The 130221-nt window shown below is 41.5% G+C and overlaps 5 protein-coding genes, 2 long non-coding RNA genes and 1 other non-coding gene across 9 annotated transcripts in view; 3 read left to right on the forward strand and 5 right to left on the reverse strand.

Annotated features, from left to right (window-relative positions):
* Window positions 1–629, reverse strand: part of ELK3 (ELK3, ETS transcription factor) — a 37946-nt gene extending 37317 nt beyond the window's left edge. The window contains exon 1 of the mRNA XM_027665562.1: window positions 172–629. The gene's annotated coding sequence lies outside the window, so the exon portion shown is untranslated. The remainder of the gene's footprint in view (window positions 1–171) is intronic.
* Window positions 630–23004: 22375 nt separating this feature from the next.
* On the reverse strand, window positions 23005–40452 carry LOC113957613. Its single transcript, XR_003531238.1, has 3 exons — window positions 40194–40452; window positions 35342–35429; window positions 23005–23224 (listed from the first exon to the last, which is right to left on the reverse strand). It is a non-coding gene; the product is annotated as an uncharacterized LOC113957613 (long non-coding RNA).
* Window positions 40139–40210, reverse strand: TRNAD-GUC. The gene has a single exon. It is a non-coding gene; the product is annotated as a tRNA-Asp (tRNA).
* A 19-nt stretch (window positions 40453–40471) lies between the features above and the next one.
* On the forward strand, window positions 40472–56097 carry LTA4H (leukotriene A4 hydrolase). Of its 2 annotated transcripts, none has more exons than XM_027665224.1 (19): window positions 40472–40656; window positions 41608–41738; window positions 43796–43916; window positions 44394–44462; window positions 45167–45271; window positions 47520–47572; window positions 48193–48265; window positions 48567–48707; window positions 48915–48938; window positions 49803–49873; window positions 49986–50097; window positions 50989–51133; window positions 51215–51318; window positions 51728–51798; window positions 52346–52400; window positions 53241–53336; window positions 53849–53931; window positions 55173–55277; window positions 55588–56097. In XM_027665224.1, the coding sequence occupies exons 1-19, from the start codon at window positions 40510–40512 to the stop codon at window positions 55706–55708; spliced, it is 1827 nt and encodes a 608-aa protein (XP_027521025.1). In that variant the 5' UTR covers window positions 40472–40509; the 3' UTR covers window positions 55709–56097. The 2 variants fall into 2 exon arrangements, with proteins under 2 accessions (XP_027521025.1, XP_027521034.1); XM_027665233.1 differs by lacking the exon at window positions 40472–40656 and adding an exon at window positions 40951–41174.
* Window positions 56098–58984: 2887 nt separating this feature from the next.
* Window positions 58985–72646, forward strand: HAL (histidine ammonia-lyase). The gene is made up of 20 exons (XM_027662412.1): window positions 58985–59364; window positions 59786–59846; window positions 60016–60043; window positions 60340–60414; window positions 60513–60585; window positions 60668–60734; window positions 60919–60956; window positions 61037–61162; window positions 62536–62675; window positions 64134–64181; window positions 64785–64932; window positions 65017–65112; window positions 65228–65286; window positions 66062–66142; window positions 66991–67056; window positions 67151–67316; window positions 69324–69458; window positions 70458–70566; window positions 70667–70736; window positions 71774–72646. Exons 1-20 carry the CDS (start codon window positions 59118–59120, stop codon window positions 71930–71932), a joined length of 1992 nt encoding a protein of 663 aa, XP_027518213.1. The 5' UTR covers window positions 58985–59117; the 3' UTR covers window positions 71933–72646.
* A 2840-nt stretch (window positions 72647–75486) lies between these two features.
* Window positions 75487–85363, reverse strand: AMDHD1 (amidohydrolase domain containing 1). The gene is made up of 9 exons (XM_027662426.1): window positions 85189–85363; window positions 84432–84538; window positions 82811–82875; window positions 81949–82226; window positions 78963–79188; window positions 77849–77973; window positions 76928–77021; window positions 76369–76529; window positions 75487–75933 (listed from the first exon to the last, which is right to left on the reverse strand). The coding sequence occupies exons 1-9, from the start codon at window positions 85341–85343 to the stop codon at window positions 75819–75821; spliced, it is 1326 nt and encodes a 441-aa protein (XP_027518227.1). The 5' UTR covers window positions 85344–85363; the 3' UTR covers window positions 75487–75818.
* A 5488-nt stretch (window positions 85364–90851) lies between these two features.
* Window positions 90852–92387, reverse strand: SNRPF (small nuclear ribonucleoprotein polypeptide F). Its single transcript, XM_027668296.1, has 4 exons — window positions 92237–92387; window positions 92031–92156; window positions 91558–91622; window positions 90852–90968 (listed from the first exon to the last, which is right to left on the reverse strand). Exons 1-4 carry the CDS (start codon window positions 92237–92239, stop codon window positions 90902–90904), a joined length of 261 nt encoding a protein of 86 aa, XP_027524097.1. The 5' UTR covers window positions 92240–92387; the 3' UTR covers window positions 90852–90901.
* An 11047-nt stretch (window positions 92388–103434) lies between these two features.
* Window positions 103435–104693, forward strand: LOC113953420. Its single transcript, XR_003529874.1, has 3 exons — window positions 103435–103563; window positions 103833–103870; window positions 104614–104693. It is a non-coding gene; the product is annotated as an uncharacterized LOC113953420 (long non-coding RNA).
* The last annotated feature ends 25528 nt before the right edge of the window (window positions 104694–130221 follow it).

Below are 130221 nucleotides of genomic sequence, written 5' to 3' on the forward strand. Positions count from 1 at the left end.
GCGGTGTGCCCCGCGGTGTGCCCCGCGGTGTGCCCCGCGGTGTGCCCGCCGCGCTCCCACCAGCGAGCGGGGCGCCGGCCCCCGCAGCAGCCGCCGGCTCCCCCTTCCCCTCCCCGCAGCCCCCCGAAACTTTGCGGGAGCCGGGGCGGGCGCAGCAGCACTTGTACCTACCCAGCGGCTGAGGGACTTTTCCGCTCTCTCCTGGTAGTTTAGAGGGAGCTGGGTAAAATCCCCCGGTTCTCCATGCTGACAGTCTTCTGCAGACGCTCTGTTGCTCTAGTAATGAGATCCTGATTTTTTTCCCTTTTTTCTCTCTCTCTTTTTTTTGTCCCTTGGGCCGGTGTGTGTGTGTGTGTGTGTGTGTGTGTGTGTGTGCGAGCGCCTGCCCGTGTGAGGGAGCGAGCAGGAAGCCGGGGCAGTCAGACAGCGGCCCGGCTCACTTCCTCTCCCGCACTATTCCCCGGGCGGTTTGCAGTCTGTGTAAACAGCCTTTTCCTCCCCGCGCCCCTCGCTCTGGCCGTCGATGTGCAGCATGGCTGTAACACAAGACACACGCATAGTAACACAGGCAGCGGTAACTCCGCCGGCTCGCAGGGAGCTCCACGGCTCCCCCGACCGCCACCTCTTCCTGTGCTACACCCCTGGGAGGAGCTTCCCGCCGGCCGCCCCAGCTGCTTGGGACAAAACTGACCCGCATTTCCCCGGTGGACACCGGAGGGATGCTTCGGAACCCCTTACGAACCATCCCGCAGGATGGTGAGCGCCCTCGGCGAGGCACTGGCCCCTGGAGAGACAGTCGCCTTTTCCCACCGTGCTGGGCTGAGGTCACGGTGGAGGGGAGTATCTGGTTGGAGTCATTGGGATCTGAGAGGTTGGTGGGGTGCAGTAGCTCACTGGATGCACTGGCCGTTTTCCGAGCTGGACCTCACATAGATAGCAAAGTACATGAGCAGTGCAACATGGCCAACACTTTAAATTGAGGGAAATAACATTTTAAAAGTCAAACGGGGCACTCAAATCATAGAACCATAGAATGGTTGGGGTTGGAAGGGACTTTTAAAGGTCATCCTGTCCCACCCCCTTGCAATAAGCACGGACATCTTCAACTAGATTGGGTTGCTCAGAGCCCTGTCCAACCTGAACTTCAATGTTTGCAGGGATGAGCATCTATCACCACTCTGGGCAACCTGTGCCAGTGCCTCACCACTGCCACTGTAAAAACTATCCTCCTTGTATCTAATCTGAAACTGTCCTGTTTTAGTTTAAAACCATTACCCCTTGTCCTATCACATACAGTAAAATCCAAGCTGTATCTTCCAGCTCCACGTCATAGCTCAAGAGACAGACCAGTGGTAGTTTGCTGATTGGGATTTAGGTTTTGACCCTCAAGCTGCAGACCACAGATCTAAACTGTTGGTTTGGATTTACTAAAAGGGACACATTTCCAGTATTTGTAGTTTACATCAGTTTTGTCTTTTCTTGTGTCTCATATGTCTACATTGTACTATTTCTCTAACTTTATTTGGAAATCCTCAGAATGAGTGACATTATCTTCTGTCTGTGTAGTACATCAGTGACGTTCAATGAATAATACTTCAAAATCAATACTGCTTTTTCTTTTAATAGTCATGAGATTTATCATCCCAGCACAATAACTGCAGTTAAGAATGTTCTTGACATGCAATGACACGGAAGCTACGATAATTTTTTATCACTATTGGGTTGTTGCTTGCAAAGTCATTGGGAACATAAGTATGTTTTGATGAAGCTAAAGAGGTTGTCACAGTTGGCCACTAAGCAGCAGTCAATAGCATCTGAACAGCTGAATACAAACAAATTCAGTCTCTTGTGGAAGTCCTTCAGGTTTCTTCCTTCTTGTCTTCCAACATGCCATGGGGGAGCAAGAACAACATGTTACCAGCACACCAAATAATGTCATTTTGTTATTTTTCTTAAATCATTCCCTTTTAGAAGTCATTCTGAATTTCAGAATGCAGATCTGAGGTCTGCTAAATCCTCTTATTGTGTTTCCCAAATAAAGAAGCAATAAAATGTTGAATGTGAGATAGTACATTTCCTAGATTAAAATGCACAGTGGATGAAGTCTTTGCTGTAAGTCAGTGGGATGCAGGAATCAATCTTTGTTTGGGAACTACAACTGAAGACCCAGTTTTGTAAAAGCAAAACAGTCAGAGAAGCTTTTACAGTACCGAAATGCAATGTTGGACTGACAGTTGGGCATTCACATTCTATATTTATCTTTCACTTGACCAAGAGGCAAAGCAGAGATATTCCAGAGTTGCCTTGACCAGTTATTGATGTGGAGATCTGAGAGAACAAACTCTCAAAACCAGTACAACTTATTTTCTTCTACAAAAAAATAAATAACATTATGCCTTTAAAAATATTAACAAAATTTTTCTTTAATTTCCTGTGCTATATCTTGGTTTACAGCACTAGATTTTTTTTTTACTTTTTGTTTTGTTTTGTTTTTACAGCAGCAGCCCTTTTTTTGTTATAGTGAGGTAGGAACCTAAATAAAACTGCCATGCTGGAAGTTGGATGACCACTGGATGAGGTGTCTTCATATTACCCTATGAAAGCTGGATTAAAAAGTGCAGAACTTGTTTAATGGAATGAAGCCACCAGGATGTGTTGGAAACACAAACAATTCAGAAAACTCTGCAGGAACTGGAAGAAAATGGGAACTTTTGACCAGGGCTACTGATCCTAGCAATATGGATGTCATCGGGAAACTATTTTTGGAAACTGTCTTGATAAAAACACTGTTCTTTATGTAATGAAACTCTTTTATCTACAATATCTGCCTGGCTGAATTAATCCACACTTATAGTTATCCCTAAGAATTATCTGATGCAAAAATACAAGACAGTGAATGAGGAAAATTGCATGTTTTTATTGTGCAGGAGCTTTTTTCTTCTGCAAAAACAATTCCACTCAGAAAAACCTCTTTGTTGACATGGTCATAAAAATGGTAGTTATGTTTGTAGTAGAGTTGGTAGTCAACTTCTCTGTCTCAATTCACATCGATTCGTCAGCACATATAATCATTGCAACTGTTAACTGTAAAGCCTTAGTTCTGTCTTCAAGCTGTGAAGATCTGAGGGTTTAGCTTTGGAAATTGTTGTTCCTTGCTCAGAGTTGGTCCAGACAACAGCTGTTGCACTCATAAAGGACTAAATGTAACTAAGACAGCTCCCCTTCGACCAGTAAATCAGGTTACTGCTGCTGGAAGTTATCATCTGGTGGGTTCAGGCAATCCTTGAACAAACACTCACCCAGGATGTCTCTGTGTCCTGTTTACCTATGGACAGTGCAGTTTGTAGAAGAGCCTGTATTTATAAACCTCTCCTTTTGCTGAAAAAATTGCCCCAAAGCATTCCTAAGAATAGTGACTATAATTCTGCCTCATTTTTATTAGATTACATCAATTAAGAAACCAGGCTTTGTCTGTCTCTTCAGATTGTTTCTACTGCATTTTTAAACTGTTCATAAATCTCATGTGCTGCTGTAATTTAACAATCTAAAAGGAGGAAACAGAGAAATAAAGGTAGATTTGCTCTCCTCCAGATCTCTGTTTAAAGCTCTTCAGGCTGAGACTCATATCAATGTTGGTCTAGGTTTTAGTGTAATTTCACTCTGAGCCTTGAGACCCTCTGTAATTAAATTATTAAATTAAATTATATAATTGCACTGTCACTTTGCAGTATACAATTTTCCTTAAATGCACATAGATGCTTATAATCATGTGTAATTATCAAGAACAAAGTTGAAAGCAGTTGGAAATAACTGTTGTTTCATTTAACATTTTAATTGTGAATATATTTAATGAATGTATACATTGTTTCCTCCTCTCTAAACATTTTTTATTTCTTTCTAAATTACAGTCTCTGCAGCGAAGAGGCTTCAGATTTGTGTCTGCCTTTATGACAACTAACACAGTAGGTTCTGTGGAAGAATCACTTGTAACCATTCTTCTCTCTTTCTAGAAATTTTACCTTGAATAACCACCTAACAGGTTACAGTAGGATTTCTAGGGAATATTGGAAACTTGGTAAATAGAAAATAATTACCTGAGTTGGAATGACAGCCTAATTTGTGTAGGATTCTTGGCTGCCCTTCCTGACATGTTATTTAAATATCTTGCAAATGTTGCATCAATACTGATGAATGTTCCTCTAGCAGGTTTGGCTTTTCTCTTTCACACTTTCCTGTTGCTGGACAAGCACCGGCTTTAGAGCCAAGCAACCTAATTATTGCAAAAAGTCCTTGGGGATCCATACCACTCAAAAAGTGGTCAGGTACTCAGTATCTCATCACACAGGCAGCTTCACTGGCAAGAAAAGTGCAGTGTACAATACTGTACAGCACTACCTCCGGGATGTAACACTGACTCTAAACCTCAAGGGACCACACTGCACAGTGTTTCCCACAAGCAAGATTTCTTCCTGAGCTTTTTGCTGAGCTATCTAGAGTAAAATTGTGAGGTTTAGAAGAGGTGATGGCAAGACATCAACAGAACTGTGTTTGCTCTTGAGAAACCTCTTGGTCAAAGTTGGTTCAGATTAGTGGGAAAAACAATTGCATGTCATCATCAAAAGGTTCAAAACCTCATGCCACATTTTCTAGAACAAAGAAATTCTGCAAATTTTAACCTAAAAAGTTTCCTGTTACAGTCAGAAGGGCTAAGTGTTTCTTCACACCATGAAACATGTATAGTGTGCAGATGGTAGGACATTTGCAAGGAAGAGGGAGGCTCTTCTATTTTTCCTGGGACCTTTTTTCCCCTCAGGGAACATGTTCCAGTCCCTTGTGACAGTCTGTGAATGAGGATTACTGCTGGGTTGCAGTTAGAAATCTGCCCTCAGTCTTAAGAGAATGATGTTTCAGAGACCCCAGGGTTTTCCTTTTCTCCCCTATGCACCCGTGGAAGGCTGTGGTGCTTTATCAGGAAGGAGTGTTTGGGGGAAATGACTGCTTTTACACTCCTCTTCCTCTGGCACATTTTGCTTTCCTGAATGTTTTGCTTTCCCTGTGTGTTGTGGAAGAAAGCACATGACCCAACATGTTTCAAGTAAAAGCATCATTGCATGTACACTTTCATTAGGTTTACCTTCTTAGTGAAAGATTTATAAGGAATTACATCCTGTGTGCAGTGTGATTGCCTATGATTTTTTGTCATTTAAGGAATGTTGTGTAACTCTGAGTTGAAGGAGTCTAGAGCACCTAAATGAGCAACCCATGAAAACAGGGAAAGAGGATTCCAAGAACTATGGAATAATCATGAGGTCTAATCTAACTGCAAAGATTAACTATTTCAGAGGTCACCAGGCTTCTCTTAAATCTTTCAATCTGTTCTACTGCAATTTCTTTTCCAGGCTAATTACTTAAAGGCCTGAGCTTAAGAGAACTTAAGTTACATTTTATTGGTCTTTTTTTTTTTTTTTGCCAGTGTCTCCCATCTGTCTATTTTAGCCTAATCTAATCTCTAAATAGAATGGATCCAGGGTAATTCTACTGCCAAATATCACCATAACATCTGAACACTGTTAAACTGTTTTTACTCTTCTCAAATGCTTTTGGTCAAATGGAGCACAACTCACTGCCACTTCTCTTCAGCCCACACTAATTCTAAGATTTTTAAATGATGAATGAAATTGCACAGATTTTATCTTCAACATGTGACCTTATAGTTTTTATGTTTCCCTATATGACATACACTTTGGGACACAGCTCTACTTAGCAATTTTCAGATAGGTGCAAATGACAATATTTTTTTCTCTTCTAATTACTGTGTATTTGATTAGGATGTTCCAATTATTGTATTTTTGTGTTTGTATTTCAAAGTTAATTATGCATGTTCTTGGTGACGTGCATTTTCTAATAAAATAATAGTTTTTTTTTAAAGCCCCTCCTGTTCTTATACTTCATAGCCATAATTATAAATCTCATATAAAAGACACTTTGGAAAAGCAAATCTTCAAAATATCTTTGATTTTCTGAAGTCAAAACTAACCTCTTAACCCTTCATTGGTGCAAACCATAGAGTACACAGATTATGTGTTTCTTATTGGAAATGACTGCTATTAGCATAATTGTACCTGCCTTCTGCTTGCTAGAAAATCCTTTTTCTAAGTCACATTACACGAAAAAGTTTAAAAATGAATGTATCTCAATACCTTTATCTTACATGTGCATGTGCAATCATTTTGCTTGAATTGTAATGAAAAGAGATTTCAGAAAACAACTCAAGGCATGTGAGTTAAGACCTTGTTATAAATGATCTGGAGGTGCTCGCTTCTCCCCGCTGACTACACAGGGATTCTGGGAAGTGTCTCCAGCTAACCCAGTCCCCCTAATTAGGTGCTTAGAGTTGGAAGACATCTTTGATTCATATTCTGCCTTCTGTACAGCTGAAATGTGGAATCACTTTTCATCTGTCTATAAGGAGATTTTATTCAGATTTTATTTACTATACATTTGAATTGCAAGTATGGAAGGTTTTCAGTGTAGAGGTACTCATGTCTAAGTCATTTAAAAGTGACAGCATTTTGGTCCTTCTACAAACTCAAGTAATGTAGGCTTACAATGAAAGCTTGATCTTGTTCCTCCAAAAATTCCCAGTTCATACATCTTTCATTTACTGGCTTGCTGTATATTAGATCATGACTGTTGTCCTGCCTGTACCTCAAATATCATGTTGAAAAGCTGATACCTATTAGCCCATCTGATACCCTTTCATCACATATTAGTAGTAGTTGCAGTTATAAGAGAATTGATGATGTGCAGCCAAAACTACAGTTGTATGAATATTGCCTTGGCTGCTGTTTCATGTTCCTGACTGATTTTATAAAGAGAATTTACACGGAAAACATTTTTGATACAAACTGTAGGCTCCTTTGCAGCCAGACTTAGCAAAAGGCCATAACACAAGCCTAAGTCCGTACTTACTAAACAAATTCTTAAGAGCTAACCATGAGCTCTTATGTTGTGCTTAACACAAAATATATTCAAGCAATTACATGTCAAGGAATGCATTTAATGCAGGTAGCTCTGTGGGAGCTGCCAGCTGCAGTGGGAGCTGCAGGTTGAGCTCTGGGTGGCAAGGGCTGCCGACCCTTTGAAAGGGAATAAAAGCCATGGGGTTCCTTTTTTTGGAGTCCTTCCTTGGAGGCAACAGCTCAAGCTGTTATTTTCTTATTTAGTTATTGCTCCTCGATTAAATTATTTTAAGTATTGGGACGTCTGAGAAACATGGACGTCTATGGGAAACCTGGTCGAGCTGGTAAGGAAACCTGGTCTGACTGTGTGAGTGTGGGGTGTGTAGCTCCGAAGGTGCCTTGGTCTCAGCTCAGATGGTGCAAGTGTGACTGCCAGAGCGACTCCTGGATGGTTGGATAGGGAAGTTTCCTTTACAGACAAATCTATGGTAACAGCTAACACAGATGTATCCCACCATTGGCACCATCCAGTGGCGTGTGGCTGCTCCAGGTGAGAGGAGAGGTCTTCGGATATAAACCTCTCATGCTTGTTTCAGCTGCCTGCAACACCAGATTTAAGCACATTCTTAAGCTTTGCTGAAGTAAGATCTTACATCCTTGTATAAAAGGGGTTGAGGTTATGTCAAGTTTCTTTTTGGTGGGTTCCAGTCAAGGGTCTGTTGTGGAAATGGTCTTCAGGGGGACTTCAGTTAAATACCAAGTTTCTTCAAAGTCCTATATAGAGAGTAGTATAAACTTGTTAGTCCAACACTTGCTTATTCTATTAAAAGGAGGATGCTGTACCAAACAGATTATTGCATACATTGCTTTAATATAGCTTGCACAATTCATGTTAAAAATTACTTTGAGATATTATTGCAAGAGTAATTGTAAAAATACATACACATAGAAGTATGTAGTAAACTATGTTGTAATGTAACTTGCTTCAAACATTTAAAGAGAAAAAGGAAATGTTATAAAGTGTTGGTAAATTTTTGGATGCTGTTTATGTTTGAACTTTTCTCTGTTTTCCTGTAGAAACTTCCGTATCCTCTTCCTGTGTCCCTACAAAGTTTTGTACAATGCAGAACAAAAAATGCTGCAGGGATTGTGCTCCACCTTTCTCCTTCCTGCTGGGATATCCTTTCTGTAGAGAAATGTAAAGTATGAAATATTCAAGTAAAAATCTTATATTATTCTTTATCTCAGTGTTCATATCAAGTTGAATGTACATTGGTTGCAGAAGCGTACTGCTATTTTTACATTTTTATGACATATGATTTTGTCAGCCAAAGGTAGCTAAAACCTATTACAAACTTTCTTGTTTTCCAGAGTCTTATCAAGGGTTCATGTCTAAGCCAAACAAGACAAGACTGGGTTGGGTTTTTCTCTTCATTGTTTTGACTGAATTAACAGGAAGGGGGGAGTGCTTTACCTGTCTGACACTGGAGCAATATTCATTACCTCCCACTTTTCACTTGTCTGTCTGTCCAGACTCTGTCTGCATCCTTGTAGGAATTGTACAGGGAATTTCTTAACTCCAAGTAATAAATAAGGAAATTAGTAAAGGCCTTTGATCTGAGTTCCAGTCTTAATTAATTCTAAAAGTCAATACTTACAATAAAATAAAGGAACAGGACTTTAAAATCTTCTTAATGTTAATGGACTGTGTTCTTAAGCAATCAGTGTAGGCTTTTACCATTGTACTGTTCCTCTGTATATTGGAAGCCTGTTTTATAACCCTCCACACATATAAATGCAGGTGTACATATGTATATTTCTTGTTTGGATCATTTAGAGGTGCTTGCCTAGCAATAACAAAAAGGCATGATGGTGGTTACAATGGAAGAGAATTTTCTGTGGTCTAGTAGACAGGGAAGATCAGAAAGCAAACTGATTATTCATTGTAACTGAAGTTCGTGTATGTAAAATTATAAATGATCCACAGGGCTGCCAAGCTAAAAATAATGTAAAAAGGCAGAAACTTTTAAAAATATGCAAAGGTTTCAGACAATTTGTTGAAATACATAGCAAAGAGTAAGTAGATGTTTTAAAATTTACCTTTAAAATAATACAGAACAAAACTCCTACTTCTGCATGGATGAGATCTGCTGAGTTAAGTTTCCTACAGTTATCAGTCTTTTATTTTCTCTCCACCTTTTCTGGTAATGTATATATTTTGTTGTCTTAGTTATCTTTCTTTCTGTGTTAAATAGAAAAATCAAACAGAATAAATATGAACTTGTAGGAAAAAATTAGCATGAAGAACAATAAGGATGTTGCCAGCAAAATTCATGATTCAAAATTTGTGCCCTCGCTGATTACCAAACTGAAGTATACATCAACTTAACATTTTTTTTATTTATCATACTTATTTGCATTATAATGTTCTTGCCTGGACTTTATTTCTATAAAAATTATGTCTTTAATAATAAGTAATTAGCACAAGGTTAACGTGTAGCAAGGAATGGTCCCTAAAAAACCCCTGTGTTTAAAATTGGTACAATGACACTGTAGATTAGCAAGTGGGGGTTTTTTCTAAGCAATTCACAAGATTGCAGTTAGCAGTGAGAACTATAGTTTTGCATATAGCAAACATTTATGATTGTGTTAGAACATCCTGCTTTTGTGGTTAATGGATTTGATTCCAATTCCTGTTCTACTCAGGCTCCCTCATGTCTAAATTAACAGAGCACTACTGAAATCATTGGTGTTACTTTGAATTTTCATTAGGCTAATTGTGAAAAATTTCAGAGCCTTGTTGGTGTTTCAGAAATAAATATTGGCTTTCTAATCCCAAAGAGACAGAAATAACTTGAACCCATTTTTTAGAAACATGACTCTTTTATGATCACACACTGTGAGCGCAAGTGAGAGAACCTATGTCTGTGTGACTGTAGATTTGCACATTTTGATGTGTTTTCATGATATCCGTCAGTTGTCCCTGATAGCAGGTAACTCAGGCTTCCCATTTCAGCCAAGCTGACAAATGGTCTCAAAGGTCCAACCAACATTAGAATCATAGAATCACAAAATGATTTGGTTTGGAAGGGACCTTAAAGATCATGTATTTCCAGACCCCCTGCCATGGAGAGGGACACATCCCACTAGACCAGGATGCCTAAAGCCCCATCTAGCCTGGTCTTGGACACTTCTAGCAATATGGCATTGACAATCTCTCTGGGCAACCTGTTCCAGTGCCTCACCACTCTCACAGTAAAGAATTTTTTCCTAACATCTAATCTAAACTTACACTCTTTCAGTTTGAAGCCATTCCCCCTTGTCCTATCACTACAGTTCCTCACAAAGAGTCCCTCTCTGGCTTCCCTGTGGGCCTCCTTCACATACTGGAAGGTTGCTATGCAACCTTCTCTTTTCCAGACTGAACAGCCCCAACTTTCTCAGCCTGTCTTCATAGGGGTGATGCTCCAGTCCCCTTATCAACTTCATGGATCTCCTCTGGACTTACTCCAACAATTCCATGTCCTTATGTTAGGGGCACCAGAGCCAGATGCAGTACTCCAGGCAGGGTCTCACAAGAGCAGAGTAGAGGGGGAGAATCACCTCCCTTGACCTGCTGTCCACGTTCCTTTGGATGCAGCCCAGAATTTGGTTGGCCTTCTGGGCTGCGAGCACACACTGATGGCTCACGGTGAGTTTTTTTTCATCAACCATCACCCCCAAGTCCTTCTCCGTAGGACTGTTCTCAACCACTTCTCTGCCCAGCCTGTAGGAGTGTCTGGGATTGCCCCGACACACCTATAGAGTGGGCAGAGAATAACATTACTTTAAGCTCCATAAAAATCCTGTGAAAATTAGCTCTTAGGAAGAAGACCCTGTTAATGCTACGATCAGGAGGAAGTATAACTGAACTCAACAAGTCACAGGTACCAGTGAGTCCACATGATGATAAGCTATATCATGTGATTAGGGTCAATTGGTTTTTGCACTTATTAGACACCAAAAAACCCAGTCAAAATAGGTAAAGCCATATGAAGCCAGACTTCACTGTCTCTTGATTTCTGGAACAATTTGGGTTTTTGCACAACTCCCCAGAGATACAAATTCCTCTCTTCTTGTCCAACCCACACAAGAGGCTATTAAGAAAGACTGAACTGTCTTGGGGACCAGTGTTATGCCAGTTAAACATAGATCACTTTACAGTCTTTAATCTGCTTCTCCTTCATTTTATCTTTCTCCTTTGGTCCTTCTGGTTGTTTTGATAATCTTGGTTTGCCTATCAGAGCCTCATAAAACCACATTTCAGAAAGTTCAGATAACTCTGTTCTGCTCTCTGGATTAACCTCAAAAGCAGTGAAAACTGTTCAATACCTTCCCCTAGAGGCTGCAGGAGTCTTCTTTCCTTGAGGGTATCACTGTAAAATTACACATGAGATCTTAACAAGAAAAACTTTTACTAAAAACAAGGTGAAGACTCATAGAAATGTGTATTTTACCCTAATTTATTAGTTACACTTCAGATCAGCTATATTAGATAAGACAGTTTCAGTTGAGTTTTATAGAGGGGAAAAAAAAAATATAAACAAGTAGCTCAGTGAACAGCTTGTTTCAGTCTCCAGAGGGTTCTCCTGTTGCACAGCCAGGCAGAAATGGTGAACCAGTGTTTTTCTGAACTGATTTCCCCACTTACCTGTATGCATAAGGCTGTAAACTCTTGCTTCCTTTAGGACAAGTGGAAACCTTTATGTATGCAAACTAGAATTAGTAAAAGGGTACTTATAAGATGCATAAGTGGTTGGTTTCAAGTGATTTGTGTTAGCAGATTTTTATCACAAAGTTATTGTTTGGTAGTGTCGCAAGGGGAACCTGGGCTCTGTGGAGGTGGACAACTCTAGTGAAAGACTTTTTACTGAAGGTAAAGAACAGCCCTTGAATGTTTAACAGCTATTTCAGAGCCTGCATTTACAGGTTTGTTTGTTTGTTTAAACCTGAATATAAGTGATTCCAAACAATTATTTCTTCACCCCAGAAAAACTGTTTCATAGTTTGATTAAATTAAAAAAGATAATGTGTGTGTTTCTATGAGGATTTTATTGAAGTAAAGATACATAAAAAAGATGAGTGCTCTGTATAATTCTGAAAACAGTGAAGTCAGAATCATGGCTTGTGTCTCCTCTGGGAGGTAACCAAGCTGGGCATTTACCATAATGCTGATAGGGTTTCCTTCCTCTTCCCTGTGCTTCCCCAATTAGCGTGGGTCTGCAAGACCCCCATACACTCAACTGCTACATCATTCTATCAAGGGTCTAAGTCATATTTAGTGCAGGGCTGCATCTGCCTCTTCAAGTTCCACAGTCTCCATTTCTCTCCCACAGCAAAAACCTTCCTTTGGGGCCTAATACTTTCCCTAGTTGAGCAGAGCAGCTGTAAAGGGAGTTTATGTTTCTGAAGAAACAAAAATGAGTCACAGGCAGAAGATTAATTTAATCATCTAGAAACAGATGCCCTCAAGGATGTGTAGTATAGTAGAGGAAACAGCAACTTCTGTGATGCCTGTCTTTCTCCCAGCAAGAATCACCTCTGTCTTTCCTCCTGCAGCTTTGCCAGTGTCTTTTAAGGTAGGTCTGCCAGTTTAGAGACATCTGGGCACAAGGCAGATCTGGAATTATACCATTTTGGTCCTTTTCAATGAATTTTTCTGCTCACAAAATTGTTTAATTTCCATGAACTATAAGGAAATAGTGTCTTTTTTCCAAGATGCTTGTTGTTTTATCACCTCTCTTCAAAGTTCTGCATAACTGTTGAGTGGCAAGAAACAGGGAACTGAGATGTTCTGGGTCTCATGGCAAGGGTTCTAGGAAGTGATGACCAGCTATTGATAATGCTCCTTTGCTTCAGAAATGGAGAACTTAGCTGTTTTAAGATCTTTGCTGAACAGTGAGCATGTTTTATATATCTTCTGGGGAATATTACCTTGCAGTGATTTGCATTGTCAATCTTCTTGGATCTGGAGAAAAATGGAGGTCATCTGTCTGGAAAATATATATTTGAGAAGGTAGAGCCCTGGTTGTTTAAGCTAGGGCTTCTGGCATTATCTGGTTTTTTCAATGAAATTGCTTTGAAAGGGGTAGGCAAACCCTGCGGGTAAGGTATCAATCACACTGTCACTCCGTAACAGGTATTTGCTATTTAAGTGACTTCAAGCAAGTCTTACACCGATTCATCCATCTTGAGATGACAAGGAGTCATCTGTCTGTGAGCTGAGGATGGAATTCTTCCAGGGTTTAGAAGAGAAAAATATCAAAGACGAAAAGGAAACAAAAGACATTTCATTAAGTATCTCCAGCTTCCTTGACTGCAGCATGAAAAATATCTGCTTTGAAGAGCTGTAAAGCAAATGGCACATTCGAGGAGAGGATTGAAACTGTGTTCAGCTATATTTAACACTATATATACAAATACCCTAGATCAGGAGTTATACCCTCTAATGTACCAGGGTAATTCTAGGCTTATACACCCAATGGATATTCTATGTGTTCACTAACTGATGCTTATGTACAGGGTTGCTCTGTACTGATTGTGCAACTATATGAAATTACAGTGCATTACTTGGTCCAACCTCAGCAATATTAGGGGTTGCTAAAAATTATTGGTCTGTAAGATATGAACTGAAAAGAGTTTAGAAGTGTTTGGGTTTGGCTGTCATGATTGCTTAAGAAGTTTCATGAAGACCTTGCTTTGATTCCTAACTAAAACACTTTTTTTTTTTTTTTTTAATTTTTGGTCAGTGGCACTAATGAAATTTCTGCAAACAAAATGAAAACTGTTGTCACATTTTCTTTCTGATATTTTGATAGTTGACATTTTATGTATTGTAAGCCAAATGCATTGAAGAATTAGAGTCTGTACCTGCATGCATAACATCTTACATGTCTTAAAATGGTGAAGAAGAAAATCAGGTAACAACCAAACCCCTGTATTCTGTCAGATACATATTTGGGATTTTTGAGAGAGCCTTTATTTTGAACATCAAAATTCACCGAGAATGAGGATTAATTTGCTAGAGAGAATAAGAATTGTAGCTGTTTCTTCTAAGTGTTCAACAGATAAGGATGAAGATTCTGACCCCACAGTTTTTCTGTGTGGGTTTTCAGAAGTGGTTTTTATTATGTTCTTCTTCAAAATAGTGAGGAAAAAAAACCAGTTTATGCTGTTTATGTTAAATTGATTAACTTAAATAATTCATTGGGATGAATTTTATGTTTAGCAGTTCACTTTTACATTTTTTTAAATCTTTCACAAGACACACACTGCAAGGGAGTGTATGTAGTGTTACTGTCTGGAAACTTCAAAGTGGCCTTACTCACTGATTTATAGAAAATAAACAAACATCCTTTTAAGTAGCTTGACGACCAGCCACAGAAATTATTTACTATTATTTACTCTTTACATTTACTGTGGCTTTAGGGTCAGAATTTAGCAAGGAAATTCTTGATGAAGATAACAGATCATCTTTCAAAGTGTTATTTCTCTTTTTTTTTTTTCCAATTACGATGCAGAGACTACCTTTTCCTAGGTAGGATCATTTTATTTGCTCTCTTCAAGTCCTGTCAGCACTTTTTTGGCTTCTGCAAATCCTCATTTACTTTGTTCTTTCCATTGTTTTTTTTCAGGACTATGGTACTGTATTTGCACCTTATTTTTCACTTTCCCAAGTCTGCTGTTTCCATATTTTGAGGATATATCAAAATATCTGGCTTTACCAAAAAAAATAGGATTTATAGGTCTGGATTTTATTTTATATTGACATATAGATTTTTTTCACATCTGTGTCTTTTTTTGCAAGTGTTCTGAGAGAACCACTTTGCTTGAATTTTTTTCCTTTATAAAAGCCCTCAAATTCTGTTCCTATTTATTTTAAATGTTTTCGTACCCAGTTGTCTGCAAAATAAAATTAGTTTTCAGCTCATTCTTGTTTCAAAATAAAAAAGACGAAGGTTTTAGGAAGCAGACAGGAAGTGATGCCCTTTTGACCCAAAGAACTAAAAGGAAGGTTGGGAGGAAGGTGATAAAGAAAAAGCAAAGGAGGATACAATTTGTATGCACTGGTCATGGACCTCAAAAGTCCTAAATTATCCCTGTAGGAGGTATTTGGGGAGCAATCCCATGCAGAATGTGGAAGCATACTGTAGTGCACCGTGCTGTATTGACTTTTTCTCCTTGTCCCCTGGAACTGTAACTTGATTATAACTTTTCCAGCACATTTAGTAGAAGACAGGGTTTCTGTGATCTTTTCAACAGGTTATGTGTGAAATTAGTTTTTCTGAAGACAAAATGCTCCTGCACAGTTTTGTCAATCAAGAAAGTGCACATTAATGTGGAAGTGGAAGCCTCAGCTATGCAAATACTTGGGTTTATGATTTATTTTTCATACTTTCCTCATCTTTACTCTTTGTCATTTAATACTTTTCCCCCTTTTTTTTCCTGTAGTCTTCTCTGGCTTGCAGCTTTTTATCTTTTTTTTTTAAGCTTTTTTTCCTTAAATATTTATATTTATCCTTTTTATACCTCCTAGCCCACCTCTTCCAGTGCCTGTGGGAAACAAAAATGGGGAAAAGCTTATCTTTTTCCATTTTGCAGAAGAAAATCCAGAAGTTGCATGCAGAGAGATTCAGAGAGATAGAGGAAGGAATGCTGCTGTTATGGGAGTCTTTACTTCCTCTTTTCTGCAAGAGCTTATCCTTGGAGAGTCCTTCAGGATCCTGGGGACTCAGGACAGGAAAGGGCTCTGAAACTCTTGCCAGAAATAGAAAACAGGTAACTTGATCTTCCTTTTATCCCTCAGGAACCTGAGGGTGAATGGGTGTGCCCAGCAAGTGTGTCAGCAAAGCAAGAAATTAGAAACACTCCCATGGAGAAGGAGGCTAAAAGAGATGAATGGGCAGGGACGCCAGGGCTGCACTTTTTGCATCTTCTTGGCATGTGGAAGGACAGGGAAAGGCAAGGAATGGCACTAACCCTCTTGCATCAGCCCAAAAGTACTGCTGGATGGTGAGATAAGTTACTCCTACAACCAAGTGGATGAGACTTACTGTCAGCCTGTACCAGTGATCCTCTCGGCCTGGGGCAGCTGAATGCAGAGTCCTCCTGAGACCTTGGATCAGGCAGAAGGGCCTAGCTAGTAAAGCAAAGTGACAAATGTGTATGGACATTTCTCATGAACTTTGCAAGATTTTCAAAGTCTATGTCATGATTTATGCCTTGCCACAGATAGATGTCAAACACCTTGTACAAGCAAACCATTATCTGCTGCACTGCGCAAAGCTAGTCTTTAATTAAAACTTTTTGCATGCATTTTGGACATTTGAATTTATAACCCTTACATTTATTAAACCAAACTTTCATACTCTGTTGGATTGAAGTGCTATCGGAGCTCACATTTTCAGGCACATATACCAGGCAAATATGAGCTTAATAAATGTCTGAAGACTGTGATGAAACTGTGGTAGAGAAGAATTTGGTCTAGTCTCTTCAGAATCAGGAAAGCTATAACCAGGCTTTGTATTTGCAAGGATAGATGCACGAGGTTCTCATAAATTAAATTACTTCATTGTTATTAACCATATTTGACAACTTTTACATATACCTTAATACCTTCCCAATGCATCTACCAATAGATAAAATGTAAAGTTCCCTATAAGCTGAATTGCATGTTTCCACTTAAATCCGCATTCCTTGTTGGGTTCTTTTGTTGTTTTTCTTTAGAAATGTCCCAGTATTTTGCCTACCACATTTGCAGTATACCTGCACTTAATGCTCTTTCATTTCCTTTGTCTAGCACAAAATGCTGTTCTTCCACAAAGTCCCAGGGAGAGTAGAAAAAAAAATAAAAAGAGAAAATATGTTAATTTAGGAAGTAAATCTGCTCAGTGTTTTATCCCAGCATCCTGTCCTCCTACTGCTTTTTATATGACCTTTTGCACTGCACAGAATTCATTACTATTGTAAAAAACACAGTTATGTTTCTTACAAAATTTCAAGAAACCCATGCTCTGTTTTAAACTAGATGGGATTCACAAATGACAAACCATGCTCTCTTCCAAATCCTTTTCATTCAGTAGCAACTCTGGAATTTTGCTGATTAGACCCACTAAACCAAAACACCCCAGCAATAACACTTTGTAAAAGGAAAGGAGAAAACATCATTATCACTATTTTATTTACCATTTCACTTCAAGACATCACAGGAACCATCACAGGTCACAACTACATTGTGACAGGTGCTTCAGGAAAGGTGATATTTGTGAATGTATTTATAGTCAGGTCTGTGGCCCTCACATAACTCATTTTGTGATTACCTCTACAAATGCTAGTGTAGGCACCCAGAAATGTTAGTTGCAGGACATAAACACCTGTGGTTTTCCCTGAGCTGAAGCCCAGTATAGTTTCACCTTTCACTTCACTATAGAAGAGTAAATGGAGAGGAATAAGACCCAAGACACTTTGAGTTCTTTAAACTAAAGATGTTTTATTTATGTATATGTTTACTAAAAGCCCTTTCAAAGAGGCACAACTACACGGGCATCTCTGTAATTCACCTGGGTCATTGCTAATATTAGAAAGTACTTAATCAGTTGCCCGCCTGTCCATAATAAATCACTCTACAGAAGAACTAGACTAACCTGTATCCATCTCAGCTTTTTTAATTGCAGACCACAAACACTGATAGAACCTAAAATGTTTGCTTGGTCTAGACTGAACAGAGAAATGGAGAAACACACTGAATTTGCCCTTTGGGGAGCACCTTTGGCTCTTTTTAAGGAGATGAAGTCTATGCAAGGCACCAGAAATGTCAGACTGTGTACAAAAGCCACAAACGCTAACAAATGATTCCCTAAAAATCATTTAGAATAATACAAAATAATCATGTTTGTGTGTGTATTGTTAGAGTTTGGGAGTGCATTTAGCATCTCTGGAAAGTGCAGGTTAGACTGTCCACCCACAAATAGGAGCAGCAGGTGAGACACTGCCACCTTCCTTGTCCCATCCTAGAGGGGACAGGTCCTTTGCTTGCTGAAATGAACCAAGGAGCTGCAAAGGCTGTCATCAGAGACACGCCAAGTCATCCCATCTCCAGTGTCCCTTCCAGCATCCCCAGCTCCCAGAAGGGCAGGTATGCAGGAAGAGCCACCCCAGCTGGCCGCCCAACAGAGGTGAACCTATGACCTGAACTGGCAGCCTGTGATCACACCACTGCCACGAGGCCTCTTCCTGCAGACAGGCAGGGACGTGAGCCCACTCATCCAGAGCAGAGGGTGAGAAGGCCCAAATGGGTTGTGGTGGACAACTGCTGGGGCTACTGCCTTCCAGCTGTTGGGAATCTGGGTGCTACATTAAAAACATCAGCCAAGGCCAAGTGCTGGGGTATTTGCCATCCAAAGCCCTCATGGCACCCAAGAGCACTCGGTTTTGGGTGGCAGGAAGGGGCACACTGGGCTGTGGGTCAGTCTCGTTCTCCTCAGCAAGCCTATGGCTACTCCTTGAGGGAGACAGTCTCCACCTTGAAATGCAGTGCAGGTGGTGGGTGGCCTGGTCTCACCCTTTCACTGTCTGCCTGCAGCTGGTGTGCCTGCCTCAGCACCTCAGCTCTTCTTGGTGCAATGGTACCTTCCACTGGATGCAAAAAGTCACTTTCTGGCTTTGACACGGCTGGAGAGAAGCCCACGACGACTAAGAGGCTCAGGAGCCAGAAGGCATATGAAAACAACTCCAATTGCCATCGTTATTTTGGCTTTTTTTTGTAAGAAGTCTCCATCTCAAAGAAGGCACAAGGTTTCCCAAAAGTAGGGGTGGCTATAGCATGGGGCACCATGGCTTTCACCTTCCCTGGGCTGAAATGCTGCTGGCAGAGAGGCAGATGGTGTAAAAGTGTGCTGCTTTGTTGGAGGTGAGGGGTGCTCGGAAGAGGTTGCTCATGGTTTTGTATGGCATCCATCCTGGGCAAATGTTGTGGGCGTGGAGTCACAGCTCCAGCCAGCTGTCCCTTTTACTGTGATTTCCACCCAGGGGCCCCTGAAGGCTTTTCTGTCCTCAAAGCAGCTGCTTAAGGGCAGTGCCAGTAACTGTGGGAAAGTACCTTGATGGAAGTGTTCCACTCAAAATAGGAGGCCTGAAACTCGCAGCCCTGATGCTCCTGTCTGTGCCAGCCACCAGCACTAGCCACTGTGAGAGTCCCTCATGCCACAGAGGAGCTGGAAGCCAAAGGCAGGAATTCCTGACTTGGCAAACCTGAATCTAAAAATCTGATATTTAGAATGAAAAAAAAGAAGTAAATAAAAAAGCAGTTAACTCTTCCCAATTGAGTTAACAATGGATGCATTTTCCAGGCTTGTCTCATCTGACTGAGAACAAGAAGCAATGCCCTCGAAAAACTTTAAGACATAATTTTCACATGTTGGTTGCCCTTGGCCCATGAGGGTCACAGAAACAGCCTTCCACCTAGGATAACCCAGAGCCACTAAGCCAGTGAAAACACAAGCAGCCAACTCCCCCACGTCCCTCCCCAATGCTCAGGATCACTAGGCATCAATCTGGAGAAGGCTTTAAAGGGTTACTGGGCTATGAGAGGGAAGGGTGGAGAGCGGAAGGCACGGGGGAACCGCAGTTCTCTTACAATCATCAGATCAAGTCACAGGGTGGAGGAGGATTTTCCAGATCCTCTGACCTTAAGGTTGGGGAGTGAAAGGAAGAGGAAGCACATTTGCACAGATCCTCTGTCAGAGCTTCCTCAGGGAGGGGCTCGGCCCTTCTGGCCCTTTGCTACATGCAGGGCCATGCACACACATACTCACAGCTAAATAAACATGGGAATGAAGTTCAAAGTAGACCCACAAGAGAAAACCTAATCCATGGGAACCTGTAATTAACACTTGTGTTCACCAGCTCCTCATATCTTAAACACTCATAAAAGGAAATGTTTGCTGGGTAGCAGGAAAACCTTCAGTCCCATAGCACTTTCTAATATCTTTCAATCACCTTATGAGCCATTAAGCCTGATTATACCTTTGGGCAGCAACTTTAGCATACTCGAGAAAGCAGGGAAACTGAGGCATAAAGTGTGAATTAGTTGGTGAGGTCACTTTGGAATCCTGTGGTAGACCTGGACCAGGAGTAGAGGCCCCATAGTTCTGCATCACTTTGTGCCTGATTCAAAGCCCATTGAAAACACCTTTCTGTCCTGTTAAAGCCAGCACCTGGCTTTAACATTTGCATCCTCTTGGAGCAGCAATGTTATTACCAGTAGGAGGAAATCACCAGGACTAGACTAAATCATCCTCCTTACTACATAAGAGGCAGGAACAACTGCAGGGTTTGCAGGTGGAAACCAAAGGCAAATTTAATTTATTCAACTCAGCATTCCTTTACTAGCATTTGGTCATACACCATAATTTCCCATTACATATTCCAAAGCTTAGTCCTATGAGTGAGGGGAGGAGGAGGACAGACAGTCTTTTTTTTCCTGAGGCTGCTATTCCTCTAGCCATATCATGGGGAGGCTTTCCTGGACCTGGTGTCACAGCCTCTCCCATCAGCAGCCTCTGCAATGATGCTGGTGACAGCTTCCTCTCCCATCTCCAGAGCCACAGGGAATGAGGCGCTGCTTGATGGGGTTCCCACAGGAGGACTTTCTGATGTGAATGACCTATTGTGAAAACTGAAAACCAGTGCAAAGCTAAAAGGAGCTTGGTGCTTCCTCCCCAAGGTCAAGAAGAAAAGCTTCCAACATGTCATCTGAATGTTTTTGCTCTGCCTTGTGTGGACAGAGTAGTCTTATTTGTCTTGCTTCAAGGCTCCCAAGAGAGGCCAAAACTAAATTACAACAGATTTTTACATTTCAGCAAGGACATGTTGTGGTCTTTCAAGGAAACAATGCTGCTGTTCACATTTTGAGCTGCCACTGGAGCAACATGGCAATGTCTTTTTCACAAACCAGCCTGTCTTTACTTGCTAACTGGACCAGTGCTCTCACATGAAATCATACAGCTTGTGTGTCGTGCTCTGTGAAGCTTGCACAACTATTCCATCTTGTCACCTGCAACAAGCACTCCATGGTTCCTCTGCATGGGGTCCTCTACTTTCTGCCAGTTTATGACACTTCTAATGCCATGCGGGCAGAAATTTGAGGAAAAATCTCAGATCATACTTTAGAAATATTTTGTTTGCAACTCCAGGGTCAGATGCCTACTGCTAGCTGAGCATTTTGAGTTACAAAAGTGGTAGACATTGCTTAGAGGGCTTATGTTCTTAAACAATTTTCAGAGAACTATTATGGTGTTGAATTAATTTTTGCAATGCTTTCTGTTTTCCACTTGATTCCCATATGACCACCCTTACAAGAGCTAAAAGGCAATCTTCTAATAGTGAGGTCAAAATCTAATACTATGGTCAAATCTTCTAATAGTCCCAGCTCTGAAATATTGGTGTACAATCAATTAGAGCTATCAAACATCTGGAAATCTGAGATAAACCTTAAAATTTATTTGGGCATAATTTCTAAGAGGAAAGTGTCTGCAGAAATCTATCTGTATGAATCCTCATTCCTCCTAGCTTGTCTAATTTTTTAATAAAAATATACTGTGAGCCAGACTTTGATAAAATTTTCATTTTCAAATTTCCAGTCCTAGTAGAAGACCTATCTAGATGCTGACTTCTCAGGAGTGGGTTGAAGCATTTAAAGCTGTTTCTGATGAAGCAGCAGTGCTTGGCACCCGTGATGGAGGGTAGAACAGGCTGGAGGGACGCCAGCAGGAGTGCACAGAAGGGAACAGGCCAGTACTGCTGCCCAGGCACACTGCTGAGTCGACTTGCACTGAGGCAGGAGAAGGCAGCAACAGCCCCAAACTGGGAGTGTGCTGGCAGACTGCCTTCTTCCCCAAGTGCTGGAAAGGTGGATGCGATTAAGCCAACTGTCCTGTCCATTAAGCCCACTGGTACTATAGCTGCTGAGTGAAGGTGAGCCTGAGCTCCAACTGTGGGGTTCTCAGATGTGATAGATTTGTTTAGCTTGTCACAGGAATGGAGGCTAATGTTAAAATTTGTAGCGTACTGGTCTCTGCAAGCACTACATTTTTCAGCTTGTGATTCCAATAAAAATATCCTCTTTTTGTTTGTTTGGGGTTTTTTTTGGTTTTTTTTTGGTTTGGTTTTTTTGTAATAGCTAAGAACACTTGGATACTGGCATTGGAAAGGAGAGGGAATTATCCTGTAACAGGAGCCAATAATGAATGATCAATTTTTCTTTTGGAGAGGAGAGAACAGAGGGTAGGGAGAGAGAAGAGGAAGCCCTAAATGTTCAATTAATCAAATGAACTAGCAGGTTCAACTTTGGGGGAGTGCTTTATATGTCATATTACCATGCAATTAAATGGCAGTATGATATTATGGTTTACATCAAATTCCACTTAATTTCCTGCAAGCTCTCATGACGAGAATGCAGGAGAAAGCTGATTCTATTGATCTCTCTTGCTCTAACCTACTGGACAGCTCTTCAGCAGACAAATGACTGTTTTCCTTAGGATAGTTACATGAGTGTCATTTGGACTTAAACACTGTGAGGGAATGATTTGCTCATGTAAATGGCTTCACTGCATGCCTCCTGAAGCATATTTAGGATGTCATCTTAGTGAATGCATAGTGTGTATAGCATACTGTGTGACGTTAAATTTTTGTTGGTTTTTTTCTTTCAGTGTTGCCAAAATCCATGATAAGGACTAATATTTTTCCCAGTGCAGAAATGAGTCACTTTTTAAAGTGGTTGAAAACTAAAGATTGCTGTGATACGTGCGTGTGCGTGTGTGTGTAATTAGTACTGCAGTCTTAAACAGGGTCACTTTGCCACCTTGTATCAGTCTTCAATCACTAGCCCACCCTCCATCTAAGAACCAATTCTTACAATCATATTCGCCTGAAGTATAAACAATCAACAGAGCTGTGTGAATGAAGAGAGTTAAACTAACATAGGAATGTATTGCAAAGTAGGTATGTAGCTAATTGTATTCTTAAATGCTCAAGGCTTTAATGAAATTCTTGGTTGTTGGCCAGTTATTACAATGCTGATATATTGTTATTTCATATTCCTCTCATTATAAGGAACTTGACTGGGTTTGCTAGCCTTGAATTACAAAGTGTGTAGTTCTTCAGTTTTCTTAGCATCTGCAGTTTCTGTGGTGCACCACCAGCATCAGTCTTGAAAAGAGTGTAACCTGGAGAAAGGAAGGAGCGCAGCAGGTCAGGACTGAGCTGAGAAAAGCTGTGACAAAGACTACTCAAGATACACTGACACCATGTTAGCTTCTACTTACTGATATTAATTTGTAATTTTCATGAGCACTATGATCAAATAAATTCACAAAAACATAATCCAGATTGCTGGAGCAGAGAAACACTGAACACAGGGCTGCTTTAACATCCTGTGTATTATTGGCCCAGAGCCACTGCCAGCTGCAACGTTTTTCTGTTAGAGAGATGAAATTGCTGCTCCTGAATGCACACAAATGTTTAAACAACCAACACAACATTAGGCAATGGATGTAAGGATATAGAAATAAACCAGCCTTTTGGTGTTATATCTTGTCAAGAGAGCAATAGCCTAGTAAATCCCACCTGACTTTTAGGAGAGCCTTAGCCCTAATGCTGGCTTCTGTCAATACATTTGTGTATAGATTTGATAGCAATCCCAACAGTTTAGGTCTTGGTTTTCCTTTCACTCAGCTATTACTAACACAGCACATATTTGACATGACTGACCCACTTATTCTGAGACCTGACAAATAAAAATTCTCTTTTATTTACATTGAGTAATAACTATTAATATTTTGCATTTACAGCACCTTCTCTTGAAAACTGAAAGCACTTCATAAATAGGAGTATCAGAGCCCCTTAATACCTCTGAGAGTCAGTGTATTATCTTCCCTATTCAAAACCACAGAAGCTGTTGCAGAGAAGGCATCACATTCAGTGTTATGGCTGAAAGAGAAAGGTAAAGCCTTGAGGAGACTTTGAGCCCCTTGAGTGTTTTTGCAACAAAACCACCCAGCAGTAAATGAGAAAGCTGCATGCATCATAAAAAGGATAGTTACACTGAATGAAGTCAGTAGCTGAGGCTCTGAAATACTAAACTATTTTAGAGTCAAACAATTTTTATGAAACATGTTCATTTGATATATTTCTGTGACGCATTTTGAGTCAGATTCAACCTGCTAAATAGAGGGGGAAAGTGCTAACTCGCATTAAGGGAAAGGTCAAAGCTACACTGACTAGCAAGTGTGAGTAATAACCAGGTTGTCTACAGTTCAACCCGAGGAATGCTGATAACTGGACACTCCGTGTGCCTCAGCAGGCCTCTGCTGACTCTATGCTTCTTGCAGAGGCAAAGATCTTCTTGCACAAAGGCACTTTATGGCACTGAAGTGCTCAGAAGGCTCCCTCTTCCGCACTGTGAGAATGGAGAGAGCTGGGCTGATATGAAGCTGGGTTTGTACCGTCTCAGTGCCTTGTGATGAGAACTACAGCAATGTGTTGCCTAGTAATGCTCTTTCTAGAGACTCAAAAGGTTTCATAAATTTTTAATGCTCCAAATTCTTTTTCTGATAGCCTTAATATAGGTTTATGATTTCAGTCCGTGAAACAACAGCTGGTGCATGTTCCCAGTTATTAAGGTTTTAGCTGTTTTTTTTAATTTTCAGTAGCATCTCAGTTTTGTGTGAGGTCACTTTTTTAAGAAGAGACACATCAACTTTCATCAAACTCAGCTCAGTATTCTGTACTGGCCACAAGACAGGATGATTCAGGTCTTGTGCAAATCAATTTTAGAGTTCAGAGGGTTTAACTTCCTGAGCTTCCTGTGGAGTGGTTCCTCCTTTACACCAGGGCAGTTCAAGATAAGGATCAGGCTATCAGCATTTACAGCTTCTCTTCCCAAGGATCTCTGCATCAGAGTCTACCTCTGCAACATGGGTAGTGAATATATCCATTCTACTCCACTGCCAGGCATTCATTTCCTGTAACATAATTTTTAAGGCAGTTAAGTGGAAAGAGATTTTTTTTTTCTTATATCTTTTATCTCTCTTAAAGCCCTATCACCACTTTTAATTACTGTTGTTTAATTTTTGAGGACAAAAAATTTGTGAGACTTATTGAGCTGCTTAAGTCTCTCACTAATCACTCCAAGTTTAGCCTGTTTTGTGTCAGTTGCAAGCCTAATGCAGAAGAGGGCAGCAGAGGCAGGGACTGTGCATCTACCCATTTGTTCCTTTGTGGCATGCTTGTATTCTTCCCTGAATTTTTTTCTCTTTTGTCTTGTGCATGGACACATTGGCACCATAGGTCTGCAGAACCAAGATAGTATTTGTGTCTGCTTGTGGCATGTAAAGACCCCAGCCCCAGCCTCCCCCTCCTCCCCCCCCTTCCCCCGCCCAAGGTCAGCTGTGGTGCCCCTTGCTACCTACGCTCCTCACACTGCCATGGTCATCAGCACAGCTCAATTACCCTGCCCCTTCTGGGTGGTGAAGGACCCAATGTGTCTCCTCTTCCATCTCTGAGTGGGACTGGTGATGCTGGGAATGCCTAGTCTGGGTACTGGGGCTGACCCAGTCCAGGCTTTGGTTGTTCCGGCCATCTCATGACCCTGATGGACAGGGGGTCAAGTGAGCAAAGTTAGGTACAGTGCCAGAGAACAGAGTACACAGCGAGAGGAGACAAGCACAAGAGTACACAGCAAGAGGAGAGGGGAAAAAAGGGCTTGTCTTCATCCTGCCTGTCTGCAGCAAGCTGTGAAGCAGGTGACAACACTGGGAGAGCCTTATCTACAGTAGGTTTGCTCCTGCCTCCTACACAAGTGGTGACAGCTTGCCCCCTGTAGCCAACAGTCTCTGATCATCATGGATACAACCTCCTTTCATCCCCTGAGGAGGAGGAGGATGAATGGTCTGACACGGGCAATGAAATGCTCATAGAGATGGTTGGTCTATGTGTTGTCCTATCTGAAGGGCATGGATAGAGGTTCCCTGTCTGCAGCTTTCCCCTTCCTTTACACTTCGTCCTTTCTCCTCTTAAGAAGACTTTATGGAGAGAAATGTATGTGTTTGAGGCAGTTGCTCACTCCTATCAGTGCTTCTTGAAGAGCTCATGATTTCTGGTTATTTATCTGATTTGTGTAAATGAGAATGTGGCACTTGAGTTGCATTTGAATGGAGAGAACAAAATAAGTGACATTATGATGTGTTGGGCAGCTTTTCCTCTTGAAGAGATAATGAGGCTGTTTACTTCTGGATCATTCTTTCCTGAAAACTCTGTTGTAAAATCTCTTACTGCCACCATCAGGACATCAAAATATAAAATACTTTTTTACTATACAGAACACAGCATCAAATAAGTCAGTACAACCAATAAAAATGTGAGTAGAACATAAATCTTTTGAATGTACACAACAATATGTACTGGATTGGAAATTTTAATTGTGTGTCTCTCCAGAGAGATATCCATGAGGAAAGTGTGTGTGTGTGTGTGTGTGTGGCAGGGAGTATGTCTGTAATCTATGCAACAGTCATGTAGTAAATAAAAATCTAAGTAAAATAACTTGCACATATTCGTGAACATGAATTAAAGGGGTACTGTAAAAATGTTAAGAATATTTTTGCCTATATTTCAGAACAGGATGTATGGCTCATTGAATACTGTTGTTTTTCCACATAGATACCAACTGCATTCATGAATTCTCAGACAGCTTTTGTGTATAACCTGGAAACCTAAATTCTTAAAACATTCTTTCTGCAACTTTGCAAATTCAATCACTTTTTTCTATGAAATATTCAACTATCTAACACTAAATACAGCCAGGAAGTACCGTATCTACATCATTCGACTATCATCAGGAAGTCTTGGTTGAGGCTGGACTGGTCAGGGTGTCAGGAAATGGAAATGATCTTGTTCTAACATGATTTAAATTAGCACAGAATTTGGTATTCTCTGTATAGTTTTGTGTAGTAGCAAATAAAGAATCACTAATAAACAATAAATAATAAAGGAATTTCAGAGTATATTGCAACACAACATAGCAGTTGGCTTTTACAACCAAGCATGTCAGGAAAGCATGTGTTCTACTGGCCTATCTGCATTAAATTTTTGTTTACTCTTATTCACTAATAAATTTTATCTCATTTCAAGTGAACATGGTTTGTATGTTTTTAATTAAAATTGTATCAGCCTTAAATTGAACTATCTTCCTTGAAAAACTTAAGCTACCCTCCTTTAATAAAGGCACTTTTCCCCTCAATAAAGGCACTAGTAGGATTTTTCTTCCCTTCCCAGTTACTTATTTTCATTTAATTATACTGAACATCATTTCTTCATCTCACAGTAGCTATGGTAAGTGTAGTTGCTTGTGACTATTCTCAGGCACACTGAGAGTGGTTTCATTTTATAGGTGCTCACTCCAAACCAAACGAACCTGTCTGCCTGCACCAGCATACTGACCACCTGCTAAACTTCCAGCAAAGAGCTAGAAGAAGTCAAAATTAGAAGAAGGCTGTATTCCTGACATAGCAGAGTAACAGATCTCTAAGTGGGTGTTTGTGACCCTCTAGGGCTGCTCTTTGCAGGAAAGATACTCAAGTAATCGAAATACTACTCTCAGCTCTGGAAGACACATTGGGGTCATACTAAGAGTAAGGCTGCAGGAAACTGCTATTCTCTGCACTGAGAGCAATGCAAAATTTTAAGTGGGAACAACCATTCTTGTTTTGTGCTTTCCAGAACCAGAGGCAAAAATGCATCCTTCTTTTATTAAGGCAGTGGATATGTGAATGGTTCCCTCTACTCTCTTCCCACATTTCAGGTATGTTTGCATATTGTATTACAATTATCTGCAAATGGATTTTATATTCCAATCCTGAATATTTATGGACTCAGACTGGACTGATGTATCAAGATTCTCTTTGTTTCCATACAAAGGCATAGAAGGGCAGTGGAGGAAGGCAAAGGAGAATGTGGGAAAGGTGTGGAAAGACGAGGAAAAAAGCACCTGGAAAGGGCAAAGGGAAATGGAGAGCGCTCCCCACACAAGCTGCCTTTGGCTCATGAATTTACCATGTGTGTAATGTTTCTTATGAGAAGTCATGTGAGCAATTCAAACTAGCCCCTAGGCAAGTCTAATCTGAACAAGCTGCTCTGAGACAAGCTACAAATTGCAGGATTTAATGAAAAGGGTTAGCAGAGCAGAGGATAACACAGGAGGGGAAAGGGTTAGTATAATATCAGAGCTTGAAATGCAATCTCCATGAGCAGATCTTAAAAATACATTAAATTGAGATAGCCAAGGCTGAAAAGGAAATATTGCATCAAAATTATGCACAGTTGGGAGTGTAAATTGATAAAATATCCTGACATTGACTTCCTATTCGTGAAGAGTGACACAGTTCTTTTATCTCATTTGCACCCCTGGTGTGTTCATGCCTTGGATTGTGTCCTTACCATTAGGTGTCACCACTCCACAGCAGTAGATTTTTGAGGAGGCAAATCTAGAAACTCTTGTATAATATGGCAGATGCAGTCTTTCTTTCTTAAGGGTTCCCAGTCTACTCCTACAAAAGGATTTTCCTGGGTAGCAAGCTAAGCTACTGGAGCAGACAGCAGGAGTGGCACCGGATGAGACTGAGCAGATCCCAAAAGCCCTGGCACAGTTGGAATGTTTTGGTTTCAGGTTCTTAATATTGAGGTTCAACTTCTGTGTAGATTCAGCCTCAACACTGCAAAGCAAGGCTTCAACATGGCCTTCAGAGTGCCTTGCTTGCCTTGCTCCTTGGCCTGTTGTCAGTGGACAATGTGCCAAGGACTTGTTTGGCTGGGACAAGCTGGGTCAATGTCTTTGTCACTGCACCTGCACATGGTGCAGCTTTGCTTCATACCATCCGTGCTTGTCCGACAGACCACTATCTCTGGGTTTGCAGGGCCCAAAATGGCAAGGGGGTTAACATGGCAGATTTTGTTTCACGAGGAAAACACAGCTGGAAATGTGTTCCCTCTTCTCTCTCATGTGCCATAATGCTCAACAGCTTCCCCCTGAAAAGAGACTACTACACAGCAGATTAACTACTGGAACAACACTACTCCTGGGACACACAAGTATCATCTGCTTGGCAAAACAGATTTTGGGAATTATGGCCATGATTTGTTAACTGGTTGCCATTACGGCACTGGCCAGCAATCCTCACTGCAGTTTTCATGGAGCTAAATAACTCTTTACACAGAAGCTGTCATCATAAACTGGAAACAATGGCTAAAATATCTAGATCAACCAGTTTAGGTCTGTGCAAGCTTGGCTTCCTAACAAAATCTCAAGCAAAACCAGTAAGTTTTTGGTTTCTGCTGTCACTGCCTGACCCCACTCCCTGAAGACTGGGAGAGGTCCAGATCCCTAAGCAGAGTGGCCAGGGCAGGGGCATGAATTGTCAGACTGCAACCAGCCATGCCTTGCCAATTAATTCAATAGCTTCAAAAACCCAAGAATTCTTTGGAAGTTCAAGGTTCAGTTTTCTCCTGTAACTCATATGTACTTAGCAACATAAAGAAGTGGCTGAAGAAGAGAATGTGAGTCACAATGCGGAATTAAAAATATTTGTAATCTTTACTGAGGGATGGGTGCTCTGTCATACTAACTGCTGCTGACAAGCTCATTTTAGTCTGATAGTGTGCAGACTTATTTCTCAGATGTGACAACCTCTTCTATACTGTTGGGAGAGCAATGCTGATTTAGCAGAGTGTGAAGGTCCCATGGTAATAGGGGGTAATGGCCTCCTCCCATCAGGGCAGGAAGCTAGAGGGGTTTCTTTCCTTTCCGTGTTCTCCTGCTTATCAAATTGGTCATATCCAAAGAGGTTGCAGAGGTCCTGACTATAGTCCATTTGCCTTCCCCACAAAGCTTTGTAGTCAAAATCAAGATAGACATAGGGGAAATTACTCTCATTTAGCAAAGCTTTCAAAAGGAGTTGCACAAAGAGCCCATGACAGAGCCCAGATGTGCACGATGTTCTCTGAAATCCCAGTCAGTGTCTACAATAAGATCCACACTTTGCAGACATGCGTTCTTCCAGCCAGACACTATACTTCTGAGTCTGAAGGAGCACCTTGTGGGATAAAAACAGGGACAAACCCAGTATATCTAATTAGGAATACAGTCAATTAAGAGACTCCAGAAGCAGGGCAAGTCAAAGGCCCTCTTCACTCAGTATTTCTCCCCGTTTAAGGGAACAGTGGAAGATGAAGTAAGGAGCAATTTTTTTCCCCTGGTATAATCTCCTAGGTTATGGAAATCTGGACTTTGTAGATTTCAGGTGCTGGAAGCTGCATCCACTTAAAAATGTTTTAAAGTCACTGTTAGATCTAGTCTTCACAATTGTTTAACTGTTTTGAATATGTTTATAGTCTCAGTGTCCATGATATCCTGTAACAATGAATTTCATCGTTTAAATGGCTGCATTTAACTCATCTGCATGAAAAACTCCTTTCTTTTTCATTCCTGTTTGTCAAAAATTTCATGTGTGCCTCCTAGCTCTCCTTTTATGAGGAGCAATAAATAACCATTTCCAGTTCATCTTCTCCAGACCACTTGTGATTTGATAGAAATTTCTTTTAAAAATGTTTTAAAATACATTCCCTGGACTTTCTTCAATGTCTTCATAGAGATATACAACCTGTTATATTACTTGGGATGAAGCCTGCCATGGCTATTGTCCAGCTACACATTTTAGCAATGAAAGTAAATACACCCAGCTGAGTCTCTTGCATCACTTTGTGTATTTTTCTGGCAATATTGCTTCCTCCTTTTTAGGGTTTTGTGGGACGTATTTATTTAAAAGCAAGATTTACCTCAATGGACTGTCTCAGACACTCAAGGGTACTCCAGAGATTAACTGGAGGAAAACTGGGGAGGTGGGGGGAATCCTGCTGGATATTGGCAGTGGGAGAAGGGCAAGCACTGCATTGCCTATGAGCTGGACTGATGGCTGGAAAATGTCACCCGTACCAACAGGTGCAGGTGAAATTTTCCAATCATTGGTGGGCACGAGTCCCCAGTGGGTGATTTAACCTCCAGCACCTCTTTGTGTGCACAGGGATTTGCATGTTTGAGGTTTGCTGCCAGCTCCTCTCCTTTCTCCTCCGCTTTCCTCCCCTCCCCTCCCCTCCCCTGTGCTTGCTCATTTGTTCATTTCTGTGAGGGGCTAGGCAGACTTTTGTCCTCCTTCTGGCAGCCCATAGACTGGTAAAATTTTCCCTGCCAGGGGGTGGTGGTAAGTTAATGAGGGGAATCAGGGGAAAAAACCCCACAAACAACCCAAAACCAACCAAACAAAAAACGCCACCACTGAAAAGAGAAATCTGTTTATTCTCAGTAGAAATTGTGTTTTCTATATTCTGGGGGTGGAATGATATTGAGAAGGCTTTTTATGCTGTGCTTTCTAAAAAGCAGGACAGAAGGGATACTGGGAAAGATTTAAGCTCTTATACCTGCACAGGACCAGCTGTGGTCTGTGCAGCGCTTCGGAGAATCACCTCGGTTGGGAATGGCCAATGCTCAGTGGATCTGTGAGCTCCTTGGAGGGTGGCTGCCAGACCCACATGGTGCTGCCTGCAGCCCAGCTGTTACTAATGAGGCACCTAATGGGTAAAAGATGCCAGTCTGGGGAGCTGGAGTGCATGCTGTATTCCTCACAAAACTACAAATCATTCATTGCTGACTGCTCTCCTGACTCACAGAGGGCATGGGTGAAGGAAGGTCTTGCCACTGGTCCTGATGCATACCAATTCCCAGAGCTACAAAGAGGATGCAGACCCCTTGGCCACCCTGGAGTGCCTGAAACCAGATCCCAGACAGCTAAATGGGCTCCCTGGGACTTCAGCCAGAGGTCAGGCACTTGCAAAATAAATGTATTTGAGCATATCTTCTGAAAGAAGTCTTTCAGACTTATTATTTCCTCTTAGTGAGAATATTTGAGCCAAAATGACATCAGCTTTTGCTAAAGAGAGCCACCTATGCTATTTCTCCAGTCCAGGTTGTGCAGTATCTGCCCAAGTGTCCTGGTGCATGCTCAGGACAAGAGGATCCCACTCCTCAGAGGAGTCCCAACAGTTGCAAGCAGTATTTCTTAACATGCCCTGCCTGTATCCCAAGGCTATTCTCGTTCAGCCGGAGTTTTCAACTCTGATCTATGGGCTGTAGGAACATCAGGCTGAGGTTGTGCATGGTGGGTCAAGAGGAGATGGATGCCTCCGCTGAGAACTCTACATGTGTGGAAACCTGGATGGATGGGATATTCCATAGGTTTTTTGTGAAGAGACTGCCACCTGGATAGCATATTTAACTGGCTGAATGTTATTCAGTAAGTTGGGGGGAAGTGGGAAGACACTTCTGCCTTATAAAATATCCATGACAAAAAACAGCTATGTAAGAAGTATGGAAATCACTGCCTGTGTTGTGAAAAGCTGGCTATGCCTGTGGTAAGCGTCTACAGTTGTTCTCAGACTTGTGGCATCTCCATTACAGACAAAGGGGGAAGTGTGCTAGTACATCTATTTTGGGAGTCTTCCCTTTATGGCCAGAACACTGCAGGCTTTGTGGGTATTCCTGCAAAGGCTCCAAGATCTGTGGGGCAAAGGAATAGCAGAGACAACTAAAGAAAGAGCATTGCAAGCCGTTGTAGCTGTTGACCAGTAGCTTAAACGAGGATAAGGAAAGACGCACCCGGGTTTGAGAAAAAAAGAGGACAACAAACTGCAAACAAGCAGTTCCTCTTCACACCCTTACAGCCCTTCACTGAGGAGTGATGAAGACTCACATTATCATTTGGTGATTTTGGAGAAATCATTTCTCTTTGATTCTTTTGCTAATGCTTTTGTTTCCTTTCTCTCTTTTTTTTTTTCTTCTCCTCCATGATATTGTTTGAGTAAACCTCTTTTATTGCTTATTGTGAAAAAGCAGAGTGTGTTAAGTAGTGGCATAGAATAACTCATTTTTTCAGCTTGGCCTCTACAAGTTGAAGCCAATGCTGCTGCCAGGCATAACCTAGCAGAAGAGTCACAGAGGCAAACCCAGACTTAAAAATATGAGATGCTTATGTGCCAGACACAAAGTCTTTGAAATTTGGAGAGACTGGCAACATTACATAAGCATGCATAGTAATATAAACATTGCTCTAATGAGTAGTTTTCAGATCGCACTCCAAGTCTACGCATAAGAGAGGGTAGAAATGTAATATCGAGTGGTTTGCAAAAATTTCCATTGGTTGGTGCTGCATTAACCACAGAATGCTGCAGATGATGTGACTGTAGTGCACCAGGCAGAAGAAATAAGTATTGCCTCTGCAACCTCAAAAATTATAGGTACTATCATGCTTACTGAAAAGAGGAAACCGTATGACTAAGTTTTTCTTCCAAAATTGTAATAGAAGCTTTTGCTGTTTAGTAAATATTTCTTCTCTGCTCCCACTGTTGAGTAAAGACATCTGTAGTTGAGATGTATGAGACTTCTGATTTTTGATGAAGTCTTTGTGTAATATAGTATTTTTCTCCACAATTATTTTGTTTCTACCTGTGTTCTTGCACTGGTTTGCATTCCTGCTCTGAATTTGGATGTGAGGGAGAAATATTCAGATAATTACCTGCAAAAGCACTGCACCATCTCCCTCCAAGAAGCCAATCTAAGTGCAAAAAAACCCAAGGCTAGCGAAGGGAAGTCCAACCAACTGATCTACAGATGTATGCCTGACAAAGAGCTTAAAAGCAGCCCAATTACTGCATGTTAAACTGACCAGAAGCCATGGCCTGATGTGGAAGCAGAAGGTGATGGATGTCTTTCTCTGCATCTGTCAGTGAAAGTCACCACCAGATCTAGGTGCAATTTAATAGCACCCCTGTTAAATGAGGAGTTGCTGTCCCAGCATTCTTGTGCCATTCAAGGAGTCGCACAACCACCCGAGACTTCCACTGCTGGGACCAGAGCCCCTTCACAGTGAGCCGATGAATGCCCCTTTTGACTCCTTGCTCACACACACACTCACTCTCATGTGCACTTCCTCCTCCTTCAGGCTTGACCACAAGTTTCTCATAGAAGAGTTTCAGCCATCAGATTTATAAAATAAATGACTTAATAGAGTGGTACAGCACCAGGTTTGAGCTGGATGACTTCAGAGAGGGACCCTGAACAAATAAATCCCTGGGCAATTATATCTATATCACTTACACACCCACTCCTCACAAGCTTGTCACACGCCCTTCTTGGTCTAATGGTGATTTTTGGACTGGGGTCTTCTAACACCTTATTGGATTCTTTCTCTGTGTCCATGCAGGCAGGCCATTCACCACTCTTATCCTGTCAAGTTGCAGCTTCTGCTGACAGCTGTAGCCTCATCTGCTGGTTTGCACTTCTGGTGCACCTGCTCACTAGTAGAGCATGGGAAACCAAAAGAGCCCTACACTTAGGATAAACATTACTTAGCAATAACCAAAACATCAGGGTGTTATCAATATGCTTCTCATACTAAAGACAAAACACAGTACTTAACGAGCCACTAGTAAAATTACTAAGAAAATTATCAACAACTGGTGTGTCTCAACACTCCTAGCCCTAAAACAATACCCTGAGTTTATCCAGGGGCAAATTTGTATTGACCTCCAGTGAAAAATCTCTTAAAGCTGAATCCTATGGAAACGAACATGAAATCTCATCTTGAAAACCTTTAGATATTAAACAATGGAAACAAACATTCCTTTTGTAATCATGGACTTTATTCTTTATTCTGCAAGAAGATGAGCATCTGCACCCTATTCAAGTGCAGTGCTTATAAACATGCTTTCTGTGAAACATATATACTCTTTTGTTTCAATGTTAATTCTTGGATTCTTAAAGGTTAGTATGAACTTGTTTGTTTGGTACCTCATAGAAAAAGGACCCAACCATCCAGAAGCAGATGTTTTTAAAATTGATGACTGAGAAGATTATGAAGCTAATAATAGCCATACGTACATAGAAAACATAAGTGATTTCTTCATATACAACAATTCTGTCTATATAGTAAGTTTTGTGTGCACTAGGGTTCTCAGACAGAGGAGTATGCTGTAACACACTGCTGCTAAATGTGAGTGACAGGACCAAAAAGAGGAAGTGTTGTCATCCAGGGGATTTCAAAACATTTACAAAGAAAAGAATCTGAGAAAAAGCAAAATGCTGACTAGGGTAAGAGGTGTAATAGATATTTAGCATCAGGTTAACAGAGGATTTAACTGTGCATCATCTAGGTTTTTGGTTTTGAAGCAGGAATTATCTTTACCAGAGCCCGTTCTGATGACACCCTGATGTTGCCAGATCACTGAGTACAGTTAAATAACATCCTCTGGAGAAGAAAATACACTGCGCACCTAGAAATGACAAAAAGGACTTGTGTCTTATCTGTGTAGAAATACAAATATGGCCCATTCAAGTGGCAATTTTAAAGTTAGTTACTTAAGTTGCAAGTTAACATTTTCATATGTGTATCATGACTTTTGTCTGCTTTACTTTTGAAATAATATGAGTGACCCAGAAGACCAGGTCTCTATAGTACCTTAAACAGAGTCTAAAAAACATAACCTAAAAGCTGAGGCTAATTGTTCTGGTGGTGCAAGCTATATGCATGTCTAGCAACATGGAAATTAAAAAAAAAGGAAGACTGCCTGTGCAAAAGTGTTTTAACAATCAGAAGAAAGGGGAAACTGAAAAAAAAAATACAAAGCAAGCTCCCTCCAGATGAAAAGAAGGATGATGCAAATTATATTTAACAGACCATCTGACAGATAGAAATACAATTGTATGAAGTGGTTGTTGGGTCTTACAGGGAAGATGGGACTGAGGAGCTATCTTGCTCAGGAAAAGAGAGAAATAGACATTCTCAAGCTGCTAAAAAATAAATGCAGGATAAACTACCAATAATATATTGCTTTAAAATATTTTCCACCCTGTATGTCCCAGGAAACTGGATCCACTAATGGTCATTCACAAACAAAACTGAGCAGTTCCTTGTAAATCATTATGCTGAAGTATTAAGATGTTAAGAGCTACTGGAGAAAAAGTGGACATCTAATTTACCCTTATTATAAGCTAATGTGGACAGATGCCAGGCTAGTCTGGAGGAGTCATAAAACCACAGCATGGATTGGGATCAAATGCCTGATGGTGGCCTGAGTGTTTTCTAATTGGCGGGTAGGTCACATCCCATCTGGTTTATATTAGTATTGTTCCACTGACCCAAGTGGAGCTGCAGTAATGTGCAGCACCTGTGTAAAGACATAGGAAATTTTCAAAGAAAGGATTCATTTGCCAGCTCCTTGATGGCACATTGTGTTTCCAGACCCATATCCCACTCTGCCACTGTTGGTGTGCCAGGGAGCTGCAGCACTGGGGCTCCTCAGGGGCAGTGGAGCCATGCTGCCACCAACAAGGGCACAGCACCTGCACATGGAGAGCAAGGCAGGGATGGTGGCAGCAACTGGGAACATGGTCCAGCTGTCATCCTCATGCAGCTCTTTTCCCAGGAGCTGACCCAAGGCTGGCACCATCACAGAACTGGTCAGGGCTGCAGGCAACCAGACTCCCCAGTGGAGAGAGAAGACTGCAGAGCTCGTTGGGGTCCTTGGGTCCAACAGTTAGGGGATACTAATGATGACAAGCTAAAACTTCTCAAATAAAGATTAAATTCTTTTAAGTTGCTTTTTGTATTTATATGATCAGCTGTTTCATCATGTGTAGGGATCAGCAGCATACAGCAGCTATTGGTGTAAGTTGCTTCAGCACCTTCTGAGACAAACACATTCCCCTCTTCTCTTATGAGCCAAAAGGTTTATGACTAGGAGTCTCTGTAGAATAATCAAGGTGGAGCAAAGGGCTTGTATCCTCCTAAATTGTCAGTTCATCATGCTTACATTGGATGTCTTGACCTGCAAAAAAGCTTGTGAACAATTTGCCATTGTCTATTCCTGCTATTACCCATTGATGAGCATTTATAGTGACGTTTTTTAATCCGCTCTACCTGATCTCCCTACTTAATGATTAGTTTACTTCCAAGTGAGACCACAATTAGCAGATTTTCAGTATCTGGCTCTTTTTTATTTTCTCCATTGAAACTGCCTAAAAAAATTGCTGAAAACTTATTTTTAACTAGCCTTAAAACACAAATTTATTGCTATAATTTTAAGTTTGAGAAGGGGGGCCTCTCTTCTTTTCCTTGCCCTTAGAGTAACCACCAATATAAAACTTCCAAGCTACTCAGTTCTCCTAAGTTTGTGTTTCATCATTACTAATGACATAAAGCAGTTTGTAACATTTGAAACCAATATTTTGCTTTCCAAAAATCTCCTTTGTAAAGGTTAATTAAAATGTTTGGCAGAGTTAATCGCATATAAAATGCACTTATGAATACAACACACAGAGGGCAGAATATATGGAGTTACACAGTCCCCAGGGCTTGAACATGCTTAAAACAGATGCTTTAGCAAAATGCCATTAACATGCTCCAGCCCACACCTCCCTTCCGCATTGCTTTGATATCACCCTATGCATTCAGCAAGGTTGCAACTGGCAATTTACTTTCCGGCCTAATCTTATCGTGCTGGTTTGGCCACAGCTTTCTCTCCCAGCCATGATCCTGGCTGTTCTTGAGATTTTGATAAGTTAACAAATCACACATGATGGCAAGCCAAGTGGAAGGACTAGAATCATCGAAAGAGATGCAGATTAAAGCTGTGTCCGAATAATTCTATAGGCATTTGAAGAAGAAATCAGGATCAGATTTCTGCTATCAATACAGAAGTGTTTGCTCCTCTAGATTTCATTAGTGCTACCCTCATTCAAACTTCCTTTCTGAAAAGACTGCAGGAAGCCTGCTGACAGTGATCCCTCACCTTGTGCTTCCTGTGGACTTTATCCATGGGGAATCCATCCTGGACCACACCAGAATTCTCAGGGAAGTCTGAAGTCGTGCAGGCAGCTGTGTCTGGGCTTGCTGGTATTCCAGCTGTGCTGGCTCCACACTGCCAGGTGAGGTGTGACAGCACCATAGGGGTGTGTGGGAAGGATTTGGTACTGTGGGAGAGGGGAAAGAGGTTGGGTTGAGCTGACCTGGACGAGACTTAGGTGAGAACAAAGTACCGTGTAGGTGGAGAAAGGCTGGCCTTGTAAAACCCTGCTTAATGCCCTGAGCTCCTTGTTCCTCATCCTTTCACCTTTGCCCAGGCACAAATGAGAATGACTTCCTAGGACTTTAGAAACTGTATGTCTATAGCAAAACTTTGCATCTTGGGTAGTTGCCTGTGCACTATGAAAGCTAAATCTGAAAACAAGAACCACAACTAAGCAGGTGTGGAATTGCTTGCAAGACTCTTTTTTTATGACTACAAAACACTGTCAGCATATTTCTGTTTTGAATTAATTGCTTTTCTAATCCCTAATTGTTTTATGACAGCTGAAATTGCTTGACTGGACGCCAACACGTATGAACTACTAAGTGGTTCTTGCATCTTATTTTATGATCTGACCTCTGCTTTGAAATAAACTGCCTACTAAACAAAATAAGTTTCCTTGGTTATCTGATGACAGGTATATGTGGATTTTGAGAAAGGGAAGTGGGCATGGCAGTAAATTCAGAATCACGAAAGGAAATATGTTGTGGTTATTTTTTCTTCTTTCTCTAATACACACAGCAGTAGACCCACTGCAACACCTTTCCCCTCCTGACTTAGTTTATCCGGGCTTGTCTGCATATAGCTCTAGTCTTGCCGGTTTATGCAAAGTTCTTGGGTGTCACTGCAGATGATGCTCCATGTCACATCTCCTCTTTTTCATATGCTTCTTACACTCCCATCTCAGATTTACATCCAGGTACAGCTAGAGCAGTGGGATGCTCTCGGGAGGCCCATGGGCTTTACCATCAGCTGATGAGCCCACAGAAAGCACCTTTGGTCTTGCACTATACCTCAAGCCTTACATCCCTCCTGTGCCTGCAGCTACCCACAGCTCCTGGTGCACATGGCTGTGTGTGCACAGGCTGAAGACGTACTGTTTCAGGAACTGATTTCTAAGGATGGCAAAGGTCAGCTTCTGCATTCGCCATTACATGCCCATGGTTTGCAGCAACGTTTTTGTCAAGAGTAATCACCCTTTGTTGCCAGACTTTGCTGTCAAATCGGCTCTTGGCTCTTATTACACAGAGGAAATTTTTCTTGTGTATGTCCTCACTTGAGTGCTTGCTGCTCTGTTTGTGTGGCTGATGCAAGGTCACCCATGGTACAGAATAATTTGCTTTCAGTGTCTGACTCAGGGCATCAAATTCGTATTATTAAAACTGTCTGAGTGCACAAACCCAGGGTCAGAGCAGGGCCCACCAGCCTCCTGCTCTGAACACCAGGCGTACATAGCCTGAGCTCCTTGCAGCTGGGTGTCCTGGCCTCCTCTCTCAGGTCCTAATTCCTCTCCTCTTTTATGTGCGGTCGGCCATAGTGCTCTTTCCTGACTTGGAAAAAGAGAAATTTTGGGTGATCACATTTACTGCTTGGTATCTGCTGACTTCCCACAGACAGGGAGGTCTCTTTTAGTATTCTTGTGCTGAACTGCGAATAAATAAATAAATAAATAGTACCTTTTGGCAGAAAGATTATGAAAAACAGGGTGCCTAAGACAGCATTTTCAGTGATATTAAGTAAAGGCAAGCAGGGATGCTGGAGCCTCACAGCTGTTCTGCAGTGTACTCTTGGCTAGGGCAGCAGATGGCACTGGCCTGCTGGCTGGATGTACAGGCTTGGGTCAGGGTCCAGTGCAGCCTCGGGGCTTTCTGGTCACCAAAGTTTTCATTTCAAGAGTTAAAATGATGGGCTGCAGTCCTAACGCCTCTGGCCTTCCACATTCCCTCTTCTGCTGTGCCCATTTGACCTGTCCCTCTTCCCATTGTTTCTATGTCAGGTAAGGCTGGGTTTAGGGTTTTTTTCCATTTTGGTTTAAGAAAAAGGGTGAATGTTTTTGAAAGGCTTGATCCTCCTGTTCGGCTGTTTGAGCCATTTAAATATGGAAACAACTTCTCCTGAGAAAAACGTAGCCGTACCTCCCCGTCGGGGAATCGAACCCCGGTCTCCCGCGTGACAGGCGGGGATACTCACCACTATACTAACGAGGAACTGTACAACCACGGGGAGCGCAGCAGTCCTCACATTGTGTTGGTCGCTCGCATCCCGGCAGTGGGCCAACGCCGTCCTTTGGAGCCAACCACGCTGCTCGGCGAGCCCGCTCCACCCCCTCCGCACTGCACCACGGTCTCTGTAGTTCCCGGCGCGATGCCCCTCCCCGGCGCGCGGAGAGCGGCACTACACCTCCCAGGGGCCGCCGCGCTGCCCGCCCCCGCTCCCTCCCCGCGGCGGGTGGGGCGGCCGCGGTGCTGCTCGCGGGCTCGCGGGGCGGGCACACGGCGCGCGAGCGATGGCGGACCCGAGCTCGTTCTCGTCGCCCGCGTGCTGCCTCACGCGGCACCTCCACCTGCGCTGCCGCGCGGACTTCGGCGCGCGGGCGCTGCGGGGCACGGCCGCTCTCACCGCGCGCGCCGAGCGCGAGGCGCTGCGCTGCCTGGTAACGGCGGGAGGCGGGGGGGGCTCAGGGGGTGAGGGGAGACCCCCGCGCAGCCCGCGCCGGTGCCGCCTCCCCTCATCTGTCTCCCACGTCCTTCCCCTCCCACGGCCGGCGTCCCGGTCCTTCCTTCTTTCTTTCCTTCCCTCCCGCCGCTTGGCCCTCCCCGGACCCCCGGGCTCGGCGGCTGACAGCGCCTCGCAGCCCCCGGTTCCCGCCCGGCCCCCAGAGCCGGCGCGGTGGGCAAAGGAAGAGCAGAATTGTGTCTTTTCTCGTTGAAACGGCGAAGAGGGTGTTGCCAAAAAGACGGGAATAAATCAGTGGAAAACTACACTTAGGGCTTTTTCACCTGTGTGTTTCCTTAGGCCAGCTGCTTTCTCGGTTATCCTTGCAAATAAGCGTATGAACCTCATTAGCTCCTCTATATGTGAAATTTGAGGTTTAGGGGCTTCTTCTCATGCTGACTCCTTAAAATTCTTATGCGGTTGGCACTTGTTTTTTTAAGAAAAAAGCCTAATCCTGTAAGTAATAAAAAGTAACACTTCACTCGAGCTGCAAATGGGAGTGTTGCACTATTTAGATCATCTTCTGTTGAGTGAAAGCCTGGATTTACAGTGGCTTGTTCCACGATGGAAGCCTTGGCAGAGGCTTTTATATCGTTTTACACTTCATCGCAGTACTGTGAAGCCCACTACCTTCGTAGTTCACTTAGTAAACTCCTGTTTCTGCTTCCATGATCAGAAGTTGGTTTTTTTCCTCTTTCCCCTCCAGTTTTCCCAGTTCAGTGCTGCTCTCTTAAAATGCTTGTTCCCAGTGGTCAACACAGTTAGGCAGTTTTTCTGGTTTTACTTAGTAAATACTTGTTGCTTTGGAGAGACTTGTGTTTAAGATTTCATAAATATTGCATTTATTATTACACTATTTAACAGGTATGTAATGTTTTCATCATCACAGGTCTTGGATACGAGAGATGTACAGGTATTTAGAGTGACCGTAAATGGACAGGACGCACAATTTGCTTTTGGGGAAAAGCACAGTTTCAAGGGGACCCCCCTGGAAATCACATTTCCTAAGGAACTAAGAAGGTACACACTTTTGTCTGTTCCTTTAGGTAGTTTCCAAAATGCACTGTATAAGCTGCTTGTCTGCCTGTAGGGTTGTTCTGTAAAGCTTGCAAAGGGACTTAAATTAGGGTGTTGCATTCATTTGATATGATCTTGTAGATTAATTTCATATTTGATTTTCGTTAGGCAAAACTTTGGGAGTCTTTTTACCTACTCCCAGGTCATATATCATGTACAAAATTACTTGCTAAACGGAGTAGCAAAATAATGTGAAATGTATCAAAATTTTTCCAATGCTTCTCATCAGTAATATTATTTCTGCTTCAACTACCTGAATTCTGTCTTTTCAGAATTGCTACAGTGTAGTGCCTACAGAGTTACAGCCCCTGTTTGCCATTCTTTTACACAAGGGCTGACTCTGGATTTCTGTAGAACTTCGGGTTACCACTATGATTAGATAGAAGTATGTTTTCAAATAATAAAAGTTTTATTGTGTTGACTACACTAAGTCCCTGAAAACTGGGACTTGAGTTTTCTCAGCGTGATGGAGAATTAACTAACCATAGTCTACCTCTTAAATTCCATGAATTTAAAGGTTGTTGCCAAATTACAAGATGCTTTTAGGTAGTTTGCTTTATATATTGTAACTCCATGGTATCTTACCCCTCTATGGTGCCAAAGCTGTGACTGTATGAGAAAGTTCCCTTGTTTGAATACAGTTACATACTAAGTTGCTTCTTACTTTTTGGGTTTCAGAACTAGTTACTACCTCTTGTCTGGTCTCTAATTTTTTTATTCATGTTATACTTTGAATTAATGCAATTTAGAAACACACGTAATGTGTAAGAGAAAGGAATGTTGTACAATAGCTGTCCCTTCTGGGAAACACTTATGATCTAATATGAAACTGTACAAATTATGTACTTGAGCAAACAGTCCACACAAAAACATAGGCCTGTTTCTTTTGTTTGACTTTCAGATGCCTTTTTTTTTTTCTTTTTGGTGCTAAATTTCCTTGTAAGAAAAAAAGGGGAGTTAGAGTTATGAGTTGTGATCGTAAGAATTTATAATTTTGTGTGAGATATAGTCCCCCATGTAAGTATCAATAAAACAACGATAAGAAAGGGTAGGAGTTACAACTGACAGTCTGACTGTTCAGAAAGCAGTGTGTCTTTATGGTAATATGAAGTATTTTCTCTTTCCTTTTTGAATATGTACTTTGTAATGCTGGTTATAAACCAGATATGTGTACCTGGTCAGCTTATCTAATGTCCAGCTCCTCTGATTAGCTGAAGTTTGTTCTGATTTATGGTTGGATTGTTTATTCCAGAAAGTTGCATGTATAACCTGGAACTTTCTGAGAATAGAAGCAAGTACTTCTGTGTGCTTTTGGTGTGGTGGTTAAATTTAATAAATAAGAGTATGAATGTGTCAGGTTTGTGTGTGTTCTCTTGTGAGCGAGCTGATACCTGTCTTTCACAGAACTGTTAGTTTTTACTTTACACAAATTCTGAAACCTTGAAAAAAATTTGAACATTTTTTATTTTTCTTCTTAACCCTACTGTTAATAGGGATTTTCAGTAATTACTGAAAATTTGCAGGCTTTTTTTTCTGCTTAAGGATCATACTTACAGAACATTAACATCAGTAGCAAAATCTAATTTTTTTTTTTCTACAGAATACACGTTCTGTATTTTCCTGTGTAAGGTTTTGCACTTTTTTGTCTGAGCATTTTTTATATGTATATGTGCAGTGTTAGATAGTTGTGACAGAACTATATATGTATAGCTGGCCCAAATAGTTCAAAGAAAAAGTCCATGTTCTCCTTGAAGAGAGGAAAGGAAAAGTTTATGGTTAGTAAAAACAATAATAGAAGTGTTTTGACATAAAAATTGAAATAAACTATCTAATTTTTACTATCATAATTTGAAGGGAAAAGTTGTGCTTAGTATGGTACTTGTTCTCATTTTTAATGAGTTTTAGACAGTGCTGCAGACCTATTTTCCAGAAGTCTTTGCAGAGGTATTTCAGTGTGATCAGGATTTGTGTCAAAACAGTCTATGTTCTTTATTACACAGGGGACAAGAAGCAATTGTTGAAATCTCTTTTGAAAGCTCTCCAAAGTCTTCAGCTCTCCAGTGGTTTACTCCAGAGCAAACTTCTGGAAAGAAACACCCATTTCTCTTCAGCCAGTGTCAGGTTGAGTACTTTTTTTTTTTTTAAGCTTGTTTACATACCACTGTTATTTTCCTCTGGTTTCTACAGAGCTGGAGAGGAAGTCTGCTAAGGGAAGGTACAGTAGCCCATAACTTCTAATTGTGCATGTCAAAGGTCCTAAAGGGAAACACTTAATGCCAGGATACTGATGAGATTTTTTACATGTTTGCAGTTTAATAATTCTGTAAGTGCTTTAACGCTCTCCAGTTGTTGAAGAACATACACTACTTTTTAATCAATATATGTGGCTGCTGATCAGTCTTACCTACCATTATTTCTTTTACAAAAGCCTTAACTATGAAAACTACTGTCAGCTATAAGTGATAGAAGTATTGGTTTGTGGATAATGAATTCTCTGGAAGAGCTGTATAGATTTCCACAACAACACATTAGCTGATTTATTTCTAGTCCTCTGCATTAGAAAGGCTGTTATAACTTTTTTCTTTTCTCTCTCTCTAGGCTACTCACTGCAGAGCCATCTTTCCGTGCCAAGACACACCTGCCATAAAACTAACCTACTATGCAGAGGTAAATGAACCTAAGTCAATGTGTATCTTAACTAAAGACAACTGCAACAATGGGAGAATTTATATTCACTCATTTTTGGGGTTTTTTTTTGTAGCTACCAGCATGTGGCCCAAAATAAAAACAGAGAATGTTATTTTTAGCTTAATGTAAGAGACAAGAACTGTTTATCTTCCCTGTAGTACTTCTCTAGCTTTTATGTTTTCTGATATATATATTATATCTTTTCATTCACACACATCTATTTCCAAAAGAAAGAAATACAGTAGTAAGAAAGAAATAAGTCCTAAAATTAAGAATGACAAGAAGTAAGACAACAAAGAGTGCTGTAGCATAAAAATTCTTGAAATTACTCTTATGTATTCCTTTAAGTATATCTTTTGCTATGTAGTTAGGGGATCTTTGCAGTTTGATAGTTTGATTGTTTTAAGGAATCAAACAGCAAGATGTGCAATATGACATTATAATTCAGTTGTCTGAAGAAAGTGAGACTTTTAACTTCTGGTGGAGGTAATCCTTCGGCTTAATTAAATAGTACCGGTCTTCAAGACAAAATTTTCCACGTACATTATATTCTACTTGACGGAGATGACTTAACCACAGAACAATCTGGGCTACTCTTTGTTATCACTTTGTTACCACTGCTTCTAGTCTGTTGTGTAATCCTGTGTGCTGCCTGCATTGCTTATAGTTGGGTGACCTTTCAGATATCCGTTCCAAAAGAGCTGGTGGCTCTCATGAGCGCTAATCGTGATGGAGAGATGCCTGACCCAGAGGACAGCAGTCGGAAGATATACTGTTTCAGTCAGAATGTAAGTGCTCCAGGAGAGTAAATGGATGCCCACGGTCTTATTCCTGATTCATGCAGTTCACAATCACTTCAGAGATGGTTTTGATGTCATCAGGAAATCATGTGACTACTCATGGTGGGTCTTTGCTATTCTAGATATCTCCAGATCCATGATACCTCCTATTTCAGAGACCTCAGATCTTGTTCTGAGAAGACAGCCAGTAAGTGCTGGTGGTGTTTACTGGTCTTTTTTGGCATTCCCAGAAAAGCCAAATTCAAGTATTGAAAACCTTTGGTGTACTCAAAATCCTTTCTGTCTGCACTGATTCTTGGAAAATAACGCAGATGCAAATAACATGAGAGTAAGTTTTAGAGAACATATACTGCAAATTTTAAGCTCATCAAGATCTTAGCAGTGAAGCTCAGCATTGGAACCAATTTTTAGCTTGAAGTTAGGCAAATTCTGACAGGAGAGATCCTGAATTTTTTTTTTAATGTGAAAACTTTGGCTTCTTTGGAAAGTATCTTCAGGGAATTAAATGTTACTGTTGTCTGGATGAAGTGCAACTAGTTTAATGATTCCACTGCTCATAAAGCAGCAGTCTCAATTTACTCTTCTGGCATTTTTCTTCTCACAGGTTTTTGGATTACAGTTCTGATGCTTATGGGATCTCTTGGTGATTCAGTATCTGCTGAACAAGCAGATAAAATTAACATAAGTTTGAAATATAAATTGTTTTTACAGAAGATCTGGGCTATTGAGAGACTTAATGACTGCAAGGAGGGATGGAATTGTGTGATTGGAGGAGAGGAGGGGAGCCTACTCTGAACTGCAGCAGCTCTTGGGTTTCATTTGGTTGCTCTGTGAAACCTGAGGGAGGCAAGAGGGCAGAGAGGGGAAAAAATAGTTACCTTATCTGAGAGCTCATCAAAATGCAGTGTTTTGCCTTCTCTGTGGAGCCAAAACATTTGCCGCTCACGATCTAGTACTTAAGGTATCTATGTTGTGTGTTATCCAGAGCTGTATGTTATCTAGAAATACATTGTTGATAAGTTTGGTGAACCTGTACAAGGAATAACATTTAGTCAAATTGAAATTGTGTGACACTTTCTAATATAGAAAACCATTATTTTTTAGAAAAGACATGTTTTCCTTTTAACAAAAAATTGTATTAAGCGCAAAATATACAAATGAAAAAAGACGAATGTGTTTCCTGAGATAAAAGAGGCAAATGCATCAAGCTTTTGGATATGTAAGTGTGCTGAGTTTACGTAGAACTACTTTTTTTTGCTCTTGTGTGGACAGGCTTGTAAGAAGTGTAGTGGAGACCAGCCCCTGTAAAAATGAGTTTACAACCCAAGAACCATTGACATTTGAATTTCAAAATGTCAAAATAGCAAATTGGACATCAGAATATAGGGATATATTGATGATTTTTTAATAACTTGTCTATTACATAAGTCAGTGGACTTGATTCTTTTCAAGAATATGTTCTATGGATTAATAGGTAAAATTAAAACACACATGATATGGGTATTTTAATAAATGATATTTAAATAGTTTGGAGATAATGGTGGAATAAAATTTTCTGAAATGTTGTCTCCAACTAATTATGATGCAAAGTATTACTTACTTATTTAACAGTGTTAATCAGATGAAGTGGAACTCTTACAGGGATGGCTCTATTATGCCCTTTTCTTTCCAGAGCACTCAGAGAAAACATTTCTCTATAAAGATACTCCAGTTTGAAGTTTTTTCGAAAAAATAACAAATACTCAGAGTTTGTTTTAATTACAAACATGGAAATCAAATACATACATTTTGATTTTTCCTGAATTTTTTATATCCATAAATATTCTTGTTTACTTCATTAGCTCTCTTCCTGCATCCTTCTGTGTGATAAAACTGCCCTTTATCCAAACAGTGTCTCTTAACTTCTCCTTCTATAAAATTTAATTTAACTGAAATGAATATAGAAAACTGACTTTCTTTTAAACATGAAGCAAACCAGCTGCATTTTTATATTCTTATTTTTCCAAACAGAGATCATACTTACAGTTTTGTGGCTTTTGCATGAAGCATCTTTGAAGCAAGTACGTCCTATGGAATATTATTTGGGGAGTGCCTTTAAAAAAACAATACCTTCCTTTAAGGCAGGAAACTGTAGAGGAAAACTTCTTTATTTACATATCTTTGTTTTTCTCTGAATCAGTGGTCTTGATAACTCACATTACAAATAAGATTTTTTTTTTCTGATGTTCTTCACTAGGTTCCCATACCTTGCTACTTGTTTGCTTTAGTGGTTGGAGCTTTAGAAAGCAGGTGAGTGAATCTGCACAGTATAAATATTAATAACTATAATAAATCTTCAGAGTTAACTTTTTAACTTTCTTGGTCTTTTTTCTACTTTTAAAAGGTGTTCAAGGTTCAGTTAGCCTGTTTATATCAAACTGCATGTATATTGATTTGCTCTTGCATAATCCTTTTACTTTTGCCATAAGTTAGAGAAATCACCTGAAGTGTTTGGAACTGGAAAAGCTCTTAAGGGTTTACAATTTAGCACAGGAAATAGATCTTTCTCGGGTAGCAGATAAGCCTTGTCATGTACAAAAGGCAGATAAGTATAGCTTCATTTCTCATCTGCACAAGGTTCTGTTAATCTGTGCCATAATGATGCATTTATATTAGGGCTTTTCAGCATTTAAAAATCTGTAAGTGGTTTTCCTATTCTTTTGTGCTGAACAGTGGATGTGTGTTGTTTGGTTTGTTTTCTAAGGATTTACTTTAGCAGTGGAGAGGAAAAACAGATAAAGACTAATAAGTTTCTTCTGCAACATGGGTTACTCAAGAGCAAAGTTAAACATATGCTTTCTATATTGGTTTCCCGTAGAATTATTTCTGGTTCATGGTGTCTTATTGGCATTTATTTTTACTTTCGACAGAAAGATTGGCCCAAGGACACTGGTGTGGGCTGAAAAGGAGCTAGTGGATAAATCAGCCTATGAGTTCTCTGAGGTGGGTAATCAAAAACAACAACCAAAGTTTTGTAAACTATTTCACATAGTATTGGAAAAGGAACAAACTGAGTTTAACTGTTTTGTTCATCTGTAGCTCTTCTTTCTCTACCTCCCACTCCCAAAAATGTTTGCAGCACAAGATTATTACTGCAAATACATATTGATACAGTCTTGTACTCATTTTGCATGTGGGACTCACCAAGGTGACAGAGGAGGAAATATGGGATCCATTGCTTATTGTTTGTTCAGTGTTTGTAGTCAGAATTCATCTTAGAAACTAATGTGGATTCTTGTTTCAGGCTGAAGCTATGCTGAAAACAGCAGAAGATTTAGCAGGACCTTATGTATGGGGACAGTATGATTTGTTAGTCTTACCACCTTCTTTTCCTTATGGTGGTATGGAGAATCCTTGTCTCACTTTTGTAACTCCAACACTATTGGTAAGTATAACAGTGATAAGCAAGGCCTAAGGATAAATTGACTTTTACCCGTCAAGTGGTGGATACTAACGTACAAATTGGATTAATCTTCTTAGACAGACCTGTTCCTACCTCCTTTGGAGTTAGGGATCATACTAGAAACTGCATTAAGTGGTCTATTTTGAGGTTTACTTGAACTGACAACTAACTTATCCTTTTCTTTTCTAGGCAGGTGATCGATCTCTGTCAAATGTAAGTCCAAAATAGGTTCTTGTTTTTCATTCTAAGTAAATTCTGGAAAACTGGAGATGTATGTATTTTGTATAATGGACGGATGGTGCCTGTATGTATAGGGGGCTGACTGAGGTTAGCTGCTCTGTAGCTCTTTTCCTGTCCTGTTAAACCACAAAACCCGTGTATAGATATGTTTAAAAACAACAACTGAATTGACCTAATTGAAATTGTTTCTAGGGAATGTCTTCCTGTACATGTGTATCTATGAAGTAGAACTCATATTATGTACAATTTACTATAAAGTGAAAGTAATGAGTACAATTTGAGTAATTTTTTTGTTTTTTGGAAAGTTGAGAGCTCTGAGTATTTTTTTGTTTCATATGTCTTTCTACTAGACTGATGTACTGCTAAAGAAAAAAAAATATTTTCTTATACCAAGAATACTGAAATATGGATACTTAGTGTTGTGCATCATTAGCTTTCCAGGGGTGACTTCCTGTTTGATATTTTGGAAAATCACAGCACTGCAGAAGTTGCTTAGGTGGGAAAGTAGTACTAGCCCATCACTTGGTATTCTGTATTCTGAAATGTGATTTCATAAATGAGTTACCTACACCAAGCTACCAGAGAATTTTTGTTGATCAGTGTGGCTCTATGGCTTGCAGGCTGGGCATTCAAAGTTATTTCTGTAGAAGGTTTGTTAGGGGAGTTAGTCCTCTACTTGAAATTTATATGGATAGGTCTACAGAACTATGAATAGTGGCTGACTTTTGGAATGTAATGTAGTAAATAAGATCCCATCAGGATTTTATTCTTTCTGTTAGGATTTGATGTTCCTTTTCCAGAGGAGTCTAAATTTTAGATCTGTTTTCTGTGTTTTAGGTTATTGCTCATGAAATCTCTCATAGCTGGACAGGAAACTTGGTAACCAACAAAACATGGGAGCATTTTTGGTGGGTATGATGTTCAGTGCAATGCATATCATATTTTAAATTTAATCTGTAAAGAGACCAACCAAATTCATTTTGCCATCCTATGGTGCTGACTTTATCAATGTATTTCCAGGCTGAATGAGGGTCATACTGTATATTTGGAACGCAGGATTGGTGGTCGGTTGTTTGGTGAGCAGTTCAGGCACTTTCAAGCCCTGGGAGGCTGGAGAGAACTGCAGAACACGGTAAATGTTTTTAAAGTTATCACAACTTTATGCTTAAGCCTATATCTAAATTAAAAAAGCTGTTTCATTTGTGTTTCCCACAAATAACATTAATTGAGTCAGCTTTCCTAATACTTTCTTATTAGATGATGAACAGCTTTGATTCCAAGGTGTATGATTGCTTCCCAAGGTAATAGCTTAATATACACAGATTAGATAAAGCTTTTTAAACTATTTTAGGCTGTCCTGTAAGGATTAACATCTTTTAGAGACTTCCCTGCTTATTTTGGGTAAGGCTAAATTGCAGTGTTACCTGTTGCCATACTGGTAGGCAGCTAAAAGCTTGTCAGAATGATATGCATGTGTGACCATCCAAATTTCCAGTGCCTCATGCAAGTAACTGGTTGGGGTTTTTTTCTGTGTCTAAAAGGGTTGTTTAGTTTTGTGTTTAAGTAGCATGGTCAAACCTTAGTTTTCAGATTTCAGTCTGTGATATTTCCAGCCCTCTCATTCTCTTTGGTGATGCAGTGTACCTGGTTTACTATGAATATTTCCTCCTTATATTTTTTATTTCATATCAACCATTTAAATCAGGTGGTTAAATAGTTTATTAATGAAGGGATAAATATGGATAGTTTAATAGGTGCTTATGGTTATGACAGCTGGAGCACACAGTGATTGATCATAACATCTTTCTGTTTGTTACACGATCAGGCACTGATAAATGAGAAAAATTTTAGTAAACTGCGTTTTGTGCAGATTCAGAACTTCAGGAAAAAGAATGAGAAAGAATGCTTTGAAATGAGGCTGTCTTAGTTTTGGATGGTTTATACTTTATAGAGAGAATTAGTAGTGATTTGAAAGAGTACTAGTTTTCCTAGATGAATATCTTTTCTTGTGTTTTTTACACAGATAAATACTCTTGGAGATAAAAATCCTGTAACTAACCTTGTCCTTAATCTGGATGAAGTAGATCCTGATGTTGCCTATTCATCTGTTCCGTATGAGAAAGGCTTTGCTTTGCTTTTTTACCTTGAACAACTTCTTGGAGGACCAGGTAAGTGTTAGTCAGACCTTATATATTATTGTTTTCCATTTTAATTTCAAACACTGAAACAATTTGGTTTTTAACTCTTAGATGTCTTCATGGGCTTCTTGAAGGCTTACGTTCAGCAGTTTGCTTATAAGAGTATAGTAACAGAGGACTGGAAGAAGTTCTTGTACTCCTACTTCAAGGATAAGGTTGAGTAGTATTTAAAACTAATCGCTTGAAACCTTTTAATGTGAAATTACGGTATAGCTCATGATTTATCATCTTTAAAGACCAGTTCTTTATTTTTCTTTTCTTTATTTCAAGATCTTAGTATGATGTAATCTGGCATCTTGTAAAGATAGGTTTGCATTATGATGCCTTTTTTTTTCTTTCCATAGAAGGGAATATTTTGTTTTGAAGTAATCTGTATAGGATTCTCCAGGGTAAATGGAGCGATGTTAATAAAACAAACAAAAAAAAAGGTTAAAACTAGATTTCATAGGGTGTGCTTTTCTCAAAAAATAAAAGCAACCAAACAAAAACCCAACCAAACAGAAAAGAACAACGACACCAGTAATTCACATTTAAAATTTAATGAGATTTTGTGTTGCTTTGTAGGTAGATGTTCTTGATAAAGTTGATTGGAACTCATGGTTTCATGCTCCAGGAATGCCACCAGTGAAGCCTACGTAAGCTGCATTCTTCTGAAGTTCATCTTTTCCTTCTTCAGATTGCGTGTGATTTTTCCAAACAGTCATGAAACAGTTTGTAAACAGGGTTAAAGTCTTCTTACAAACATTTTATTAGAGAATACCCTACTACTATGTAGGAGAAAAAAACCGTCACCGTTAACATTTTCAGTCTTTTATTCTGGTGGAAATTCATTTTGCTTTGAAAGTTGCCAGGAAAGATTGGTTTTTTCTGGCACATTGTTACAACAGTCTTCTCTTTTCAGCTTTAAGCTATAATATATGTATGAGCATATATGCTGAGTATTAATCATTTTAAGAGTCTGTGGGATCGAGAGATAGTGTCACATATGCACAAAGTGCTTCTAACTAAAACTGAAATATATTTTGTGATATCTTTTGTAAATTGTGTTGCAGTATTGAATTGGAGCATACAATGAACAAATGTGGAGCCACTTGAGAATAATTTCTAATTATTCTTGTAAAAAATATTACAGGTGCTTTTTCTGTTTCCAAAGTATGATCCTTTGTTTTTAATATTTGACAGGTATGATATGACACTAGCAAATGCTTGCGTTGCCCTGAGCCAAAGATGGATTGAAGTGAGTAGTTAAAGAATGCTGAGGTGTCTGTATCTTGTAAAACTTTGTTGTACAAAGTGAGCCCTTCTTTTCTGAAATCTATTGTTTGCTGAGAGAGTGTGTATTTATGGTGATAGTTTGGCTACCAAGGATTCTGCATTTCCTAGACTAGCCTTTCATCAAAATTTGTGGATTAGCTATGACTTATGTTGGTGAAGTGTGGTACATATTTTAACAAGGCACACAGCCAGCTTCTTGTTAAACATATGTAGTAACTGAACTGAGAATATTCTTTTTGAAACCCTGATATTACGACTTGATTTAAAAACAAATGCCAAGATATCTCTGCATCACTGATTATATGGTATCAGCAATAGTTCTACTACATTATAGTGGAGTTATGCATTTCCCATCAAAAGCTGAAATATAAGTTATAGTAAGTAACTAATACCACATAATTTTCTCTTAATTTTAACCATAAACAACATACAACTAATAGAGAATTCAGCATACCTTCCTTTTGTTAGCTCTGTGGTTTTTCACTGTACTTGTATGTTATCTTTTAACTTTCTTCTTAATGTTACTTTTTGTAAAAAAAAAAAGTATTTGATTTTTCACCTAACTAACAGAAAGACAGTGGAGATAAAAAGATCAGTGGAGAGAAAATAAGTGAAGAGTAGAAACATCAGACAGCAGCTTAAATCCCTCCCTTCCCCTTATTGTAACATCCTGCACAGATACAAATCAGTATCTTCTTTATGTGAAATACCTCAACAGTAAGTGCGGATGCCAAAACAGAAAATTACACCCTATTGTACTTTTTAAATACATATTAAAAATTAAGTAAGCATTCTCTTTTAGGCAAAAGAAAGTGATTTGGGCTCATTCAGCTCAGCAGACCTGAAGGAAATGTCATCTCATCAGTTAATTGAGTTCCTGGCACTGTTGCTTCTGGAGGTAAATGTGCACCTGGGGTGACTTGATTCTGGTATCGCAAAAGCAGACACAGAAGCCCTACTGTGCTTTGGAATTATGCTGTTCTTTTAAGTTTTGCTAACTTAATCTGCTCTCACCATACATAGTTATTAAAACCTTCAGCCTTGCCTCCCTGATTTATGTCTGGCTCTTCAGTTAACAAGGAACATATAGAGTATTTTGGATTGAATCCAATGGATTCAATGAGATACTTGAATTTGTCTGTATTTGATGTTATAGCAAATAAGCTATAAATCAAATGGAATGCAAATACTTTGTTTTGATTGTTTTGATAGTACTGGATATGGGAGTTAGCTGACATTTATTCCTTGCCTGTTCCCTAATACTGTGGAAAGGTGAAAGGAACAAATAAAATATTTGTAAGATTTCAGTTTCTTTGTAGCATCAATCTTCTTGATTACCCTGTTTATTTTTGGAGTATCTGGCTTGAAGTGTTCCTCTGGCTTATTCTGACTGTGCAATTTCTTTTTCAGGCACCTCTTCCATTGTCACATGTCAAACGCATGCAGGAAGTATATGACTTCAATGCTATAAACAATTCTGAAATAAGATTCAGGTTGGTTCTAGTGTGGGCACTTTTCTAATATTAAATGCTTTCATAAAATGAATTGTCCTGCTTCATAAATGGTCTGAGACATCCTTTGTACAGAACTGGTGCAGGCTTTGGATTTGGGTTTTTTGTTGTTGTTGTTGTGGCTTTTTTTTAAAAGTACATGTGCAAACATACTTACCAGAGTCATGTTCTGTTACTGTGAATTGGGCAAATACAGTCTGGTAGAAGAACTCAAAGTGGGCGGTGGATTAGCTGTGCCTTATTTTAATCTGTCATGCTAGCAAAGGAACCTGACAACCTGGTAACTTATTTTGGGGGTGGTCTTGAATAAAACAGTGAACAATCTTTCCAATATTTAGTCAGCACCTGGTCTTCAGGACTTAACCTTGTCAGTTTTTCTGCTGATGTGCCAATGTTTTTTTCAACACAACTTGAAATTTTTTTTTGTCACATTTTATTGCTTACTATTATAAAAAATTTGTCTCGTTAAAAAAAGTAAATGTCAAAGGGGAAATTTCTAAACAAGCAGTAAGTACTTCTGGCTAAATTGATTCTCATGCCATCCTAATTTCTTCTATTTTATATTTACAAATTGTGTTTACACATGTCACTTGTTGGAAAAAGGTACCCCATTGGGATATAAGTAATCTCAAAAGGTATCTTGAAGTATTGCATATTTTGCTACTGTTACCTACTTGGATACATTTATAATAGTTACCACTGTTCTGCCTTAACTGGGGGTAGTTCTTAGTTTCTTATTTAAAAAACTAAGTATTTTAAACATATAATTCCAACTTCCTGTAACAAGATGAATTTCTTCTCTTTTTTTAAACGAAACAAGCACATGCCCAGTAGCTTGTGATATTTTGTTTGGATTTTTTGCTGGTTTGTTTTTCGGGGTTTTCTATAATCACTTGGTCAAATATGACAAGGGCTGTATAGTTCAACTCTAATTCTGAGTGATACAACTAGACACTATTGTAATATAAAAAATTATATAGCTTCAGAAAATAATCTGACCATTTTGGAGGAACTTGGCTGCAATTTTTTCCTGTTTTATGGAAAAGTTCACCTTTGTACTATGCTAGTCAAACACTAAATATTTTATGTTGAATTTAGCTAGATCTCACTCCCGTGATGACAGAGCAGTGCCCAGAGTGTTTATGGGAACAGAATCGTAATATAACCAACCACCACAAATGAAAATAAAAGTGCGAATTTTTTCTTTGCCCCCCCATCTCCAGGTGGCTGCGTCTCTGTATCAGGTCCAAGTGGGAAGAAGCTATTCCTCTGGCTCTAAAAATGGCAACAGATCAGGGCAGGATGAAGTTTACTCGACCCTTGTTCAGGTAAAAGTAATCTCCAAATTGTAGGAGCTCATGCTGTTGGCATTTCTAGTATAATGGAATGTATAATAGAAGTGCATTTATGGTACACATTTAAGTGATATAATAGAGAATTCTCGGAATACTGTGACTAAGCTTATCTTCTGAGTCGCTTTCCACTTGCTGACTTTTTTTCATAGAAGAAAGCTTAATCCCGGTATGCACCTTAAGGTGAGGCTTTCAAGGGAAAAGTAAAACCTTGAGGAAATCCCTGGTGTACTATTTTTCTAGATTTTTGTAATGGTGCTTCCCCTCCCTCCTCCTTCTTTTACAGGGACCTTTACAGTTTTGACAAGAGTCGAGATCTGGCTGTCAAGACATTTCTGGAGCATAGACCCTCTATGCACCCAGTCACTTCAATGCTTGTGGGCAAAGACTTGAAGCAGGACCAGTGAAATTTTCTTGTTGCTGAAAGAAGAGACTAATTGCCCAAACTGTTGATATGCGTGCTTGATTATGCCATTAAATGCTCTGCTGCTTTGGTACTGATGTAGCTTAAAATTAATTTTCCAAATCAAATTCAGTACTTTCTATTTTGCATTTCCAAGTAAAGCAGCAAAATTGCTATATCTCTGGAATTGGAAGAATGTTTTTGTTACAAGCAATTTTTAGAACACACAGAAACTGTTCTGAGATGTCAGTCATTTGTCAGTGATAAAATTGAAAATCATGAAAAATTAATTGGTGGATGGTATGACACCTTGTGCACAGCATTCTTTTCCATAGCATGGTGGTTGAAACTTCAAGTATCTAAAGACTACAAAATAAATCTCTTGTTTCCCTACTTGCCTGTGTATTGATCTGTGCAAAAAGTTTTGATTTAATACTTTTGTTTTATTTATTGTTTTTTTGTGGGAGAAATTTTTGAGTCCAGAAGGACTATGAAGATGGTTTTCAACCCACTCACTGTATATTTTCAAAACTTATTATTGCAGGGGAGCTAAAGTCCAAGCCTTTCCTTACCCAGTTTGATATTTTTAATATTTGCATTTTTTAGCCGATTCTGGGCTCTACCCCTTGTGCTAATATAACAACTTAGAGGTGAGTTCGAATACAATGGCAGAGCCGTGTTTCCTGTATTTGTTACAGCGCTGCAGTTCAAGGTGGTGGCGTAGGTGATGCTGTGGGGAATGCTGCCATCTCTAGGCTGGGTTTTGCAGTGAATTTGGTAGGGACTGCTTTCCCTGGAGATGATATGTTTGTATAAATTAAATCTGTTGACATAGGGATAACCCCGTGCAAAGAAGCAACAAACAATACCAAAAAGTACTGATTTAGGGGAGGAGGATAGCAAATACAGGTCGTGACAAAAGGCTTGGATTTAATAATAGCATTTAGGAGGAGAGAACCTGACAATTGATTAATTTATGTTCTGAGTTTTGATCCTTACAAGCTTTCAAGTTGTCATAGTTTAACCCCACCCAGCAACTAATAACCAGGCAGCTGCTCACTCGCTCCCCCCAGTGGGATGGGGGAGAGGATTGGAAAAGTAAAAATGAGAAAACTCATGGTTTGAGATAAATACAGTTTAATAGGTAAAGATAAATACAGTTTAATAGGTAAAGTAAAAGCTGCACACACAAGCAAAGCCAAACAAGGAATTCATTCACTGTTTCCCATGGGCAGGCAGGTGTTCAACCATCTCCAGAAAAGCAGGGCTCCATCACACATTACAGTGACTTGGGAAGGCAAACACCATCATTCTGAACATTTTTCCCCTCTTTCTGCTTCTTCCCTCCTCAGCTTTATATGCTGAGCACGATGCCATAGGGTATGGAATGTCCGTTTGGTCAGTGGGGTCAGCTGTCCCATCTGTGTCCCCTCCCAGCTCCATGTGCACCTCCAGCCTCCTCACTGGTGGAATGGGGTGAGAAGCAGAAAAGGCCTTGGCTCTGTGCAAGCACTTCTCAGCAATAACAACATCATCCTTGTGTTATCAACACTGTTTCCAGCACAAATCCAAAACATAGCTCCAGACCAGCTACTCCAAAGAAAATTAACTCTACCAGAGGCAAAACCAGCACGCAAATAGATGAAATGTTCTTCATCAGGAGATTAGTTGTTTTGTGGAGGCAGCTCTAAGATAAATTAAGGCGTGAACATACCTTGCTGACTTTTATTCATTTAAGGCACTCTAAGTGCTTCACTTCAACTCTATCCCACATATGTTTTAGTTTAAATAAAAATTATAGAAAATTTAACTCGTAGGTTATTAAGGCTGAAAGATCAGCTTAAAATCTTTCTATGAATGTTGTGACACTCAACTTTTATTAAACAGAATAAAATACTGGCCTTGGGGAACAAAAATAATGTAATTTCCTCATGTGTGTTGAACTTACAGACTTTCTTGTGTTAAGGATGTAATGAACCATTCACTCTCTTGCTGCTCCCCTGAATGAGTGGTAACTTCTGCTGGAGAACCTCACTGAAAAGAATTTTTCTATATTTCAGCTTAGAAATTCGTGCAGTTCCTTTCATTTGCTCCCAAAATCTGATTAGGCTTCTGCTACCGCATCACCTTAGTGAATGAATGGAGATTCTTTTGGGCAAAGCTCTGGTCAGAGGCAGGGGTATCTGGGTGTCAGCAGGCTCAGGTTTGAGTTATCAGATTGCAATGAAAACTGTCCTGTGTTTTATAAAAGCTTTATGTCACTAGTTTTGGGGTAACTTACATTTTGTTATAAAAGCCTATGTATCATATATAGTGCTTTGGCAACTGGAGTTCATGCTGCCAGATAATCCTGGTTTCTTGCTGTCAGAGCCAGAAAAAAGAAAATTGTGTCAGGCATGGCTTTCACTATTCTCATTACCCTGTGCTGCTGGGGATGTGTCCCACACAGAGACTCCCACCCATGGGTCCCAAGCTAACATTCACTACAATAATTAAGCCCCAAGTAGTCCCTTTGTCTGGGAACACTAGTATTGGCAGCATGGACTATGAGTGGTGTTACTTTTTTTTGCCTTTAAAGACAAAAGTATTTTCACCTTCTGTGCAGACATGGTTATTGCTAAACTTTATTTTGACACCATTGTAACAGGTACCTCCACATCTTTTCCTCTTTGCATCTGCCTGCAAACGAAGCATGACATAGCAGCACTGGGCTTGATAGTGTGCAGCTATGGCCTAGTATTTGTTGCTACCTGTTCTAGTAACTTCTTTCAGAGCATAACGGAAAGGGCAATGGAAATTAATTTATCTTTTCCTCACCTACAATAAAAAATTATGTTTTCAAACTTGGTCATGGAACCAAGCAAAGCAGGTTTGCTTCCTCTACTGCCTGCTTTTATCCTGCTCTGGATAGAGATGTAAAAGTATAATCCAATCTTCTTTCAATCCCAGCAGTCATGAGCAACCCATAATCTTACATGACTCTCTTGCAGCCCTGTCCCTCATGGAGGTTCTTGTTAGTGTGATTTACTGCCAGGTGTTAACTTTAACTCTTGTTAAACTCTTACGTTTTTAGAACAGTTGCACTGCATCTTAGTCGAATTTATCTAATCTTGGTACATAGCTCCAGCTTCTGGATTTTTATTTCTATATTCCTGATGTGATCTTTGGGAAAAAAATGGGGGTTGTGTCCTGCCGTGAGGTGTGTTCCCTGGGTTTGGTTTGATTGGATGAAGTCAGCCAAATACATCGATCTTGCTTATTTACAAAGGTGGGGATTTTGAGGGTGGATTTTTGCCTCTTTCGGATTGCAACACTGGACTTCAGATAGGCACTTCAGGCCATTGCGTGGTCAATGTGAGGCTGCTCCACACTGCAGCCCTTCTTGATCAAGGAATAATTTTTGGAGAGAAAGCATGCCGAGATACACAGTGCATGTCCGAGGAGAATGGCTGGCAGTGCCGTGCCTAAGGTCCACAAACACCATTCAGTGGCTGGGAAAGGAAGCTGTGAGGCGATACATGAAAAACAAACCTGACAATGGGGGATTTGCCTCAGTGGAAGAAGTGAAGTTTTACATTCGAAGGTGCAAGGGACTTGGCTTGTTGGATCTTGATGATACAGTGGGAGATGCTCTAGAGGACAATGAATTTGTTGAAGTTGGTAAGCAAAACCTTAGGCAATGTACTGCAGGGTGACTGTGTTGGCATCTGAGTCAGCAAACGGTGGCTTTATCTAGATTCATCTAAAATTGTGCCTGAGATAGTCTACAGTTTTTATGGAAAAATGCCCAATCATTTAAGAATATTTAGTTTTTGGAAACAGACGTATATAAGATTTAGAAGGTACAGGATTCTATATACATCATCTGTATATGCTGTTATATATAGTATAAGCTGTTCTACTTTTGCCTTTGGAATACCTTAAGTAATACATACTTGTTATTTTCCCAGAAGCATACAAATATGTTTGGGGCTGATAACTGCAAGTTAGAATTCTTACTACTGTATATTGTAATGAATAACAACTTATATAAAGAATGCAATTTAATCCTCTTTGTGTTTCTTCTGCATATTTCTTCTAGTTATAGAAGGAGATATAATGTCTCCAGATTTCATACCATCTCAGCCAGAAGGAGTTCATTTGTATCCTTTTTTGAGTGCTTTATGAACTTTTTACAATTCCAGATTTATAATTCTTTAGATTCCTCATTTTTTTAGAGTTCTTTTGTTCTTAAAACATATTTCCAGCTGTAATCAAGTGGTTACTACTCATGAAATCTTGTCTGCCCTTTTTCCTTTACAGAACTTTCAGATACAGCAAATACCGAGAACCAGAACAGGTAGGAATCACCAATGATTTTATAACTCAGTAACAAATCCTGCTACTTACCAGAACATGCTGAGAGTTAAGCCATTGCAGCATTCAGAAGAGCAGGGGCTGTTAGATTGGCTGGGTCTAGGAAACTAAATTGTAATATATTTATTATGTTTTTGTTACCGAGTTCCTGTCTTACGAATGAGCATGCAGAAGCTTCCTGTCATTGCTGAGTTTTGGCTGTATTTTTTATTTATTCTGATTATTAAGCAATGTTATACATATCTATATCCCAAAATAAAAAGTGATTTTTTGGTGTAGTATATTTCTTTAGATGGCAACAGCTTAACAACGGAGGACTTGGTCAATTTAGGAAAGGGGCTCTACAAGATAAAGGTAAAGATTCTGAACAAACACAACTAAAAATTACATGTTTATTTTTCTACAACTACATAATGATAAATAAACTGGTATTTAAACTACTTATGTTTTAGCTTACACCTGAAGCTGAAGCAAAAGTCAAACAGTCACGAGAAGTGATTGAAAGGATCGTAAATGAACAGACAGGTAAATATTTTTACCTCTAACTATTAATTGTTTAGAAAACTTCATCAGGTTCCCTTCTTAACTAGCAGTACATTTTTTGCAGTTGTTTATGGAATCACCACAGGGTTTGGGAAGTTTGCCAGGACTGTCATCCCAAACAGTAAGCTGAGGTAAGTTGTCTGTGCAGCTTTCTCTGTCCTTTCTTCTCAGGAAAGGAAGAAGAGGGAGCAGTTCAACCCTATACTTTTATACTGTGGGGTTTAATGAGAGAGCTGCTTCAGCATTTCCTTCTGTTTTGTGCAAAATAAAACTAGATGAGACTTTTGGGGAATTTAACATGTTTTTTTTCTGTAGGGAGCTTCAAGTGAACTTGGTTCGTTCTCATTCTGCAGGTAATGAGAGACTGGCTTGATGTTTCCCTTTTCTGCCTCTGTTGGTAGTGGGTTAGTAACTGAGAGGGTTACTGTTTCAGGTGTGGGGAAACCTTTGACCCCCGAGAGATCTCGCATGCTGTTGGCATTGAGAATCAATGTCCTGGCCAAAGGATACAGTGGAATATCCCTAGAAACCCTCGAGCAAGTTATTGAAGCATTTAATGGTAAAAAGATGTTTAAAGAAAATCCTGATTTCCCTTTTTTTTTTTTCTTTTAACTATTTTGTTAAATGGTGTAACTCAATGGATCAAGCTACAGATGTTGGTTTTTGTACTTGGTGGTTCTGAGAGATCAGGACCAGAGCTTGGCTGTACAAGCTCACAACTGGAGACCATTCCTCTGTTGAAGCATGAGGTGAATTGACAGGAAAGGCTGAAAGAAAGGCATGCAACAGACAGAAGTTTGGAAAATGAGCCTCTGAGAGGTCAGATAATAATTAGTTCAAGATTAAGCTTGACTTAGAACATAACTCTGGGCAAGCACTTTTGCAAAGCCTCAAATCTTTAACTTCTATCCTGTCAGGTGCTAATGTGTGTGACACCATCTTTAGGGATACTGGGTTTTGGGGGAAAGTGGGCTATTACCATAGAGAAAACTGCATGTGTTAGTGTTTGTCCAGCAGAGCAGCCTAAGCAGCACCTGTTTTTGTGAGTAGACCCCCTGAGACCTACAGAGGTGTTTGTAAGCAAGGGCTACAAGGCAGCCACACAGAAGCACATGGCTAGTCAGCAGCTCACATAGCCACAACTGTCACAGCAGTTCCAGCTGGGTGGCCTTCCCTCCCTTGCCTGGTGCTGTGGCAGGGAAACTAGAGGGGTGGCTGTGTTCTTCATTATCTGATGACCATTGATGATCCCTCTGGTGAGGCATGACAGTATGGCAGTGATGAGCAAGAGCACCTTCCCTATAGTCAGTGTTAGGTTCAACTCTCCTTCTCTCCTTTGCCTAAACTGTAGATTGGAAGATTGTTCTGAGACTATAGACCATATATATGAGAGAAGAGCCATGTTCATTTATGTGAGCCCCTAAGAATACAGTCTTTGTGCTGCCCTCTGTTTTACCCTCCTCCTGCAGCAAGTGAAGGAACTGCAATTCTGTGTTTAGCTCTGCAAAAGAAAAGGAACAGACTGGTCCCTTCCCAGATTTTTCTGCAGTTTCCCAGGCTCTGTTTTTTCATTTTCACACATTTCAGTTCCCTGAGGATTAGGATGGGGGGAAAGAGAGCTCAAAGATGGTTTCTAAGAGTAACCCAGTGTTTAGTGGAGTCAGAAATTAAGAGAGAGCTTTGTCCGCACCAGGCGGTCACCCTGTGATGGAGACCTGAGAGGAGTGATGTTGTAGCTGCCTGGCTACGTGACTGTAGATGCAATCATCCTGGGCTGTGGTCCCCCAGACTGTAATAAGAGTAGTCCTTTTGATGCCATTGTCCATGATTGCAGGATGTTACTGTGACCACACTTATGAGCTGGCTTCTCTGTTTTCCAAAGCGTGTATCAAGGTGAAGCTCTAATAGTTTTGGGGTTTTTTTTCTTTCTAGCATCCTGCCTTCCTTATATCCCAGAGAAAGGGACAGTTGGAGCCAGCGGAGACTTGGCCCCCCTCTCTCATCTTGCTCTGGGATTAATTGGAGAGGGAAAGATGTGGTCCCCAAAGAGTGGCTGGGCTGATGCTAAATATGTAAGATTCGTGCACCTGATTGTTTGGGTTTTTTCTGCTTGGTGACTCACTTTCCAAATTGCATGTAGCTTTGAGAGAAAGAGAGCTTTTGCTCAGATTAATAACATGTAAAGTCTTCAGAGTTTCTGTACCAGTTTGAATTGGGACTAGGCTGCCTTTAGCAACTCATCCTCTGCCTTGAGGAAGGTGGATCCATGAGAATGCAGTAACTGACTCACATGTCACTGCAGCAGATATAATAAGTAGCATGTTAATAAGTCCCAAGAAATATAATTGCAATACAAAATACCACAGTGACATCAGTTATGAACTAGAGAGAGGGACAGGAAATTATACCAATTATGAAAGAACTATTACTGCATCTTCAGCTCCATGAACATTAGCGCTTTTCTAACAAATCCAAGGCCACTTCTCAAATTCAAAATGTCAGATGCTAAGAGTACCTGGAGATCCATTGGAGGCAGGAATTTAGCAGGAAAATTTATACTGATTTTATAATTGCTTTAAGTAAATACACAGATTTGGATATTTCATTTTTGATAAATTAACTAGGGTTACAAGGGACCTTTATATTATCCTCCTCCACAAGATGAAAGTGTTAAAATGGAATTAGTTTTTAATCAATTGTTTTTCTCTCACTAATACATCAATAGATTGATCTTGTGTTGAGTATCTCAAAGATGGACCCCTCCAAAGTCTTTCATGGTAGTTTGTGCCACTACACCTACCACTCCTATCCATGAATATTTGATTACCAGACTTATTCATGGATTGATAGCTGTACATCACTATTGACTGGAGAAGTATTGAGGACTACTGAGGCAGAGGAGTAGGTATGAAGCAGACCAGTGTGTCCTGGACCTTCAGGACCAGAAGTTACAGTTGTACACCCCTGAGATGCATTACCTCTTCAGTTGGAAAGGTTGAGAGATTCTATTCAGAAACAAGATTATGCTGTTTCTGAATTTCCCACAAGAGCAATTTCCCTATAGAATAGTCATGTATAGAATAAACTGAGTAGGATGACTCCTGTCACTAGAGATTTTCTACAGAAAGGATTAGGGAATCATTTATAAAGGAATAATTTATGCCAAGCCAAAACTGCTATGAGGCAAGGTGTAGGCAAAACTGCCTTCCCAAGACGTTTCCAGTCTTCTTTCCTATTACAGAAGATGTTAATGGGCTGTGACAGTATCTCACTTCAGTGCTCCTACTACCTTTTTTTACTAGGATTAGGAAATGAGGTGCTAGTTTGGAAGCCCAAAATGCTATCCTTTATTTAGCCCAGCAGAAAAAAAATATGTTAAATGTTCATGATGTAAAGCTCTTTTTTCCCCATCACTTAAGGAATTTGTTAATATTTCTGTTCATGGAAACATTTAAGATTTAAAACTTTTAGCGATCAAATTACTGAAAAGTATTTTTCATTAATTACCTTGTCATTAAACTCCTTCACAGGTCCTGGAAGCCCATGGACTGAAACCAATTACCTTGAAACCAAAAGAGGTAATAAAGTATAATGATGTCAGCTGATGGAAAACGAACATAGTCAATCATTAGTTGCTTTATGCATACAATAACAGCATTAAATGTATTAGTAATGTATTTAATTCAAACTTCAGAAGGATATTAATGAAGTGTTATTGGGAGTGGGATTCACCTCTCCTAGTGTCACCCTACTTGACTTGAAATGTCAGACCCAAGCTTGGTATTTAGATTGGCTCTGTGGTCAGTGGAGAGAGACAGGCCTCTTCAGAAAGCTCTTTATATCACCCTGAAACGGCTGACTAAAAAGCACCTTCAAGGTACCTATCTGACCTTTGGCCATAGCAGAGACCAGATGACTGACTTGAACCATGTATCTGACTTGTTTGGAACTGCTGGAGTTCCAAAGGTGCTTACTGTGACTTAGTAGCATCATGAGCAATGACAGTTTATGTAGCAAAGATGCACCATCAAGCTGTGCATTTATGATTTCAGGATGGTCTAGAAAGCTGAGCAAAGGTCTTTCATTCAGATGAGAAAGAGAATTATCACAGAGATGGAGAATTATCACAGTGTGTGAAATAACTGCAGTGAATTTGCTTAACATCTGCTATCTTTTTGAAGGGCCTGGCCCTCATCAATGGGACACAAATGATCACCTCACTGGGATGTGAGGCGGTTGAAAGAGCCGCGGCCATAGCGAGGCAGGCTGACATAGTCGCTGCCCTCACACTCGAAGTCTTGAAGGGCACAACAAGGGCCTTTGACACTGGTGGGTACTGGCACGTCCCTGTCTGTTTGCTTAACAGCTCTTGGCAAGAGAGGCAAAACCTAACAGTCTAACTTGTATTACTAGACATCCATGCAGTACGGCCACATCGAGGGCAGGCTGAGGTGGCATTTCGATTCAGGTCCCTTCTAGATTCTGACCATCATCCATCAGAAATAGCAGGTGAACAATCTTAACCTTCACCATCTCAAATTACCGGAACAGGCTGGGTCCTTCAACAGGACAGAATGCTTTTGTGTAAGAAATATTTGTCTTTTGCTTCCCATGTTCCTTCTAGAGAGCCATCGATTCTGTGACCGAGTTCAGGATGCATACACAATGCGCTGCTGCCCTCAGGTAAACACTGGCTTTTATCTCCTTTCCCAACAATAGACAGTGAAGTTTCCCTCAGAAATACTGTCAGTTATGTACTGTCTGACTCTGCTAGAGGAAGTGGTTTTATTTTGTTTCTTCTTCACTTCAAAGTTAGTGTTAATGGAGACATATAATTTGTTGATCCCATGCACACACGCATCAGGCAACGTCTAACTAAGCTGTGTTCAGATGTGGAGGAGGCCAGGTGTTGGAAGCAGAGGGAAGGTGCTGGTTTCCATGCTTGTAGGTTTTGTAGGAAGTTTCTTCTGCGTTGGTGTTAAGACCATGAACTGGGTGTTTCCAAAAGCAGACAGAGTGTAGTATCTCAAACATGTTGGAAGAACTCAATCCTGTGAGTTTTAACAGTAGCAAAGCTATTAAATCAGTAGAATTAATGGAACTTAATTAATTAATGAGAGATTTTGTTTTCTGTGGGGTCCTTTTAAGGCTGCTTCTCCCCTAATAACACTTCTGCCTCTGAATAAATATCTTATCTTCCATTTAGGGCAAACCAACCCAAACAAGTAAAGAATGTCATATTCAGATTACTCTTTCGGCAAAACTACCATAATAATAGTAAATATAGTCTTTCAAGTGTCCAGGATGGGCAGTGTCCCACAGTGATGCAAATCCAAGACTATCTTCATGTGTGGATGTGGAGTGGGATGATGGGAAAGAGGGTCCCTGCAGCTCGGTTAGCATCCAGAAGATAAACTAATTGTAGATACTAAGCTCAGGTGTAATTCTTTTGTTCTAGGTCCATGGAGTTGTAAATGATACAATTGCTTTTGTGAAGGACATAATGACAACTGAAATCAATAGCGCCACGGACAACCCTGTATCTTTTTGATAACTTTATTACTATGTAAAATTCTTCTTGACCTTTTTTATCCTTTTCTTCTGCATAAATACTTGCACAGGAGGCAAAAAAGTCATAGCTGGCTTTGGTCAATAACTGCCATTGGCTGCAAGAGCAGCCTGTCTCCCTTTCCCCATGACTGCATTGGAGGTATGCTAGTGTGTGTTGGGGCAAGAAAACCATGTGTGCATATGCTTTGGTGCATGTTAAATGTTTCTTAGATGAGAGTCCATATACTTTGATTGAATATGTCAGATAGATGGGACTTGGCAACCAAATGGATGGTGACTTGGTGTATGAAGCATCTGTTGGTGAGGCATGAGTGAAACCTGAACTACAGAGCAAGATTTGCACTTGGTCAGGGAAGATAGACAGATGTGTGATTGGTAAGGACCATGGTGGCTCAGCCTGGTAAACTCTGTGCACAGTTTTTACACTGGCACTGAGCAAGGCTGGATTTCTGTCAGCAGTATAATGATGCTGTGCATAATATCATCTATGAAGAATCTGTCAAGGAGCTGAAAAACTACTCTAGCATCCAAACAGATGTGTTTCTTTGCACCCCTCCCTACCCTCAATCAAAGACTTCATTTTATGTAGCTTATTTGAAAAAAAAAAACCATGTCAAAATTGAAACTAGGAGTTTGGAGAACTGAGATTGGGTCTTCATTTCCTGAAAAGTGAATTTGCGGAAGTAAGATAATGTGCTTGCAAATAAAAGCCTATTGGCACAAACATTTCTTCAGTTAAGATATTCCAATTACTGGTAGATATCTTTCATGTAAACTGTATTTCACTCATGCATGTGCCTTAACTTCTCCTTAAAGATGGTGTTTGCTGAAAGAGCAGAGACCATTTCTGGAGGAAATTTTCATGGTGAATATCCTGCAAAGGTAATTAAGCATTTGGAGAAGGGAAAAAAATATTTAGTTTCTGTTTTGGTTTGTTTGTTTCTGTCATCCAGTCTAATGAGGTTTTCTTTTGTAGGCTCTGGACTATTTGGCAATTGGTGTGCATGAACTCGCTGCAATTAGTGAAAGAAGAATTGAGAGGCTCTGCAACCCCTCACTTAGTGAACTGCCTGCATTTTTAGTCACTGAAGGAGGTCTGAACTCAGGCTTCATGATTGCACACTGCACAGCAGCTGCCCTGGGTGAGTGCTTGAGCAGTATCATTGAGAGAGTAAGACAGACCAATTTCTATCAGGGCAGATGTAATCTAATAGTAGATACAAAGGTATCTTGCTCCTGTTTTCAGTCTCTTCTCCATATTTTGTGCTGTTTGGGTGCAAAGTCTGAGCACTGAGTGCAGCTGCAATTATTTCAGCTCCGGTTTCTTCCTTGTTCTGCACTGACTCTTGGGCAGGTTAAGTGCTCTGAGCAGCCCCAAAAGTGGAAGGCCCTCAGTACTCAGTGTCTCCATTTGATGACCGGGTCAGTACATCAGTATCAGACCCCATAGTCCTCAGAAGACTGGAGTTCCCAGGGCTAGTTATCAGAGGAGCACACTGAAATTAAGCACTAGTTCATTTCTTCCTGTGGCACTCATGACTAAGGCAACAAAAAGCCTGCTGGCTGCTGAGATATTACAGTTCAGGAAAGCATGAGCCAATATAAAGGTAAACATGCTCTGAGAAGACAGTAAATTTTAAAAGATGCAAACAGACAAAGGAACAGAGGATGTCAGATGAGTAGATAAATATCCTGCTGAAAAAAAGTGAATTAACTAAACTGATGTACTAAATAGCCTGGAGGCTATTTTGGGAAGTGGATCTGGTCTCCTTGTTTGAGGGCTGGAAACTTACCTTTTGTTTGGGTAGAGTTTAGGGTGGCTCCAGGCCTCAGCTGTTGCTTGGCTTCAGGTTTCACAGCACACTTCTGCAACCTGGAGTGACAGATTCTGGGGTGTTTGTGGTCTCTGCTGACACCAGGAGTCCAGGGATCAAAACCTTCTTTTCCAGGTCAAAACAGACAGGATTTTATCTAAACTGAAGTTTGAGTTCCTTTTCTTTTTTTTAACAAGGTACTACTAATATTTTTTAAATCACTCTGCCAGTTTCTAGGGTGTTTGTGTACCAGCTAATCTTGTTCACTGCCAGGATTAGTAGATAAAGCTGCAAAAAATTTGCAGATGTTTTTCAATGCCACTGGATGTGTCTCTGCCCCCTCTCCAAGAGCTCTATGCTGCTGGACTGAGCTGTTTGCAGTGGCCACATGCAGCCTCTCTACGACCTGCCATCACCTGCTTGAATGTGCCAACTGGGCTCTGGTCCTGGACTGTGTCACTCCAGTCTATTTGCAATTGTGTCACCACCTCTCTGTTGCTCTTGTTGCTTTTCTGAAGCCACTAATTTGGCAAGGGCATTACACAGCATCCCGCTGGGCTTCAAAAGGAAAAGCCCTGAGTGCGGCCAGAGCTCTGTGAATGCAGACTTCATTTTTTCTCTTCTAAAGAGCAACTCTCAACCTCAAATTGTCATTGAACAGTGCCCAAAGCCCTTCCTGCAGCCAAATTCCCCTTGCTTTGGGGTGCAGCTTGAGAGACTTACTCCAGGGCTCACACCTGGTTTTCAAAGCAGGAATGCTGTCACTCTCAGGGACGTGAGCAGTCTTGTGAAATGAGGGTGGGAGAGGATTCATATCAAACTCCTGCATCTTTCTAGATGAAGTTCTTTGAGTGCCTCAGCTCCAATGAGGAGACTAGATGCTGATCTCTAGCTGTCTTCTTGAAAGCAGGGGAATGGTGATATCTGTGATCCTAAAAAAAAAAGAGGGAACCAGTGATCTTTACAGGCCTTGAGGAAACAGGCAAGACCACGCTTGTGTTTTGGTTATGCTGTCTGCTCTTTTTCTTTAATGCCATCAGGCCTTTGAGCCAGAGCAACTCAAGCCTGAAGATGGGGGAGGGAAGAGTGAGCAGTGTTTCTATATTTGGCTAATATTTGCATCTGAAGATTGATATTGTTTGCAATATAGAGGCAAAGGTTATCAAGGTGATTATTACGAATAATTCAGTCCCGGTAAAATATGGATGCATCCTTGAAAGAGGAGCAATAGTTGGACCCAAAGTGGCAGACAGGCTTTGTGCTCCAGGCTGGCCATTGCTTCTTCTGTCTCCTGCCCATTCTCTCCTACACTCATTGTGCTGGATTTTTTTGCAGTTTCTGAGAACAAAGCCTTGTGCCACCCCTCTTCTGTGGATTCCCTCTCAACTAGTGCTGCTACAGAGGATCACGTGTCCATGGGAGGATGGGCTGCAAGAAAAGCTTTGAGAGTTATTGAACATGTGGAACAAGGTAAAATTAAAATGCTGATTTCCAGATAGACCTCTGGGTTGTAACCAGATGAAGATATTAGTGCCATTCATTCTAGATATATTTTAAGAAAAAGGGCGTTAATGCATCTAAAAGAACTGTCTAAAAATACTGTGTTAAGTACATATTAAGTACAAGCATTTAGATCTTTTGAATGGAAATGAGGTAAAAGCTCTCTTGCTTTTGATTTATTTATTTATTTGTCAGATGATGTGCAAAGATAAGATGTCAGCTGTTAGTAGGAGAACAGAGTAATACGCAGTACACAAATGCTGGACTCACTTGCCCAGTTTATACATTTGAGAGCTCTGAAGACTTACTTCTACAGAAATACACTTTTTGGGTGCAAAGAAATGAGTTTAGGAAGCCGTGTGTTTCAACAGCATGCTAAGAAACTGAGTGTCCTAGATCCAGTTGGTTCACTCAGTTCCTGGGTGAATTGACTCATGAAAATGAAGAGCTATTACTGATAATGATGGGGTGTGAGTATGCAGATACAGTGCCAACTTCTCCAGACAGAATACTCTCTTCCAAAGTGCTATATTTTTACTGATGTTTTCATGTGGACTCTTGCAAGCTTTATAGAGAGAACTTCCTTTTACAGCTCAGGCCTCTCTCTTCTCAGTGCTAAAAGGGTTTTCTGATTTATGATGGACATTAATTTGAGTATTCAAGACACCCTGGAAGAGATTCCCAGAGTTTTAAGACTCTGGTGACCAGAAATTCCTGGTACACTTGAAAGGTCTGTACAACAGAGACCCAAAATCTGCTTGCTGAGGTGCTGGATACTGCTCCCAGCACCATCCATGAAACACTCCTGTCGCTGGGGTGGCTCTCTGGGGTGCGTGGATCCACTGGTTTTTCACATTACCTGAAACCATATCATATCAGCCAGAACAAAGGCCAGTGGTAGCTTTATACAGGAAACCTCCCCTTGAGCTGTACCTGTCAAACATCCCTTTCACTGTTCTGATTCCCTAGTTCTGGCTATTGAGCTTCTTGCCGCCTGCCAGGGCATTGAATTCCTACGCCCTCTGAGGACAACAACCCCACTGGAGAAGGTCTATGACCTTGTGCGCTCCGTGGTGAGGTAAGATCAGATAAATGCCTCCCCCAGAGGTTGCCTGGGGAGCAGCTGCTGCTGGTGGTGGTTAATGTTTGGCCAATGTTCGCAATGTGTCTCGTTACAGGCCTTGGATGAAGGATCGCTTCATGGCCCCAGACATCGAAGCAGCTCACAGGCTGCTTGTGGAGCAGAAGGTGAGTGCTGGCTTTTGGCATGCACAGTAGTTTGTCCCAAAGAGCAGGCTGCAGCTCTACTCTGGAAACACCCCTCCATACGTGCCCTGCATGGCCTCACTAAAAGCACTCCTCTGCCTGGGGCAATCCCACCAGATGTTTTGAGATTTGTTTTTTCTTAGTTTCTTAGAAATCAGTTCCTAAACCTGCCCTGTGTAATGAGTAGCTTACACTTCTAAATCTGTCAGGGTCCAGACACAGGTCCAACTTTGAATTGTTTGAGAGCAGGGTCCTATAACCCCACAGATGTCCAGAGGTATCAACAGTCTCTCCAGATAGTGATCCTTATTCCCAGGGCAGTGATTGTTCCCTAGCCTGAAGGCCTTTGTGCATGGTCTCAAAGCAATAAGGGGACATGGCAGAGGGAATAGCAGTGGTGATATGTGTTGACCTGGGCTAAGTGTACACCTTTAGGATCTATCTATTTTATTGGTTTGTAAAATAAAAATAACAAAAAAATTGAGGAGAGTAAGCAAATGGGAGAAGAAAATCTTCCCCCTTTTTTTCTTGTATTACAGGAGGAGAGACAAAGGGAACTGTAGAGCATTTTCCTTTTTTGCCTTGAACCCCAACAACTATCCTTCCCCTTTTTCTTTGTCCATGCCACCTTATGTTTTGCTTCCCCAACCCCTTCATGATCAAGTGGTTTTGTTGTAAGTTACAGTAATTCTCTCCTAACTATTGCACACAGAGCATTAACCAGCTAACAAGACAAGGCAAAGTGGTTTTGCCTTGAATCCTTTCACCTTGTCCCCTTGGAGCTGTATCCTTTCCCATCCCCTGTCAACTCCATCCATATGCTCTTCCCCAAACCTTGCTCTCTCTGCCTCTCTGATTCTGCTGATCACATACAGTATATCTGCATAGGTCTGCCTCCTACCGATATCTACCTCAACCTCAATAATTTTTCTACAGGGCTTCCTGAACTTGCGAGTTGTTGTCTTAGCTGACCTTTTGCTTTGCCTCTGACTCTGCTGTTTCACTTTCTTGTTTCACAGGTGTGGGAAGTGGCTAAACCTTACATTGAAAAGTACAGGAGGGAACATATCCCTGAATCAAGACCCATTTCACCTACAGCTTTCTCCCTGGGATCGCTGAGAATGAATGCTGACGTTAGTCATGACCATGAGCATCAGGATGAACTTCAAGAGCTGTAATCCTCTGGTAGAGAGCAGATCTTTTCCAGACCTTTTCTGAGGGTGGCTGTTCTACTCAAACTCAATGTAGTTTCTCCAGGTGACTCAGGGGACTTGACTGTCTAGCTCAGGAGTACAAACAGATATTGAAGAAATGGCTCACTGCTTTCCTGACATGTGAAAGACAACTTTGTCCTGATAGTGTGGTTTTGGCTGAATTTCCTGAACTTCTGAACACAAATCATTCAGACTCCTGCTGAAGCCAGTGAATGTTTTATGCAGGGCCTCCTGTATTTGTTTTGTCAGCTCTTTGCCTGTTTTCTCTTCATTTGTGCCAATGATATCAGCCTATTTAGTATTCTCACTTCTTTTTTTCCTCTTTGTGTAACTGCTGTGGTCCCCTTCATTTTGCCACAAGAAAAATTATCTTTACATTTAATTCTTCTTTCTTTTGCAGATCATATGTGAAGTACAGGTTTTTGTATAACGGGAGTGTTTTTTGAACAGGTGCTTCACAAGTCAGAAAAGCTGAGTGCATAAGAATGTGCTATGGAGATTATTTCTCCAGAACAAATATTCTGGAGAAGTTCTGGCAGAAGTTCCTAAGTCCATGTTACCTGTGTCTCACTCCCAGCCACTGTGGATGTTGTCACTGAAGTGAGCCACGCTAATGCAGCTTTCCAAGAGCTATGTGCTCACATCTGCAATCAATAAACTGAGGCTTCACATAAGACTGTAACAATCTATTTTCCTGTCATGTGTGATGATGAAAATGTAAAGCAAAAGCTTAATTTGGAAAGAGGGAGGACAGGTGAAACAGGGGCCAGAAAACGGGGAGGAGGAGGTGTAGGAATGGTGGATGTGAACCAGTGCTGAGGCAATAGCACCAAGAACTACACTCTGACGGCTCACCAGGTATCTGCCTGGCTGCCAAAGGCTTATGACATGTTCTCTGTGTTACAACACTGACCTCTGGCACAGGCTTTATTTTGCAATGGAAGAGTCAAGACATGGATTTCACATCATGGTGCAATGATGACATGGCACGACTGAGCTGGCTGTGGGGCATTCAGCATGAGCTGGAAATCTTCCCAGGCTATTGGCTATGCTACAAAGGGTGGCCAAAGCACTAGTGTGGGGCTACCTTTGAGCGTTTGAGACCTGCCATGTTAAATGTGCCCTGAGGAGGGGGCTCATACCTGTTGGCAAGCTACCAGGGAGACACCTCACCTGGCCAGAAGACCTGAGAACTAGGGCACCCATGGCACATGAGCTCCCAGTTCAGGTCCTTCCATCTGCAGCTGATGTGCAGCATCTCCACCCTGTCTCTCCCTCATGTACCAAGAAAGTCCCTACCCTTTCAGCTTGAGGCTCTCTGTAGCAGGCATATCTCAATCTCCTCCTGAAGCTGTTCCATTTTGTATAGAATAATGTATTAATTAAAAATGAGTGAAAATGAACAGCCAAGCTTATTATATCTTGTAGGATCAACCACTTGCCCTCAGCTTTGTGTTAAGGCTGACAGTTCCTTCAGCAGCAAAGCTGGCAGAAGTTCCTACGTCCATGTTACCTATGTCTCACTCCCAGCCACTGTGGATGCTAAAAGCAAAAAACTTCCTGCACTCCAAAGGGATGTACCTTCCCTGGCAGCTGCACAGCCACAGTGGTACTAGTGCTGTAAACTGCAGAACCACATAGCTGGCTGTCAGGAACACTCAGGCCAGTTGTGCCACTGAGGGATAACCCCACACTCTAACTGCAAACTGCCACTAATTACAGCCCTGAGGCACACTCCCAGGTGGCTACTGGATTCAGCTGAGCTGCTTGGGCAAGCACGTAGTTTGAGGTTCCCATCAGAGCTTATGCATGAGAGCAGAATGCCCTCACTTCAGTAGTTTCAGGCCATGAATGCCTATTCCTGTCCAGAAAGAGAATATTTGAGGTTTTCCTTATGCAATCTTGAGCTCCAAATATCTTAGGCATTTCAGAGAGGAGGTTCTGGACCTTGCTTCCCACTCACCTCTGCTTTTGACTGCCTGGGACCAAGGAACCACCAGCACACACCGCAGCATGGTGGCCTTAGCTTCACACTGTGCCTGTGCAGAGCTGAGAGGCATTGCTCCAGCACCACACTGCATTTCAGAAATGCCTGTGCTCCTTTCCTGACAGCCTTACCAAATTCCTGGATAAATGTTATTTATGAAGGCTGTCTTGGGCAGAATGGACTGTGTGACTTCATACTTGAGATGTTCTTTCAAGCTTTATAAAAACAAAGGTCCACACCCACATCTGGTGCAACATCTGCTTGCAGGAAAACACGTCAGGTGGCAGGAATTCCATTACATTGTTCTAAAAACTGATTTAGTTGGCTAGCCTGGCTCAAATAAAGCATGAACAAAGATATTATATGGGATGGCTTATATATTTCGGGTGTTAACAGATGTGCCTAAGGCTTAGGGAGATCAGAAGATCATATTAAAGCTCATATATGTTTGTGATGACTTTCAGATATCTGTTAATCAGACTGACACTGTTGTCCTTCCCTTAGGGTCTGGTTCACTAAAACACTCTGCTCTGTATCACAGGTTATGTCACCTGCTTATATCGATAATTATTTTTTATGTGAAATTCTTCATGCTGGTCAGGTGTAGTTTTATTACTTCACCTTCAGAAAGCAAATCCCTTTTGTTTCTGCAGCCACCATCCATTTGAAAATTTGAAGAAAAGACTCAGTCCATGTTTATTGATAGACCCTCCCTACGCCAGACCCTCTGTTTAAATACTGCAAAAGCTTAAACTCTCCAGAGTTGTATCATCCTTTTTTCTACATACTGCATCCCCAAATGATGGTACAAACTCTGGAAAAAAAAAGTAGTGACTGAAAGAAAAAAGAAAGAGAGCTTTGAAAAAATCAGGCTCTTAAATTTTGACGTGGCTCTGAGTAGGAACTGTCATGCTTAACTTAGCAGCATCATATTCAAACTTCCACGAGCAAATATGTTTTGTGTTATTTCAGGTTCAGCCTAGAATAAATGAACATCTGAATGACACTGCATGTGATCTTCTTTTAAGTTTCAAGGTAATTGAAAATTTGAGAGGTTGGCTGTACTCATCAGACCTCACTGGGCTAACTGCCTCTAGGAGTAAACTATAGGGTTTTTGGCATCACTAATTTCTAACAGCAGGCCTGGCTCAACCTCTAACTTACAATGCACCCCAGCTTTCAGTAGCCCAGAGAGTGGTGTACCTGATTGCCTTTTCCTCTCCTCTTTTTTGTGCCCCTAAAACCTCAAAGGAGCTGTAAGATTCTCAGCAAAGGAACGTGTTGCAGAGCAGCTGATTCACAGCTGCAGAATCAAGACTTGGTATTTTGGAGAGGTAAGAGGTGCTGTGTTTCCCACCATAACTGTGGTTCCTAATATCTGCTGAGTTCAAGAATGAGCAGACCCAGGAGCTATGAACATTGCCTTGGCATGCTGTGATCTTCCAGCATAGCCAAAGGCCACTCCAAATGTGCATGCCTGAGCCCCTGGCCCCTCTGTCACAGGTTACTTAACATCACACTTCCCAATAACTTTTACCTGGATCCAAACTTCATTTATTGATTGCTGGTTTGTTTGGGTTATTTTTAAATACAATAATTTTATGGATTAATTGTATAGGAAACCATTTTTGGAAACAGTCTTATTTCAGATGGATACAATTAGAAATTATTTTATTGCAGTAGAGAGAAGGACAGTGGACATGAAGAAGTACCAATGGGGTAATGTTTGGTAAAGTTTATTTGAAAAAGAGTAACATGAGCTGGCAAACAATCTACTGGTAGTTACAAATCTGATTTTGTCTCTTTCTTTGAAATACTCTGTGCTAATTTGATTTTAGTAGCTTAGTAAATAACTGTCTTCTCTCAGTAACTACTCAATGTCTCACAGGTCTCATTTTGATAGATGACTTTTCCTTTAACTATGACGTAGTTGATCAATGTTTCATGTCCCCCAAACTGGTAAATCAAGTGCTCCCACCTAAAAAGACACAATGTTTAAGAATATACAATCTCGCATAAAAACAGGTCACATACCCAAACAGGTCACATACCTATTATACCCAGAAATTTTAAAATATTTGCTTGAAAATGGGAAAATACTATTCCATGTGTATATGTTGACTCTTGCTGCATGAGTGCAGTGAGTCGATATACAGATCAGTGGAGAATTTCTTCCACAAAATAAACAGGCATTAATAGATAATTTGTTATTAGGCATGGATTATTTGTAATAACAGTCCCAAAATCTTAGGCTCTATTTTCCACTGGAATGATTAAGGAGAATGAAAATGGGTCTGAAATGCTAGCAGTGTCCCTTTTTTAAGGCATAGGTAATTTCTCTGCTATCTAAACGTGGTGAAAAACAAAGTCCCAAATGTTAAAGCACGTTTGAAATGGCAATGGAAGAACAAACCTTGGTGAATTTATGATAACAAGATCCCCCTGCTTGCCGATCTCTAAGGAGCCGTGTGTGTCTGATTTCCCCAGAGCGTAAGCCGCATTAATGGTGGCAGCTGCCAATGCTTCATTCATTGACATCTTCATGTTTACACAGGCCAGATGCATCACCATAGGCTAATAGACAAGTAAGGGGAAAATGGGAGTTACCAGCAACACAAAGCTGTTTATGCTTCAAATCCCTAAGCACTCTCCTTCTTCCTTGCACAACAGAGAGAGTTGTTCCACATAAGGTAAATCTTGCCAACTCCAAAATGAGAACTCTAAAATCAGGAATTCAAGAGCTTGTTTCATAAGCCTCTCAGTGCATATAAAGAATGGAACCCCTTCCATTTTCAAGAATTTCTGGCTAAAACTGCCAACACACACAAACAAGCATGAGCAGCTGCCTATGTGGGGCATACAGCTCTCTTCATGAATACGAAGACCGTTAATAGCATCCAAGGTCTATACACAAGTTGTACTAGTAAGAATTTCATAATTTTGTGGTGTTATAAGTATTAGGAGTGGCTTACCATTGAAAAACAGTATGCATTAGGATTAAAATCGCTGCCTAGAGCAACTATAACTCCTTCTTCTAACATTTTTCGAGCTTGAGGTTGCTTCAGTCTAGCAGGAAAAAGACACTTGTCAGTATGATTTGGTTAGTTATTATACAATTATTTACAAAACCAAAAGTCATCGCTCAGTTTGGCTGCCTTCATGCATTTGGTTTTGGAGATGAAAGCCCAAATTGTCCTCTTGCATCCCTATCTATCGTAATGTACAACATAAATGGGAAGTGTGATCCACTGCTTTTGCAGTAACAGCATGTGGCAGCAGTCAGTATCAACCATCAGGCTCCAGGACACTGAAATTCTGGTGTTTATCCAGACCTCAGCCAGAGTTTACAAGGTGAAAATCTTCATTTCTCAAAAAACCCTAATTTTCTAGTCCTTACATCTTCAAAGACAGGCTCCCAAATATGAGCAGTGGCACATGCAATGCAATAGTCCCTTCCTGATTATTAAGTCTGTGAATCTAATCTGCATACATTAGAGGATCTTCTTACTTAGCAATTATAATGTAAAAGATCTTTTCAATATCCTCAATATCTGGAATAAACATTTCAAAATTGTTTGGCCACTCAATCAGTCTGGGTAAGTGTTTTCAAGGGTGGACACTACGAAATATGCTCACTAGGAAGTTTTAGTCATAATCACGGTAAAGCCATTCCAAATCTATTGTGAGACTTCTCAGAAGTCTCATAGATTTTTGAAGATTTCCACCAGAAATAAGACATAAGGAGGCTCATTCAGATCTATGTACTTGTCTTCACTGATCCAGACCGATCCCAGAGGCATGGATACATGCTTACACTTTTGCATTAAAAGACCCTAAACCCACAAATATGGGTTTGCTGTTATGAAAGATTTCCTTCTATCTAGTGGCCTTACCTTAGCATGTAGGCAGTTGTTGGTAAAAGGACAGCAGCACACTTAGCTCTTGCCATGGCTGTGATACCTTCATCACTAACTTCTTCCAGGTGGCTGATAGCCTGGGCTCCTAGTTCAGCTCCAAGCTAAGCAAATTTTCAAGATAATTACTCATTATTCTCAATTAATTCAGTAAAATAAAGTTGTTTCCAAACAACTAGAGGAGACGATTCACTATTAACATAAAGTTTACTAGAAGAGAAATAATAAAGAATGCTTGAAAGAACAAACAGAGTACAGAGGCAAAATATTTGTTAATTTACTGCAGGAGAAGCTTTAGCCATCCACGGAGCCAAAGCATACTTTCAGTGGTGTTTTAACAGCCAACCATGCAAACTATGGGAGAGCCAGGGATAAAAACATTATCAACTCCTGTTCATAAAGGATACGTTAGAAAATGGTTCACAAAACCGATACTAGTTGCAGAACTAAAAGTCCAACTGCTGCCTTCAATGGGGAAGCCAGAAAGGCTTTTATGATCAATCGAGTTTTGTTTTGGTTTTGTTTTTTTTTTAAATACAGCATAGAATAACTTGACCAGACCCCACAGGAAGGAAGCAATGTTAAAACAATGGTAAAACATGGTCTCAAAGTGACTTTCTTTTTCAAGATATTTGGGAATGTAGTCTAAACTATCCCTCTGAGTGTGCTCAGACATACTGGTCTGATTAATAAGACCGCTGAGTGTGCTCAGTGCACACTTGACTTGTGGCTGCTAATGGGACATTTAGTGAAAAAACATTTTTCAAGTTGCATAGAAACCATGTTTTTGTCATTCCTGGGTTCATGGATATCCACCTTCCCCATCTGTATCCCATGTGGAAGATAAGCAAAGTCAATGTTTGATTAGCCAATGCACGTTAGTCCCAGAGGTCGAGGTTTCCTCCCATGTCCTTAACTCCAAAGCTGCACAAGTACTGCACTTCCTATCATCTGATACAAATACATGTCTATGAATGGTCTATTTTATAAAGTCTTAGAAAAGAAAACCTCAGTTTTGAAAGCTGTAATTCTTTCACAGATTCAGCTCTCATAAGAGCAAAAATGGCTTAACTGAATTGTAAGAAAGGCGCACCTCAGCAGATTTCATCGGATGGAGTTCATCACCATGGAAGTTAATCTGTAACCCTATATCTTTTCCAGCTTGAAGAATTCTCCTTGTAGACTCCAGATCAAAGACTCCCTTCTCACAGAACACATCTATATTGTTAACGTGTATTTCACCACTTAGGTTGAGTTCTTTCAGTTTAGGGAGATGGTTACTGATAATGTCATCTGTGGCTTCAGTAGCAGTTTTCCCTCTAATGAAAAGAAAATGTTACAGAGCTATATGAGCAACACCTTTGAAGTCTGGCACATGTTCAAGCCATACATGCACTTACTAGATTACTTAGGAAATGATGTAAATATGAATCACTCAAAAAAACTTCAGATTAAAAAATGTAAACCCACTGTAATTCCTGCACTCTGAAACATGAGTTACTTTCCATTCAAAGAATATTAGACTGTACTACTGTATATTTGTTATAAGGTTGGCATCTTGGATGCTAACCATGGAATGGTTTATTTTAATGGGATATTTTAAAGCAAATTCTTCTGCTTTCCTATTCATATATTCTGACCTCCTTATACTGTATTCTAAAACAAAACTATTTAAAATATGTAAATGAGTATTTAAGTATGTTAAATGGTATTCATGCAATATTTTTATGCAAGTATCAAAGCCCAAAGGGGATGTGCAGTACTAGTAATTATTTTTAATTTACCTCTTCTCCTTTTATATCATTCAGAGTGATGGATAGATAACTGTTTCTAAATCAGAGGGACCTCCTAAGGTTTAAATTGCCTAAGTTAGAACCATTTTTGAATCCTCTATTACACAAAGATAACCCAGGAGAAATCAGTGAATGCTTTTGAAAGAGCAAATAATCCCAGAACGTGAAGTTGAGTTAGTATTTTGCAATTTTAATATCCAAAGATAGATGTACATCAGTTAAATATCTGAGACATCTCAATTTTCCTTTTTGGCACTGTAAGACGTGCAGAGATTGACCCTGTAGAGTGCCACACAGGACTGAACTGGGAGTTATGCAATGGCAATAAATTCAAGAAGCCAAATTCTGCTTGAATTTATAAACAAGGATGTGCAGTTCTAAATCAGAGCAGAACTGTGCTTCTGGCCTTTCTTTCATTCACCCCTCACTGACACAGTCATTGGGATTGCTCAGGCTTTGACCATGACAAGCCTTCTCCTTTTTCTTCCTTTATTCAGAAGCCTTTGAAGGAATTTTGTCTGAAAGATTAGGGTCAGAGCCAAGACAAACCAGAGGGAAACATTAAGTCTAGGTTTCACTCCTTAGAAGATATAATGCCCAAAAACGCAAAACGAAACTGTTGGTGTTTTAATGCAAGAGACTTCTGCTCAGGCACCACTTCGAAATGTCTTGCCAAAGATGAAAAGGGCCCAATGAACCCTTGTCAACTGAAGAAAACAATAAAAAAATCAGACTTTCCCAAAATCATGACTTTGATTCAAAATGATGACTGGAGGGACCAGGAAAGAATTGCATAATTCCTCCTGTTCAAAATAAAAACCCAAGCCAGAGAAAAAGTTTAAGGGATAGCATAAAATTCAAGCAAAATATTCCAAACAAAAACATTTGATTGAAAAGAGAAGAGGATTTAAGAAGACCCAAACTAGAAAATACAGATAATTCAGTACTTCCTTCAGGAAATTTCCTCAAATCCCCAACTGCCTTTTCTCCTTATTTAAAATACAGTATCCTTACTATCTATATTTTGTTATGCCTGATGTTCATCAGTGGGGACAGAAGCATGCAGAGAGTGAGAACATTCACCTGTCTTTCTCATATGTTATTATGTTTGTAAAAACACTGGAATTTATTTATTCCATGAGCTTGTAGAAATGCTTAAAGTATTGGTGGGAAAGACTATTTCTCAGGATTTTGACTGAGATCCTCCCAAGGTTTTTTAGAGGAGGAAGAAAGGAAGGGCTAAGAAATATATATAGTTTTGGGTAAAATGGCAATTTTTTTCCCATTAAGTCCTCCAAATTTTAGTGGAACTTCTTGAAAGAAGTAGTTGGTGCTCTCAGCTGATTTCAGTTACTTTATTCTTTACAATCTTCCAGTTACTCAAGATGATACAGGATTAGTTTTCAATAGTTAAATTAACAAAAGATAATTTCTCATTCTGCCCCAAATACAAAATAATTAGATTGTTAAAAAAATGTCTAGGTCATGTTTTCCTGAATGGGGAGAGGTAGGGCTTTTTTTGGAGTATTCTTTTTTCTTTTAATGAACATCTCTTAAATATTGCCACATAATAGGCCTGTTTCCATCTCACATGCCTTGTCTTGCAGCAGCCTACTGCTTAGTATGTCAAAATATATATGTTTCACATGCACCTACCTATCTAAAACTCCTCATTAATTCTTTCATACACTGAAATCTAGTAACCTGAAGACATTATTTTCATAAGAAAAAAAAGTCAAAGCTAGAAAGGCTTTTTATGATATGCCGACTTGAGCTATCAAAATCATTGTGATTAAACACATTTAGTTTAGTTTTCTACTGATCTCATAGCTATAAGATGTATGCAAGTATTCATTGCATGGAAGCGTAATTAAACTTTGTCTACTGAGGTACATAAGGATTAAATACAGTATTTTTTGTTGTTAGCTGACAAAAAAAAAAATCTCATGGCAGAGACTAAGCTTGAAGGATAGCAGCAAATGCAAGAAGAAGAACTTTCTGTACAGGAAACCCAGTAATCTGGTTACATCCAGTGTGAGAATCAGCTGGATGCAGCTGCATGCAGGGGTTCTGTGCTAAGCTTTTGTTGGTATTTAGGAGTCATTAAATAATGTCCCCCCATCTTCCTTCAAATTAAAACTTAGGACAGCCTTCTGTAAATACTGACTTGTTTCAAGTATGTTGCATTTTAGGAGTGGGGCAGAAGAAATCTTTCTGAAAATAACAGCCAATTTTCAATGCAAAGCAGTAATACTAAACAAGAGTAAGCAAAATCAATCTCATTACTTCGGCACAGAATGAGCTCCACAGTACGTTGAAGAAATGCCAATATCCATGGACCTCTTAGCACGTTCAATCACCCTGAGCATTTTGAGCTCTGTTTCCAAGTTTAAGCCATAGCCACTCTTGCACTCAACCAGTGTGGATCCTGCTCTGAGCATGCGTTCCAGTCGGTGTTTGAAAGTACTGAACAGCTCTTCTTCTGTGGCTTTCCGGGTGTGTTCCACAGTAAAATGGATTCCTCCCCCAGCCTGGTGGATCTCCATATAGGATGCACCTGCCAGCTTAGGGAAAAAAAAGGAAAACAAAAAACAACCCCCCCATACAATTAGCTATGAATTGTGCATTTTCTATCCAAGGGATTCTGTAAAGTGCCTTGAGGTCTCTTTGAAGTGAGAGAGACAACAAGGGGAGAAAAAAAATCCCCATTAGTTCCTCCTCCCTTTCCCTCCTCTCTCCCTTCCATTTAAGTGAAGAAATGAAGTAAGAAGTGACACAAAGAGAATTAATCTGAAGATTTGCTTCCCTCTGAATCCAAGGGAAAAACCAGACCCTAGCTCAAAATTCATTTATGTGGAAAAAAAAGGTGAAAAAAAATCAATATTGAGATGGTGGTATAAGGCAGCACTTTTATATTTCTTCAATTAATGCAAAAATATACCAAGGCTGGCTGCAAAGGTTGCAGTTACACTCCTCTATCAGCCTACCACTATTCAAAATCATCCCTCCTCCCCTCAGATTGTCTGACAGAAATCATATATTTTTCTATAATGGAGAGATGGGAGTCATTAGAAAGTAGAAATAGTTGTACATTTAAAAAAAAAAAAAGGAGAAAGAAAAATCCAGCTGTGTAATTTTATGCCATTACCTTCATTGCAAACTCATGAACCCTATCACCAGCCCACACTGGATGTGTATGTGCATCTACCAGGCCTAAAGAAAACAAAGTAAATGTCCACTTGAGTTACTTCAATGTGTAAGAAAAAGGATTATGAACATGAAAGGAAAGTGAATAGACAGTGGAAGCTCCCCTACAATGTCTCTATTGGTTAGAGAAAAAAAAATCCAGCCAGTCAAATATCTAGAATTTTCTTAGGAGGCTATTAATTTTCTTTCAATTTGTTTTTAGGTCCAGCACCTTATGCAAAATGTCTCCAGGTAAATGCATCGGTTACTAAGTTTTTCATATTATTTTGATTATATTTTCAAACTGTAGAAGAAATGATAAATTACAAACTTTGAAAGAGTTCATTAGACTTCAAGCATTGAAAGAGTTAATTAGATTTTAAGCCTGTGCTCTTCAAAAAAGGCAAACTGCTTAGGCCAGGCTTAGCACACTAGCATTTCCTCTAGCAACAGTTTACTTACTACAGGGGGAGTTTTTCTACATGCTGTGAAGCTGACTCTACTGAGTGCCTGGAGGTCTAACAGCTCGTGTGCTAACACTGCTTGCACAGTTTAGCATGCAATAGGCTTGCCCAGGGTTTGGGGGGGGTTATCAGGTAAAGTTGCAGAGTATGTGACTTAAAATACCTTTTGCCTCCAACTGGCTGTGGGCAGGATGGAGAAACTGAGTTTTGTGGCTGAATTGCTGATGGGCAGAAAAGAGAGATGAATCTGAAAAGTCACTTGGTGACTTTTATTTTTACCCACTACGTTACTGTTGTGATCTATGATACAGAGGAACACATGTAAAGATGAGAAAGAGGTCAAAGCTCCACCACAAAGCCCAAAAGAATCACCTCTAGTGCCATAATTTTCTCCTTACAGCACACCTGATGGGAACACTGTGATATTCTGTCCCCAGCACAAGATTCTATCATTATGAATATAGAAGAAAAAGGATGGAGTGACATTCAACATGCATGTACTTGTCACCACACAGCATTCATAGAATTACAGAATGGGTAAAGTTGTAAGGGGCCACAGTAGGTCATCTGGTCCAACTCCCCTGCTCGATCAGGGTCATCCTAGAGCACATGGCACAGGATTGCATCCAGATGGTTCTTGAATATCTCCACAGAAGACTCCACAACCTCTCTGGGCAACCTATTCCGGTGCACAGTCACCTGCACAGTAAAGAAGTTTTTCCTCATATTCAGGTGGGATTTCCTGTGCTTCGGTTTCTAAGTCTGTTGCTTCTTGTCCTATTGCTTGGCATCACCAAGGAGAGCCTGGCTCCATCTTTTTGACACCCTCACTCATATACATTGATGAGGTCCCCTCTCAGTCATCTCTTCTGAATGCTGAACAGGCCCAGCTCCCTCAGCCTTTCCTCATAAGAGAGATGCTCCAGTCCCTTAATCATCTTTGTTGCCCTCCACTGGACCCACTCCAGGAGCTCCATGTCTCTCTTGTACTGAGGAGCCCAGAACTGGACACAGCACTCTAGATGTGGCCTCACCAGGACTGAGTGGAGGGGGAGGATTACCTCCCTTGACCTGCTGGCAGTGCTCTTCCTTAGTATCATTATGAACAAATACACCTACCTGGTAACACGCACTTCCCGGAGCAGTCAATTATCCTTTCAAATGTTGCTTCTGAAAACTGATTGCGAATTACATCTGCCTGGCCCACAGCTTTGATATAACCATCCCTGCAAACCAGAGACAACAAACAAAGAACATACAAGCCTGTTGAAAAGTCAAGTGCTCAGTGACAGAGCTCCTGGAACAACAGAGGCAGGACCTTGAGCAGGATTGAAGATGCCTGTGGGGAGGTGGTTTGCTCATCTTACAGATGCACAGAAAACAATGAGGTAACGCCAAGTGTTCCAAGCTGTTTGCCATAATGCTTGTCATGTCCTCTGGTTAGATCCCTCTGGATAACACCTTGTTACTCCTCTAATTCCAGATAGATAACACTGGTTTTGTCCTGTGGGTCAGCAAATATACAGCATTCCTCCAGCAGGTATCTATCTGCAGAGTTCTCCTCTCCTCACAGAAATCAAACTGTCATCACCTGGAGCTGGATCGTGCCCCGTGCCCTGAGAAACCATAGGGATCAGCCTCTTTGGAGCTGATCTTCGGTTGAATAGCAACGTTCTGCCAGTGGAGCTTGGGGATGGTACCGGGAACTCTGAACCGCACTTGGGGGATCTCTTCCACCCTTGCACGGGGCTTCTCCTCACCCCACCGGTGGGCTGAGCCAACAGCCGGGCAGAAGCCGGCGCTGGGGGCGAGGGCAGCTCGCCGGGACCCCTTCCCGCAGCCACCCCTGCCGCCCCCGCCGCGGCCCCGCACTCACAGCCCCACCACCAGGCTGGCGCTCCGCAGCACGGCCAGGCCGGCGGCGCCGTCCCGCCGCAGGTACCGCTCTCCCCGGCCGCAGACCAGCACCAGCTGCTGGGCGTTCTCCAGCAGCAGCCGCTGCCGCTCCCGGCCCGCCATGGCCGCAGGCATCGAGTGGCGGGGCCGCCGCTCGGCTCAAAGTCCCCCGGGGCGGGCGGGACAGAGCCCCTCCTGCCCACCGCCCTGTCCCGCCTCGGGCCGCGCTCAGCCCGACCCCGGACCCGGCCTTGGCTCCGCCCGGCTTGGTCTGTCCTAACTTTGCAGCAGCCTGCTCCAGCGGAGGGATGCTTGCTTGGTTCGGTCCAGGATAACGGGACAGCATCCGTGCATCGCTCTGGTTCACGATCAGCTCCGAAGCACCGGGTTTTCCAGCTGGGACCTCCCAGAGCTCTCAGTTCTCACAGTACCACCCGGAGATTGCCAAAAAAATAGGAGGTTCTGATTTGGGAGCGTTTGTTTGCCCACATGGTCCTTAACCGGACTCCATCACCTCACCAGCATCCATCACCTTTCCAGCGCCCACCACCTCGCCTGCATTCCAGCAACAGCTTCTGAGGGACCATAACACCTCCCCCGCACCAGATGTTCAAGCAGACATTAATTTATCCGGGCAGCTATTAATTTATCCGATTCCGAGATCGAAATTCTGCTGCCCCCTACAGAATCAGGGATGGAAGAACCGTGGAGCAAATATTTACTCTCAACATGGATTTTTTGTTTTCTTCTCTCTTCAAATATTCATAGAGTCTATAGGGCTCCAGTAATTCCCAGCTGGCAAGTGAAGTGTCTTTCTAAACAAGTGGCCCCTCAAACACCTTTCTGGCGGTGGCAATCTTGTTTAGAAACCTTCTTTTCTTTTAGAAAGAGGATCAGTTTAAAATGCTTATAACACATCCGTGTGCATATACATTTTCCTGTCCAGTAGAAAAAGATGTATATGTTAGCTCTTCAAATGAACCTTTCTGGTGAAGTCTCGTTTGCAAATAAGGCAAAAAATGCAGCTAAAGCACAGTAATTTGTATTAAATATCAAAACTGAAAAGTGAGTAAAACTACGTGTTGGGTGTTACCTTGTGATGCTTCTCCACCAGCTCAATACTGCACCACAACATAACCCTTGTCTTCCTCCTAAACTCTCACTGGGCATGCAGAACATTGACAAGAGAGCTGGTAGAGAGTGCTTTACTGCTTTCAGGAGTTGCTGCTGATTTTCCCCAGCAGTTTCACAATATGTTTGAAAGCAGAAATGAAAGAGGAACCTTGCAAGAGCCAAGGGCAGATTCTAATTTAAATCCTTAGAATAGGTGAAGAGTTTATGCTTAGTAACATAGGAGCGTATTTCATTTTAGGACTTATATTCTGCTTGCAGAAAACTTACAGCTGTGCTTGTGTATGCCCTGGTTCTTTTCTGGTGAAGATTTTTCTCTGCAATAGGCCAGCCTATGAAGAAAAAGGTTAATCCACTGCAGTCAGTGGTTTCTGACATGCTGTGCCTGATCTATTTTTAAGACTATTACTCAGAGAAGTTAGTACAGGAGCAGTTTCTAGGTTGCATCCTCAGGAAATTCTAGTTTTATTCAAGAGGTAAAGATTCTAAGTACTGGGTTGTATTTTTTTAATTGGCAGAATTCATTGGATGTAAACAGAGGACTGTAGGGTGCTAGAAAAATCTGGCTTAAATTTCTAAACTTAGAGCTTTTAAATCACCTTAATGTTCCAGTGAAAGTGCTTTTTGAAAATAATTTTAAAATGTGGCATTTTCAATAGTACATGATAATAATGAGAAGTAAAAAAAATAAAAAAAACCCCGTGAAAGTAGAGATAAATAAAAAAGTTCAGTATCAGGTTATTAAGAGATTTCATCTCTTCTCACTGGTGCTTCATGTGACACTATGATGCACTTATTCCTCAAGAACACCTTTTCAAATACATTGTCAGTTACATTAGAATGTTTGTTCTTGTAAGCAACATGTAATTTTTTCAAAAGGGCCAAAGTTAAATATGAGTCTTAGACTAAATATTAGCTAAATTTTCCTTAAATTTGTGTTAGTTTTTTCTTCTGCTAAATAGTCCTTTACAATAAAACATATAGCATGATGAAATGTCCTGAAAGGAGACGCTGTGCATACCTTAACAAAAGCTAATTGTTAGTGGAATTTACTGAATATTTCCCTGTTTACAAAAGCAGCAGAGGTTACTAGACTCTCAGGATCAAACATAGAAATTGCATCACACGAATGAAACTGACTTGCAAATGTGGAATAGATCCAAACTAAATTGCAAATTTGTTATGTACGCTTGGCTTCCCTCATATCAGATTAACATCACATTTACAAATATTTTTTGCATAGTTTTGCAAAAGTAAAAGTGAACTTTGCATTTTTTTTTCCACACAGAAAAACCTTGCATCTATCAAACCATAGAAACATTGCATTTGCTCAGACGAGCTTCCTGAATCCTCCCTCTGTTCCCAAATTCTGCCTTTGGCAAATTCCATAACCCTCTGGTGACATGGGGTCAACCTTTTTGGGGAACACCACAATCTGCCCCAGAGGAGACAATTTGGTTTTCCCTGAGCAGTGTAACCTTGCCAACTTAGGTGCCTAGGTTTCCTTTTCACAAAAACTGCAGCTAAGAGAAGGAGAGCTTGTGTGCGCTTGTGTCCTGTCAGACATAGGAACTGGTACAATTCCAGCATCTGGCCTTATGGCCAAAGCTTGTCATTCTTTGCAGTCAGTGACCTGCACAATACAGAATTGGAGTTTACAGCATTTTGTCTCTTAGCAATGATAAGGATTTAGGGTCTTCTCAGCTAGGTTTTGTTCTCCTTTTGGGTATTCTTAGGAATGGGAAAGTTTCCAAGTAAAAAAATAAACAGCAACCAACCTATATTCAAATGAGTAACACAAAAAATAAGCTCAAAACTACATGTGGTGTCATATCTTACTGTAAGTCTTTCCAGGCTCTTTTTGACTAAGTAACTTTTTACCATATTAAGTAAGTGGTTTTGCAGGGTATAATTTTTTGCTGATGGAGTGTGCTGCTACTTTGTCTTCAACTTCTTTTATCCTATAAACAATTTGAACAACTTTATCACATGAAAGCATTTTTTTTTTAGTTACTCTAGGTACCTTATATTTAAAAAGTAAAATTATGAGCTCTTTTATTTGTGTCTTTAATATACACATAAGTGAATGTTTGCAGTTCTTTTACCTTTCGGACTTGCTCCAGAAGTGATGAAAAGTCTGTTTGTATTCATGGGGCTTACTTCATACCAACTAAGGACCAGCTCTAATTACTTCAATTTATTCAGAGTACCTTACCTTCACCTGCACTGCAATTCATTTCATACCATTTAGGACCAAAAATAAAACAGTCTTTCTGAGTCTGAAGTCTAAGGAATGCACCCATCAGAAAAACACGCGTAACAAAAAATGCCCAAAGAATCTGAAACTATGTGAAAGGAGCATGGTTTCGCTGAGAGTGAAAACTCAAGACTATAAAGCAGCTTATCTCAGTCTTTAAAATAGGGAGAGAGACTACAGGAGAAAAATATCTTTGTTTTCTTAGTTCTGAGTGGGTTCTTGCTTTTGCAAAAGGTAAGTCGAGTTTTCTTTCCTATTATTCATCTTAATGTAGATTTTCACTTTTTTTTTCTTCTAGATAATGGTTTCATCTAGATATAGTATACATTATGTATGTCTTTTGAAAGGTCATAATAAATGTCTCAGTACTTTAATTCATTTCTCAACAGCACCTCACAAAAACAAACGGAAAAGATGTGGCTACTTTCCAGATGATGGGTACAGGTCTGTCCTGGAATATCAGCAGCCTGTTTTTAAGTTAGGAAGTATCTGCCATGTTAAGGACACAGACAAAATGCCCCCTTGCTTCTTTTGTGCTGCCAGTTTTTAAAAAACGTTTCTACTCATTTTAAACTGCTACTGGATCTTCCTTGTGTGAAGAATTTTCCTAGCACAAAAACTAGCATTTGTCCAACAAGTAGCAGTGTTCTATACTGAAGAATTCTCACCCCATAGGAAATCACAGGAAGTGCTATGAATCACAGGAGGACTTCAGCTCTCTGCAAGGCAAAACCATTTTCTTTACCCTCATGACAAGAATTAAGCATTCTAGCTGTACAGCACAACTCCAGACATCTTTCTACAGGTATGCCTCTGTTCACTTGAGGAACCAGTCACATTCATCTATACACATAAAAGTGATTTAGCATAAGCTAAGCCTTCCCAGTTATTCTGAAAAGCTGAAAGACTAAAACACTTGGTAAGTTGTCACAGTAATGGTGCTGCCTGCTGATCCAGTGCAAAGATCATACATGTTAAACTCACCTCCAGCCCCACTTCCACCTCATGTGGAGGAGCAGCTGTCAGGTCAGTGCTGGCCCATTCCAGACAAGGAATTGATTACATACTAAGATGACAGTCACAGCTTTTCCTCCTCCGATACTGATACCACTGTAACTATTGATGGCAGCAGAGGAAGGACACTGTTCTGCATCACGCAGTCATTAACAGGCTGTGCTGTATCACAAATCAGTCATGACACTTTTTTGCCTCTCATTCCTGCCACCAAAACTGTTCCAAGAACACATTTAGTTGTTGCTCACTGCCAGTTTAAAAGTACTTATCTAGCCTTGTGATACTACTGATGTTATTTTAAATAGCTCTTTTCCCTTTCCCAGTGGGATTGTAGCAGAGCTGGGAAGTAAGCCCTCAAGCTGCCAAAAAGAAGGGCCTGGTTTATGTAATGAAAGACCTTCACAAGTACATCCAAAATGATTTGTCACTCTTTACGGCAACTTACAGATGCAAATATTAAAGGAACACGTGCATAGCTACAGGGATGACTTCCAACATGAGAAACAAACAGGGAAGTATTTCTCTGCAGGATCTATCCTGACAGGCTGGTGTTTTCCCCCCAGTTCACACAACCAGTGCAATCCCAGCAGGCAGGCCTGGAGATCAGCATTCCACATGCAGCTTCTCTTCTACAGCTACTTTTAAACAGAATGTCTTCTCTTACTTCTGAACCCCCCAGGAGAACAGTATCACCTCCATTTTTCAGCAGAGTCACAAAGCACACTCCCATCTTGCAGTCTGTTGTCTTTATCAGTTTGAAGTCTACTGACCTTTATAGCTGCCAAGAGTTTTGTTTGTGTGGCTGTTGGCTACTAAGCTGATACAAATTTGTCCTTCCTTAATGACTGTACAGCCACACTTCAAGTTTTGTGACTCAAGGCAGTGGAATATTTCTGAGAGACACTGGGGTACAACAGATCTCTACATCTCACCTGAAGTGAAATCTTCCCAGCTATTTCCAAATGGTTTATAAACAGGTTCAAAGATGAAGTGTATTTAAATAGTCACTGCATACATACTGTAAAATATAGGAACTTACACGTTTTCCTGTATTTCAGATGGGAAGATAACTGGTATTTTTTAAATACTTGCTTTTCATTTTAATATTTTCAGCTTTAAAATGAAATAATTACCTGTTGCTCCTCCAGCATTAGCTTTTCAGACACCAATATAAGACTAAAGGGCTAACTTCCCCCATATTAAAACACAATGGGAAAAATTTAAACACCTTATTACAAAAGTATGAAAAACAGAAAGAAAAAAAAAGTTTATTTCCAGAAATACAAAACATCTATTCTCTCATTTCTCCATCTTCTTCCTCTTCTTCCACACCTCTGATGTACAAAACATTATTGCACCTGTAAATAGAACCAAGAGTTCTATTAGTTCTTAGCTGTAAATGTTATCATTTTCCCAACATAAGATGCTTTAAGCATTTTCTGGCTTGTGTGTAGCCTGGCAGCAGCCAAATTCTGCATAACAAATTGCTGCTGTTGGCCTTGTACAGGTTTTCCACAAAGTTCATTACAACTGTGAACCCTTATAAAAGTAGTAACTGGTTGACAACGCTGTGCAAAAAAATTTTTACTTCTGGGTTAGCAGTTATGGTCAAGTTTAACTTCCAAGCATGTGAAATGTTTCCAGGTGCAACGCACTAGTGTACAACGCCAAAGGATTAACAGATACACAGTAACATAGAAAACTAAAGCTTTACCCACCAAAAAAGGGATAGTAAATACTTTTTGAAATATATTCAAAAGTTCCATTTTTCCTCCCCTCAGAAGGGACCTCAACATAAATGACACACATTCATAGCCCTACTGTAAGACCTACACTTAGCCTCTTAGTTAGACAAGAAATATAACACCCACCCATACAAGTTTTAATACAAGTGGTAAGAAGATTTAGAAAGAGCCTGCCTCCATCATAAATAAATACCCCAATTACCTTATCAAAACTTCACCCAGGTGTCCAGACAACGCACCGTCTATGTATTCCTCTGTGTTTGCGAGCTTGAGAGGGAAACGAGCAAAAATGAGACCGCAATAAAAGCAGCTTCACAAAGCACACATCGGCCCCGCCCCAGCCCAGTGCTCACTACAGCGGCTGGGGCAGCCGAGCGGCCCCGCAATCCCGCCGAGGCACCGCCAGTCCCTGCACCACAGAAGGGTTTGGGCGGGAAGGGACCCCACAGATCACGGCGTTCCACTGCCTTGCCGCAGGCAGGGGCACCTCTCACTAGACCAGGCTGCTCAAAGCCCCGTCCAACTTGGACTTGAGCACTTCCAGGGATGAGGTATCCACAACTTCACCGGGCAACCTGTTCTGATTGGCAACCTGTTCTCATTTCGCCGCCCCAGGGCCGAGCCCTGGCGCCACCCCCGCCCGAAGCACCTCACAGGGGATACCCCGGCACTCACCTGCATGTTCATGTAGCCGTCCACGGAGACGAGGTAGCCCTTGTACTCCATTCCCCACTTCAGCTTCACCATCACCGGCTTCCCCGTCAGCCCGTTCAGGAACGGCTTGGGGTTCAGGGGCAGGCTCTGCAGGGGAAGCACATGGTCAGCGCCTCCCGGCTCCCGCCCCTCCCGCCGCCCTGCCGCGCACCCCCCGCTGCCTTTACCATGTCGGGAGAAGCGCAGGCCCACGCGGGAACCCCTCGTGCGCTCCGCGGGACAACGGCAGGGGATGGGATGAGATGGGATGGGATGGGAAGCAACTCCCCTCCCGCTTCCCGTTCCGGGGGCGCCGCTCTCTCACCCCCGACCTCTCACACGCCACGGCAAAGGCGGCGCTGCCCATTGGCTCGGCGCTGCCGCGGGCCTCTCTCATTGGCCAGAATGCCGGGCTACGCCGGGCCCCAACCAATCGCGGTTGGCGCAAGACGGCGGGCGCCTCGTGTGGGGGGAGCGCCCTACGCGGGTCCGGGTGTCCGTCCGTGTGCTCGTCCGTGTGCTCGTCCGTGTCCCTGTCCTGCCCGTCAGGGGCACCTCTCGGCACAGCGGGCTTAGCCAGCCCTTTTACTGCTCTGCGGAGGCCGATCCCCACGAGGTGGCAGCGTCTGGCCTGTGCCGTGGCCGTGGCGCAGGACGGGGGAGCTCTGACACACTCTCCCGTGGTACTCGCCAGCCCGGCGGGCCCTGGAAGCTTCGTGGCGTCAGCCCATGTATGAGAATGAACCTGCGGACTAGCACGTGTTCGTGACTCCACACGCATGGATAGGAACCCGCAGAGTTTATAAGACACATAGATGCGAGTTCTCTGTTAGTGTCATTTCACTCCCAGGCAAAGAAGTTGCTGGAGCTTTTCTTGGCTGTGGAGGTCATCAGCCTGTTCACACTCGTGAAACGCCAGTCCTGTACTAGCAAAATTTGTGGCTCTTAACCTTCGACAGGCAAACATGTTGAACCAACGTCTATACCACTTACTAATTTGTCACATTCACGCGAATGCTTTCTGCCACTCTATATCTAAATTCATCAAATGCCATAATACATACAGCATATTCCTATAGTCTTTAATGTAGTTTTTGCTGAATGAGGAACTAATCTTTCTGTAACAAAACTATGGTTTTTTTGTGCACTTTACCTTCCAAAGGTCAGTCAAGTGCCCTACTGTTGAAACCAAAGCCATCATCACCTACTTAAATCTGCGTTTAAAGCTGTTGACTCAACAGCCTATCTTTCCCTGGTCCAGAAGGTCATGCATAGTGGCACCATGCATGTGTTGTGGATGAGTAGAAGTGAAACAGCTGGAATTGTAATTCCTGTTAACTAGCATATATCAAAAGTGCTCTCACAGAATCACAGAATTGTTAGGGTTGGAAGGGACCTCTGGAGATCCTCCAGTCCAACCCCCTGCCGAGGCAGGGTCACCTAGAGCAGGTGACACAGGAACATGTCCAGGTGGGTTTTGAAGGTCTCCGGAGAGGGAGACTCCAAAACCTCCCTGGGCAGCCTGTTCCAGTGCTCTGCCACTCTGAGTGTAAAGAAGTGCCTCCTCATGTTGAGGTGAAACTGCTTGTGAAAATACTCAGGTACTTGTTTCCATGATCATTAGAAATTAGTGTGATTTTTTTTAGGGTGTGGTGGATGGGCAACAGAAACAACATCAAAATTAGGCTAATTGTCTTTCTGGTAGCAGGACTCACCATGGGCCAGCTGAAAGAGTAACTAAGTTACAAGATTTTTTTAAGGAAGTCTGTTGAGACTAGGTAGGAAAAGTATGAACACAATGGGAAATGGTGTATATATAGCAAAATTTGTCATTCCATTTGGAGAATAGCTGATTTCATGTAACGTGTATAATGTGGCAGAACGCAATGAGCTTAAAAGGAGTGTCTTGAATAAAATAATACAGTGGGAGCAACTTTTGCACTGTTCTGACAATTGCCAAGGATAAACATGTATCTATGGATGTCAATATAACAGGTTTTGTATGTTATCTGTAAACAGCACTTCTTATTTTTACATATGGAACGAATTTTGATCACAATGTCTCCTACTCATGTTGGGAAAACTTTTTGTGTACCAAAAAATACAGGAGCAGTTATATTCAGTTTTTAATACACTCTGTTCCTCTGACAGATGAATAAATATTCCAGCCCTGTAATTATGAAAACAAATTTCCCAGGATCATAGATATCAGTGTAGAAGTCAGAGAGCAAGAGTGCTTGACTTCTAGTTTCATAATTGGTACATGAATTCATGTGTCAGTAATCTCATCAGCTGCAGACTGGATCTACAGCAGTTTTGTGTAGTGGTAGGGTAGGAAGGAGTACCGAAAGCACAGAATGCATGACTACATCTGATGTAGTTAACTGAATAACTCAGTTAATCAGGAAACAAAATAGCTGGTGTTTTTCTTTCTCCCTTGTGAGGAATTTGCTGTTTACCTTATTGACTGAATCATCCTGACTCAGAGACAATTTTCGTATGCTGGCTGTCTCCTGACCTTCAGCACAGGGCTGAAATTCACCTTTTGTCCTCTTTGTATTTCCCCATGTAATAGGGGAAGTAATCATTTGCATTCTTTTCTGCCTTTGGGTCAGGGTATTTAGGCTGCTGCTCAACAGGAAATGAACAGGAAAGAGTTGTTGTCATAGATTAATCCAAACCTTAGCTTTTGGGTGGGTGGATAGGATTTTCTCTTACAGCTCAGGAGTGGGAATTTAGCACAACCGCCTACTCTCTGTTCCTAAGGAAACACATTAAGCAGCTGAATATCCGAGGGCAGCAGCATTTCTGGTGGAGAGATTTGTTAAATTGTGTTATCTGTGTAAGTGCAATTGCTCACTGACATCATTAACACACCGTGTCGCCACAGTGCCAGGCAGAGATGGGAGCCCCTCACATCGCTGAGAGAAAGCTGAGCTGCCCAGAACTCTTTCCTGATTGAGCCAAGTTTGCTGAGACGGGAACTCCCTGCAATGACCGCCTTCTGCCTGCCATAAACACATTTATTAAGGAAACTGTCAGAGCTGCCCCATGTTCCAGCTTCTGGGCTGCACATTTAGTGACCATCCCATGCCTTTTCCTAGCAATATGCCAGTGTAAATGGGGTTTTCCTCCACTGCACTCTTATTCCACATCAAGTGAGCTACTTGTGGTACCACACAGTCATTTCCACCAGAGTAGTAACAGCATCAACTTTGCCACCATCACACCAAAGACACCATGTCATGGGCACCAGTTGCAATCAGAGAACTTAAAGCAGCCATGAAGCCACAGCCCTGAATTAAGAGTGGGCAGAGCTGAGTTAACAAACAGGAAGCTTCACTAGGAGACAGTACCTTCAAAGGACAGGTTTACATCAAAAGAGCTCCAGTGGTAGCAGCACGGAGTTAGCCCTGCTCTGCAGCAGATGAACCTCAGCTTCTGGTTCTGTTGGGTTCACAATTGACAAAGCCTTGTAAGAACTTGCTGCTCTCGCAATACAAACCTGTGCTGGGTGAAGATGTACCACCCTCCTTCCTCCACCTTGCCAGATTCCCAGACCAAGTCTGGTTCTTGAAAATATTAGGTGATATGGTACCTCGATCTAAGACAAGCAGTTTTTAAGTAGCCTTATGCAGACTAGGAGTTCATTTCTGACACGCTCTCTGTTGCAACTACTTGAGGATGCAGTGACTATGAGTCTCACAGACCTAGAAGGGTTTTGAAGCTCTGCACAAACTCCTTGGGGAGTTTTGCTGCTGTAGCAATGATGTTTAAATGTGAAGAGGATCTAGAACTCAGGCCAAGTCTTGCCATGAAATAAATTTATTTTTCTTTCAGCAATAGTCATAATGGAAGACTTGCCTTTAAAAATCATACTGGAATGGAAAATTTGCTCTTGCTCACAATTTTTCTGTAGAAAGTATCTTGTTTAAAAATCTTTTTCAATAAGAAACACTTTTTTTTTTTTTGTATGCACAAAAAACCTGTATCATTTATCACCTCTTGGTGACTGGGGAAGTGCTGTAGCAGTATTGTGGGGATTGTCAACAGCCCTCACGTGAGGTATAATCCTGACTTTTTGGGGCTTTGCCACAACTAAACAGTTTCACTTCAAACAGTGGTTTCTCAGAGATCTCTGCCAGTGAAACATCTTTCCTTCTGCTGATGATTTGTCATTTTAATAACATCATCTTTGATCAAATCTCCATGAATGAGGCAACAACTATCCACCACAGGCCTTCACCATGGATCACGACTGAAAACCAGTAGGTAATGACATCAGGCTTCAGAAGAACAGGGATCTAATTTGTCTCTGAGTTCCTCATCAACCAAACCAAAGCCAAGCTGTGCTGCAGGGGTGGATATACACAATTCAAGTGCTAGGAAGCACAAAGCTGGATAGCCTATTTCAGCTTTGATCCAAGTAACATGTGTCTTTCCACATGCTGCCAAATTTTCATCTCAGTATAAGACTGTAGTGTAGAATAGATGCTTGGTCTTGGCTGAACAACATTTGGAAACAGCTGAAGGGAAGAGCATGGGGAAAATACAAAACCCAAGAGACTTGCCATTGGCCTTGCATGCCTGGCAGTTGCTGGCAAATAGTAATGTGACAAAACACAACGTGCAAAAGTCTGTTTGGGCTGGACTTGCCCAGTGAGCAGACCATGCTGTGAAAGACTCACGGGGCAGGAGGCAGAGGTGAGCCTGGGAAGAAAGAGATGGAGGGTTTATTCTGGGGTAGAAGATTTATGTGTAGTTTCATCAGTACTATGTCTTTTTTCTGCAGTGATATCAGTATGAAGTGAGATTGAGGGTGTGTGAGTGGGGGCAGGTATATACTAACAAAGCCCAGATCTTTTGTCCACTCCCCCAGAGGTTTGCTAGAGTGGGCAAAAGATCTGAACTTTGTTAGCATATACATTTATGAACCCGTCACAAGGCTGGGCTGTGTGAACAAGAAGGGGCATGGGGTTGGCATTGTGCAAAAATTATGGGAACATTAAAGCCTCCTTTTATTCATATTGAAAACCTTTATTTATTTGTGCAAATAGTGTTCATGCAAATTATGCAGCTACACTAAAGAGAGGCCCTTTAAGAATGTGTCTCTGAAAACACAGGCTCCTTTGCCAGGAAATAATGGGACTTCCTTAATTATCAGCTGTTATCTTCTGCGTTTGGCAAACTTTTGTTGCTTTATGTGCGGTTGCTTCTTTTATGCTTTGACATTAATGAATTGGAATTGAAATTATGTGCTGAGGAAAACAAAGTGATCTGTATAAATAATAAAATGGTGTTCTTGTGTGTGTCAAAAAGGGGGAGATAAGTATTATGCAGAAGGAATTTGGAAACTGTGCTTTCACACAAACATCTTAATGGAAACTAATAACTGGCTCCAAATCGCAGAAGTGCTTTAAGAGTTGGTATTTTGGGAAATCTGTCTGAGCAGAGCTCAGTAAGTCTGGCTGGTGTTGGAAGCTTTCTGAATTAGGTGGCAACTCTATTGTAACAGAGAGGCTCATGCAATTTTTAACAGTGAGTCTTGTGGGGGAAGATAAGAGAAAGGCTTTATTAAGCCACAGGTACATGGGTCTCTGGGGTGTTGTTGATCAGGAGAGACTAGATATCGTACAGATTCCCTCACCGTTTCAGAGGAAGAGCAGTAAGAAACTAGCTGGAGAGGAGAAAGTGAGAGAAATTATACTGTGTTAAAAGAAGGAGCTAAATCCAGGATTCTTGAATTTCTTAGAAAACTCTGTCTGAGCCCAAGCAATATTCTGGAGAGATGAGGCAGAGAAATAGGAGCCCAAGTCCCAAAGTAACCTGTGAGTCATCAAGGCTGATTGGCGTCTGTAGGGACAAATATGTCCTGAACTCCCTCTATTACACTGTGAGGCTTTAATGTGCTGTGGTTTTATTAATTTGGCCAGATACATCTTTTTTTCTGATAGGTAAAGGGAAAACCGATTTGAGGTTGGAGCCTCTGCAAAGACTGCTGGGTTATTTGCACCTCTCCCAGGGGAGCCAGTGCTGGTCCTGAGGCAGCTGGGCCAGAAAGTCTCATTTCCAGGAAGGGTCTGCAGACAGAAAAAATCCCCGACCCCCCGTGCTCTGAAAATGTTCCAGAGGTGACATCTGCATTTCTTGTTTGACTTGAACCTGAGCCCAGGGCTCACATCTCATCTTGGAGGCAGCTGCATCTGAGACCAGTAACTTCCAGTGGCTTCTGCCTCTCTGCTAAACTGGTGGCCCTTTGTGAGGGCCTCTGCAGGGTAGGGAATGCCGAGGGTCTGCTATAAAGGCAAATGTATGTGTACACCCTTCCCCGTGGAACAGAGTGGAGGAGAAGCTGTCATGCAGATAGTTTCTAGTTGGCTACCAGAACCTCAGAGCATCTCACTGCCTGCTTGAAACAAGCAGGAGTCCAAGGTCATGTGGGTGGGCAAGCTTTTCTCAAACCTTGGGAACCCCATAGGCTTATCCTGCCTGAGATAAGAAGGATTATAGGGACCAGGAGTTAACTGTGGGGATGGTCAGTTAATTAGGACCAAATGCCCAAGGCAGACAGAACAAGACTGCAGCATACTCAGGATGAAAGTAACTGAAAATCCCATAGTTCAATACACATCATGTGGTACAAATCCAGGGGAGAGAGCATGGCTATAGCTGTTTACACTGGTTTTATGCCAACCATCCCCAAATTACCAGTGCCCTGACTTTCACACTTCTTGGGCCAGTGCCCAGCTGTATGTGCTGGGTGCAGTGTGTCACCACAGAAATACCTTTCTTCAGAATTCTCGAAGAGTTAAGTAAGTTAGAGTTTTGGCCAGTGAAGTTTCCACTACACTGTGGACACAACAGTGCTCGCAGAGACCAGCTCTATCTGGTTCATTTCTAGCCAGGAGGTCACTGATGTGCTGTTCCCTTGTTAAAACTGCCTCCTGTAAAGTTGTTCGTTGTCATTTAGTTTGGCCTTCATTTTGCTGAGTAAACTGTTAGATCAGTTATACAACTGTTAGGTTTTTTCCAAAGTACACAGAGGATGAGAGCTGGCTTCTCTTTGCCCAGCAGGTGTTTCTGAGGAGGCAGCTGATGTGCCCTGGGCTTCCCTGCTTGGGTGCCAAGACCCTGGAGAGATATTATGAGCAACTTCAATGCTTCTGATGGTGCACTGTCAATTCCTGATGCTCCTTGCATGCCCAAGATGACCTGGCCCCACTGCCACACTGCTCTCTTTGGATCCTTTTCTGTTCTTTGCATCTTTTATAACAGCCACTGTTGCTGTCTGTGCTTGGCAGCAGTGGCCTTGGCAGCATAGCATGGTCTCAGAGGCATTTACATCCATTTGGTGCCTTCCTTCTCCAGGACAATGTCTTCTCTGTGGCAATTTACACCACAAGTCATGGGAAGGACCTAGGGGATAAGCGGTGTGTGTTCTTGAAATAGGACCTAGTGATGGTCAATACAGGATCCACTCTTCTGCCCAGAAATGCAGTGACAAGCTCACTTGTAAGGGTAGGTAAGGACCAGGCAAGGAAAAGGAAGATCGTGCCCTAATTGTATTGTTTACTGCAATGCAGGATAGAGATACTCAGCTAGTTTGGGTAATAAAAACAATTGAAAAAAGCCTGCTTCTCTGCCAATAAACATATTCTGGTGCCTGAGCTGGCTCGCTTCAACCAGCACATGCAAACTGCGATCATTTTGAGGATTAGGGTGTGTTCAAGGGTTAGAGTGTGAGTGTGTTTCACAAGTTTAGCAGAAGGTGTACCCTCAACAAAGACCATTTGCTGCAGCACTGAAATCTTTGCTCCAAAACTCTTTTTTGTTTTTCCAGAAGAAACTTTTTTTTTAAAATAAGGGGAAAGGAACCTGTTTTTTAACCAAGCACCATTCTTGGAAATGACCTTTTTGGATGAAATTTTCTTAAAGAATATCAGCTTGGAGCAGATATTTCCTGCTTCCAGGAAAGCTTTTCTAGAGTTCTACCTCCTGTAAATGTTTATACAAACAATTAAAGACTGCCAGAGTTATAAGCTGCTAAGAAAGAGGAGCTTAGGATGGAAAACAATGAAACCTTAATAATAGCATTGCCAACTTCACTTAATAAACAGATGCATTTAATATGGATTTTGTATAATAAATGCTAGCTTAGATATGAAACTTTTGTACCATTTTGTTTTGCTACACAGCAAGCCAAAATTTAGCATAGCCATACACAAAGTTGAGTATTTTCTGGCAAATGTGGTATTTCTTAAATGACCTTTAAGGTTGTTTGATCGGTTGTAGGTTGCAATGGACTGATATATTGTTGTTCCTTTCTTATAATGCTTCATGTAAGGCAAGTGACTACTTGTTTTGGCAGACTGTAAAAGATACGTAATTATTAAGTGGAAAAGGGCTAGTTCATTCCTGTGACACTTTATGGATTTATATGCTTCTGTGAATTGGACATAAACCGCTTCTGCTCATCTGTGGTTTTGTGGGGTTTTGCCTTAAGTGCTCAAGAAGAAGCTCTTATAATTTTCTATTTCAGGGAAAGGAGATCTAGAGGATTAAATGATACAATTAAAGATTTATTTAACAACAGACAAAAATTTCACAGCTAAACAGTCTTGTTTAATTCACAATACTACCACGTTGAGACTCCAAGAATTTTAATGAAGGTATGACTTTGTATTAGGTATATGATAAGATAATTTAATATAGAGTGAAGTGGATGGCAATTCCTGTGCCCCTCTAAACTGGGCTGTCTGAGGAGAAATGTGATTGTGGCAGAGGGTGACAGTGCTTCTCTCTCAGCATCAGGACACCAGCTCCCACTGGAAGACCCTGGCAAACACTCTTATCCAGAAGATAAGAGTGGCCAGAAACCTGACTGCCATGATACTTGTTCACCATTTAATAATTAGTTGAATTTAGGTGTGTGGAGGGACCTTCCCACAGCCCATGCTGGCAATTACCTTTATAATAAAGCTCTGCTTTTTGTGGTGTTTGGGGAGTGACATTTACCAGACTTTAGAACCTGTGTTTTGTGAGGTATCTTTGAGGTCATACATAATGGAATCCCATTCCTCTAATACACTGTTCATACAATATGTTTTCTTTCTGGGTCTTGTAAGAATTTCAGGGAGTTTATTCTGAAAATTTGCATGATATTGGATTTTTTCCCCTGAGTAGTCAACTGCAGACCATTGTTTCTGATGGTGAGCAAATATATGAGTACATAATAGCTTATACAAATGAAAAATACAACATTTTTGATGTTGCCAAGTTGACCCAGTCTCAGATAATGGGCTAAAAGGTGCAAGCTCAGCAGACTGATTGGAGCTGTAATGTCTTTAGCAAATGAGGGAAATTGAATACCCTTTGCCTACATAACCTTTGCCTTCACTGGTTTTGCTTTTTTCACATTTGGAAGTACACATCATCCCCAAGTGTGTTTAAATAGCAGCAGGATGGAAGTAATGACTGTGCTTTCAAGGGCAGAATGCCTCTGAGTTCCATGGGAACTGGATGCTAAATTATACTAAAAAGTCATAGAGCACACATGACTCAGACCTGAACTGTGCATCTGAAATGTTGTAATGAAAAGCATCACTTAATTTTTTTTATTTGTAGCATAGACAAACCTATTTTGTATAATTTAAACAATATGTTTTCCTTTCCATATTTTCTCTGATTTAATATTAATGTGTGTATATATATATATATATAAAAATATATATGCACACATATGTGATACCACAGAACAGTGCAGACAGTACCATGCATATTAATATTTATTTATGTGTTGGACATTATATGTACATATACTCTATATGATTTACTTACAACCACTTTATTTCAGACATCAGAAAAATGTGGGATTCTACTGGGTCTGAGAGCACTGATTACATTCACAATGGTGAACAGATTAACCGTTTAGTTGCAGGTATCAAGGTTGTCACTCAAACTGGCAGCACCTCAGAATAGCTAAAGCTTATCAAAAATTGTCTGGATTGGAAATGACAGCCATACATGCATGAATGCATCTGTATGGCTGGAAGATTGTTGAAGTGTGAAGTGAAGAAGTTCACTTTGGTTTATTTTTTATCATAATTACTGTATTTCATGAAGGAACATTGACTTGCCACAGGATAAATACAAGGGGAAACAGAGAGAAACTTCATTCTCTTATCATCTTTGTCTCCCAAAGGTCGCCACATTTGAACAAAGCGTATTTATTTCATTCCTTATGCATTTACGTAGCCATTTACTGTACTCTGTATAAGTGAAGCAGAATAATTTTTTGCGAGACTAATTAAAAGTTGCATGGTAGAAAATGTTTTTGTGATCACACCACCGTAACGAAATTGAGCTGTCTTTACTGACGTGTGCTCCATTTACTGGGTTATTTAAAACATATTTCCCACAGTTCCAGCAGATTTTTTTTTAAAACAAAAGCGTAGTAAAGTTTTTCATCCTAAGTAAATTAATATCCTTAGTGAACATATTTAGAAAAATAAAGCGGCAGTTTATCTCATCTTTTTTCCATTTATTTTGTGCCTTTATACTGCTTCCTAGCTCTATAGCGTCTTACAAAACTTCCATGTCAAATCAAGAACAGCCAAATCACCTCTGAGTCAATAGGATTAATGTGTAAAGTTTATTTGTCTCCATCCCAGTGGTGTTACAGTCTCCTTCAGTCTCAGCATGAAGTACCAACCAGGCAATTTTACCACGTTCTACATTTTGGATCCCCCGTGGCACTTAGTGAATGGAAAAGGCTATTAATTTAGTTATATGATTTAATCATAGACTGTTAACAGAGTTGAGGATTGCACTGAGAAAGTCTGAAGGCTCTAGCATGACAAATACACTAAGCCAAACTTTTATTAAAAAAAATATATAGTTTAAATCCCTCAAATTAGCTCAAACTACTGTTAATTCTTCCCAAAGGGTGATATAGGTAGGGACAGGACTTAGTTCTGTGGCTGATGTCTTTGAGGAGAAAATGGTCTAGTAAAGAAAGATAAAGGTCCAGTTTTAACTGGCACAGCACTCCAAAGTGCTCTTTTGGCTTCCACATGGAATTTTGGAAGTTTTCTTCTTCAGGTGTTATGTGCTTGATGAAATTGGAAAAATGTATACTCTCTGGGTATGCAACTACTGTATCTGAACCAGCCAGTGGATAAAGTGTTGATAACAGCAGAAGTTCATGTCATGCTGAAAAAGACTAAACCATGTGACACCTTGATGCACTTTGTTGTTATAGATGTGGGGTTGGGAACCAGTCTTACTCCTACTACTGGTCCAGCAAGTGGCCTTCAGCAAGTTGTGAAACTCCCGTTTGCAGAGCAGGGACATTTTGTATTATTTTGACCATTGATGTTATGATGGCACCTAGAAGACATGCATGATTGAGTCTCTGTGCTGTGGGGCAACTGACAGTGACGAAAAGAGTGCCCTGCGGAGATATCACACCATTGGTGGGGGAAAGGAATCATCCTTTATGAGGTGGAGAATGGAGGTAAGAAAGATAACCCTTAATGCTCTACCTGACATTAAGGAAGTGAAAAAGCCATTGCCAGGATATATTAGTTTTTGTTGCAAATCTGTGACTGCCTAAAGCAGAAACCCATACATACATTATTTTCTCTTCTCAGTGGCTGACCACGTGAGTAAAGACGAAATGCCTCCCTTTCCAAATGCGTGCAAATGGCTCTGAGATATGGATAGATATGGGATTGTCAACTCCAATTAGTTGGAGAAATGACCTACTGTACTTCTCTTCTATAGGTATTACAAAAGCCGTTCCGCCCATGAATTAGACATCGGTGAGAAGCTGAATTTAAGCCCACTATTGTATGGGAATGTCCACTCCGCTTTGCCACACTAAAGACATTCAGGCAGGCAGAACACCCTCCGCTGACTCATTAGGGCATACATTAGAGGCAAACTCGCTGCGCTCGCCATGAACCCACAGAGCTCTCTTGAATGGTAGCCCTTGGTGGACGCTTGCAGAGCAGACCGGTTCCCACAGCACCCCGCTGATCCCCTGTGAACAGATTCGCAGCTCCCCGCTGGCTGCAGAAATGGATTGCTTGCCCCATCCTCACCCGCCACTGACAGCCCTCATAATAATAACCTGCCCGGGAGGCGAGGGACGGGAACGGGTTTCTGACAACTCATTAGCCTGAGATATGGTCGGTTCCTGCCAGGATTGTCACCACTGCTGCAGAGGGAGCAGGACAATGCTAGGCAACACCGGTCAGGCCCTTTCAGGGCCATCCTTTTCCAGAAAAGTTACTTGCATCCTCAGAAAGGAACACCTGTAGAGGGTGGCTCCTTCAAGGTTCCCAAGGAGGGAAAAAACAGAAAAATTGGAATGCCAGAAGTGCTGAGGTGAAAAATGAGGCCAGCAGGGGGTCGTATGATACTACAATGAAACCACAGCTGCTCAGAGGGATGGGAGGCAGCCCTGGGCTCAGGCATGCACACATTGGCCGCCTTCGAGGCAGCAGTTCAGCTCTGAGGTCCTGGGTCTGATTCTGAAGCTCTGTTTCTCTTCCTCCTTCAGCTTCACCAGGACTTTGTGATTGAGGTACCAGTATGGGAAAAGAAACCAAGAAAAAAACTGGGAAGTCCATTAAATATTGCTTTACACTGTTCTCTGCAGTTTGTCTTTTAAAATCCAGGTGCACTAAACTGCCCTGTGACTGCCCTGTCCTGTCAAGAACTACACGTGAGATCCTGTCCACTCCCCTGTGTCACTGGGGTGATAGACAAAGGAACTTCTGAGTCTGGCAGAAATGCTCTGGATATAACTTGTCTGTGTATGAAAATCACCAGCTAGAAGTTCCTCATCTTGGTTCAGTAGGAGGGGTATGAAGAGCTGTCCATGATGAGCCATTTTTTTTCTGGCAATCATGGAATGCTATCACCTCACCTCCAGCTTGGAGAGTGATGCTTGCAAAGAAGAGATCTTCACTCAAAGCACCCAGCAAAAGCAATGTGGAGTTGATTGATCACTACAGGCAAGAGATGCCCTTGCTTATAATGGGACAGGAGCAAGATGTGGAATCTTATTTCACCTTTACTACCTACATCTTGTGTGATATCTGAGGGAATTGTCTATGCAAACTGAAACCCTGAATTATATGTCCTCTAACTGATGTTTTCAGGTTTAATCGTTGGACTCAAAAAGAGCAAAAGCATTTATTTATAGGGTCTTGTGTGTCTGCATAGTGGTAGACAATGACATTTTAATGAGCGTTTTGAAAATTCTAGTGCAGAAACATGAAATGGTTTCATTAGGAGAAGTAGTTTTCAACTCTACTGCGGAGAAATGCCATTTATCAAGAATAGAGACAGTCAGAAAATGCCAGCAAGACCTAATGTGACAGAAAAGAAAACAAAAAGCAATTCACACCACAAATAAATAAATGAAAAGAATTATCACTGTGTGCTGTTCTAAAGCTCAACTGCTTTAGAAATAAGAATGAAGACTTTCTGAACCACAGCCCTCAAAGTACTTGAGTGTTGTGGTCGGGAAAGGCTTACTGCTTGGGGGTGTGTAAAATCACAAAGAAGCAACTTCTGTTTCAGAAGGGATGAAAATGGAAAAGAATTAATCCACATTCAGTGGTCTAAAACTGTGTTGTTTTATTGTTTCTGTCTTCTAAGTAGGTTATCTGGTAGGCAGGACTTTAACTGTGGAGATACAGAGAGATTCCAGGAATGCTGGTGATCTTCCAGACCCACTAATAGTCCACCTTAGTCATGGGAAGCAGCAACACGTGGTAAATCATATTGATGGCCAACAAAAGGTTTTTAACAGCTTTGGTAATGAACTGGAAAGGCAGGAGCATGTCAATGATATCTGTGACAGGCAGAAAAATCACTCAAACACAAATGTGGAAATTAAAATGATCTGACAAAATTGATGCCAAATCATTCAGTTTCAGGAACTATAACTGTTGAAAAGAAAGTCAAATATATTGATTTGTGTGTCAGATGCAGTCTAAAACATGCAATCTGTTCAGATATCCAGAGGAACTGATCTCTTGTGAAAACAGAGGCCCAGCAGAGGTACATAAAGGTGACATCGCTGGCTGGCAAGTGACAGCTGGTACTGTCTCAGTGGCCTGAAACAGAGCTGTTGATGGCAAAAGGGGCAAAAAGAGACAAAGAAACTAAATTAATCTAAGTTAAAAGGCTGGCTTGACATGGTCTAAGGCTGCGGTAAGATATTGCTAAATAAACAACGCACGCATTTGTTCCCCAGATATCTCGAGCAAGATGTGGAAAAAAACGTAGATGAAGATTTTCTGGGGAGACTCAAACAGTAGAGGAATGAAATGGCTATGGATGTCAGTGTGTGCTTTGTCAAAGACAAGGAAAATCAGAGTCTGCTGTTGGAATAAACCACAGAAGTAGGACCTTCCCACAAGGAAGGTTCAGTTGCTAGAGGGAGAAACTCTAATTTAGGAAGAAGGAATTATGATCAGTGGTGTAAGCAGGAGTGCAGCTGGGGTTTTGTATGCAATAAAACAGCCTTGGGAGGGAGGCAGCCATGTATGGCTGAGAGGCTTTCATGTGGACACATTCCTCTGGGAGATTCACCAGTGACACCAGTGTCCGGTTTTCTGGACCAGGTTCAAATTTCTGAATTGCTTTAAGTGCACAGTACAAAGAAGAGAACAAGCTTTATTATCTATTTCCGAGGAACTTTGGCTTACCAAATTAATATTAAAGAAACTTTCCTCAAGTACAAAAAAATTTACTCATGCAGAAAAAAAATTGTGTGATTGTAAAAATCCATATTCTGTTGGATTTATTTACCTGTGAGTATTTGCAAATAAGGTTCTTCGCGGGTGTGAGAATTTCTTCTAGGATGGAAAATACTGATTTTCCTGGAGAAGACTGTATATTTTTGAATTGTGTTCAAATTTGGAAGTGGTTGCACTCTTGCTTAAGGCTGTTGATTGAAGTTTGCTGTACTTACACATGGATGGACTCCAGCTGGTGCCACATCTTTCAGCAGTACAGCCGTAATTGGAAAAAGACACTTTTCTTCCAAGCTCATTTTCAGCAATGAATTTGAATTGTACTCAACAAGACTAAGGTAGAAGGAATCTCTCCTGGGCCAAAAGAGACATAATCCAAAGGAGCAAAGATTTTAGCATTGTGCCTCAGAGCCACTAACAGAGCTGTGTTGGTTGTAGTCCCCCAGTGACACGTCTTAAAATCTCAAATAAAGTATCTGCACCAATATTCTCCTTACTGTGATCTGAACCACAGGTTTGCAAGTGAGGTGAAGTCCAATGTTTGAAGATGAAAGTGACTGGTAAAATGTAGGAGTCTGGAAGGAAGATAGTGAGGAGGAATCCACAGAGGAGTGGAGGATCCTTTAGAGGAGACTGATGCCTAAAGGCCACCACCTCTGTGAATGCAACAAGCAGCTGCTCATCTGATACTCCTCAGGGCAAAGGAAGGAGCTGGTGTTACTTTTTCCAGTGTGTGAACAGCTCCAGTTTCTGGGTGTGCATTTGTATGGAAATATATAAGACAAGCTGAAAATGGTTTCAGAATATGAGTGTTCCCATTTTATTATGATATGGAGACTATATATAATGTATTTTAATAATGTATGGAATGCCTTCACAGCAAGCCATTTTGATATGATCCACTGAATGTACTTTTCAGTGGGAAAACAAACACATAAAGAAGAATAGAGGATGTTTTTAAAACTCGTCAGAAGATGTTTTTGGCTTTTGTTCACTTCCTTCCAAGTCCATTAAACACACTTTCCAAAAGTCAAAGCACTTCTTTCATTGCAGCAGCCTGAATGAGCCCAGAAAAGCAGCCAGTCCTGAGTTCTCAGTGCCATTTCTGACCTCTCTTATAATATTTTAGATACCTCAGATATTTCTCCATCAAGCTCTCTGAAAGCAAAAGCTGTTAAATCACATCTGTAAACTGAAGCATGGAGAATTCTTTACATGTGTAAAATTCTTTCTCATTATATAGAGAGAAACAGTTTACAGACTGCTCTAAGTACAAAGCAAATAACTCACCAGAACAATACGAATAGTATACACAAGCCTCTTAGCCTTGATGATCTTGTTTGGCAACAAATGTCTGAATGGCTTGCCTGGTTTACTTGAAAGTAAATAAATTAAATACTGTCTTTTGTTTATTAGCTGGTGAGATTTTTTTCTATGCATTCTACTCCCATCCTGAGGCATCTGCAGATGAATGAGAAAAAGAAAAGAAGGCAAAATAGCACATTAAGTGGGTTTAACTCTCTCTTAAACAGAAATGCAAATTAAGAGATTCTGGCTAGCCTGGGAGATCCCTGCTCAGGGAGAGCAATACTGTATACTGGACAGGAACAAATAAACATACATTTCTCAGAGCATTCATATCACCCTGAACTCCAAAACTGGGGGGCATCCGTGATCATATTCACAAGACATGATAAATTATCATTTAATACTTTTATTGGGAAATGTCAAGAGACCAGGTCAGAATCTGTATTCTAGTGTTCTAGGCTGAATTTACACATATGAAGACACTCTCCCAGAAAGTTACTACACTCTCTAAAGCTCCAGTTCCTCTCATGAAACTATCCTTCAGATATAGGAAACATACTGAGCTGTGTGCATCCATCAGCACGTGTGTTTGAGTACTGTCTGACATATTTTCAAACATATCAAGCTCTATGTATTCTTTGTGTACTCCTGCTGAGACAGCAAATCCCCAGATAAATGCCTCCACCACACCACTGCTGAAGACTATTTCCTTCAGTGCTCACTGTGTTGACACTGTACCCTGGTTGGAGGCAGTGGTTGCTGGGTCCATGATCTCTGAAGTCCAGCAATGGAAGATCTGGATTCAGGGAACCACATAAATGCTGCATCACAACCATGGGGTAAACCTTACAAGGTTCTTTCCCTGGACACTTCCTCTGTTTTCAACACGGAAGTTTTGCTCATATGGCTTTTGCCAGCTCTCCGTAAGGGCCCTGGATTTCCTGACCTTCCTCTCAGCAGGGAGGCTGGGTCATGATGCATCTTCATGGGCTGCTCTATAGCACTCCAGTCACTGCAGATACAAAATGCCATCCCACGGGCACATATTTTCTGAACGGGATGGCCTGGCCTGCGCTCATCAGGGGCTGTAGGCAGACTCCCCTCCCTGCTGCTGCTGAGTGCCACTGCTTTCCCAGGCACATCGTCCCACCTGGAAGTGCTGACACCTTCATAGGACCCCAGGCATACCATGTTCTTACATGCTCAGAGATAGATGTTGAAAGGTGTGTTTTTAGAGTTACTAGCCATTTTTGTCTGAAGCATTTGCTCTGCTGTATGCTTTCTTGGTGTCTCTTATTCCCTCAAACAAGGACTAAGCAAAAGTTTTGTGAGCCAAGTCTAATCCTGTTTACATGATGCTTTTAACTCCCATATTACTAGTTCAAAGCACGGGTCCAAATTTAGAAGCAAGACTAATACAACCTCAGGCTTAGTACTCATCAGATCTCACTAATTAAGCATGTTCAGGCCTGGTCAGTACCAGATGGAAAGCTGCCAAAAAATGATATGTCTTAGCTAGGAGTGGTCTCAGAGGCTGCAGGTGATGCACTTCTCTCACTAATCAGCTACTGTCCCAGCCACACTTAGCTTGGCAGTTTTGGACGTCTGGAGTAGAGTTTGGTTTAATCATGTGCATAACACTCCACATTTTTGCATGCGGAGAGGGAAAACCAGCCTGATTTTGAAGAGGAGCACGGGGCTACTTGGCATTTAAATCCCAAAATTCCTATCCAGAAGAGAAGGACTTTGATGCTGCAGAACACATGTGCTGGCCATCTGCCTGGCACTATCTCCTGGTGCCATCCCCTGAATATGAAAATAATTAAAATGATGATGGTTTGGGCTGGCATCCTGCAGATGCTCATTTATCATCAGTAATATACTGAAATATTTTTTGCTAGAGAAAGAATATTGGTTGAGGTATCAAGCTCCAAAGAGGAGAACAATTCTCTTATCTCCTGCCTTCTTTGTCCTGCTTATCTGTCTGATCCCTACACTCATCTGACCATACTGCTGTTACACACTTCTCATGTTTGAGTGAAACTTGGCCTCAGTTTAAATGGCTAGCATGAGGTTCATGAATGACCTTTTTAGGACTTCAGTATGAACCAGATTTATCGCTGTACACCCGATTGCTGAATTTAGTCCTAAGAAGGCTTTACAAAAGCTTAGGGCTGGTCATTATAACACCAGTGGTTGTAATAAACCACTTTATGTAGAAGACATTATTTTACCAATGGCAGATACTCTGCATCTGGAGAAGGGTTATTATACATACATGCAAAACTTTACAGCAGACTTTCTGCTACAAAGATTTAACAACTCTTTAACTCCCTGGTTATATTGCAAACACAAAGTACAGCCCATCAGGTGACAGAAGTGCCTACAAGGTTCATCATATTTGCCACGGAATTGATGTGTGATCCAAAGCAAGCCCAGATCAACACCTTGAAGTAATGGTGTCCTTCTGACTCCACCTGAATTGTCAAGAAGAGATAGAAGGTAAAGGGGTAATTTACAGATCTAAACCAAAGGCAGATTCCTGCCTACAACATGGTACTATCTTTGAACTCTTTGTTGAGAAACATAGTCACATTCATCACACATTTTGAAAGTCTCAACCAGTTGGGCTTTTCAATAGCCAGTAAACAGCAAAAAATAAAGAGTGAAAATCAACATTTTTTGCAAACAGTATCTAATTCTGTTTATATAATGCTGTCAGATTTAGAAATATCAGTGCTCCCCTTGCGGCTCACCCCCATGGGATGCTGCCAGCACCATAGGATTCCCCCAGCTCCGTGGAATGCCCCTGACACCCTTTTGACCCACAGAAGGGAGGTGCACATACAGGAAGGTCCCTGCCCCTCCAAGTCCCTACCCCATCCCCTCACCCCTCAGGTAGACTTCCCTGGCCTCTCAGCCCACCACACATGCTGTCTCCTTTTGTAGACCTGTCAGTCAGGATAATGTCCTTGACCAGGCAAATCACAGCCACTTTTCATCTGGAAACAATGCTCGAGCCACAACACAGCATTGTGCTCAAAGTGGATTACACAAGCAGGGCTGTCTGCCTGGCATGATATTATTATATCAATAGGACTTTTCTTTCTCCCGGAAAACGTAAGCTCTGTTATCTTTTAACAAAGAAACCCAATGCCAACCTGCTGCCAGTCGGCACTTTTAGCAAAACAGTGCTGCTTTTCTTGGAAAGCACGAACAGCTATGGTTTTTTCACATCAGAAGTGTTGGGGGCTCTGGTGGGGAGAAAAGAGAGAACTTCATCAGTGGTGTAGATTCTTCTTTCCAAATCCGGTGGTGAACAAACCAAAAAAAGGAGGTCAGATGAATAAAACCCCGCCCCTAATGCAAAATCCTGCTCCAATGCAAAACCCCTGTGTGTCAGTGGAAATGCCCCAGCCAGTGGGTGTGTGCAGTGGAGACAGCTCATGGATGGTGGGGTATGTGTCCCTGTGGCATCAGTGGGGTCTCTGTCTAGAGCTGAGGAGGAGGAAGAGTAGGCCAGCAGTTGTAGCAGCAAAGAAGTGACACTTGCCAAGAAATATCTTCTGCTGTTTCAGGGCTGTGTTTCTCACAGCTCCTGAATGCTGTGGAAACCTCCAGCGCTGGCTGACGAGTGGTCAATGACAGCCAAAACATCCCCCCAGGTCAGCTTATTCTTCTCAGTCCTTGGGTTTGTTACATTCAACAATTTCTAGATGCATTTTTCCTCTGAAGCAATGTTGCACCACCATTGCCTTATCTCTGGCTTGAGCTATTTATTTCTCATAATATAATTCCAGTCAAGTTTCAGAACACTTGATTCCTATAAAGTAGCATTAAAAGGCTCTTGCTACTGTGCATACTGATTGTGGATTAAAACAAACATGATTCCATCTGGCTATATCAGTCTGTCATGTTCACCCATCTGTGGTTTTGCCTGCCAGTTAAATTAATTTATCATTAGAATAAATCCCTTTCAAAAAAAGAGAAAGGAAAAGTGAGACTATTTGTTGTGTTGAGTTTAGTTTAATTTGAGATGCCTGCTTGAATATACTCAAGGAAATTTGTGAGCAGCATTCCCAGTCTATGCTGGGAAATATGCCTGTCCACACACACTGAATGTGCCTGCCTGAACAGGAGGGCTGGAAGACAAGTGAGATATGTACTCAGCTATCTCAGCGACATTGTCCAAGGTATGGTCTGGTCATATTTGGTTTTGTGCACGTCAAAAGGGACCTCATTGAAATCAGTGCAGGTCTTTGGCATAAACCTAGCATGTGCCTCACCAGGAGGCAGTGTGTTCAAAAATGCTGAGTCACCCTAGGTCTTTTTACAAAGATGACCCTATAGAAGAGGCCAAGATTTACTGGTGCCTATTAGCATCTGTAAATACATATGCTCCCAGTATAGAATCTATGCTCTTTGACATAGATTTTTCCTATCCTTCTCTGTTGTTCAACTATGGGTTGTCTTTTCAGAGAATAATCTTCTCAGTTTGAAATTATCTAATCCTAAATTGTTCAGCCTCTGCTGGCCTGGCAGTCACTCCATCTCTTTCATCAAGTTTAATCTTCTCTGCCCTGCTCCTTGTGCAGGATGAGGCCACAGACATTTCCTAATTTGATGCTTAGTTTCCTCCTTCTCTGTGGTACCTACTCTGCCTGGGCCAGTATTTTTAGAGCTGTTTGTGCACCTTGCCTTGCAGATAGGAAGGGGCTTGGAGCCTTCACACATGCCAGAAGTCCTGGTTGCCTTGGGATGGAGCACGTGTGCAGTGCAGATGAGCACCAGTATTCAGTGGGTCCCCGTTCTACTGCAGTGCTTGTAGCATCTTCAGGCACCTCTCTTCTTCCAGACGTGAAAAGGTGACCCAGAACTGGCTCAGAGATTCTGGATGTACACTGGGATAAACTGCTGAGCCTCTTAACATGAATGAGCCAGTCAACTGTAGTTCATTACCACCTTAGTCATTACTTTGCAAATATTTGGACTTCTGCCAGAATTCATCAACATATTTCTGGATTCCAGGAGTGTCAGGAATTCATACCAGCTGTTCATTACTCACTGCTCAGCACTCAACTTACTTGTGCTAGGGAATGTCGGTGTTTGCCTAGAGAATTAGAAAGCATACTGGTTCACCCACAAGGCACCTCAGTCACAAAGCTTCATTAGTAGAACAAGATAGTCAGCTTTTTGTAAGACACCCATAGGCGGAAAATTATTTGCCCAGATAGTCAGCTAATGTTTAAAAAAAATATCCTAAGTGCTTCAGACTCATTTCCCAAAACTACGCAGTCCCTGCTACGTGACTGCCCTGAGTGTCTCTGATCAGGGGATCTGCAGGAGGCTGGTACTAGGCTGCTGCCTGTCACTTATTTGTTGCTCAAAGCTACATGTCATTTCAGGGGTACTTCAGGGCCTAAAATCCACATTGCACAAGGCTCTGGAGCAGAGCCCCAGAATCAGCTCCTGCCTCACTGCACTGCTGTGCCTGGCTCTGTCTCATGAGGTGACCTGACAGCCTCACTCAGGTTCACTTGTCTCTCCTGGAAGATGAGGCTCAGACACTGAAGTGGTTCTGAGCAGGAGCCAGCTGCTTCTCAGTGAGACCATCCTCAAAGCCACCCAGTGATGGGGCCAGTGATCTTTGAAAGGAGAAGGCAGAAGAGGTGAAGTAACAGGATCAAAACAGGGTCCTCATTTCACCACAGAAATACATCTAAGTCCCCAGTATGGGACTCAGCATGCAAGCCTTGCACAGACATATTCCTCAAAGACTTGCACACTCCTGCAAGGCTTTTCTTATAACTGAAGATGCTGCAGCAGCTGCTGCTTTCATGGTTTAATCTGAAACAAGTAAGTAGCTATCTCTCAGTGACTCTGCTGTGTGCAGCTTAGCCAAAGCTGCCCTCTGCCTGGAGTCACTGAGGGGTGGTAAGGTCAGCTGTGACACAGCCTCTTCCATCAGCTGGTCCTAGCCAGCCCTTTGTAGGCTTTGTTTAGCACCAGCATCTTCTTTCTTCTCTTTCACATGCTCCTTCAACATTATGGGCTGAAGAGCACAGCCCTGACTTACCAGTGAGCACTGCCCAAGAGAATAAACCTTTGAAAATGGGCATGTGGCCCAACTTAGCTTCCCTACTTTTGCTCTGGGCATCTGGGATGGCACCTTCTGCCCTGGGCTTCCTAAGGATATACAAGAAGGAGAGTGACATCCAGGAGATCTCTTTATGTTAGGAGAATCTGCTCCAACAGGCAGCATTACCCAGTGATGGTATTTGGGGGTGGATGTTTGTAGGTGTTGTTAATTTACAAGAGATGTGTTTGGCTCTGAACCAAATGTTTCCAGCATATAGAAGTCTTTTCCATAAGCTCGCTCATGTCCATCTTTGCTAAAAGATCTCAAGTGGAAAATTACTGAGCAGAAACTAAATATTAAATGTGGAGTCCAGTGTACCAAATATTTGTGCAGATGAAAGGAAATTGCCTCTGTTACAGGGAGATAAAGAAGGTACATAGAATTTAACTAAATGGTTGATCTTCTCCAGTTCGTCCAAAGGAAAGCTTTAATTTCCCTAGAAAGGACAAAAGAAAGAAAAAAGCACAGCCCAAGGGAAGGGAGGAAAGAAAGACATTAAAAAGCATAAGACAGTATTTCCCATTATGAAAGGGGCTTTTTGGAGACATAATGCTCAGAACTACATTATTACACGATTTCTTGTGATTTATGACAAATCTTATACCTGACAGAAAATACTTGACATAATTCAGCTAATATTACAAAAGGTCTTTGGAGCAAGCTAGCACAAGTTTTAAACTTTCAACTTTAGCTAAATTAAAATTCTTACACAAAGATCCCATAAAGACAGCGCGTGTCCCAGCAGCATCATGAATGTTACGGTTGTTATGTGGACATATGCAAACCAGTTGCTGGGGATTGTGCTTCAGTCTTCTGTTTTAGAATAATCTTGAAAACTAACTACAGAAAAGAAGCCCAAAATGTGTTTCATATCCATTCTTACTTTCAAAAATATAAGCAGTCATTGCTGCTCACGGAACACTAAAATCTGCTGTCAGACAGTTCAATGTCAATCCCACTGGACATTGCTTTTCTCAAAATACAAAGCTTCCCTCAAATTACAGAGATTCTGTGCATAGGAGGCCACAAACAAACCCACATAATTACTCACCAAAAAAGCATTGTCCCAAGATAGAAAATATAAATCACTACCCTGAAGATGGAGACTGGGGGCTAAGCCTTCACAACTGTGATCTATGAATCACTGTTGACTTTTCTCCAAGCTGTGTTTTGAACCTGCGCTCTTGGTTCTGTCTCTGTCTTTCCTTGCAGGCTGGGATAGTTTGATTGTTTTCATATTGTCTCTATTCCTGTTCATTAAATGTATACCAAAAAAAATGCATTGCACAACTCCTTGCCTTTCAAAGAATAGCGAAGTTTGCTCAGATTTAGTGATGTATTGCTGCAGCAATGAGGAACATGCTGTGTGTAAAATAAAGCAGCAGATCAAAATGAATGTTGCTTTCTGGTGGAACACTTTAGAATAGAGTTTTTCATGGAATGACTAAAAAAAATGGTTTCAGACAAGTATAAAAATTCTTTTATTTAAGCCCTAATAGACAAAACCAAGCCACTTACATTTTTGCTTCTTTTTTTTCTCTGGCCTTTCTACATTAGAAAGGAGAAATAAAGACTATGGGGTAAGGGAGAAGCTTCAGTTTAGATCAGCAAGCGTGAATGCAAAATTGCTTTATACATTGGAGGATGGGTAGAGAAAAAAATTACCCCTTTAGTTCACTTTAAACCATATCAAATCCCAGAACTTGTTCTGCATCCATCCAGTCTGGAAAGGGAATTCATGTCTTGAAATGTGTTTGGAAATCAGATTATTTTCTTATTAAAATAAAAAGCATTTCAAACACATCAACATGTTTTTATGGAATGAAAAATCCTTTTTCGTTTGACCTTATTAGACACTAATAGCATTAAGGTCTGACATGGCAGACCTCTACTAGGTACATGTGTTGAGCTGATGGCTTTATGCTTTTTCCCATTCTCCCTTTCATCTCCTTCTTCTCTCTTTTGTTCTTCAGTGACTTTCTGAATGGCAACTTGTTTTTCTTGGTTGCGTCTCAGGAACGTCAGTCGACACTGGATCAATGGATCTCATCTTCTTTGATTTCAAACCAATTTCAAACCCATTAAAAATCTGAACCATTTGTCCTGTGGTGTTCCCACTCCTTCCTGGTCTCCAGAAGCTGCGATGTTTTTAGGCAAGGGCTGTAAGATGCCAAAATACCTCCCAGTTTGTAGTCTGAGCTTTGTCCTGACTGTCCCCTGTGTTCCAGGTCACAGTGCTGCAAGTGCTGTGGTTACACAAGGCTGTTACAGCCCATATCCTGACCCCAGCATGAAAAAGGGAGCTGGGTGCACCCCATGTCCATGACAACGTTTTTAGAACCCCTCTCTCCAAAGCAGCAGGTTTCTGGGGGACATTGTGGGTGGTTGGGGCTCAGACCTGTCATTTCAGCCTGTAGCCTCCTGTAGGCATTTTGTGCCAGGTACATACAGAGGGGAGTAGGATGCCACTGGTCTACAGAAGCAGCAGAAGTTCATTCCATCTGCCCAGATCTGCAGTGGCCCTTACAAGACATGAGGAAAATTCGATTACCTCCTTGAATCCCCTTGCACTTGGGAAGTCTTCCCCTTGCCGACGATGAGGTGAAGCCCTGGTGCCCAGTCTAGCCATCAGACTGTTTCCCTTCTGAACTTCTGACAGCTTACATCCACAGCCCTGCCTAACTCTCACAGTCACTGCAGCTGTTAGAAATGTCTAAATTTATCCTTTATGAAATGTAAGTGGCCTTGTATCAGCTCGTATCTCTCCAGATGTTTGAGGATCTCATCTATCAGGAATGTATTTAGAATTTTGTTCCATGGCAAAATCACAAAGCTATAAAAAAATATTCCCATCCTTACTAACTCCTGAATCATTCTGAAATTTCCTCTTAAGCATTGCTTATCTCCCTTCCTGTTTTCCCCGTTCTTTCTTCTTCCAAACCAAGGAAAACCCTATCTCAGTCATAATTCAATCATTCAGTGTCCCATCTCTGAGAATGGCCAAGACCTGGTGAAGAGCCAAGTAAACCCAGAATGGAAAACTATGAAATTAAATTATTTGGCCATAATTAGAGATATTCCCCAGAGTTTAGCATCTGCTCTGTGTCTTAAAAAAGTTTTTGATCCTGTCTATTGCTGTTCATTCATATGCAACTATGTATGTGTTTATTTGCTTCCCTTAAAAATCTTAGCTCTGCAGGGCAGTACATTCTGTTTTATGGTCTCTAAAGATACAGAAACTGGAAGTGGAAAAAGGAGTCTCATATGTCTCACTCTCACAGTGCTGTGATATCCTTGTATTATCCATTATTATGTATTTTAATGGAGCTGGAAATTCCCTGAACTTCTTTAATTTCTTCTTTCATTTCATCTTTCATTTAATTTTTCCTGGCATTCAGTTATGATTTTCTTTTGTGTAGCACAGCTGCACACTGCACTACTTGAACAACCATATATGACTCATACACCCTCAGTATACCATCAGTATTTCTCTGCAGTCATTGTTCAGCCAGATCAGACTTCATTCTCTGTTCGTGTAGCAGAGGTCTGTCCTCCCCCTTTGTTTCCTCCTGTTCTTGTATGAATCCCATCAACATGTCAACATCTTTCCAACAGTGGGGTTTCCAAGTTGTTGAACAGCCCTCTACATCCTGTCTAAGGAGTTTTGCTGTTACAGAAGAAGTCTTAGGGCAAAGGGAACATTAATTCATTGCCTGGATTACTGGAGGGCAGTGAGCCCAATCCCCTTGGCATCATAAAACTCAAGCAAAAGGACTAGGGTTGAAAGGCTTAGCAGTGCTTCAGTGAGTAGGAATGCAATTTCCACTGGGACTGGGGCCACAAACAGACAGAAGTGTTGTAAATCAGAGCATCCTGTCATCTGCTTTTTAGGCATCTTGCCACTTTCGTGTCCATATTTCCCTGGGTGAGCTATCTGTGCTCACTGTAAGGGGATGGAGGTAGCTAGGTGCCCAGGAATGGGACTACAGGGGTCAGGACACTGGAGATCCAGGACATAAGCAGGTAATCCATTATGCTAGATGGACCCATAGATAAAATCATCATCTACCCTGTGTCTATACAAGGGGTTTTCTTTGGACTGTAATGTCCCTATCATGCATGTGGCTTATAGCTGCCTGAAGGACTGGTCATTCATGTGATCCCATGTGTGGCCCTGGGTGCTGGAGTGCTGCTGATGCTCATCTGGAGCAGAGACTCCAGTTTAGCAGTCTTTGAAGGAAATCTCATTCTCGTGTGTCAGAACAACTCTGCAAATCCAACCAGTGAGCAATAAGCGGAAATTATCAGGGAATTTGTTTGCAAACTGCACTACTACTCCTGCAATGCCAAGACTACTCCAGTGTTTGTCTGTCAGAGACGTTATGGTCATAATGGTGGAAACATGCCACTGCATTGCTGGACTTTGTTGTATTCAGATGCTAAGCACAACAGTTGCTTGCCCCGTGAAGGAGGGGTTTCAAGACTAACAATGGACACTTTCGAAGAGGTCTAGAGTAATTTTATAAAGATAGGAAGCACAAAGAGTGATTGTTTCATCTTTTTTCATTCTGCAGAATTGCTTGGGTTTTGGTCTCATGCTTTAAAAAACAAAGAGATGTTATAATGACCCAGAAGAATACAGTCTGCCTTGCTTGAGCATTTCCTTTATTATTTGTCTGATATTCTTTAGGAGTAATTTCTTACACACAATCTTATACTATTTTCATAAAAAAAGATAGCAGAAGGGGAAAGAGAGAAGAGGGTGGCTATGAAAGACAGATCAGGGAAGGGAGGACAGATATCAGGTGTAGGTGTAGGACAGATATCAGGGGTAGGATTGGCTTTGTGAACAGAAGGGAATTAAAGGTCATGATGGCAGAAAGTAAAGATTGCATTTAGGCTGCAACATAGAAAAGCAGAGCAAGTTTGAGACTCAAGAAGAAAGAGTAAGCAAGAAAACAACAAGAAGAGATAAGAAAGGAACAGTAGAAATGAAAGCTATTTTCCAGCCCAAATAGACAACTTTTTTTCCTGCTTAAAGTATATGATATATGTTTCAGCTGATCAGTTCAGGACAAGGAGAAAAAAGAATTCTGGTCAAAGCTTTCACTGACTGAGAGATGAAGTTTGGAGTAACTAAAAAGCTTGAGGGTTAAGGACATAGATTTGGCTATAAGAAGAAATAATGATCTAGAAATGCCAGAATAAATCTTTTCATAATGTCCACAGCAACTTTTGGTACTCATTTGTGTAAATGGCAAAAGTGGAAACTCAAGCAGCAATAGTATCAACAGTGACTGCTGCTGGTGTCATCTCAGGATCCATCCAGAAAAGGTTCAAGCTTTTTTGTTACCTGCAGACATTTACACTTGTATGTCCTACCACACTGCTCTGGGTTGTGGTGAGTGTTTTGGGGTGTGTTGCTTTTTATTGCTTCTGCTGACACTATATATCTTTGCATATACATTTACTTTGCACTTGGATATGTATCACTGCAGGGATAGGCCATTCCTCCTAATGTGGTGCCCAAAACAGCAGGTGATAAAGCCATCCTCTCATGCACAATCTCTCTGCTGCAGCAGGCTGTAAAATTTACTAAAGAAACCTAAATGAGCAAGAAAAAACACTGAGAACAATTCAATCTACAATATCTGGTTGGTTAGGATGTTTTCCTGAGAAGGAGGAATTCTGCCCAGAACTCAAACCAATACTTTGCTGTTCGTGGGTGAGGACATCTTTCACTTCAGCTGCTTTGGGACCTTGGTGTTTTAGCATACCCTTGTGAACAAGAGTGTCAGGGCTGTTTATAGAGTGATCTTATTCATACAAACTGAGTAACATTTGGCTGGTAGCTGTCCCTTTTTGTGTGCTTTTTCCTCTCCTTCCAAGCACAGTCACAGCATCAAGTCGTGGCACTTGAAGGAATTACCAGTTGTCCAGCAAAAGTGACCTTCAGCCACCAGACACCAAAATTATTACCCTGCAGATTTCAGGCAGAGCTTAAAGCAATCACCTAAAGAAGGCTTGCCTGTTGAAATGTCTTTATAGGAGTCCACAGGTCTTTGGTGGAAGATGGAGATAACTAATGCACCTGGCTGCATGTAGATTTGGCAGTCCCTTCTGATCTCACGTCGGACCCAACGACTACTCATTGATGCCCAAAGCCCATTTGCAGGAGTGACTTGGGTATTTAAGGCCTCTCAGCCCTATAGCAGCTATACTTTCTGTTCTTCCTGCAAATTTACCAGATCAGCCTGGTCTATGCTGGTGAGAAGAGGTTGTGTAGAGTGAAGTTGGCTCAACTTCTCTTTCTTCTCTGAAAGCTCATCCTAAACCTCTTGGGTAAAGGTACACAGTCAGTGTGTCCTGGTGTAACAAACTGTCACTGTTCCACTATGTACTGCAAAATGTTTTCGGATCTTCATGTTCCTGTTGGATGTTGTGGAATCAGAGGCACACTAGGGCCTGGAAATCTGAGCTGCTTTGAGGAGGATGAAGAACCCCCAGAGGACTCTCTCAGATGAGATCAGGCTTTTTTCTGGCTGCACTGATATTTCACATCTTCACTGCTGCCTGCAGCATGGTTTAGAGGTACCAAAACTAGCTGTAAGCAAGAGCTTAATGTAGGCTAACTTAGCTTAATTGCTCAATTTTCAACCAGAACAAAAGTCATGAGGCCCCTGGCATCTTTAACACATGCTGGAATAAGGCAGCTGAGAATAGTGTTACTTAGGCCGGTTCCCCATCTGTCTTCCCACTCCATACATGTTCTACATCCAGACACACAGAACAACCAGGGCTCTCATATTTAACTACTTATAAAAAATGATATTTAAAAAGTCCCTAGGGATCCAAGCTTGAAAGCAGCCCAAGGGTGTCGAGTAAATGTAGACTCACGTGCACGAGCTACTTGAATCGGTAGCTCTGCTACATTATGCTGCCACAGCAGTATAGACACAGCACGTTCCACATTTATGGAGCTCTTTCTGTTTAAAGAGTGAAGTGCTCTTCCATTTCCACTTCAAGAAGATAATTCATTTGACTACATGATATACTCCAGATAATTTGCTAGATGCATGTTAGACATACCAAAGGTGTGTTCTTTATACATGTATTTTTCACCAGCCAGCACACAGTGATACTCACACCTGGTAATCCTCAGCATGAAGTCTGACTGTAGTGAATGTACCTCAACTAGCTTGAGCTCTTTCTAGCATTAGATCTTTCCACTGCATCCTGATGTGATGAGTCTTAGTGTACACATTTTCCTGCACATCAGTCTCATACAGTCAAGGAATCATAAATATGAAATGAATTTGTCCTCTGACTATCAGAAGAGAGGAGATTATTGTCAGAGACCAGAAATAGCCATGATGTCACCCTGGTGCACATCCAGCAGAAAGCAAAATAATGTCTAGAACAGCTGGAAACACTGCCAAGACCCCAAAGCAAAAGCAACATCTGAGTTGAGATTTTGATACTGAGGAAAGGAACATGGAGATAGGCAGATTTCTCTAACATGCTGGAGGACAAGATTTTAAAGACAGCCTTGTGGTCTGAGTCTTGTTTTTGGCATGCTGAGATCTGCAATTCATGTGCAATAACTGCTCCTACTGCCACTCCAGGGTCATATTCAAAGAAGTAGGCTTTAGGCTGTTCTGTGTTGCATCCAACACATGCCTGCTTCTCACTGATACTGGGAGATGTGAATGATGTGTGCTGGTTGGGTTGACACTGTGTAGGATAGCCTGAAGGCTTCCTCTGAACCAGATTAACCTGAAATTCATGTTGTCACCTGCAAATACTGCCTAAGAAAAAAACAGAACAGGACACCAATAGGGTCCCACCTACCTAGCCATGCTCTGCATCTCCCAGTCAGCTGCCAGGTGTATTCCCAGAGCATCCCTCCATGAAACAGCTTTGGCAAATACGATAGCAGGGTGCAAAATCCACTGTGGTTATGGCTACTTAGAAGATAGACTTTCATGCCAGCGTAGATGCAATCATTAGAAGAAAACCTTTGTGTGACATGGCCAGTATCTTCCTCTGAGCCAGTGCTCTTGCTTCCTTGGATTATTCCTGACTCCTTGATGCAGATATTTTGTTTTCCAAAGAACGGAGGGAAAATAGACCTTCTACAACACATCTCTTTGTCAGGAGAGCTTCCTCATCAGTACAGAACAGACATAATTTCTTTCATACTTTTATGGAGTCTCTGCTACACAGAGGAGAAGGAGGATGGCAGCCAGACACGTTCTTGCCCTCTCTGGCCATGCTGTCACACTCAGGCTATGGCTCCTTTCATCTTTGCTGCTGGTCCATAGGAACGAACTCCCCATCAGTTCTGTGTGGAGCTCTGCCTGTCTTTGGAGGCTGCGCCACATGTCCTTTGCAAGTAGGGTGGGAGCCCTTGCATTGCTTACCAAAGGGACTCCGGGTCAAGAGGGGAGCAATGTTCACAGTACCTCTGAGACCCAGGGAGGAAGTTTCTATACCAACAGCTTATTCAATCAAAGTGTATTCATTTAATCAATGTTTTTCTACATGTTTTCTGACAGTTATTTTTCATTTTCAATGGAGTCCAATGAGATGACAAAATGATAATGTACTTTCTCTAAATGCTGCCTTTATTGCTATGTTTGATAAATTGTCATTATTAAATTAATCTGAAATGCCTGAAGGGGAGGATTTACAAACTCCCCAAGTTTGCCATGAAACCACTGCCAAATGCTTCTTTGAGTGCTTCTAAACTCAGTTTGTCAGATTTTCATTGTTCATCCTGTTGGTCAGGCAGACAGAGGCATGTTTTTCCAGTCTTGCTTTCTACTAATACCATTTTCCCTCCGTGTGAGTAGTGATTGCGACTGAAGGCTATTAAACCTCATTTAATTCAAACGTAATGCAGTTCTCAAACGGTCCCACTGGGGAAGCAGGTTCGGCAACAAGTCGCTGTCCTGGAGGAAGCCCAGGAACCATCCAGTGTCTGCTCCTGGTTTGTGACATTAGATTTTAAGCCAGTTTCCTAAATTTCTTCTATGTTTTCATCTAAGAGTCCCTGCTGCTGCCTCTGCTTAATTACCTTTCTGTGAGGTGCGCTACAATAGGCTTGTTCCTGCACTTTGATACCAAAGCTCCATTTATCAGGTCACCAGGGAAGAGCTGGATGCTGTGATAGTCCCCAGGACTCCTGGACTGCTCAGTAGCATAGAGGGGAGGAAGATCACAGAAGGGTGATACTCAGGGTCTGAACCAAAAGGCAAAGAGCAGATGCCAAAGGTGGTGGGATGGCCCCATCAACACCTGTACCCCACACACCCAAGGTCCTGCCAAACAGTCCTCCTGACAGATGTCCCAGCTGAGAGGTGGGAGCAAACACAATTACACCACCCTCCTTTCCCATTGAAGGCACAAAGGGGAGCACAGCATGGTGATTTCTGTCTCCACACACCTATCAACACCAACTGGCAGAGGACAACTCTCTCTGTCACCCTGAACGCCAGCTTTGGGGGTTTGGTTCTGCAGTTACATCAGCAGTGAGGCAGAGCCATGCCAAGAGTCATTCCCCTACCAGGAATTAAGAAACAGGCTGTGATATGCCATGGCTGGACAGGTATTTCTTGGAGATGAAAGATGCGCTGACTGCTGCACTTGATGGATTTCCAGCACAAGGCAGCATCTGGACCAGCTCCCCTGTGTGGACTGGAGGGTAGTGGAGAGGCAATAGCAGTTTTCCTAGCCTTTTCTCTCTGTCCCACCAGCCCACTCCTTCAGCCCCACATCCCACTGCTGTGGCTGCTGCTGGTTGCTGGGCTGTCCTCTGGCACCCTGCTCCCAGGTGACAGGGCAGAAACAACAGTCAGTGTGAGAGCTTGGGAGCACTGTGCCCAGCCTCATCCCACTGCCAGCCCCATTGCTGCAGGCCATGGCCAGCTGCCTCACCATCCCAGCCACCTCTAGGTGCCCCAGGTGCTCTCCATGGCTGCCAGGAGTGTTTCAGAGACTTTCTGCTGACTAGATGCTGAATTTGGCAGAGGTGGCATTCAGGAAGCAGCCAGCAGGTTAATCCTCCTAATAATTTGTAGCATGCAGGATGGAGCAGAGTACTGACATAGAAAGCGTCAGTGCTGTGGGTTTCTATAGCATTGAAATTTCATCATTGTTTTGATATTTGCATATCAATTACCCAGGAAAGGAGGGAAGGAGGAAGGGCAGAGGTTATGTGGGAGCTAAGAAAACAGTGACAGCAATAATCCAGCAAGCACAGGTCTTACTGCAAAAAATTACGCTGAGTGCCTACCAACACTTTTCTTTCTTTAGCAAGTCCTCCCCAGCCCTTTCTGTGTTTTGCTTTGCTTTTTTTCTCCTGAATCCCCTATAAATGGAGCACAGGCAGATTAGCTGGTTTCCCTTCATTCCTGCTTGTCCAAAATGGATGGTAAGAAGAGAGGGAAAAAACGGGGGAGAAAAACCCTCAAAATGCCTGGAGCCATGGCTTGTGGATAAAAAACCAGCTGCATGTGAAAAACAATTGATGTGGGGTTTGAGCTACTATGGCTTAGAGAATGAAACACTAACTCACCCCTTAATTCCAGAAATATAGCAAAACCTTTAAGAAGTATTATTGAAAATTAGGCTCGAAGTTGGGTTTTTTTAGCAGTGGACGTAGAGAGTTTAATGCATTTGGATCCAGTCCTCTGCGCTGCTAGGCAATCCCCTTCGGCACTGGGCTTGGGACTGACGTTTCTTCCTAAAACAAATCCCTGTCAGAAGGCATTTTGGCAGTAGTAGTCAGAGAAGTGTTACAGCTATTGGACACCTGAAACAGTCTTAACCCTCTCTTCCCCTCCCATGAATCCCGAGAGAGGACTGTAAGTAGAAGCAATACCTTATTTCATGGCCAGGTAATGAACCCTTGGTGGAGGACAGGTGTCCCTTCAACTGGTGTGGGGAGACCCATTCAGACACTAAAATAACCAATGCTATAAACAGAGAGAGAAGGATTCAGACTTATACCAGACTACAAAGTGAACAGATTAGTGAAGGGATTTAGCATTATTGCCCTGTGCAGAAGTCTACCCAAGCGACTGTGATGGTCTCAGTTTTACCCTCACATAAATGTGAACTGCAGTGAGTAACTTCAGGGTTTCTTCTTCCTCTCTTTTTCAGGTTTCTGACTGACCTTTTGCATTTTTTCCTGTGGTGGGCAGACACAGAGTGCTTTCCATCCACATTACAGACTTCTGAAGAGCAGTGCTATCATTGCCATAATCCCTCTGTGATTTGACTTCCAGTTACATTAAATCCATGAAAGTGCTCCCATTCTTGTATGCACACTGGTCCAGCATGTAAAATACTTGGTTGTCACTGTACTCAGGTACAGGGCAAAGTAAGGCCACTTTGGCTCCCCTGTTTTCTCCAGTTGTCTGTAGGGTGATGTCATGTATCATAACTCAGCTTTAACAGGAACTTGCAGGTCACTGAGCACTAGAACAGATTGTCTCCTGTGCTGGAGATATTCAAGAACTGTCTGGATGCAATCTTGTGCAATGTGCTCTAGGATGACGCTGCTTGAGCAGGGAGGTTGGACCAGATGATCTACTGTGGTCCCTTCCAACCTTACCCTTTCTGTGAAATATGGAGCTTTAATCTGTAATGGTTGCTCTAGAATTTCCTTTGGCTTATTTTCATACAGAAAACTTAGGAATCAAGCTGTTTCAAGGTCTGATGAGTCAGTGAAAAGTTTTCATTGTTTAATGGATGACAGTTGGAAGAGTTTCAGTGATTTGCAAAAATATGAAGAAGTACAAGACTTAACAACATGTTTTAATAGAAAGGATTAAAGATATGGTACCAAAACAGACAAGAGGAAGATGACTTCAGACTCCATCCAAAATCCACTGATCAGATGTCAACTTCCATTGACTTCAGTGGGCTTTCAATTAAAACCATATTTTTTATTGAAACAAACAACTTTCTATTCCTTTCTACAAAGCTCTTTTAACATGTTTAAATGTGTATATGGTATATTAACCTCTGTTCATGGCTAGAGGAGTGGATCATCTTCTGAAAACTGCAGCAGCCACCAGATCTGGATCAAATATTTTCTGAAGTCAAAAAGACTGCTAATCCAGTAGATCCTTCATAGAAACAGTAGCATCACTACTTCCCACACAGTAGATCAAAGAACGAGTACTACTGCTGAGCAGTGTGTGAGACACATCCAGTTCTGCCCAGAGGACACCTGAAAGGGCCCTCAATGGAAAATAAATAACAAACTAAAAATAAGCATCTCTAAAGCTAAAGCATGTAGGTAATTGTTTAGCAGAATTGCTGCCCTGCAGTTATGCGGCTCAGCAGAGACTGCTCAGATCCAGCCCTCATCTTCCCGCTGCAGTGTGATGCTCCACTGGGATATCACCTCTGTTCCTTGCACAGAACTGAGTGGGCCATGCCTAATTTGTAGAGAAGAAGTGAAGGTACTGGCAGGTGCACATGTGACGCCACCTAAAATAGTCAGGCATGTCTGAGGGACTGCGTTGGCCCCAAGGGCCCCCTGTTAAACTGTAACAGGAGTTCTGCATACCTACACGGATGGCAATAGAAAAAATGGTGATCTTTGAACAAGCCTCTAGTTAAAAAGTAAGTTTGATCTTTTGAATTTTTGAGATTTTTTTATGACAGAAGTCTAAACCAGATGGCTCTGACTGGGTGCTAGGTGAGGTATTCCCCTTGTGATCTGCTTCTAAAATTAGCTTCCTACATTGACTTGAAAATGTTACTCCCAGCTCATCCTTACCCTTGGCAGAAGGCTTGTGGGAAGAGATTCAGAGAGGATCCTCTCTCTTCACGCGATTCAGGGGCCAGGATTTCACTCTGACAGATAAGGTTGAAAGGCTTCTGCTGCATCTCCCCAAGAACAGCATCACACCCTCTGCCAACACAGGTCTTTCCTTCAGGTTACCTACTCAGCATCTCTGAGGAGGCAGAGGCCATCCTCCCAGGCCTTCCATCCCTACTAATTTCCTTGAAACTTACTGTAACATGTATATTCAGGGAACATCATCACTCTTTAAAGACTTCTTAAGTGTAATTGAGAAATGCAGACACTAGACAGGTGATCACATTTCTGGGCCTTTCCATCTACCTGGCTACCTACAACCATATTGCAAGAATCATAGAATACTTGGGTTGGAAGGGATGAATATCATCTAGTTTCAACCCCCCTGCTGTGGGCAGGGACACCTTCCACAAGCCCAGATTGTTCAAAGCCCCATCCAACCTGTCCTTGAACACTTCCAGAGATGCGGCTTCTACAACTTCTCTGGGCCACTCTGTTCCAGTGCCTCACCACCCTCACAGTGAAGGGTGATAATGAACTATTGAATGACAGCTGTAAACATCTCTTGTTCTTCTCTAACCAGTAGTAGAGTATGAACCCAAAAGCTTATGATCCTGAGGAAAGTTTGGGGAGAGGAGAACACTCACCTCCTCGTAACTATGTGATTTTTCTACTCTCACCTCAAGAGGCAACACTGACAGACAAAGAAAATAAAACTGTGCTGAAACACCTCTGCACACTTCCTACCCTCTGCTGAACTCCCACCAGCCCTGCAAAGCAGCAGACAGCAACACCTGCCCTGGGAAGATGCCTTCAGTTTGTGGCCACGCACAGCTCCACAGGGGGTATTCACCGAGCCACTGGCTTGGGTGCATTTGCAGCTGCATGCTTGAGCAGGTCCCATGAGGCCACCAAGAGCCAGGAAGGAGGTGTGACAAGGGTATGAACTGCCCATGGCCAGAGTTGCAGACTGTGTAGCCTCCAACAAATAAAACAAATTCATCTAGGAAGAGCGGAGCTGCTAGGCGGGAAAGTGCAACTCAGTTATCTGGCTTGTGAGGACTGAGGCACGCAAGACAGGCAGCCCCTCAAAGGAGTGGGCTTATGCTACCAAGCGTTTAAATGTTTGGATATCAAGTTGACTTTTGAATGTCCTACATGAGGTTATCTGGAAATTGTCTCTCCAGTTTTCTATGGAATTAATCTGTTTCAGCAATATCAGGCCTCCTACCTCTGACAGTGCTGTATGTCCTTACCACATACTCTTTCTCTCTCCTATCCCTGCAATTGCATACCCACCGTGTAGCCTTTCTCCTCTCATTTCCCCTCACTGGCCACTGCTCTTTCATTTTCCAACTCAAGCCCAAGCCTGGTTACACTCTTCCTCTCCAGCTAATGATACCATTTTTCATCCCCCTCAATATTTTGTTCTGCAGTTTTTTAGTCCAGATCATCTCCTTTCCTCCCGCCTCAGGAATTTCTCCAGAGCCATCCTCTGTCCCCATCATCCCTTTCGTCTCCTTTCAAGAAAATTACTTCTCCTGCTCATGGACCTCAACCTGCCCTATGCTCCTGATGCCAAATGGGTTGACACACTAGTGTGAGCTCTTGCTCAGGTCCACCCAGACTTCTTACCCTACAGCAGACTTACCACGTGGTACTGTTGACATAGGAGGAACTACAAGTTATGAATTAAAATGGAAATTAATTCCCCACCTGTGGCTTGCCCTTTTCCTTTCCCAGCCCTGCATAATGTGACTGCTGCAACCTGTCCAACAACACAAACCCCTGTATGATTCAGGGGCAACACATCACTGTTTTGAAAGATGCAAGAAAAAACCCTCCGGAACACCCTTTTCCTCCATGGCCACCACTGTCAGGAGGCTCAGACATGTGGGAGCAGCCTTCCCTGTAACAGGCAGGCTGCAGGACAAGCCCCTGAGTAGCTCACAAGCAGCCATGGGGGTACAACAGGTGCCTGGAGGCTAGAAGTCCTTGTCTAGACGCTCTTACCTGGAGGGCAGAGAAAATGACAGCAGCAACGTGAGCAAAATGCTTCTCTGTGGTATGTAACTCAGCACTGAAAAATTAGAAAGATGACAACGATCAGCCTACCTGTACCTTTTAAGGTAAAAACATAGAGATAACACTGCTGTGTGAGTCAGATGTTAGACTGCTATCAGTAGATTATGGACTAATTACCTTTCAGGGAGCATTTTGGTGATGATATAACTGCAGCAGCACTTTTGAAATGCATTACAGAAGGCAGCATGATAGTCTTAAGATACTGACATGCTGCTCTTTAAAACAGAATTGTTCTTAAGTTGTCCAAGTTCAAAGTGCAGAGAAAGACATAAGCAACATTTTGCAGTGCTTGCAACACGCTTGCCTCCCAGGTTAGAGTCAGGTAAGTAAAAAATGTGACTACTCAGAAGAGCTCCACCCTAATGGCCCTCTGCTGAGACCTAAAAATGGTATGGTGGCAAAAAGAAGATGTAGCTGCATCCTTTCCTATTTTCAGTGCTTAAAACTGCTGTGTGGTATGATGACCAGTGCTATTGAACCCATTGGACCACATGGGGCTTTTTGGCCCTAAAATGTGCGAACTAAGCCACAGATTTCCAGTTCCCAGGAAAGAAGGGAAAACCTCTTATGATTACATGGTTCCATCGGTGAGTTACCAGAAAAGAACCAATAAAACAAGAAATGTCTTCAAAGTTGTGAGCGATCCGGGGTTAGCTGCCGTCACATAAGTCGCTCCCGAGCCGGGACGGAGGAAGGCTGCGTTTCACAGTTTCACTTCCACCTTCTCCGCCCCGACAGCACTCCCGGACTCGGGAGCCAGCGCCTGCGGGCGTTGGCGCAGGACAGCCCCCTCCCCGGGGCGCGGATCTCTGTCTCTCCGGACACCAGCCCGCCCGCCTCAAGCTGCCGCGACAGAGCCGCCGGGGCTGCGGGAAGGGGGTGTGTGGGGGGTGTGTGCGGGGGGTGCCCTCCGCTGCAGTACCGCGCCTGGCCGCGCACCGGCAACAGGCCCGCGGCGGGGCGGCCCCGGCGGGCGGGGCGGGAGGGCAGAGCGGCGCGGGGCGGGGCGCGGCGCGGGCGCTGCGCGGA

This window comes from Corapipo altera, unplaced genomic scaffold (genome assembly GCF_003945725.1).
Source record: "Corapipo altera isolate COAL_440 unplaced genomic scaffold, ASM394572v1 1, whole genome shotgun sequence".
Classification (NCBI taxonomy): Eukaryota; Metazoa; Chordata; class Aves; order Passeriformes; family Pipridae; genus Corapipo; species Corapipo altera.

Excerpts from the sequence above, each read along its gene's own strand:
- AMDHD1 (XM_027662426.1), bottom strand. The coding sequence starts at position 85,343 with ATGCCTGCGGCCATGGCGGGCCGGGAGCGGCAGCGGCTGCTGCTGGAG. Across the intron at positions 84,539-85,188 it reads GCCAGCCTGGTGGTGGGGCT|GGATGGTTATATCAAAGCTG; the intron begins GTGAGTGCGGGG and ends TCTGGTTTGCAG. Across the intron at positions 82,876-84,431 it reads CGGGAAGTGCGTGTTACCAG|GCCTGGTAGATGCACATACA; the intron begins GTAGGTGTATTT and ends TGTTTTCTTTAG.
- LTA4H (XM_027665224.1), top strand. The coding sequence starts at position 40,510 with ATGGCGGACCCGAGCTCGTTCTCGTCGCCCGCGTGCTGCCTCACGCGG. Across the intron at positions 47,573-48,192 it reads GTTGGAGCTTTAGAAAGCAG|AAAGATTGGCCCAAGGACAC; the intron begins GTGAGTGAATCT and ends TACTTTCGACAG. Across the intron at positions 55,278-55,587 it reads TTTACTCGACCCTTGTTCAG|GGACCTTTACAGTTTTGACA; the intron begins GTAAAAGTAATC and ends CTTCTTTTACAG.
- SNRPF (XM_027668296.1), bottom strand. Across the intron at positions 91,623-92,030 it reads ACGGCTACATGAACATGCAG|CTCGCAAACACAGAGGAATA; the intron begins GTGAGTGCCGGG and ends TTCCCTCTCAAG. Across the intron at positions 90,969-91,557 it reads CTGGGTGAAGTTTTGATAAG|GTGCAATAATGTTTTGTACA; the intron begins GTAATTGGGGTA and ends TTCTATTTACAG.
- HAL (XM_027662412.1), top strand. The coding sequence starts at position 59,118 with ATGCCGAGATACACAGTGCATGTCCGAGGAGAATGGCTGGCAGTGCCG. Across the intron at positions 62,676-64,133 it reads GCTGGGCTGATGCTAAATAT|GTCCTGGAAGCCCATGGACT; the intron begins GTAAGATTCGTG and ends ACTCCTTCACAG. Across the intron at positions 70,567-70,666 it reads CTTGTGCGCTCCGTGGTGAG|GCCTTGGATGAAGGATCGCT; the intron begins GTAAGATCAGAT and ends GTCTCGTTACAG.